Source organism: Ovis canadensis, chromosome Y, assembly GCF_042477335.2.
Source record: "Ovis canadensis isolate MfBH-ARS-UI-01 breed Bighorn chromosome Y, ARS-UI_OviCan_v2, whole genome shotgun sequence".
Lineage (NCBI taxonomy): Eukaryota > Metazoa > Chordata > Mammalia > Artiodactyla > Bovidae > Ovis > Ovis canadensis.
The window spans coordinates 14,823,212-14,967,390 of record NC_091271.1 but is presented as its reverse complement, the minus strand read 5'-3'; the positions used below and the strand labels follow the sequence as shown (position 1 = coordinate 14,967,390).

General features: G+C 43.6%; 2 pseudogenes; both read right to left on the bottom strand.

Annotated features, from left to right (window-relative positions):
* Window positions 1-33,144: 33,144 nt before the first annotated feature.
* Window positions 33,145-34,857, bottom strand: LOC138431331 (zinc finger protein 280A-like; annotated as a pseudogene).
* Window positions 34,858-44,962: 10,105 nt separating this feature from the next.
* On the bottom strand, window positions 44,963-109,479 carry LOC138431330 (melanoma antigen preferentially expressed in tumors-like; annotated as a pseudogene).
* Window positions 109,480-144,179: the final 34,700 nt, after the last annotated feature.

Below are 144,179 nucleotides of genomic sequence, written 5' to 3'. Positions count from 1 at the left end.
CTAAAAGGAGGAGGTCAAAAAAAGTAAAAAATTAGTTAATTCTGCCTTCAATATGTCTGAAGGAAGTATTTCAGTCAAAGTTAAAAATCCCATTAAAAACAAAAAGATCAACTTACAGCATTATTCAATAATATCAAATATAGGGAAACCGATGGGTAATTTATGTGATTTTGTTTTAAATAGAGGAAGTACAGTTTTGTTTGATCTGCATATTGAGATGTTATTTAAAAATCTATGATCTGTTTTTCGTGTAATTGTCTTAACATGTAAAAAGGATGTGTGCATGTGTGTGTGAGAGAGAGAGAATGAGAGAAGTGGAGAAAGGAAAAGTAAGAACCTATTTTGGTATTTGATGTTACTTGTAAGTTCGAAAGCTCTCCTATACATATAATCTGTAGAGTGTTTTAGCAACGTAATTTTGAACTGTTTTCATGCCTTGCAGATCTCAGTTTCAGCTATATAGCCAGATTTGAATGTCACTCTCTGAAGTGTCTCTTGGGCTGATCTAAGATAACCTGGCTCTGAAAGCGTGCAGTGGAGGTTGATGGAGAAGCTACAATGTGAGTTTGGACCAGACACGGGATTTAATCAGTGAAGAGCTGTGGCTTCTTGTCCCAGCTGAGGAAGAGGCATACATTCACTGCAGGCGCAGAGCCAAGGGAGAAGGAACACTGTCTCAGAGTGCTTTTACCTAGCCCAGAGACATCTCAAGGAAGCCAGCCATTAAAATGCCTGTGTTTGGTGAGAGACCCTGGCAAGCATGAAGCAGGCCCTGTGTAGCACTGACTGCAGTTGGAGAAGCAGAGATAGTTAATAGAATGAGACCTGGTGCCTGTGGACCTCCTGTTGAGTGATCAAAAGGGGGATTTGATTCATTCTGTCCCCTTTCCCATTTGGCTGGCCTGTAGTCACAGTGAGGTCGGCATATCTGTGTCAGACACAGTAGCAAAGCAAGTTAAAATTCCCAAAGGAAAAAGAGCCTTGACATCCACTTTGATTTGCGCTGGACCCTTAGTTGTAGCTGAAAAGGATCAAACACAGGAAATCTGTTCAGCTTTTGAATTGGGCTAAATTGAGTTCTCTTACCCTTAAGCTACAATGGAGTTGTCCAAGAATCATAAATATAGTGGATAAAAATAGTCCAGGGTGATTAAAGCCTTTTTGGAACTCTTCCTTCCATTTTCCAGTTACGTGTGTCTTACCGAGTTGACCATGTGAAGATTTTGGTTCTGTATCTTCTTGCCTTGGACACGAATGTAGTACAGTTAACTGCGAATTCTTTGCATGTGTCATTTCCCATTGTATCAAACTAATTGAGTTTCCGTCTTTCTTGACACAGTCTGATGTGCAAGAATTGTCTCATGTATTTCAGTAATTATCAGGTCATAGGGTTATCCTTCCTCTAATCTATCCAACCATCTAATCTGTGATTATACTTGTGGAAACCTTCTTTCTTGCGGTCTCCAAGGGCTCTTTCACAGACCTTTGGGGTACCCTCTAAGTACTGGTTCCTGAACATCAGCACACTTGGCTGCCTCTGTAGGTTCTTGGAGTTGAGTCTCCTCCTGGAGTTGAATGTCACCCCTTCTCCACTTCTGGCACAGATACCTATCAATCTCTGTGCACCATTCCAGGAAGCTGGGATCCTGTCTGTAGACCTATGCCAGGAGCAATCTCTCCGTTTCCTCTTCCTTTCTCCTCCTCTTTGTCTCTCCCCACTCTCCCCAGTCCTCAATTTCTTTAAGTCCTCTAAGCTTTCACAAAATGCTGGAAAGAGATCATCACCAAGTGGTTAGCATCCTTCTCAGAACTGAAGAGGAAGGACTACAGATGATGAAGCTGTAGTGAATCTGTTGTCTCCATTTTAGGTAATTTCGTGAGTGTAAATTCAAATTCAAATAAATTGTGTTTATTTACCAGAGCATGATTGTTTTATTTGCACTTTGAATTCTTTACTAGGCCTTTCTCGTTAGTTTATTTGGGCCAAAGCACTTTGCTTAGTGTCAGCTGAAACCACTTTTAGTTGTATAAAGAGTGTGTGTGTGTTCTGGTCTCAGGTGAAAACTCTCTGTATAAATAAATATGCAGACTATTGCATTTGTATCTCCTTTCTTCGATTTCTATAGTAAAAGATACGAAATGTTTTAGTTACGTGCTTTTATTGTTGCTTAGTATTATCAACACTGTTGCTGTTAGTTGCTGTGAAGTATGCTCCTAAGGAGTACAAGTTGTATTTATTGCCAAATTAAACGGTTCCCACAATATGGTCCCTGACTGCTCCTCTCTTCCATTCTCTGTCTTCTACTCTACTATTTTCCCCACTAATGTACTCTTTTTGACAACACTGGCCTTGGTTTTCCCCCATCAAATTCCATTTCCTCCCGATCCCAAGACTGCAAGTGCTGTTCTTCTGGAAATGCTCTTCCCGCAGGCCCGCATGGCTTGCTACCTCCCTTGTTTGAGCTTCACCAATGCTGTTCAAATAACACAAATCTCCAACCCCCTCTCTTTCCTCCTCCTCCTTAAAGGCACTTGAAGTCTCTATCCTCTTCTTCCCTCTCCAGCCTAAATTTCCTAAATTTTCACAAAAAAAGAAAAAGAAAAAAGGAAAAAAGAAGAGATAATAACATCAGGGCTTTTCTTCTTAAAATTAACTTGAGTCAGTTTCTGTGCCTGCAAATCAAATATAGTTAATAGTGAGTTGAGTTCTTTCAGGAGCTTCCTCTGTTTTTCTTTTGATACCTCTATATTTTGTTCACACAATGACACTTTGTTTTCTTTACAAATATATTGAAAATGTGTCAAGATTACTATTTTGTTACTGTCCTTTGTGAATTCCCTTGTCTACCTTGCTTGTTCTTTCAGGTAAAATTTATTATTTTATTAATGTCATCTTACAAGACTGGAAACTTCCCAAATCACCAAGTTTTGTCCCCTGTTTTAATAAACTTTATCTTAAACATTAAAAAAGAAAAAAATTCCCTTCATGTTTTACTACAGGCAGCAAGAAGAAACCAGGAAGCACTTTTGGCTGTTTGGATGGAAATCCTCTTAGATAACTCAATTAAGTACAGTTTGTCCTCCCAGCTCATTAGGTGCACTTTCTACTTTTCATAAAACTGCAGGTGTAGTGGACGTTGGTCTTCACACTCCCCAGGCTCTTTCCTCCTGCCTCTCCTTTCTGCCAAGCATCCTAGGTGCACAACAGTGATTCCGCTTAGAACATGTTTGCTCAGTGAGCAAACGGGGAGCGATTCCCTGGCTTCAGTGCTTCTGCTGGCCAGAGACTCTGTACCGTTCCCTAAGAACTTCATGGTTTCGCTGTCCAACTTCTATCACCTGGCTAGGTCAGTTGCAGTAGTTCATACCCACAAGTGAACTGGCAGGGATTTCTACACGCATATGTGCAGAAACCTACATGTGTACACAGTAACATCGCTGAGGGGAAACCTGTCCTTATGCAGAAGTAAAGCTTTCTTTTCCAGGAACTTGAATTTTGGTAAGCACTCAAATTTCTGCACGCACATGTGCACAAACATGCACGTGTACTCAGTAACATCCCTGAGAGGAAACTTGTCCATATGCAGAAGTACAAGCTTTCTTTTCCAGGAACATTAATTTTGGTAAGCACTCAAATTTCTATGTGCACATGTGCACAAATATATGCATGTACACAGTAAAATCGCTGAGAGGAAACTTGTGCTTATTCCGAAGTACAAGTTTTCTTATCCAGGAACATGAATTTTGGTAAGCATCCACATTTCTGTCCTTGTTTTTTCACTTGCTCATCGATTATGTCATGTTACACTTCTAACTCTGTGCCTTATCCTCCAAGGTTCCAAAACCTTGGCATTTGCTATTGATAGGGACAGGCCTGCAGAACAGCAGGCAGCATTGGAAGTTCTTGCCATGAACAGCTGTATAACATGTGCCTGCCTTCTGCATTCTCCCATCACCTTGGACAGCTTCACAGTACCAGTCACGTTGGCCTGATCCATTGCCTGTGCATTCCTTCCGGGGACCAGAAAACAAGGAACTCTGAGCTCAGCTGACTTGAAGAACTGCTTTCTCAGTGTGCACCTGTCTAGGTCATTCCGTGTCAATATTGTGCCCCTCTTGCTAGCCTACCACCCATTACAGCCCCCAGCATTCTGAATGAGGCCCCCTGTTCTTCCTATCTGTGGAGCGTTCTGTGTGCACCATCTACCTGTGCCCCGATGTGCTCTCTCCATGTGGCAGGAAAAGGCCAGAAATGCCTGAGCCTCCAAAAGCCCCCAGAGACTGTGACAGGCCTGGTTCTGAGCCAAGGTTGTGAAGAAGGTAGACATGGATACAGGGTCTCTTCCGATACCAAGAATGGAACCGGAGGCCATAAAAGTAAGGTGGCATCCCTACACGTCTTCCTTTCTGTTTAACCCTACCCATGCACATGGGATTCCCCCAACAGATGATGCCCTGGGAAACCTGCAGGTTCTGGGCCCAGAGCTAATGCCTCCGTTGGACAGAAAGCAGCGTTACTATCTCAAATGGACCAAGAGGGCTTGAACCACCCATGCCTCAGTGATTTGCTAAATGCCAAAGCTCTCTTTCAGTTGCTCTCATTAGGCCCAGGTAGGACTCCCTACAGTCACGCATCCCTGCTTCCCTACACAGCACCCATGCCAAGGAAGCCAGTGCGTGGTTGGGCCCAGGGATATCCAAGACGGTCACCTGGAAGGCAGCATCCCTCTGTGTCACCTGGGTGCAGATCGCGTACAACGCAATCAGAGATTCTGCTCCAGCAAGACTACCAGAATCCTCCTTCAGGTACAGACGTGCACCTTTGACATTCAGGCCCCCAAAGCCAGGGGCAAGACCCCAAAGAAAAGGAGGAATTCATATCAGAACTTTCAGCACAGACCATGGGGTATCTTTGGCAGGACTGCTACTGCCTAGAGTCTGGACTCTGAAAACCAGCAGGCCCTGAACTGCCCCAGGGGCTTCTCTGTCTCCACTCCCCTGAGGTCCATTAGGACATGCAGTTTACCCACCGCCCTTGTCTTTTCTCTGTTCCCTCCCTCACAGGCATATCCCAGATAGGGTCACACAGGGAAACCCACTTGCGCATTCCTCGCCTTTGGGCACTTCCAGGGAGGCAGGCTGGAAGTGCCTGGAGGCATGCCTTGCTTACAGACCATGTCTCTCCTAGGATGCCTGTGGTTTGGCAGATACAGCATACTTTAGCGCATCTCATGTTTTGTGTCATATCGTGCCAGTGTGTGCCACCCTCAGGGAGGGCGTGTGCTGGCTGCTGGGCTGATCCGGGGCAGCACTGGTCCAGGACCTTCCCAGTTCTCCTTTTCACATGTGTGTGGAACAATCTCCAGTGCAGCAGGCAATCTATGACTCTTTCTCCTTCAGCTCTCTGCCCATCTCGGCAGGACCTTAGCCTCACCATCCCAGATCTTGCCATAGCCACGTCCCTCATTTCCAGAGGCCAGCCCATGGCCCCACACACGGAGGGCTCCACAGGCAGTGGTTTCAAAGCCCCACCCCACGTGATTTGCTCTGTGTGAATCCTTAGACCATGAAACCCTCTTCCTGATCCAAGGACACACAACAACACGGTAGAACTGATGAGCGTGTTTTGTATCTGGTCTAATTGCAGATATCTGGAGCCACAGTCTGGAGTTATCACTGGCCATCCTTTCCTTGTTCCCATCCTGGGCAGGGTCAATGCAGAGATGAGGCGACAAACCACCTTCAGCCTGGTCGCCTCATGACTCCTCTTCTGGTTGCTCAGCACCTCCTCTCCTGCCACCTTCATCTCTGCCTCTGCCCTGGGCCGGACACATACACACACATACACACACACACACACACACAATCACAGCCAGCATAAATAAGCACACGTGTGTATACACACACATGCTCAGCACGGGGACACAAATGCAAACAACGAGCATAGGTGTTTCAGAAGGTGAAGACGACCGAGGCCAGCAATGCCGGAGATGGCAACAGTAGGCACCATGTCCTGCCCTTGGGGCTCCCTGTTCACCTTCTCCACGAACTCTTCTGTATGTTCCCAAGGCAGCCTGAAGCCGCGTCCAGCGCAGCATGTTTGGTGGTTGTGAGACACTGAGTGGTGAATGTGGAAATTCACAGAAGATCCCAAAGTCAGCACACAGGTGCACTGGGACCCCGGAGAGGACAGCTTTTCAATGATAGGCCTTCCCTGGGTAAGAGGTAGGAGTGAAGTGACCAGGCAATCTCAAACTCAGTGAGCAGCAGGAGGCCAGGGGATGAAAGGACCCACAAAGGATGATTCTGACAAAATACTTAATACACACTGCCTCTAGTAGTATCACCTGGACTCTGGTGCTGCCACATCAGCTGATTTGATGGAGACTTGCTTCACTCACAGACACACCAAGTCCCCAAATAAACAGTCTCAGGAGGTCACCTGCTACAAGCACGACCCAAACTCAGGCTCCACAGCCAGCTTGCATGAGTCTGAGCATCCCCATTTGGGAAAGGACAGTGTCCCTGTAGTATCACACGAGTGTCCCTTCAGGGCCCACCTTCAGACCCCATCTCCACACATGTTTCTGTCAGTTACTCTCATGGAAGAACCTTCCTGCCCAGGGTACTACTTCAGGCGATCGTCCCACACATCTTGGCCGACAATCTGCTGGCAATACGAGCAAGGTGAGCCAGCAGCCAAGAATCCCAAAGTGAATTGCTATGTTCAGGCCCAAAGCAACCACACCTCAGCAATCCTGTTCGACTCTGAGCAGTTGTGACCTGACAACCAGCCGAGAAAGTTAAGGCTCCTGGTGTCCACGCTGCGGCTGGATGCTCCCCATTCAAAGTCCCGCAACCAGTGGACAGGAGTGGAACAATGTGCCCTATGCCCTACAGAGAGACGGGAGATGGGTGTGGATCCCACAGGTGGACACTCCACAACCTTGCACACCCACACTCATCACCCCAGGAACCACGTTTCACAAGTGATGTCAAGGTAATTCTACTTAGTGGTCACTGTGTTCAAGAAGTAGGGGGGTCCTGAAAGGAAAATATCAACTTGCAGTGGGACGATGGATGGCTCCGCAACAGCACCTGTCAGGATAGGGAGCAGGGAAAAGGTTCCTGCGCCGCCTCCTCTTCCTGAGCAGCAGACTTCAAAGAGCAGCAGAAAGGATACAGCTACGGCCAAGAAGCAAGGGATGCCCCAGGTGATGGCTATCCTCCAAGCCAAGTCAGGCTTCCTCCTCTGATGGTTCTTGCACATGAACTGGAGGTAGGCCCTGCAGTTCTTCTTATGCTCAGAGCTCAGTTCCACCAGCAGGGCAGCCAGTGCCTGCAGCGCATCTTGCCCTGGAAGCTCAGTAGTGCTCCCGGGCCTTTCCTGGCCCTGCTCCTCCACCGTCTTCTCAGCTCCTGGAAGAAGCCCTATTGCTGCTCCTCATCTGCCACAACCTCCACCTCCTCCATGACGTCTTCGGCAAGCAGCTGGAACAACCACCCAATCCCCACCACGTCTCCGTCCACCAGGGGCTCACCGTCGTCCACCACCTCCACCCTGCATAGCGTGGCTCCTTTGCCTGGCATGACAACTTGTGGCTGCAAGGTCCCAGCCTCAAAAAGCCTGAGGATGGCAGGCCACCAACCCCAGCGCCCTGAAACCGGAGCTCACAACTAGGAAGGTCTGGGGTCCCAGGATGCTCCTGCATTCCTCTGACAGCCTTTCACACGCCTCTTGGCCCTGGTCGAGACCCCAGGCTGGGGCAGATGCGAAGGGATGGGACATAATAGCACAAGTGGTGTGCAAATGCGGCTCAGGTTTCAGCAATCCTGTGGGACCCACTAGCTCTTTGGGGGCGGGGAGTGAGGGGGATGGTAGGGAAGCGGGGGCTGGTGTGTGTCCGGTGGCCTGAGGCTGAAGAAAGGGGTGGCAGACAGCATGGGACAGGGTGAACAGGCCCTGGGGAAATCAGCCGAATAGGCGGATCCCTAGGCTGTGAGCCACGCATAGGCTCCTGGCCCAAATCTAGTCCAATGGCCGAGAGAGTGGTGGGTGGCACCCTTCTGGACACGCCCCTCAAACGTAGGGAATCTTCCACAGTTCCTGGACTACAGCGCACCCACATGGCATATACTGCTCCAGGGAGTAATGGGTTTTGCATCTGCTGATACTCCAGGCGCTGTCATTGTCCGGACTCTGGAAATCCCAACGACGGGTTCCTGCTTCACAGTCTGAACAGCTTACTCCTGTGTCCCTCAGGACCCTCAATAACTGAGAAATTTCCCTGAGGATTCAAAGGATAAACAGGGACTCCACGTGGCTGGATACTTTTTCTCCATGGGACACAGAACCTGTTGTCCGGATGCTAGGGGAGAAGGGAAAAACCACACTGTTGGCTACAGTTGATCTCCACTGTTCAGGGACACCAGAGCCTTAGGGTACAGAGCTGGCTCTGTGTCTCTGCATCTCTGCTTCTGGCATAGCACTGTTTTGGCCAATCCTTCCATGTGTGTACCAAGGGCTGGTGTCTGTTTGTCTCCATCTCTCTAAGTGGTGCTCTTGCTGTCTGTCACTCTCTGGACACCAGTGCTCATACGAGAAGTTTATATGAGAAGGCAAGCCCTGCTCCTCCTTAGTGAGTTGCACCCATGGGAGATCAGACTTTGTTAGTCCACACATTCGGGGAGTGCTTTCTCAAACTTGAAAGTCAACGGTGCGCGGTCACTGCTGAACTGCAGAAGGTGCGGTGTGACCCTCCCTCCGTCGCTGGAGAGACGTGAATAGTGCAAAGGCCTCAGGTAGCTTGGCCACACTTTGCACAGATGGAGAAATGGGGCATGGCCTGGGGCGTGAGAGAACTCCCTGAACATTATTTGAATACCTGCCAGGGAGATGGTAAGGACAGCTCCCCATTAAGTTCCATGACACACTGGTGCCAGAAACATGCATGGCTGCCAATTTACCCTATCGAGGCCCTTTCAAAGCGGTTCTGTTCTCCATGTGAGAACACATTCAAGCCTGCCCGGTCACCCAAGCCTGTGGGGCTGGGAGCAGCAAGAGGATCAAAATAAGCCATCCATCCTATAGTCCTGATAGCCAATATATGTGTTCTGCAAAGAGTACAAAGAGTGATGATTCAGACTGGAAGACTGCAGGTAGCAGGTGCTTATGCTGCAGTTCTGGTCCATCACTGAAACCACACAAAATAGGCAAGGGTTGCTCATGCTCATGGTAAGGTCAGGGAAAGTATGCCTGGCACTTGGGAAGGATGGAAAGGCCTTTGTATCAGGGTGTTCAAAGGGCTGTGGGGTCACCCACCGTGGCTTCTGTGTCTGGGATTGCAACCTGTTCTGTGTCTCAGATCTTCTGCACTCTCATTGGTCACCCCCAGGCACTTTATTCCTGCCTTTCCTTTCTGCCAGGCATCCTTGCTGTACCACTGTGATTCCATTCAGAACTTGCTCACTCAGTGAGATAACGGGGATCAGAAAGTATGCCTACATATGTTCTGTGGGTTTGTGTATGTGTGTGTGTCTGCGCGCGCGCTTGTGTGTGTGACTCCCATATCTCAGTTGTTTTCGGAATCATTCACCTTTACAACAATAACTGTCAGCTAAGGTGGCTCTGATGTACTGTCTCTGGTCATTTCTGACTTAGAGGCTAATCCTCCTCAGATGCAGGCCTGAAGGAGACACACAGAGTCATGGCTGCGACACTTACAGGTGTGGCCCTGCCCGGACTCTACTCAGCTGTGCCTTTGGAGCCTGCCAATTGCCCAGTACCACACTTCCTTCAGGGTCCACCATTCTGCCCCCTCGCCTCCACCCCTCCTCCTGCTCCTGCCTCCTCCCCCTCCTCCTGAGCACTGGACCACAACGAGTAGCAGAAAGGATACCACGTTGGCCCAGAAGCCAGGGATGCCCTGGATGTTGGCACTCTTCTGAGCCAAGCCACGCTTCCTCCTCTCATGACTCTTGCACATGAACCAAACGTAGGCCCTGCAGGTTTTCTCAGGCTTAGAGCTAAGTTCCACTTACAAGGTCGCCAGTGCCAGCATCTCATCTAGTGCCGGGAGCTCATTCGGGCCTCCAGGCCTTTCCTGGCACTGCTCCTCCAATGTCTTCTCCTCCAGCTCCAGGGAGGACCCCTGTTTCTGTTATTCATCTGACACAACCTCCACATCCTCAGTGATGTCCTCTGCAAGCAGCTGGAAACCCCGTCTGATCCCTGCCACGACTCCGCACCTGGGCCTCTCTGTCCTCTCCTGCCTCCACTCTGAAGAGGGTGGCATCTTCGCCTGGTGTGGCCACTGGTGGCTGCAACGTCCCAGCCATGCACAGCATCACCAGGACAGGCTGTTTCTGGCCAGATGCTAGGGAAGTAGGGAAAAACCCCACCGTTTGCCACGTTGATCTCCATTGTTCAGGGACACCAAATGGGAAAGGGGACGGAATGAATCAAATTCCCCTTTTGATCACTCAACAGGAGGTCCTAGTCACCAGGTCTCATTCATGTTCCTGAAAAAGAAAGCTTGTACTTCAGCATATAGACAAGTTTCCTCTCAGCGATGTTACTGTGTACACGCATATATTTGTGTACATGTTCACGTAGAAATTTTAGTGCTTACCAAAATTCAAGGTCCTGGGAAGGAAAGCTTGTACTTCTGCATATGGAAAGGTTTCCTCTCAGCGATGTAACTGTATTCACCCATCTATTTGTGCACATGTGTGTGTAGAAATTTGAGTGCTTACCAAAATTCATGTTCCTTGAAAAGAAAGCTTGTACTTCCTCATATGGAGAAGCTTCCTCTCAGGGATGTTACTGTGTACACGAGCGTATTTGTGCACATACGCGTGCAGAAATTTTAGTGCTTACCAAAATTCAAGTTCCTGGAAAAGAAAGCTTGTACTTCTGCATATGGACAGGTTTCCCCTCAGCGATCTTACTGTGTACACGCATATATTTGTGCACATGTGCACATAGAAATTTGAGTGCTTACCAAAATTAATGTTCCTGGAAAAGAAAGCTTGTACTTCTGCATATGGACAAGTTTCCTCTCAGGGATGTTACTGAGTACACATGCATGTTTGTGCACATGTGCGTGCAGAAATTTGAGTGCTTACCAAAATTTATGTTCCTGGAAAAGAAAGCTTGTACTTCTGCATATGGACAGGTTTCCTCTCAGCGATGTAACTGTATTCACCAATATATTTGCGCACATGTGTGCGTAGAAATTTGAGTGCTTACCAAAATTCATGTTCCTGGAAAAGAAAGCTGTACTTCTGCATATGGACAGGTTTCCCCTCAGCGATGTTACCGTGTACACATGTATGTTTCTGCACATGTGCGTGTAGAAATCCCTGCCAGTTCGCTTGTGAGTATGAGCTACTGCAACTGACCTAGCCAGGTGATAGAAGTTGGACAGCGAAACCATGAAGTTCTTAGGGAACGGTACAGAGTCTCTGGCCAGCAGAAGCACTGAATCCAGGGAATCGCTCCCCGTTTGCTCACTGAGCAAACACGTTCTAGGCGGAATCACAGTCGTGCACCTAGGATGCTTGGCAGAAAGGAGAGGCAGGAGGAGACAGCCTGGGGAGTGTGAAGACGAAAGTCCACTACATCTGCAGTTTATGAAAAGTAGAAAATGTACCTAATGAGCTGGGAGGACAAACTGTACTTAATTAATTGAGTTATCTAAGAGGATTTCCAACCAAACAGCCAAAAGTGCTTCCTGGTTTCTTCTTGCTGCTTGTAGGAAAACATGAAGGGAATTTTTTTTTTTTAATGTTTAACATAAAGATTATTAAAACAGGGGACAAAACTTGCTGATTTGGGAATTTTCCAGTCTTTTAAGATGATGGAAGATGTTCAAATTAATGACTCTCAAGCAAGATCATATCCAGGGCATTGAGATTAGGTGGTCTAAATATAACATTTTACACCACCGATAGGCCAGTTCTTCTTCATATTATTTTTTATAAACAAAGGTGTTCTAAAGATGAGTGTGACTGTAAAATTCTTTGTTAAGCCTCAGAAAGCTGGAAGGGGATGCCTCATGGCATTATTTAGTCAGGCCAATACCCTCCAAAGAGTTTAGGGGTGTCACTCAGAGATCCTTTCAGTCACACAATAAGACTTCTACCAAGGTTCAGGGTGTTATCCCTCAGCTATCTCAGCAGAAAACCAAGACAGAGTAAGCCTTATTATGAAGACATGTGTGATTGTGGCTTTGGAGTGGGGTGCTTTGCCTTGAACACCAGTAAGAGTATCAGGAGACACACCAAGGTTTTAAGATAACATATTTAAGTTCAGCTCGGACTGAAAGGACCAGCAATAGTACAAAAGAGGAGCTCTGGACTTCTACCTTCTACAAGCAGGAAGCAGGCTAGGGAGACTGTTTCATGTAACCATATACTAGCCACCTTTCATGCAATGGCATCATGTCAGCAGGTAGAATGAAAAAATCAGAGACTGAAGCCTAGGAAGTGTCCAGGCCTTAAATACTAATCAAAGGACTGCCTGCAAGAACCCATGGGATTTCAGAACTGCTACTATTGACTCCCATCTCCCCTCCCCTTTCTGGAACAGGAGTGTCTATGAAGGTTATCTATGCCTGAACCACCACTGTATGTTGGCTGTGAAAGGGAGCAGATTAACTCATCTCTTTTGTTCACACATCTTCAGGTCTAGAGGAACTACTCTTCTATAATTTGAACTGATGTGTTGGAGACTTGAGAGGCTCTTGGACTGCAAGGAGATCAAACCAGTCAATCCTAAAGTAACTCTCCTGCATATTCATTCGAAGGACTGATGCTGAAGCTGAAGCTCCAATACTTGGGCTATGTGATGGGAATAACCGGCTCATTGGAAAAGACCGTGATGCAGAAAAAGATGAAGGTAGGAGAAGGGGACAGCAGAGGATGGGATTGTTGGATAGCATCATCGACTCAATGCACTTGAGTTTGAGCAAGCTCCTGGAGTTGATGGACAGGGAAGCCTGCAGCGCTGCAGTCCATGGGGTCGCAAAGAATACGACACAACTGAGCAAGAGAACACTTGAGATACTGTACACGTGGACCCTGATCCATAGCTGGACCTGACTTAGATGACAAGGTCCTGAACTTCAAGTTAATGCTGTAACAGATAAATTGTTTAAAAGCATTGGCAGGAAAAGGCATTTTGGACATACAAGCATGTGAACAATTTCTGGCCATGTGTGTACCACGTGGTTTTAAATTATGTCCACGGTTCTTTCCTCCGCCCCTTCACATGTGTGGTGGGCTTAGTGGCTCACTTCTCATGTTAGAATACTGTAGAAACGAACAATGAAGCGTCTGAGACTAGGTCATAAAAGGCACTGCAGCCTCCTTGCTCATCCTCTTGGATCACTCACTCTAGAAGCCAGCTTAGTCATATCTCGAGAACACTCAGGTAGCCCTTTAGAGAGGCCCATGTGAAAGAACCGAGGCTTTCTCCCAACAGCCAGCAAGCAAACCGGTTTCAACAGCTATGTGAGTAAGCCATCTTGGAAGGAAATCCACCAGCGCATGTCAAGGCTTCAGAGGATGGCAATCTCATGAGACACTGAGCCACAACACTCAGCTGAATTACTCCTGGATTCCCAACTTTCAGCAGCAGTATGAAATAATATTGTTTTAAGCTGCTAGTTTTGGCTAACTGCTTATGCAGCACTAGTTCATTAATGCACTGCCAACTTTGGGCAATGTCTTTATTCAGGGCTGCCTGTCCATCTAGTCCAATCTAATCCAGAATCTGCTACTTCAGTTTAGAAAACATAGCCCACCCTTGATCTGACCACCCTCAGTATCAGATCAAATATCATTTCACTCACCTGAATATCTTATCAGCCTTGCCTAGCCTCAGCAATGATCCTTTCAGTTGAGCCAGAGTCCACCCTCACCCTTATAGTCCTCATTTTAATACGTTTCCATCCACTGACACCCATTCTGTTATTGTTGTCCATTGCTTTTCAGTCTCCCATCTCTGTCTGCAATCCCATGGGCCCACCCTGTTCCTCAGCTATAAATCCCAGCTGCACCCCTCCTGGAGTCACACATAAGCTCAATCTCTCTCCCATGTTATAATACGCCACTGTAGTACTCTTACCTTGAATAAAGTTTTTCTTGCCACCTTTCGGAAGTGTTATGAATACTTTTTGAACATTCCCAAGTTCTGTTAGTAAGGATTACTCTCAAAGGAATCTAGTTTTATATCTTTATTTTTTATACTATATTCATTTGAGGGAACAAATTTCTAGAATTAAAACATTTCAGGTTTTTACCATACACACAGAAAATATCTTTGAAAATACACTTACATATCTTAAAACATGTAGTAATCTGAAAAGGATGCGTATATAGACATGTCAGTGTATATACACACATACCCTCAGAGCTCCAAGGAAAACTTAATTCTCAGTAAACAATAAATGAAAACATTCAGCCTGAAAATAGTGAACTCTTTGGAATCAAGTTGCCAAAAATCTTAGACAATGAAATTTTAATTAAAAAACATGGATACATAAAAATATTTGGGATTCAGACAAAATTGCTAAATAAAGATAGGTCAACCCCTAAACCATCTATGGAAAAAAAAAAAGAAAAGAAATCCTCAGTATCATGTAATAACCTATCATGGAAAAGAACCTACAAAAGAATAGATACGTATCTGCATAACTAAATCACTCTGATATACATCTGAAATTCAACATTGTAAATCTAATATATTTACAGGAAAAAAAAATTGTGAAGAAACTTCTAAAATACAAAGTTATAAAGAAAAAATAATCCTAAAGAATGTAGAAAGTATCTATGAATTGAAACAAAAATAGAAAACAAAAATAAAGCTTGTTGGGATAAGACTACAAGAGCTGCTTCTTGGAAAAAGAAAATCAGAAACATTGATACAACTGTGGCAAATCTAATAAGGGGACAGGCAGGTTAATTCCAATACTAGAAATGAGGAACGAAATGGGATTCTGAGAGGATAACATTCAACTCTGAGTGGAATTCCTTTTGTTTCAGGAAAGGTCCAGTCAAGCAACAACCTGGGGAAAGAAAGGGAAGGAAAGAAAGAGGAAGAGAGACAAGGGAAGAAAGCAAGAAAAAGAAAGGAGAGGAGAAGGAAGGAACAGTAAATGTCTCAACAAATGTTGTAAACTATTCAATAAAACAATTCTCTTCAAGATCTAAAAGCAGAAACGGAAATTTATTAAGCCAGATACTCATTGCTTTTGATGGTACTCAGAACAAGAAAGCCCACTTACACATCACTGTTTAGAACTGGCCAACACAATACGATTATTTAAAAAAAATAAAAATATGCCATGTTATTTGTAAAAAGACAGCAGAAATAATTTTTAAAACATTATCTCTACAAATACTAATTTTACTTAAAATGTTTTGGCAACATTAATAAAATAATAAATTTTACCTGAAAGAAAAGCAAGGCAGACAAGGAAATTCACAAAGGGCAGTAACAAAATAATAATCTTGACACATCTTCAATAATTTGTAAAGAAAACAAAGTGTCATTGTGTGAACAAAATATAGAGGAATCAAAAGAAAAACAGAGGAAGCTCCTGAAAGAACTCAACTCACTATTAACTATCTTTGATTTGCAGGCACAGAAACTGACTCAAGTTAATTCTAAGAAGCAAAGCCCTGATGTTATTATCTCTTCTTTTTTTCATTTTTTTCTTTTTTTTTTTTTCTTTTCTTGTGAAAATTTAGGAAATTTAGGCTGGAGAGGGGAGAAGAGGATAGAGACTTCAAGTGCCTTTAAGGAGGAGGAGGAAAGAGAGGGGGTTGGAGACTTGATTGTGTTATTTGAACAGCATTGGTGAAGCTCAAACAAGGGAGCCATGCAGGCCTACGGGAAGAGTATTTCCAGAAGAACAGCACTTGCAGTCTGGATCGGGAAGAAATGGAATTTGATGGAGGAAAACCAAGGCCAGTGTTGTCAAAAAGAGTACATTAGTGGGGAAAATAGTAGAGTAGAAGACAGAGAATGGAAAAGAAGAAGCAGTCAGGGACTGTATTGTGGGAACCTTTTAATTTGGCAATAAATACAAATTGTACTCCTTAGGAGCATACTTCACAGCAACTAACAGCAACAGTGTTGATAATACTAAGCAACAGTAAAAACACGTAACTAAAACATTTCGTATTTTTTACTATAGAAATCGAAGAAAGCAGATACAAATGCAATAGTCTGCATATTTATTTATACAGAGAGTTTTCACCTGAGACCAGAACACACACACACTCTTTATACAACTAAAAGTGGTTTCAGCTGACACTTAGCAAAGCGCTTTGGCCCAAGTAAACTAACCAGAAAGGCCTAGTAAAATATCCAAAGTGCAAATAAATCAATCAAGGTTTGAATAAATAAACACTATTTATTTGAATTTGAAGTTATACTCACGAAATTACCTAAAATGGAGACAACAGATTCACTACAGCTTCATCATCTGTAGTCCTTCCTCTTCAGTTCTGAGAAGGATGCTAACCGCTTGGTGATGATCTCTTTCCAGCATTTTGTGAAAGCTTAAAGGACTTAAAGAAATTGAGGACTGGGGAGAGTGGGGAGAGACAAAGAGGAGGAGAAAGGAAGAGGAAACGGAGAGATTGCTCCTGGCATAGGTCTACAGACAGGATCCCAGCTTCCTGGAATGGTGCACAGAGATTGCTAGGTATCCGTGCCAGAAGTGGAGAAGGGGTGACATTCACCTCCAGGAGGAGACTCAACTCCAAGAACCTACAGAGGCAGCCAAGTGCGCTGATGTTCAGGCAACAATACTTAGAGGGTACCTCACAGGTCTGTGAAAGAGCCCTTGGAGACCGCAAGAAAGAAGGTTTCCACAAGTATAATCACAGATTAGATGGTTGGATAGGTTAGAGGAAGGATAACCCTATGACCTGATAATTACTGAAATACATGAGACAATTCTTGCACATCAGACTGTGTCAAGAAAGACGGAAACTCAATTAGTTTGATACAATGGGAAATGACACATGCAAAGAATTCGCAGTTAACTGTACTACATTCGTGTCCAAGGCAAGATAAGATACAGAACCGAAATCTTCACATGGTCAACTCAGGTAAGACACATGTAACTGGAAAATGGAAGGCAGAGTTCCAAAAAGGCTGTAATCACCCTGGACTATTTTTATCCACTATATTTACGATTCTTGGACAACTCCATTGTAGCTTAAGGGTAAGAGAACTCAATTTAGCCCAATTCAAAAGCTGAACAGATTTCCTGTGTTGGATCCTTTTCAGCTACAACTATGGGTCCAGCGCAAATCAAAGTGGATGTCAAGGCTCTTTTTCCTTTGGGAATTTTAACTTGCTTTGCTACTGTGTCTGACACAGATATGCCGACCTCACTGTGACTACAGGCCAGCCAAATGGGAAAGGGGACAGAATGAATCAAATTCCCCTTTTGCTCACTCAACAGGAGGTCCACAGGCACCAGGTCTCATTCTATTAACTATCTCTGCTTCTCCAACTGCAGTCAGTGCTACACAGGGCCTGCTTCATGCTTGCCAGGGTCTCTCACCAAACACAGGCATTTTAGCGGCTGGCTTCCTTGAGATGTCTCTGGGCTAGGTGAAAGCACTCTGAGACAGTGTTCCTTCTCCCTTGGCTCTGTGCCTGCAGTGAATGTATGCCTCTTCCTCAGCTGGGATAAGAAACCACAGCTCTTCACTGATTAAATCCCGTGTCTGGTCCAAACTCACATCGTAGCTTCTCCATCAACCTCCACTGCATGCTTTCAGAGCCAGGTTATCTTAGATCAGCCCAAGAGGCACTTCAGAGAGTGACATTCAAATCTGGCTATATAACTCATACTGAGATCTTCAAGGCATGAAAACAGTTCAAAATTACGTTGGTAAAACACTCTACAGATTATATGTATACGAGAGCTTTCGAACTTACAAGTAACATCAAATACCAAAATAGGTTCTTACTTTTCCTTTCTCCACTTCTCTCATTCTTTCTCACACACACATGCACACATCCTTTTTACATGTTAAGACAATTACATGAAAAACAGATCATAGATTTTTAAATAACATCTCAATATGCAGATCAAACAAAACTGTACTTCCTCTATTTAAAAAAAAATCACATAAATTACCCATCGGTTTCCCTATATTTGATATTATTGAATAATGCTGTAAGTTGATCTTTTTGTTTTTAATGGGATTTTTAACTTTGACTGAAATACTTGCTTCAGACTTACTGAAGGCAGAATTAACTATTTTTTTTTTCTTTTTTTGACCTCCTCCTTTTAGATTTGGGGGGTGATGTTTCAAAGTCAGATGTGTTCACAGTAATGGATGCTACTTCCACCAATCCTGGCTGAAAGGGCCCCAGTGATACATGAATAACAATTTTTGTTTCAGGAGACAATCCTTCTAGCTGCTTAGGCTTCTTAAACATTTGATGACACTGGGTCTTGTGCTCCCTTTCCTCTTTGGAAGTTAAAAACTGTAGCCGACATTTGAAACACTGGTGAAAACTCTTTTCCCAGTGCCCTCGATGATGACGTCTGTATGTTGTTGCAGTTTTAAAAATTTTGAGACAAAACGGGCAAAGTAAATTCTTGGTGTTACCATGGTATGCTCTGAAATGTGCATCCACATCTGCAAAAAATGATGATCTGTAACTGCAAACCTGGCATACATAGGGCATTTCACCAGGCTTATGATTGTCTTTCATGTGCTCTAAGAGAACCTGATCTGTCTCAAAGGACAACTCACAGATGTGACAGACTGCGGAGGGCTCCTGGGCCGTGTGGACACTTTCAACGTGACACTGCAGCTGGAAGGGAGTAGGAAGCTGGCGGAGGCAGTGCTGGCAGGTGGTGTGGGTTTTCCAGCTGTCACCTCTCTGCCTCTCAAGTTCCAAATGGTGCTTCATGTGATTCATAAACTTGACATTTTTTAGAACTTTCAAGCAGCTGAGGCATTTAAACGCCGTGTGGGTCTTCGGTTCTGGCTGCCCAACTCCTCCATGCTCGCCATAGTAGAAGTCGCGAAGTAACACAATCAGATTTCCTTCTGTGGGATCACCAATTTTGTTTGGACTTGCCAAACTTGGAAAATCAGTTTTTGTCCGTCCACTTTCCCCTAAAGGTCTTACAGGCTTGCAATGAACACTGTCGTTTGGAAAAGGTGTTGGACAAGGTTCTCCATTCTGAACATGGCTTAGTGAGGTATGGACACGGTCTGGTGTGCTTTGCTGAGTGGTCTCTGTATGAAAAAAAACCTGACGGGGAAAAACCTAAAGACTGTTCCCCTACAATGCCATCACTGAGTTTAGGCCTTCTGGGATTTCTGCGATTTGTTTCACAAGGGGAAACTCGCTTTGATACATGAGGACTTTTATTCATATCTCCTGCAGAAACTGCTGTTTCTACTGGATGCTGCAATGAACTTGTGAAGGTAATCAAAGAAGAACATAACTCCTTCGAAAAGCCATCAGGCACTATTTGTGGTGAAAGATTTTTATAATCAGCTTGAGATGGAGGTTCAATAATAATAGGACTACCTGTTGATCCTGAGTCAGAGTCAGACACTGGCAAGAGAGTCTTTGCTTCTGATGTAGGAGTCACATGACTAACAGGCTGTAATCTGTGAGCGTTACCTCTCCTGAAGTGACCATACCTTTTTCTCCTTGAATAAGAACCTGGGGTATCTCTGTTCAGTATGTTTGAAACGACTGGTTTTGAAGCTGAGCTCATCCCAACAAAGATCACGTCAGCATCTTCATTTACATGTTCCACTCCAACCAAGATCACTTCATCATCATCATCATCATCATCCACTTGTTTCATCTCTCCCTCCCTTTTCCGTACTTCTGGCTCTCGTTCTTCTTCACGTAACATACATGGGAGTTCCATATTTTTAATACTTTTTTATTCTTAGAGGGTGCGGCCACACGTCCCAGTGCTTCCTTTATACAAACTGCCACCTAAGTGTAAACATACTACAGATTAGTTAAGTACAGAAAAATGGGCTATTTGATTATCTCCAAAACTCTAGAGTACTTATACACACTCTTATCTTACAGACAAAGACACTGAGTGTCAACCAGACTCAATGACAGCTGAAAAAACTACGACTACAAGTCTACATGGCTCTAGAATCATAGCTTTGTCGCATGTTCACTTTAACCTCTTCTATTTCAAAAAATAAAGAGGAAAATTTAAAAAAAAAACCGCCACACTCATCATTAGGTGAAATCACATGTAAAGGAGAGTATTTTTACAAAAGCACTGTTCTACAGCGTTTAGAAGCATGGACTTTGGAGTCAAAGGACATTAAGTTGGAATTCTAACTTAACCACACAGCAGTTGCGTCTTCTTGAGCAAATTTGTAACTTTTAAATGTGTTTCTGTATCTTAAAGACAAACATGCTTATTTCTTAGACTTAAGGTTAACAGCTTTTTTAAAAGGCATCAGCTATTCAATGGCATCTTGTTTTGTAGTAAAAATGGAAGAAAATGTATCTTAAATGCACATTACAACCGATCCACAAATTCTAATTTCATAAATTTTAACAAAGAAAATAGGTAGCAAATTCAAAGTATAATCTATCTATACCTAGTTAACAAACAGCATAATTCAATGTCAAGCACTTAACACAGGCCTAGGAAAAGGAGAATGGGCTCTCTTTGATAATCTCACCCCAATTCCACACTGACATATCCTAAATTTCTCCCTCTAATCCTGGCTAAACTTCAATCCAACAATGCTTCATCTTTTATGCCACATGTCTCTTCCCCACATAGCATGCAAAGTGATGCCAGTCTTTCTCTCATACCAATATCAGACAGAGATATCACTCACACACACACACACACACACACACACACACACACACACACACCTGATATCCCTTATGAATACAGATGAAAGAGTCCTCAACAAAATACTGGCAAACAAAATTCAACAGCATATAAAAAAGACTGTATACCATGATCACATGGGATTTAGGGAGGTATGCAAAGTTGGTTCATTATAGGAAAGTCAATCAACATTATGCCATTTTAAAACAATAAAACAAATAACACATCTCCCTGAAGATAAAGCATTTCCTTGAATCTAGCACCTTTTCATAACCAGGGTTAAAAGAACACTTAATAATTAAGAACAGAAGATAACTTTCTCAATCAAAGGGCACCTGTAAAAAGACCCACAGCTAACATCATACTTAAGAATGAAAAACTGAAAGCTTTCCCTCTAAGACTGGGAACAACACAAGCAAGTCTATTACACACTTTGGCTCAACATTATACTGGCAGTTTTACAACCAGAGCAATCAGGTAACAAAAGAGAATTGTTGCTGTGGTTTAAAAAAAAAAATACAATGAAAAAACAAAAAACAGCCTTCAGAATGGAAAGGAAAAAGTCAAAGTATATTGGAGATAACATACTTTTGTATAGAAAATCTTGAAGAAAACACAAGTATTAGAATTAATATAAAGCTTGCAGAATAGAAGACAAATATTTTAAAAGTCAACCACATTTTACACTGTAGCAACAAATGTTGTTGAGTAAATACTTGAATCTACACTAGCATTCAAAAGAATACTTAGGAAGTCAGAAAGAGGAAGACAATATATTCTTTTGAATGGCTGAGTAATACTCCACTGTGTATATATACCACAGCTTTCTGATCCATTTATCTGTTGGTGGACATCTAGGTTGTTCCATGTCCTGGCTATTATAAACAGTGCTGCGATGAACACCAGGGTACATGTGTCTCTTTCAATTCTGGTGTCCTCAGTGTGTATGCCCAGCGGTGGGATTGCTGGGTCATATGGCAGTTCTATTTGCCATTTTTTAAGGAATCTCCACAATGTTCTCCATAGTGGCTGCACTAGATTGCATTCCCACCAACAGTGTAAGAGGGTTCCCTTTTCTCCACACCCTCTCCAGCATTTATTGCTTGCAGACTTTATAGGAATCATTTCTAATGAGACGGATGAAACTGGAGCTGATTATACACAGTGAAGTAAGCCAAAAAGAAAAACACCAATACAGTATACTAACACATATATATGTAATTTAGAAAGATGGTAATGATTACCCTGCACGAGAGACAGCAGAAGAGACACAGATGTATAGAACAGATTTTTGGACTCTGAGGGAGTGGGAAGGGTGGGATAATTTGGGAGAATAGCACTGAAACATGTACACTATCATGTAAGGTAGTCGCCAGTCTATGTTTGATGCAGGATACAGGATGTTTGGGGCTGGTGCACAGGGATGATCCAGAGAGATGATATGGGGTGGGAGGTGGGAGGGGGGTCATGATTGGGAACTTATGTACACCTGTGGTGGATTCATGTCAATGTCTGGCAAAACCAACACAGTGTTGTAAAATAAAATAAAGTACAAATAAAAATAATAAAAAGGAGAGAAAGACAAATATCATATGGCATCACTTACATGGACTCTAAAATATGACACAAATGAACTTATCTATGAAACAGAAACAGACTCACAGACATAGAGAGCACACTATGTGATTCCCAAGAGGGGAAAGTTGGGGTAGGCACAGATTGGGAGCTGGTGATTAGCAGATGCAAACTATAATATATACAAGAGAGAAATAAGAGCGTACTGTATAGCACAAGAAACTATATTCATAATTTGTGATAAACAATCATGGAACAGGGTATGAAAAAATTGTATGTGCATATGTGTGTGTTTACATATGAAGGAAAGGAAAGGACAACTGTTGGCAAGCACATACAGAAATTGGATCCTTGTGTGTTATAGATGCATTTTAAAATGGTGCAACTGCTACAGAAAACAGTTTAAAGGCTCCTCAAAAAACTAAAAAACTAGACCTGATACATGATTCAGCAATTCCACTTCAGGATATAAAATCAAAAGAAGTTAACATGGGGTCTTGGGATATCTGCAGAGCCGTGCTCACAGCAGCACGAAGCACAACAACTAAGACGTGGAAGCATCGAAATGTCCATCAAATGTGATATATACATACAATGAAATATTATTTAGCCATATAGAGAAAATTCTGTGACATGCTACAACATGCATGATCATTTCAGACATCAAGCCAAATGCAATAAGCCAGTCGTACAAAAAGACAAATACTGTAAGTTTCTACTTGTATGAAATAGCTAACACAGTCAAGCAATAGAAAGGAAACAAAAAGGAACGATGGAGTCCATGGTCTAGGTCAACGGGCAAGAAAAGAGGAGTTGCTGTTTAATGGGACAGGTGATGGGTACAGAGTTTCGATTTTGCAAGCTGTAAAGGTGTAGAGATCTGCTTCATAACAATGTGATAAGGAATTCCCTGGTAGTTCAGAGGTTAGGACTCCACAGTGTCCTATCAGGGGCCTGGGTATGATCCTCAACCAGGGAACTGTCACTCAAGCTGCACAACACAGCTAAAACAATGACAACAACAACAAATCAACACTGTGACTACGTGTGTGTATATGTCTTAGTCACTCAGTTGTGCCCAACTTTGCATCCCCAGGGACTAAAGCTCACCACGTTCCCTTCTCCATCAGATTTGCAGTGGGTTGCCATTTCTTTCTCCAAAAGGCTGATGAAAGTGTGCAAAATACTTAGCATGCAAAAATGGTTAAAATGGTAAAAATTTAAGTTAGATGTTTTCTACAACAATTAAAAACAGAAAAGCATTTAACAACCAGGAAAATAATTTGAATAGACATTTCCGACTCTTTGCAACCCCATGGACTGTAGCCTACCAGGCTCCTCCGTTCATGGGATTTTCCAGGCAAGAGTGCTGGAGTGGATTACCATTTCCTTCTCAAGGCGATCTTCCCCACCCAGGAATTGATGCCAGGTCTCCTACCTTGCAGGCAGACACTTTCTCTTCTGAGCCACCAGGGAAGACCCGAGCAAAATGTCAATCAGTCTCACTGAGATACTACTTCACACCCATACTACTTCACACCCAATGAAAAGGACGAATAATAACAAGTGCTGCAGAGGATGTGGAGAAAAGGAATCTTCATGATATTGTTGAGGTAATTGCTGTAAAATGGTACAACCACTCTTGCAAAAGTGGTTGGACAGTACCTCAAAAATTAAATGTAGAGTAGAGATATGATCCAGGAATTTCCCTCTTTTGTATATATGCACCAACACTGAAAATGTTCAGTCCATGCAAAATCAGTGTTCACAGCAACATTACTCGCAATAGCCACAAACAGTACATCATCCACGTATTATCCATTCATTGACGAATGGATAAACAAACTGTAGTATATGCTCAAAATGGACTGCATGGAAGCCATTTACCATATTCATATACCATATTCAGCCATAAAAATAAAACAAAAACATTCACTGCTATACAAGCATGAACACGATGAATCTTCAAAGTACACCAACGAGGGGACTTTCCTGGAGATCCAGGGTTTAAGACTCTCCACAGGTGCCATCCCTGGGCTGGGAACTAAGATCCCACATGCCACATAGCTAAATAAATAAATATTTAAAAAGAAAATATGACATCTGAATAAAGCCAGACACAAAGGTCACACTTTGTATGTGGGAGAACTGTAGGTGGAAGACAAGCAGGAAAGAGAAGCACTCTGTAATCCAAGTGAAACATTTTTTTCAGGGAGGAGGAAATGAACTACTCTGATAAAGGCTGCCAACAAATTAAAAAAAATAACAATTAAAAATTCACCACTGAGTTAAACATTTGAATTCACCTGTGGCCTTGACAAGAGTGGCTTTATGGGAAAATGAGAGAACTCGAGATAACAAAGTCTAGGAACAACTCTGCAGAGTTCTATAACAAGCAAATATGAAATAAAAGCAGCAGAAGCAGGAGGTGTCACCAAAAGATGGATTTTTAACGACAGGTCACATTATAGTCAGTCTGTTTGCTGATGGGAACCATCCAGAGAAACAGAAACCTTAATCCAGGAGGACAAAGAGGAGACTTGCTAGAATATCAAGAAATGAGTAGGTCTAGAAATGAGCAGATTAAGAATTGAGTACATCAAACCACAAGAGCACACAAGCTGGAGAAGGCAATGGAAACCCACACCAGTACTCTTGCCTGGAATATCCCACAGATGGAGGAGCCTGGTAGGCCGCAGTCCATGGGGTTTCGAAGGGTTGGACACGACTGGGCGACTTCACTCTCATGCACTGGAGAAGGAAATGGCAACCCACTCCAGCGTTCTTGCCTGGAGAATCCCAGAAAAGGGGGAGCCTTGTGGGTGGATGTCCATGAGACTGCAGAGTCGGACACGACTGAAGCGGCTTAGCAGCAGTAGCAGCACCAAAGAAGGGTACACAAGCCAAATAATTTGCTCACATTGACAGAGCTGAGATCATATAAAAAAAAGGCTGGCATAGTGGATTAATGGGTATGGTAACCAGCCTTCAAGTGAATTCAATCTCCTGATATTCCCACCCCTGTGTAGTTCTCTCTCAATCTATCACAGGGTAGACCTGTGAGACTAAGCAAATACACAAGTGCAGATGTGTAACATCTCAAAAAAACCCTGCACTTTATCATGGGAGCAAGCACTTTCCTGAATCACTCATTCTGAGTAAAGACAGCAGCCTCCACAAGAGAAGCCCCTTGGAGAGGCCCACAGAAGGAGGAACTGAGACTTCAAGAGTACAGACAAGTGAGAGAGCTTAGATTCAACAAGCTAAGTCTTTAGAAGTTGCCAAGCCAGACAAAAGCTTGACTACTACCTCAGGAGAGATCCTAGGCCAAGAGATAACAGGTGGTAAGTTCTTTCAAACTATTCCATTTTGAGATCATATGTACAACACAAACATTTCAAGTTCTAATACCATTCACATCATACTTACACACAGAACAGTTCTCCTATAAATATAGCAAAAATCAAAACGCACACACATACACACACACACACGCACACACACACACACACATACACACCTATCCAAAGCACCGAAACACAGGAGTTGCCTGGCAGTCCAGTGGTTTGGTTAGGACTCAGCCCTCTCACTGCCAGGATCCTGTGTTCGATCCCTGGCTGGGGAACTAACATCCTATGAAGCCACATGTTGTGACCAAAACAAAACATGCTGTGAAGTTCAAAGCTGTACCAGCAAGATAAGTACACAACACAGCTGTAGGCACAAGTGGCTGGGCATAGAGCTTCCTATGATCTTGTTTACTCGCATGAAATGAACTCAGATGGTGCCTCACCCCCATCCAGTGGAGTTCACTTACTTAATGAAGAAAAGCCCTTAAGGGTACAGAAATGAGCAAGTAATCTCACGTGAACATGTTAAATCACAGGATATTTTCTCTGAATGAACCACTGGATTCATTCATTCATTTGGCCATGCTGTTTGGCTTGTGGGGTCCCAGTTCCCTGACCAGAGACTGAATCCAGACCACTGCAGTGAAAGCCCATAATCCTAATCACCAGGCCACCAGGGAACCCCCACACCTGCATTGCTTTGCTTTCCTAGCTAAAACCTTAGGATATGTGCATTGCCCCACTTTAGCCTCACCAAGTGGTAGGAGTCAGCTCTACACAGCTTAAGACCCATGGTGCTCTTACTTTTTTTCTTTCAAGAAGGCAGGAGAAAGCAAGTCACCCTGCCTGTTTTTAAGCTTGCCACTCAGAAAGCTGCAAACCTGTAACCATGATGGCCCTGAAGTCAACACCCGCAAACAGGGTCAGGTAATCCCCAATCAGGAATACTCTCTCTCAACAGCAACGTGTCAGCCGTCGAATGAAAGGAGAAAAACACAAAGTAAGAAAGCCACAACTTTGTTCCTTGTTGTAAAGATGTCTGTCACCTTACCTCAGGGGCCCACTGAAATCCTGAGCGCTTGAGACCTCCCAGGCAGCACATGGTCACATCCTGGGGACAAGCAGAGGAAACGGCCAGGGTGAGTCCCCTGTTCTGGGAACATTCTATCCCCCCAGGCCCTACCTGGTCCTACTCTATGGATGCTGACCAGGCGTCTCACACTCAACCAGACCAAGTGATTGAACTCCTTTGCCCTGAGCTTCTTCCTCCCACCTCCCTTCTCTCAGTAACAAACAAACAAATACCTCATCTGCCAACTTCCCGAACCAAAGGCCTGAATCTCGGGGCCCCCAGGGACGGGGCAGCCCTGGAGTCTGAGGAGAGGCCGAGGAAACAGGAAAACGACCAAGGCACCAGGGCAGTGAAGAGGCCACTAGATCGATTTTTTCTTTTTCGTTTTTTTTTTTTTGCTGTGCTCGCCTGACTATGCCTGGGTGCAGGACCAGGTTGGGCCGTGAAGATTTGTGTGTGTGTGTGTTTAAATCATTAGGTTCCACAGGAGAGCTGGGGGTGGTGCCCGGGGCCAGGGGCCTAAGAGGCCCTTTCCTGGAGCTGGCTTGTCCCACCCACCCCCCGGGCCGGAAAGCTGCTGGAGAGCTGAGCCCGCCCAGACTAGAGAGGAGAGAGGGCGAAAGGCGCCTGAGGCCTGTGGGTCCTGCCGCACGCTCCCTCCTGAGGGCCCGCAGGCCCTCACCAGCTGCCCCACCGAGCAAGGCCTCGTGAGAGTGGGTACCCGAGAAACCCTCCCTATAGCCGTCAGGCACCGCGTTGGCTGAACCACGCTCCAGTCCTTACCAGCCCCCGTTGACGGATGAGACAGAACTGCCTGCTGCTCACCTGCCTTAGGCAGTTCCCGGATCAAGCCTGAGGAGGCGAGCCTGAGGGGATGAGGCCTCCTCAGGTCTGGGGTGCAGCCTCAGCTCCCCCTACAGGCCTGCGGGCTGCCTCCGATGATTGGCTGCCAGGTGTCGGCGCCTGCCATCTGATTGGCCGCGAGGCCCAGTTGGGCGCATGCGCTCGCGATGGACACCCCACCCCTCCCCCCACCCTGTAAAAGCACCCCCTGTGGGCGTGGTCAGGCTGAATCTGAATTTCAAGAGTATTGGGTCAAGATTGCTCAGCTCACCAAACGCGAAGAAAGAAAAAACAGATGGCACAGTCGCCAGGGCTCAGGGCTGAGAACGGCCTCCGAGTCTACCAGGGGAGTCCAGTGATGGTGTCCGGCACTCACAGCCCTCAGGGGTGACCTCCCTTAAGCCAGTTCTTTGCTTAAGGAACTTGACCTTACAGTGCATCTTGGCGCCCCTCCTCTTGGAATTACATTTCAATCAAGGCAGGGCAGCCTGCCCCTGTTTTTGCACTGTCTATTGTGAGCTGAGAATGAGCTTTACTTCTTCTTCTTCTTCTTTTTAATTTTAGAGCTTTACACTTTTAATGGCTGAGGAAAACGGAAAAGACTTTTATTTTCTGACGTGGAAATTGTGTGAAATTCAGTTTTCGGAGTTCTTAAATTTGGAATAGGGACTTGCCAGTTTCTTTCGTTGTTGTCTATGGCTGAAAATTTAATCGCCAATGATCATATTCGCAAAGCCTAAAATATTTCTTTTTTGGCCCTTCACAGAGTCTTTTTTAAATGCCCTGTGCTGCTGGAAGTCTCCTAGTAGACCGTTGAGATCTCCTATGGGAGGATAAAGTTTTGGTTTTGTTACATTATTTTCTTCTCTAATATATTCATTTTTCATTCTTTACTAATTTCATTCCTTCACATCGCTATAAGTTTGTTCTGTTGCTCATCTTTACAACTTTTTGAGATAACTGTTTGTAACTCTCATTTCTCTTGTATCTAATGCTATAAATTTACCTTAATTTGTTGTTGTTGTTCAGTCCCTCAGTCATGTTGGACTCTTTGCAACACCGTGGACTGCATGCAGCACACCAGGCTTTCCTGTCCTTCACTGTCTCCTGGAGGTTGCTCAAACTCATGTCCATTGAGTTGGTGATACCATCCGAACATCTCATCCATCGCCGCCCACTTCTTCTCTTGCCCTCAGTCGTTCCCAGCATCAAGGTGGTTTCCAATGAGTTGGCTTTTCCCATCAGGTGGCCAAACTATTGGATCGTCAGATTCAGCATCAGTCCTTCCAGTGAATATTCAGAGTTGATTTCCCTTAGGATTGACTGGTTGAATCTTGCTGTCCAAGGGACTCTCGAGAGTCTTCAACACCACAGTTCAAAAGCATCAGTTCTTCGGCACTCCACCTTCTTTACGGTCCAGCTGTCACATCCATACGTGACTGTGGGGAAAACCATAGCTGTGACAAGATGGACTTTGTCAGCAAAGAAATGTCTCTGCTTTTTAATAGGCTGTCTAGGGTTGTCATAGCTTTTCTTCCAAGGGCCACATATCTTTTAAGCTCATGGCTGCATTCACCATCCACAATCATTTTGGACCCCAAGAAAATAAAGTCTGTTACTCTTTCCATTCTTTCTCCGTACAACTTTAACTGTGTCCCGTAATTTTTGTGAATAGACTGTTCATTATCATTCACATCCGAGTATATCCTAATATTCTCTTCTAAAGACAAGCCTAAATATTGCATGGGCTTCCCTGGTCACTCAACTGGTAAATCGCTTTCCAGCCAATGCAGGAGACACAAAAGGCCTGGGTTCGATCCCGGGTCAGGAGGATCCCCTGGAGAAAATAATGGCAATCTGCTCCAGGATTCTTGCATGAAAATTCCATAGAGATATGTGTTAAGATAGTTATTTCTATTTTCCAAGTGAATGGCATTTTCAAAGGTGTTTCTTGGTCAATTTCTCATTATTGCATTATAGTCAGATGACACAGTCTAAATATTATTGATCCTTTGTATTCGAAGATTTCCGTTAAGTATGCCGTACTTCAGATTTCCATCTCCGTGAAGTCAAAATGAAGTGGGTGTTGTGTAGAGAAAACACTTGGAATGTCTGAAATGTATGTATGTGAAATGACTTCCTTTATGCTTCACAATTATTCCAGCATCTTTCAGTAGGGTACCTTTAACTAAGTTCCAGGGTTTTCTCAAATTTTACCAGTTTTTCCACAAATGTTCTTTCCTAGTTTCATAGTCCCATATAGGATACTGAACTGCATGAGAATATAGAGCAAAAAGCTACAGATACCTCCCTTAGCTTACTCTGGTCTATAGCAGTTTCTTAAACTTTCCTTGTTTTTCAAGACTTTTGACAGTTTTCAGGAGTCCTTCAGGGACAGGTATTTTGCAGAATGACTCTCTATATGGGTTTGGGATGTTTCTCCTGATTGCCCTGGGGTTTATATAATTTTAGAACTATACCTCCAAGGCAAAATATCTTTCTCATCATCTTCCATCAAGGATTCATACTATCAATATAACCTACCACTAGTTCGTCTGCTATAAAGTTGTCTCCTTCCTGCTGACATATTCTGTTCTTGGAAACAAGCCGCTAAACACAGCCTACATTTAGGGAGGGGCATGGAATCTCATCTTGAGGAAAATATCGAAGACATACACAAATTACTGAGTATACAAGTTAATTGAAACTCCTTTGTAAGGAAGATCTGGTCCTTCTAGCCATATCTTTTAATGTTAAATTAATTAAAGTAAAGATTTAACAGGTTTCCCAGTTGGTGCTAGTGGTAAAGTACCTGCCTGCCAATACAGGAGATGTAAAAGATGTGGGTTCAGAGGAGCCTGGTGCGCTACACTGATGGGGTTGCAAAGAGTTGGACAGACTGAAGCCCCTAAACACACACAAAGATTTAATACCTCAGTCACACTGGCTACATTTTAACATTTGCAAAGTGGCATATTAGACACAGACATAGAAAATATATTTTACTGAGAATTCCTTAGTGATCGGGTAATTAGAGATTTGTGCTTCCACTGCAGGGGGCAGAGAGTCAATCCCTGGTTGAAGATCTAAGATCCCTTAATCCTCACTGCCAGGCAAAAAAAAAAAAAAAGAAAGAAAGAAAACAAACCCTGCCGGATGAACACTCCATCTGAATATACAGATAAAGGATATAAACAGAACACCTCACAGAAAAGAAAAGAAACATAAGCATTTATATATGTGAAAAGCTGATCGCCCTTATGAGGGAATACATGTAACAATTATGAAAATGTTTTCTATTGCTGCAGAAAGGTCTGTGAATAGCACTGACTTAGGTCATTGTTTTTCCAACCTTTCTTCTTTTCAAATGTGATGCATATTAACACATGAAACTGCTTAAGCTCTGTCTCAAAAATTTGCTATTTTCACTATCATTCAGTTCAAATAATGTTTTTCCCATAACAATTTCTCTTAGGAGCAATAAGTTATTTAGGTTCAGAAGCAGGAGAAGGAGAAGCCTAAACCACAACATTAAAGAGGCTTGTGAATTACAGAGGTGCCGCTTTTGCACTTTGGGTTCCTGGCAATCCTTACTCTATCCTCAGCCTGTGTGCAGTGCCATTGCTTCATTTTCAAACTTTTGGAGTTCTGTACTCCTCAGTTATCTTTCTGGGGTTTTGTTTGGTCATGCCACAGAAGCTGTGGGATCTTAGTTCCACAACCAGGTGTTGAACCCTGGCCATTGACAGTGAAAGCATCAAGTCCGAACCACTGAAGCAACAGGGAATTCTCATACCTCTTTCTTTCTTTCTTTCAAATATTTGTTCATTTACTTGGCTGTGCTTGTTTTTAGTTCCAGCACAAGGACCCTTCAATCTTCATTGTAGCATGTGGGAGCAGGAATTTTAATTGTCACATGTGGTATTTTTAGTTGCAGTATGTGGGATCTAATGCCCTGACCAAGGAATGAACTTGGACGCCCTAATCTGGGAGCACCGAGTATTTCCACCGGACTACAGGGATGTCCTTCCCATGAATGAACCCAGGTCTCCCACATTGCAAGTGAATTCCTTACTGTCTGAACCACCATAGCTTTGACTATAAGAATTTTGGTCAGCAGAGTGATGCCTTAGCTTTTTTTTTTCTTTCTTTTTTAATGCTGTCTATGTTTGCCATAGCTTTCTTCCAAGGAGCTAGCTTCCTTTGATTTTGTGGCTACATTCACCATCCACAGTGATTTTGGAGTCCAAGAAAATCAAACGTGCTGTTATTTTCAGTTGTTCACCATTTCTTTGCCATAAAGTGATGGGACCAGACGTTGTGATCTTCGTCTTTTGAAATTTGAGTTTTAAGCCAGCCTTTCACTCTCCTCTTTTGCCACCATCAAGAGGCTCTTCACTTTCTGCCCTTAGGGTGACATCATCTGCATATCTGAGGTTGTCACTGTTTCTCCAGCAATCTTGATTCCAGAGTGTGCTTCATCCAGCCCAGTGTTTTTCATGATGTACTCTGCGTTTAAGTTAAATAAGCAGGGCAACAGTATATAATACTGACGTACTCCTTTCCCTATTTGGAACCAGTCGCTTGTTCCATGTCCAGTTCTAAGTGTTGCTTCTTGACCTGCATACAGATTTCTCAGGAGGCAGGTCAGATGGTCTGGTATTCCCATCTCTTTAAGAATTTTCCAGAGTTTGTTGTGGTTCACACAGGCAAAGGTCTCATCACTTCATGGAAAATAGATGAAGAAACAATGGAAACAGTGACAGAATTTATTTTCTTGAGCTCTAAAATCACTGCAGATGGTGACTGCAGCCATGAAATTAAAAGATGCTCACTGCTTGGAAGAAAAGTTGTGACAAAGCTAGGCAGTGTTTTAAAAGAAAGAGACATTACTTTGCCAACAAATGTCCATAAAGTCAAAGCTATGGTTTTTCCACGAGTCAGGTACAGATGGAGGAGCTGCACCATAAAGAAGGCTGAGTGCTGAAGAATGGATCCTTTCAAATTGTGGTGCTGGAGAATGGAGAAGACTCTTGAGAGTCCCTTGGACTGCAAGGAGATCCAACCAGTCAATCCGAAGGGAAATCAACCCTGAATCTTCAGTGGAAAAACTGATGCTGAAGCTCCAATACTTTGGCCTCCTGAAGGGAAGAGTCAACTCATTGGGAAAACAAAACAAAACAAAACAAAACCCTTGATCCTGGGAACTATTGAAGGCAGCAGCAGAAGGCATGACAGAGGATGAGATGATTGGGTGGCATCAGCAACCCAACGGAATGAGTTTGAGCAAGCTTCAGGGGATGATGATGGACATGGAAGCGTGGCATACAGAAGTTCATGGGGTCACAGGGAGTCAGATACGACTGAGCAACTGAACAACAAAAGCCAGGCAGGGTCTTTATGTACAGCTGGCTGAACCTCAATGGGGCTTTTCTGAATTTCTGGAGGTGGGTAGAACATAATTTTTTAGCCAGATCCCATGCTGCAGCATGTCTGGAATATTTTGTGCTCGTAGTCAATCTTTTTTTTGTGTTTTCTGGGTGGCACTTGGGAGTCAGTGTTCCTCACAATGATGGATGCTGTCTCTCTCAGTCCCAGCTGAACTGAACTTTGGATCATGACCTCTGTTTCAGGAGGCAACCCTGGCAAGTGCTCTGGCTGTTTGAATGACTGATGATTCTTGGTTTGGTGCTCGGTCTTTTCCTTCACGTTCAAACTTTGTAGCCAGCACTTGCAACATGGAAAGACCCTCCTGTTGCAGTTCCTCTGAGCGCGATTTACAAAGGATGTCACCTATTTGAACATTTTGAGGCAAAACAGACAAACAAATTGTTCATGTTTCCATGCCATGTTCTAAAATACACCTCTACATTGGCAAAGGCTGACAATCTGTAACTGCAAACACGGCAGACATAGGGCATTTTGCCAGGTTTGTGACTGTCCTTCAGGTACTGTAAGAGAACCTGATCTGTTTCGAAGGACAATTCACAGATATTACAGACCGTGGAGGGCTCCCAGGAAGCAGGGACACTTTCCATGCGACACTGCAGCTGGAACGAGGTGGGAAACTGGCGGTGGCAGTGCTGGCAGGTAGTGTGGGTTTCCCAGCTGTCACCCTTCTGCCTCTCAAGCTCCAGATGGTTCCTCAGGTGGGTCATAAACTTGACATATTTTAGAAGACTCAAGCAGCTGAGGCATTTGAAGGCTGTGTGAGTCTTCTGTTCTGGTGCCGTCTCTTGTATGCTCCAAAGTAAAAGCCATCAAATAACATTTACTCTCATCAGTGAATTTGATCCCAGATTTACTTTCATGGGATCAACAGTCTTGCTCTGACGTGCAAGAGTCAGAAAGTCCATTTTCTCCAGGCCTGACAAACTACATGTTCCTTCTGGATCCATAAGACGGAAGCATGCCTGGCCATTGGTGCGAGTCCGTGAAAATGATGCCCCACCATGCACACGGCTCGGTGAGGTCGGGGAATCTTCCAAGGTCATAACCGTGTTTTTCCAGGAGAGATACCTGGAGGGGCCATGGTGGAGGCAGGTCCCCCTGGGATTCCATCGCTGAGTTTGGGTCTTTTGGGATTCCCACTGTTAAAATTCACATCTGAAGTGGGACACCGCTTTGAATTAAGAGGGCTTTCATCCTTGCCTCCTAATGAGAGAACGGCTCCAGAGAGACAGGGAGGCCGCAGAGAGAACAATTCTGAATTGTGAAGGACAGTTTCCGGCGAGCTCGTTTTCTAATCAGGTTTAGATGAAGGCTCCAAAATAATAGAACTGCCTCTTCCTCCCCATACACACTGAGAAACTGGTGATACGGCAGCTGGCTCTGATGCTGGGGTCCTCAGATTTGCAGGTTGCCACCTGCAGGAGGGATCCGGATTCACGTGGTCCTTCATTCTTCTTGAAGATGAGTCCCTGGTCACTCTGTTCAAAACATTAGAAATGACTGGCTTTGAAGTTGAAATCACTCTGACAAAGAAGGTTTCAGCATCCTCCTTGACGTGCTCCACTCCAACAAAGATGACCTCAGCATCGTCATTGTCCTCACCTCTGGATTTGGACACGGCGGTCTTTTTCTCGGGTTGTGGTGGTGCTTGTGCTTCCTCACACGGGAAGAGATGGGCCATTTTGCAACCACTTGTGGCTTCAAGTGGCCCCTTCTAGTGTTTTTCTCCCCCTAAAAGCAATCACCAGGCAAGGTCATCCCCTCTGATCTCAGGTGTCAGTCTCTGTGGTTTCAGGTCACCCTCAGTTGTTCACCGAGAATATTAAATGGAAAACTCCAGAAATATACAACTTATGCATTTTAATCTGCAGGTAATTCTGAGGAGAGTGATTGGAATCTCACACCATCCTGCTTCCTCCTGCCCAGAATGTGAATCGTTTCTTAGTCCTGAACATCCCACGCGACTGTCACTCGGTTACCACAATGACTGTTGAGATGCCACAGGGCTTGTGACCAAGTTATCCTTACTTTACTCAATAATGGCCCCAAACCGTAAGTGGAGGGATGCTGTCCATTGACATATGCCAGAGAAAATCCATTAAGTGCTACCTTTCAGTGAAAAGATCGAAGTTCTCAATTTGATATAAAAGAGAAAGAAACAATGTATGCTGAGGTTGCTAATATCTGTGGTGAATGTGAAGAAGAGAAAATAAATCTGGGTTAGTTTTGCTGTCAAACCTCCAACTGCAAAAGGTATGGACACAGAGCGTAGTAAGTGCTTAGTTAGGGTGAAAAAAAAATCGCTCAATTAGTACAGTAGTATATTTTACATAGCGACTACACTCACAACACTTTTATAAAAGTATATTGTTATAATTGTTCTATGTTATTATTACACCTTCCCTGGTGGCTCAGATGGTAAAGTGTCTGCCTACAATTCGGGAGAGCCAGGTTCAATGCCTGGGTCAGGAAGATCCTGTGAAGAAGGAAATGGCAATCCAGCCCAGAATTCTTGCCTGGGAAATCCCATGGACAGAGGAGCGTAATAAGCGGCAGTCCATGGGGTCGCAAAGAGTTGCACACGACTGAGCGACTTCACTTTCACTTTCCTGTTATTTTTAGGCAGTAGCTATCTCTTACTGTGCCTCTATACAGTAGACTGCATCACAGGTATGTTTGTATAGAAGAACCATTGTGTATATAGAGTTTGATACTGTGTGAGGTTACCGATGTCCCCTGGGGGTCTTGAAACTTACTCTCTGCCGATAAGTGGTGATGATTATATTTCTTTCAAAAGACAAAATTAGTACCTGGTTTAATCACTGGCTGAAACATTGAGATAACTATTAGCACCCTTAGACATAAGGAAACATCTCAAACTCAGTGAAATGACAGGACCGTTTTAAACTTCCGTCTCCAGCCACCACTTTTGCCTTGACTCCCCATGGTGGCCCCCGTGCTCCTGTTAAACTCTGCAGGAGAGCTTGTAGGCACCATTTTGCTTACAGATCTACAATCTCACTCAGAAATGCTGACCGACAGAAAATGTCCAAAAGAGCCCCCAGCTGTCCCTTGGGGGTGCCTCTCACTCCCTCCACTCTCCGAGTCCAGAAGGCACCATAGTCTATACATGGATCCAAAATATTTTTTTTAAATCCCAGCCATTTCTAATAGCAGGACTTGAACCTGCCTCATGCTGGCAACTCTCTCTCTCTCTCTCTCTCTCTCTCTCTCTCTCTCTCTCTCCCCCTCCCTCCCTCCCTCCCTCCCTCCCTTCCTCCCTCCCTCCCTCTCTCTCTCTCCCTCCCTCCCTTCCTCCCTCCCTCCCTCTCTCTCTCTCCCTCCCTCCCTCCCTCTCTCTCTCCCTCCCTCTCTCTCTCTCTCTCTCTCTTTCTCTCTCTCTCTCTCTCTCAGAGAGGGAGAGCATTTACTTGACTACTTCCACAGCATCACCATTGTATTAGGTATTATAAGGAATGTGGAGATGATTTAAAACATGTGGGAGTATCCCCTTACGTTATATGCAAATACTGCACCATTTTATGTAATGGACTTGATCACCCATTAATTTTGGTGTCTCCAGGTGCAGGGTTCCCAGACCCAATCTCCCAAGGGTACCGAGGAGGGAGGGACGGGACTCTCAAGACTTCTACTGCTCCCCCTGCCTTGGATGCTATCTCAATTACCAGCACCCAACTCCTGAGCTGCCTCAGTCCACAGTTTCTCTGCCAGGCTTTCCTGACCATGATGTCAGAAATCACAGCCTCCCCCAACTCACATGCCATTTTCCCCTCCAGAGCTATTGGGCTGCTGTATTTTGGTTTCTAGAACAACATGGGGTGTCTGTCAGTGCTACATGTCTGCTGCAGAAATAAACAGTAACTGTTATTAAACAATCATTTACCTGTACCTCAAGCTCGGCCCATTCATTCCTGGCTCCCCAGGTACTTACACTTGATCTTAGCCAAAAGGCTGAGAAGCAATTTCTCCAAGCATTTGATGACTTCCAAATCTGAATGGATTAAAACTATCAGGCAAGAGAGAAAGTCAGCCAGTATGTAGCTGGATGCTGACAGGGGCAGTGGTGCTCCTTGAAATTAAAGGTTTGTAACACAGTTTCTCTCCATATAATACATTTGTTGATAGCTTCCATGCCATTAACACGTTTCATAGACATTAAAGGACATTCTAAAGTTTACATTTGGCCATTTGTGATACCAGATCACATTTCATCAGTAGCATATCATAGTTTGTTTGCTTGTGTGTAAATGATGTCCCTAGCGGTAAAGGTCCCTCCTGCCAATGCAGAAGACCTAAAAGATGCAGATTCCATCTCTGGGTCAGGAAGACCCCCTGGAGGAGGGCATGGCAACCCACTGCAGTATTCCTGCCTGAAGAATCGTATGGACAGAGAAGAATCGTGGGCGACAGTCCATAGGGTTGCAGAAAGTCAAGCATGACTGAAGCAACTGAACACACACGCAGACATATGTATATAAATATATATTTTATAGTGGTATGAAAAATAGTGCTGTGGGACCTCCCTGGTATTCCAGTATTTAAGACTTCTCACTTCCAGGCCAGGGACACAGCTTCAATCCCTGGTCAGGGACCTGTGATCCCACATGCCACTGGGTGTGGCCAAAGGTAAACGGAATAATATATCTTACAGCTGATGTCATCTTAGATTTAATGAAGGTTTCTATTTTTCATAAGCAGAATCCAGCCTACTAAATTCATGTCACAAGTCACTAATGGCATGCTAGCTGCATTATATACCAAGTGGTTTAGACAGGGATTGACAAATCGGCTTGCTTCCCAATTGGTTTTTTTTTTTTTTTAATTTTAAAAACGTTTAATATTTTTTACATTGAGGTATAATTTTGGGAAAAACAAAGGAAAAGTTTGTGACTTGTGAAAATTATATGATATCTAAATTTCAGTGTCACAAAGAAAGTTTTATTGGAACACAGACGTGATCATTTGCCTCTGCCTGAGGCTATTTCACCCTGCTAATGGGAGAGACCTCAATGGCCCTTAATGCCTGGCTACTCTCTAGCCCTTAACAGAGAAATTTTGCAGACTCATGGCCTCAGAGAACAAAAGGAAGCATTCCAAACCCCATGGCTCACCAGCTCCTGAAATCCAGTTGACTCAGTGCAGCTAAACACTTCCTACTCTGAGACCAAGTGGAGGGTGAAGCTAGAGTGTCTTTGTCTCCACGTCCCAGAAAGATTTCTCTGGGAATAGCAGCACCGCTTCCTGTGTCCAGTGTCTGTGAAACTCCTACCTGGCTCTCCAAAAGCCTTTTCCCAGTGAGGCGGCATCAGGAGATTCCACGCCTTTTAAAGCCCATTCTAGTCCAATCCATAGTACCCAAACCAGACTCCAATCAGGTTTCTGAACCAGTTTTTCCCCATAGGATCTTTCAACTAGAAACCTTTCTAGCAAAATGTTAGAGAGGGGAAAGAATCTGAGTGGGGCTTCAGGGCCCCTCCCAGGGGCTATTTGCCAGGTCTCAGTGTGGTGAGAGTCCCCACTTGCATCTCCGGCATCCAGAGGCCCACCACCTCATCTCCAGTTTATCGGAGTCTTTAGACATTTGGGGTTCAATAGCTCAAGGGCAAGGGAAGGTGGTCCACACAGCTATTCCAACAGGGCATGGGCTGATGTCAGGAACCTAAAAAGTCAGGAGTTCTCTTCCAATGGCAAAAAATTCTCCAGCTGCAAACAGCGAACCCCTGTCCTCCTCCGAGGGCAAGTGGGTGGGTTGGGGAGGAGGCAGGGTGAGGAGGGCAGGAAGCAAGCTTACTCCCAAGTGATCTGCACTTGAAGGCTCAGCACCCTCTGGATTCCCAGGGTCCTCACTGTGAATCTACATGCTGAACCCCAGGAGCTTTTTCTAGGCGGGGGCTCATGCATTCTTAAACCACGTCAGGGGTGTCAGGTCACACACTCACCGCCCTCCTGCACCCTTCCCCCCTGACTCGCCCTCTTCTCTGTCCTCCTTTGCAGCACCTAGATTATATCTCAAGCTTTCCCTCCCACTGCCTTTACAGCCCTGTGCACACAGATTCGTGGGTTTCAGAGAGGGTTTCAGAGAAGAAATACGTGTATTTCCATTCATTATAAGGTAATAGAGTCACTGAATTAGAACAAAAATGATGTCCACTAATGAACGTGATCTCAAATGCTGTGATCAGATACAACATCAAAGACACCATTATCATCAAATCAACATGTTCTCCCCTTAAATTTACAGTTATGTCCATTACATCTCAAAGAACCAGGGAAAAAAGAAGAAAAACTGACCATTAGAAAGAGCTTGTTTTAGACTCTTTTAAGAAGCATGATGGCCGGTGCTGTGCCTAGGAGCTCAGCTGTGTCTGACTTTTTGCGACCCCACGGACTGCAGCCAGCCAGCCTCCTCTACCCGTTGAGTGCACCAGGGAAAATTGCTGGAGTGGGTTGCCATGTCCTCCAATGTCGGTGAGTATCAGAACCCAGGGCTAGGGATTTCCTGGCGGTCCAGTGGTTGAGGATCTGCCTTCCAATGCTGGGAATGTGAGTTTAATACGTGGTGGGTAAGATCCCACATGCCAGAGGGCCAAAGAACGGACAAAGGATCCTGCATGACACGGCTAAGCCCCGAAGAAGCCAAATAAGTGAATGAAACTGAATATTTTTAAAACTCTATGCTCTTTACATTCTTCTGGATATGTTTGGAAGCATGATATTAACAGTTTATTTATGGACACACCATGAGACTTCCTGCAGGAGCTTAGTTTCCTGACCAGGGGCTGAACCCCGGTCATCAGACTGAAAGCATTGAACACTAAGTGCTGGCTTGCCAGGCAATTCCTAGTTTGATTTACTTAAAAGGGTTTATTTTGATTGTATGCCAAAAGGTACATCCTTTGCAGTGTTTACACTTACAACAGAAACATTTTGGGTGTCAGTTTTAAAATGTTTGCAAAAACTTAGGAGAGAGGAAGAAACATTTTGACTACCGACTTATGCTTCTAGGCTTCCCTGATGGCTCAGAGAGTAAAACATCTGCCTGCAGTACAGGAGACCAGGGTTTAATCCCTGTGTCAGGAAGATCTCCCGGAGAAGGAAATGGCTCTCCACTCAAGTATGCTTGCCTGGGGAATTCCATGGACAGAGGAGCCTGGTGAGCTACTATCCATGGTTTGGCAAAGTGTCAGACACAACTGGATAACTAACACTTTCACTTTCATATGCTTCTGAAGATTGCTCAAATCTCAGAATCACCTGGGACATTATTAAACACAGAGATTCCAGGGCTGCATATCACACCTAAGAAATTCAAATTGCCCTAGCAGAGGACCTGCGAACCTGAAAACGCAAAGCTCGCCTCACTTGATTCTGAAGTGAAGTGAATCCCAGGGTGTAAAGTCATCCAGTACTTTGGGAAAGGTTGATCTCTGGTGGCTCAGCAGTAAAGATTCCACCTCTTAATGCAGGAGACCTGGGTACAGTCCCTGGGTCGGAAAGCTCTCCTGGAGGAAGAAATGGCAACCACACCAGGATTCTTGCCTGAGAAATCCCATGGACAGAGGAGCCTGGCAGGCTACAGTCTATGGGGTCACAAAAGACTCAGACACACAACTTAGCAACTCTGCCGCAACAGTGAAAGTGAGAGGTGCTCAGTTGTGTCCAACCCTTTGTGACCACGTGGACCATATGCAGTCCATGGAATCTTGCAGGCTAGAATACTGGCGTGGCTAGCCTTTCCTGTCTCCAGGGGATCTTCCCAACCCAGGGATCAAACCCAGGTCTCCCGCATTGCAGGCAGATTCTTTACCAGATGGGGCGCAATGGGAGCCCAAGCAACAATAAGAACAAGCTTAAAATGCCCAAGAATATACACCTTCAGGAGACCCTAAGGGTTGAGGGTCAGGAATGCATTTTTTCCTTCATGTGACACACTGAGCACCTGCCTTGGGAGGAGCAGGTTAATGGCAATTCAACAAACTAAAGAGATGTAGCTTGAGCTGGGAGCTTCATCCTTCCCACCACCCTTCAGAGATTCTAGGAGCTCCACACCCTCTTCGGGGGCTTCTGGAGGTCCTTCATATTGAAGGAAGTTAGGATATAATCAAAGCTGAGAGATCTGGATGCAGACATCTCCGTTTGGGCCACACTTTCAAATCTCCTGGGCTGTGCTTCTTCACCGTCAGTGAATCTAAGGAATTGCCTATGTGTCTTGTGCAAAAACACATTGTCATCCAACAGTTGTGGGTGGGGCCTGAGAGTCTGAGTTTCTCCCAAGCTCCAGGTGTTGCCCAGGCTGCTTAAGGTGTCCATATTAAACAGTGAGTACTAGAGAGCTTTTGAAAAGTACAGACGTTCTGATTGATTCTGTCAAGCTGACTCCCTGCCCACAGACTCAGTGTCTCCAGGAATGGGACCAGGGAGTCAACGTTATTAAAGGTCTCAGGTATTTCTAAGGAGCAGATAGGGTGCAAATGTGTAGCCAGGCAAATCACCCTACCATCAACCCTGTTTTGGGCTTCATTGTGTCCTGCAAAATCCATATGTTGCGGGGACTTTCCCAAAGGTCCAGTGGCTAAAACTCTCCACTCCCAGTGCAGGGGGCTGGGCTTCTGTCCGTGGTCAGGGAACTAGATCCCACGTGCTGCCAGGAAGACCGAAGACCCCACGTACCACTACTAACACCTGGTGCCGTCAAATAAATTAATTCATTAAAAAAAATCTGTAGAATATCTAAGCCCCAACACTTTGGAATGGAATCCTCTTTGTAGATTCTGCCTTTAATGAGGTGATTAAGTTAAAACGATTTCACTAGGGTGGGCCCTAGTCCAAGCTGATGGTTCTCTATATAAAAAGAAAGAGGGAAATTCCCTGGAAGGCCAGTGGTTAGGGCTCAGATCTTTCACTGCCAAGGGCCCAAGTTCAATCCCTGGTCTGGAAACTAAGACCCAGAAGAAAAGCAGCATGGCTGGAAAATAAAGAGGAAATTAGGACACACAAGACATCAAGGATGCATGGACATAAAGGGACAGGAGGACACGAGAATGCGGGTGCCTGCTCATCAAGGAAAGAGACCTCCAGAGACACCACACTGTCAACACCTTAATCCTGGATTTCTAGCCTCCAGAACTGGGAGAAAACAATTTCCTGTTGTTTAAGCCTCGTGTATTTCTGGTGGCCACCTGAGAACATTAACGTGTTCTTTAGATCAGGAATCCCTAGAGAGGGTTCACCTCAAGGACAGTAGGGGGTATGCAGGTGATGACTCGGCTTCCAGCTGACTCCCAAACATCAACAAATGCCACCCACCCAGATCTTCCAGGACGCAACCTGCTCCTGTGGACCCCATCTTGCAGACCACTACTGCTAAATGTCCCAACACAAATCTCTTTCTGCCCCGCCCCCTTTGTTTGTTTCTTTGTTTGTTTGACTTCTCTCCCAGACTCTGAGGGACAGAACCTTGAGAACAGAGTGAGGCCTGTGCTCACGCCATCCTGGATGTGAAGGAGAGTATGTGTTTTAACCAAGAAACAAACAAACAAACAACAACAACAAAAGGAAGAAAACCCAAAGCTGTCTAGCAGAAGCTTGTCACCAAGTGTACAGAAAAGCCTTCACATGACAGGTTAGGAAGAAGCAGAGGACATGATTTCAACCTCTTCTTCAGGGAAGGTTTCCGGGAAGGAGGATAGCATGCTTTCTGCAGATGGATTGAGGGCAGATGAATTTATTGGAAGGCACTGGGTACCAGGAAAGGAATATGAGTGGAGAGGGGTATGTCATCCATTCTCTCTAGTTCCAGAAGTTTCTATGATACGGGCCACGGTCACAGGTCTCCCAGAGCTCAGGGAGAAAGGAACGTTTGGTGACCTCATCAAAGCCTGGCCCATAGAAGCCTGGCTCTCGGCAGCCAACATCAGGCTTCCGGGGCATCCACCAGGCTCAGGAAATGACCTACTGGGCACTCTCTGGTAGTCCTGGGGTGGTTAGGACTCTGCACTTTCACTGCTGAGGGCGTGGATTCTGTCCTTAGTTGGGGAACTAAGATCCTGCAAGCTGTGTTGGCTGGCCAACAAAAGAAACCAAAAAAGAAAGACAGACATGACCTGTTCCCACCTTTCCTTCCGCGGACAACCCCAAGGCCAACTCCGGTCCAGGTCCATTGCTGTGGTCAAGGAGGAAGCTCCCTGGGGCTTGTGGCCGTGGAGTGATATGTGGTCAGCCTGAGTGTCCGCCAACAAGGCTGATCATCTCACACCAACTGAGAAGCTGGTACCCAGGAGGAGATCAGGCCCTTGGGACAGGGCCGTGTGAGAAGTGGGCTCTACAAGGTGTCCAAAAGGTACACCTTTCAAGACAGCACTAATCCAGGTGGCTAGCCTCTACCCACTTCCTCCGTCTCTAGGAGAGAGCTTGGCCCTTCCATTGTTCTCACAAATCTTTTCCTCTTCTACTCTCCCTGGAACAGCTTCATCTCAAGAAATTGTTGTTCCTTTGCTCGGTTATATCCGCAACCCCAGGGACTTCAGCACACCAGACCTCCCTGTCCCTCACCGTTTCCTGAAGTTTGCTCCACTTCATGTCTAGTGCATTGGTGATGCCATCCAGCCATCTTATTCTCTGTTGCCCTCTTCTTCTGCCCTCAATCTTGCCCAGCATCAGGGACTTTCCCAGTGAATCAGCTGCTTATACCGCATGGCCAATATAGTGGACCTTCAGCTTCAGCATCAACCCTTCTAACAAGTACTCAGGGTTGATCTCCCTTAAGATTGACTGGTTTGAACTCCTTGCTGTCCAAAGGACTTCCAGGAGTGTTCAGCAGCACTGCAACTCGAAGGCAACAATTCTTTGGCGCTCTGCCTTCTTTGTGGTCCAGCTCTCACAACCGTACATGACCACTTGGAAGACCATAGCCTTGACTCTACAGACCTTTGTTGGCAGAGTAACGTCTCTGCGTTTCGACACACTGTCTAGGTTTGTCATAGCTTTCCTGTCAAGAAGCAACCGTCTTTTGATCTCATGGTTGCAATCACCATTGCAGTGATTGTACAGCCCAAGAAGAGGAAATCTGTCAGTACTTCCACCTTTTTCCTTCTATTTACCATGGAGTAATGGGGCTAGATGCCATGATCTTAGTGTTTTGAGTATGTAGGTTTAAGCTGGCTCTTTCACTCTCCTCCTTCATCCTCACCTAATCAGTGCAGAGCGTCTGGCTTCTTGCTGCTTCTTCCCTCAGTTCGAATTCCCTGAGTAAGAAATCATAAAGGGATGGTTTTGTAGCTTCAATGCAAGGGTGGGACAGAGAGGGACCAAAACATGGGATCATGACACATTGAGAAACTCAACCAATGACGACTTGCACCATCTGCTTACCTACAGGATTAAAGGTGATGTGAACGTGTTAGTCAGTCCTATCTGATGCTTTATGACTTCATGTACTGTAACCCAGCAGGCTCCTCTATGGAACTCTCCAGGAAAGAATACTGGAGTGGATTGCCACTCCCTTCTCCCAGGGGATCTTCCTGATTCAGGGACTGAATTCTGAGCCTCCTGCATTGCAGGTGGACTCTTTACCACCTGAGCCAATAGGAAATCTCAAACCAAGGCAGTGCTAATTTCCAGGACATTACTATAGCAAAATTTTGGTGGTCCATGCCGGTCGCACGTTTCGGTCATAAAAAGTGGTATAGTTGGAGCCCACCACTCTGAAGGGGTGCTGTTGTTTGGTTTAGCTGCTAAATCTCCTCTGACTCTTAGAGGACTTGGTCTCAGTAACGAGCTCTGGTGGGAAAAGAGAATTAGTTAAAAGCCTTAGTACGGCCAGGTTGGCAGAGAACTAGGATTTGGAGGAAATTTTATCTTTACCATTTGGCTTAAGCTAAATGCCTCAGGAATAAGGTTTTATTAAAAAAAAGTTACAGATGAATGACACCAAGAAGAAAAATGCCAAGTTACACTCAACACTGAAATACTGAACTCATCAGTGACACTTTTGGACGATCGGGAATAGATTTCCAGCAGCCTTTGAGTAAATATTTGTGTGTGAAAGTGTTTATTCATGTAAAAACAGAATAAAACGTGTGGGGATATCAGTGACATAAAGGCACATTTGGACAATGGATTCAGGGATGTTGGGTTGTCTCTTAGCAACTGGAGGCTTGCCTGGCTGCTCAGTCGTGCATGCAATGCAGGAGACCCAAGTTCAATCCCTGGGTTGAGAAGGTCTCCCGGAAAAGAGATCTGTTACCCACTGTAGTATTCTCAGCTGAAGAATTCCATAGGCAGAGAAGCCTAGCAGCCTACAATCCATGGAGTCCCAAAGAGTCAGACACGGCTGAGCAGTGGGAAAATGGGCATGGGCTGGTGGGTCCCAGAGGCTCCAGGTGGACTGCGGGTGAATATCACCCAGGACTCTGGGGCTGATTTTGCACAGTGAACCCATTTTGGCACCGCCCAGGGTACGAGATGGAGGATTTGCATCTGCTGAATCCACTGGGGAAAATGCTCCAGTCCAGGGCCTGGGTGAGGGTCCCTTGGAAGAAGGTTCCCTCTAGTGATGCTCAATCCTGGACACTTAGTTCAGCTACCAAAGAGGGAATCAATGCAACGCATTCATACAGACAGACTAGGCCGCATCCTCTCAGCTTTTATCACTGTGTTCAAGGCAGAGGACAACCTGTTATTCGCGAATTTCCTATGTAGTCAGAAGTCTTAGAAGAAAACAAGAATTGCAATTTGGACTTAGATTGGAGCCACTTCAGCAATGATGCTTATGTAACTTTTTATCTTCTCTGGACTGCTTAGGAGCTGCAATTTCCCCTCACGGTCCCTCCTTGTCATCTCGAGAATCACCTACTTTCCACAGCTCACCTGGAGCCTAAAACAGCTCAGGACAAATGTGGCAGGTGGGAGGGAGAAACAGAGCTTCGGACTTCAAACTTCACGCCTGATGGACCAATGTCCTCCTTGCTTAATTATTTGTGATCGCCTCAGCTAAGACATCATTCTCTCGGAAAGAATTCCCAAGGGCATCACACCTGACCGCCACCGTGCAGACTCCCAGAAAGAAGTCCGCTTTGACAGCATCTAACCTAGGCCACACCTCTGATCCTAATCAGGAAGGTGACCTGACAAGAAGCCCGGGGACAGAGCGGCAGCATCGTGAGGATTTTCGAGTGACCCGGGCACCCTGGCAATGTCCACAGCAGGCACAGAGTACACGTCCTGACGGCAACGAAAGAGAGAGGCCCATTCTGGTCTACGGAGCTGGCGCCATGCCTTACCTGAGCACCCGGTGCAGGCGGCTATCGAGGAAGGAGATGGAGTTCAGGTAGAGCTCCTACAGGTGGGGCAGGTTCAGGAACTGGGCCGTGAGCTGGGTGATGCAGTGCTCCTCCTGTTTGGGGGCTGTGTGCGGCAACACATGGATGCGCCAGAGCGGCAGCCAGGGCAGGTTGCCCATCTGGCCCAGGTGCAGCACAAACCTTCCCAAAGTGGCCAGATTCCAGGTGCAATTCACCTCCAAGTCCTCGACACAGTCCAGCTGCAACACCTTCAGGATCCTCCTGATGCTCCGCGTGGGCATGGTGGAGATGCTGAGCTTCTGGCAGCTCAGGTGCAGCAGGCTCCTCCTGTTTGGCCTTCTTCAGCAGGTAGCTGAGGGTCTGTTTCAGGGTGTCCTCCTTGACGCACAGGTCAAGCAGCACCTGCACAGGAGCCTGTGCCGGCTTTAGCCCACCTGCACCTCCACTCTGCACCTCTTCTGCATGGACTGGGCTGGTTCGGGCTCCAGCAACGAGCAAACACTGTCCGTGTGGCTGGATCACATGGTCCAGATGTCCTGGTGGGCTTTCCAGTGCAAGTTCAGCAGCTGCAGCTTCCACTGCCTGCAGGGCCACAGGAGACACGCTGAGCTGTGCAGAGGCTGACTGGCACCAGGACCACGCGAGGGCTCTGTCCATATACCACCGCTCCCCCGGCTTCAGGAACCCCCTTGGTCCCTACCTTAAGGGACACTGGTGGGGAGCACATGCCTTTCGTCCCTTCTGCCCCTCAACCAGTCCTGTACATCCGGACGCCTGTCCAAGTGAACCCCTCATCCTCCTGCTCTGGCTGCATCTTGCTCACACCCCCAGGCCCCACCAGTCTGCCAGGTTGACCTTACCTGGGTTGGACCCTCTGAGCAAGCACGACGTCCAGGTCATCGAATGGAGCCTGGAAGGTCTCCAGATGAGGCTGGTGTTCCTTCATCAGGGTCCCCAGGCAGAGGCAGGGGAAGGGCCTGGACTGCACCACCACTTTCAGGGCCTGGGTGTGCCTCCTGGCAAAGGCCACCATAAACAGTGGTGGGAAGAGCTCTAGGGGCAGCTCCTCCAGGGCCAGCATGGCCAAGGCCTCATTCCACAGCAGGCTCTGGCCCGCCAGGCCCAGGAGTTGGGGTGGGTCCTGGACACCCGTTCTGAAGAACCTAATACAGAGTGAGTCATGGGAGGATGTCAGAGAGCCTGTGGGGGCATGGTCTTCTCTGGCCAAGCAACCGGGGAGAACTTGCTGTCCCTCCACCCTAGGAGAACCCAAGGCAGGCTCAGAGATATCCTCTGGCCACAAAGACACAGTTTTGGCCACACTTGTACCAAGACAAGCATCTCTGCAGGCAGCAAAAAAAAGAAAAAAAAAAAAAAAGGGACAAGGTGACCTCTTGCCCCAACTCGTATCTACCAGTTGCTGCATTTATTCCTAGCCCTGCTGGCCAGTAGATACTTAGGAGCCTGACACCTGGCCCCACTTTCTTCAGAGAAAGCTTCTGATTATTACTCAAGGGCCGAAAACAGGAATAAGGAGGTTAGTCCACACAGTCTGTCTCTAAACTCCAACCAATAATTCACGCAATGGGTGCTGTTATGTCACTTAATAAAAAGACATACCTTTCACTCTGTGTCTCTTCTACAAATGTTATTACCATTCAGTTCAATGGAGCAAAACATTCACATTCAGAAAAAAGCCACCACTACTTAATATATTCTACAGATTGTTTTTAAATCCATGGAATTAAAAAAACAGTTTTCAGCTTTTAAAACAAAAAGAAACCCCCCAAAATTTTAAGCTAGTAAAATCACAAACCTATAAAATGATATGAACTATAATCACTGGTAACACACTACAATGTAAAATGTCACCAGATCCTAATTAGATATCTTTCATTAAATCAATTCCTGGAACTTCCCTGGCAGTTCAGTGAGGAGGACTCTGTGCTTTCACTGCAGGGGCATGAGCTCTATTCCCATTAGGGAACTATGACCCCAGATTCTATTTGGTGTGACCGTATCCCCCCACTCTCACCATACGCTATGCCATGCCCCCCCTGCGCACCCCCTGCCAAATTCTGTTTGGTTAAGAAATGTGGTAAAGCTGGCAGAGGAATAGGACAGGGAGACCACTTTCTCCCTCACAAATTCATCAAAAGAACATTTCAGCGATGAGCAAATTCCAAAACACAACTTCTGAATGCTGGCAGAGGACAACAGGCACCTGGAAAAGCAGATCATTGTCTTCAAAAACAGGTAGGAAAAAATATAAAAGATGAAAAAAGAGACAAAGGAGGTAGGAAGGGAGCTCCGTCCCGGGAAGGGAATCCCGTTCCGGGAAGGGAATCTTAAGAAGAGAGGTTTCCAAACGCCAAGAAACGTTCTCCCTGCCAAGTCTGTGGCGAGCTTTGGAAGCACAGAGGGCAACGTAGCAGGAAGGAAACATAAATACATAATTAAAACCAACAGATTTCAAGCCCAACAGTAACTCCCCCAGCAGAAAAGCAGCACAGACGCCTGCATCCGACACTAGCAAGTAGGGGCAGGGCAGGGAGGCGCAGGAGGCGCGGGCTGCAGTGCTTTTTAAGAATCAGGCAGGAACGCCCCGCACATAACCTCAACAAACGAACCTGCGCTAGCAAACCAGACTGTGGGATAGCTACCACGTGAAAAGCCCGAACATAAGACACCACCAGGACCGCACACAGAACCAAGGATGGAACAGAAATAGCCGGTTACAGACCATCCCCCACCGGTGACAGGCAACCAGAACCGTACGGGCTGGAAGGGGGCAATCGCAGCCCCGGAGAGACTTTACCTATGAAACTGCAAGCAGGCTTCTTTGCTAAGACTTCTGGGGGATCTGGACAGTCACCATCCACCTCACAAGGGGCACCAGTGGTACATCCAGAAAACTGAGCAGCAGAGACGGGAAAGGCAATAAGTCACAGTGACCGCGCTCACCACACACCTGAGCTACTCGGACGTGGGAAGGACACAAAAGGCAGTCCCAACCGAATCTGCGCCTCTGAGGGCTTTCCTGAGCACCGAACCTGAGTGGCTTAGACCTGGGAGGTGCGTGCAGCCTAGGGCCGGCCTCAGGCCCTGGAGCAACGTAGAGCCTGACAGGTGTGCATCGTGAGCAGGGGCAGGCCCCGTGGGCCTGAGACACTGAAAGCACATGCAGGTGTTATTTGTTTGCAGCATCCCTCCCTCCCCAAAGCGCAACTGAACAAGGGAGCCAAAAAAAAAAAAAAATAAAAAGTGTCCACCATTGCACCCCCCCCCCCCCATATTAGGACGGAAATCAGACACTGAAGAGACCAGCAAACAGAAGAAATTAAATGAAGGGAACCACCTTGGAAGTAACCCCACACTGCCCACAACACTAGAGGAAGGGATAGAAATATCTTCAATATTTTTACGACCATTTTTTTTTCTTTTTTCTTTTTTGTTGATGTTGTTGTGTGGTATTTTTTCTTCTTTTCTTTTTCTTCTTCTTCTTTTTTTAACTTTTACAAATATTTAAGTCCTCTATTTATCCTTTTAATTTTTATTTTTATAAGCTACTATTACTTTAAAAAAACTATTTTTTAAAGCAAACGCTGTATATAGTCTTTGTGTGGTTGTTGTTTTAATAATTCTTGTGGCCTTCTTCTTCTTCTTCTTCTTCTTCTTTTCCTTAATATTGCATTTTTTAACATCCAAACTCTACTCTAGATTTTTAATCTTTGCTTTTTGGTATTTGTTGTCATTTTTGTACATTTAAAAACCCAAACTTCACTACCCAATTTTACCTGAGAGCGAGATTACTGGCTTGACCACTCTCTCCTCCTTTGGACTCTCCTTTTTCTCCACCAGGTGGCCTCTGTCTCTTCCCTCCCCCTTCTCTTCTCTACACAATTCTGTGAATCTCTGTGTTCCAGATGGTGGAGAACACTTCAGGAACTGGTTACTGGCTGGATCTGTCTCTCTGCTTTTCATTTCCCTCTTTTATCCTCCTGGCCACCTCCGTCTACTTCCTCCCTTTCCTCTTCCCTGTATAACTCCATGAATACCTCTGAGTGGTCCAGACGGTGGAGCACACATAAGGAAGTGATTGCTGGCTAGCTTGCTCTCTCCTCTTTTGATCTCACCTCATCTCATTCCAGTCACCTCTAACTACCCCCTCCCTCTTCTCTCCTCCATGTAACTCAGTGAACCTCTCCGGGTGCCCCTCACTGTGGGTAAACCTTTCATCTTTAACCTAGATGTCTTATCATCGGTGCTGTATAGGTGGAGAAGTCTTGAGGCTACTGTAAAAATGAAACTGAAAACCAGAAGCAGGAGGCTTAAGTCCAAACCCTGAGAACATCAGAGAAGTCCTGACTCCAGGGAACATTAATTGATAGCAGCTCATCAAATGCCTCCATACCTACACTGAAACCAAGCACCACCCAAGGGCCAACAAGTTCCAGAGTCACACACACCATGCAAATTCTCCAGCGACACAGGAACACAGCCCTGAGCTTCAATATACAGGCAGCTCAAAGTTACTCCAAAACCATTGGCGTCTCATAACACATTACTGGTCACTCCATTGCACTCCAGAGAGAAGAAATCCAGCCTCACCCACCAGAACTCCAACACAAGCCTCCCGAACCAAGAAATCTTGACAAGCCACTGATACAACCCCACCCACAGTGGAGAAACTCCATAAGGAAGAGAACGCCACAAATTCCCAGAATATAGAAAGGCCACCCCAAACGCAGCAATATAAACAAGATGAAGAGACAGAGGGATACTCAGCAGGTAAAGAACAGGAGAAATGCCCACCCAATCAAACAAAAGAGGAAGAGATAGGGAATCTACCTGAGAAAGGATTCCAGATATTGATACTGAAAGTCATCCAAAACCTTGAAATCAAAATGGAATCACAGATAAATAGCCTAGAGACAAGGATTGAGAAGATGCAAGAAAGGTTTAACAAGGACCTAGAAGAATAAAAACGAGTCAATAGATAATGAATGACTCAATAAATGAGATCAGAAACACTCTGGAGGCAACAAATAGTAGAATAACAGAGGCAGAAGATAGGATTAGTGAAATAGAATGGTAGAAATAAATGAATCAGAGAGGAAACAAGAAAAATGAATTAAAAGAAATGAGGACAATATCAGAGACCTCCAGGACAATATGAAGCGCTCCAACATTCGAATTATAGGAGTCCCAGAAGAAGACCAAAAGAAAGACCATGAGAAAATCCTCCAGGAGATAATAGTTGAAAACTTCCCAACAGTGGGCATGGAAATAATCACCCAGTCCCAAGAAAACCAGAGAGTCCCAAACAGGATAAACCCAAGGCAAAACACCCCAAGACACATATTAATCAAGTTAACAAAGAGCAAACACGAGAACAAATATGAAAAGCAGCATGGGAAAAACAAGAAATAACACATGAGGGGATTTCCATAACGGTAACAGCTGATCTTTCCAAAGAAACTCTTCAGGCCAGGAAGGAATGGCAAGACATACTTAAAGTGAAGAAAGAGAATAACCTACAGCCCAGATTACGGTACCCAGCAAGGATCTCATTCAAAGACGAAGGAGAAATCAAAAGCTTTACAGACAAGCAAAAGCTGAGAGAACTCAGCACCACTAAACCAGCTCTCCAACAAATGCTAAAGGATATTCTGCACACAGGAAACACAAAAAGGGTGTTTAAACCCAAACCCAAAACAATAAAGGAAATGGCAACGGGATCATAATTATCAGTAATTACCTTAAACGTGCTTAGTCACAGCTCCAGAAAGCTATTCTCTTTTCCTTCTAAGGACAGGCTTACCTCTGTGGGGCTTGGTATTTAAGTATTCCCTTTGGTTAGATTCCTTGCCTTCAACCCCAGCTCAGTGCTGACAACCTTCAGGTCTCAAATAGCATACTATGCAACTGGTGCATTTTACATTCTTACCAAAGAAAGTGACTGTCAGTTGTATCTCCACAGTATTAATTTAGCCACAAGGAATCTTCGGCAAAACTAAACAAAACGTTAGAGAGATGACAGCACTTCTACGAAATATGTTGTCAGCTTTACAAACGACCTATAAACTACAAAGTCGTCACGAAATAGACATCTACTTAACACACATTTCATTATTAGATTCTTTCTTTGTATATAACCATTTTATACTTTCAGATTTGCAACTGGTACTTTTTCAAATATAACCGGTGCTTTTTTTTGCTTGTTTTTAAGTCAAGATTTAACTGATGTCTTTAAGATGTTCATTTTAACATTGACATCATTCATAATTCCAAATACATAAAAGATGATGACAAAAACATCATAAATACAAAAAATAAAAATGTAGTTATATTATTATAGCCTCTGATAAATGATAGCAAAACTGGAACAGAAACATTTTAAAAACATTTAGTGATATTTCAACATTTTTCTAATCTTTTTTGATTTCATATTTCTCATGTGCTTTAGAATGCATTACAACATCAGTAGAGTATTGGGCTTCCGTGGTGGCTCAGAGGGTAAAATGTTTGCTTGAAATGGAGCCCTGGGTTCTAATCCTGGGTTAGGAAGATCCCCTGAAGAAGGAAATGGCAACCCATTCCAGTATTCCTGCCTGAGAATCCTATAGATGGAGGAGCCTGTAAGGCTACAGTCCATGGGATCGCAAAGGGTCGGTCGGGCACGACTGAACGGCTCCACTTTCACTTTAGTCGAGTATTGTCATATGTTTAAAAATCTATAAAAATATGGTAAATAATACTGGTACAAATTTCATCATTAAACATACATATTCAGCTGTTTTAATGCATGATGAGAGAACTCTGAAACAACTTGCGTTTTCATTGTTATTGGTGACCATGCCTGACCTGCCTCTTGAGAAATCTATGTGCAGGTCAGGAAGCAACATTTAGAACTGGACATGGAAAAACAGACTGGTTCCAAATAGGAAAAGGAGTACATCAGGCTGTAAAATGTCACCCTGCTTATTTAACTTGTATGCAGAGTACATCATGAGAAATGCTAGACTGGATGAAACACAAGCTGGAATCAAGATTGCTGGGAGAAATTTCAAGAATCTCCGATATGCAGATGACACCACCCTTATTGCAGAAAGTGAAGAGGAGCTAAGAAGCCTCTTGATGCAAGTGAAAGAGGAGAGTGAAAAAGTTGGCTTAAAGCTCACCTTTCAGAAAATGAAGACCATGGCTTCCGGTCCCATCACTTCATGGGAAATAGATGGGGAAACAGTGGAAACAGTGTCAGACTTTATTTTTTGGGCTCCAAAATCCCTGCAGATGGTAACTGCAGCCATGAAATTAAAAGACAATTACTCCTTGATAGAAAAGTTATGACCAACCTAGATAGCACATTCAAAAGCAGAAACATTACTTTGCCGACTAAGGTCCGTCTAGTCAAGGCTATGGTGTTTCCTGCAGTCATGTATGGATGTGAGTTGGACTGTGAAGAAAGCTGAGCACTGAAGAATCGATGCTTTTGAACTATGGTGCTGGAGAAGACTCTTGAGAATGCCTTGGACTGTGAGGAGATCCAACCAGTCCATTCTGAAGGAGATCAGCCCTGGGACTTCTTTGGAAGGAATGATGCTAAAGCGGAAACTCCAGTAGTTTGGCCACCTCATGTGAAGAGTTGACTCATTGGAAAAGAACTCTGATGCTGGCAGGGATTGGGGGCAGGAGGAGAAGGAGACGACAGAGGATGAGATGGCTGCATGGCATCACTGACTCGATGGACGTGAGTCTGAGTGAACTTCGGGAGTTGGTGACGGACAGGGAGGCCTGGCGTGCTGCATTTCATGGGGTCACAAAGAGGCAGACACAACTGAGTGACTGAACAGAACTGAACTGAATGGAACTGAAGCTAGGGACTGTTGGTGGCAGAGGTAGAGGCCCTAGTCTGTGTATCCAAAGTTGGAGTGATGGAATACAGTTTAAAGTTACTGTAAACATAGGGAATTTAGAAAGATGTTAATGATAACCCTGTATGTGAGACAGCAAAAGAGACACAGATGAATAGAACAGTCTTTTGGACTCTGTGGGAAAGGGAGAGGGTGGGATGAATTGCGAGAATGGCATTGAAACATGTACAATGTCATATAAGAAAAGAATCGCCAGTCTAGCTTCAATGTAGGAGAGGATGCTTGGGACTGTTGCACGGGGTTGACTCAGAGGGATGGTAAGGGGAGGGCGGAGGGAGGGGGTTTAGGATTGGGAACACATCTACACCCATGGAGGGTTCATGTTGGTGTGTGAACAAAACCAATGCACTATTGTAAAGTACAATATAAATAAATAAAGTGACTGTAAACAAAGAAACAGAAAAGAGTTTCTTTTCAGAAATAAAATGTTCAGAATTGATTTTCATACTAAGGGAAGAACTTTTCACCTACTAAGTATTAGTGAACATTCTGGCTAGATATTGTTTTGCTTGAACTTTATGCTAGAGAGCCTATTTTTGACCTGGGAAACACATATTGTACATCTGCTTTAACCATGGAGGATAGTCACTGGGTATTCACTTGAATGGGAAATTAAAAATCTGTTGCAGTTGTCTTTCATCAGTGTACCCTCTGGGGAAGTCAGGATATGAAAATGAGATTGTGAATTTCTGTGCTTTGAAGTTATGTGTTCCTAGTTAGTGAAGATAATTAAGAAGTGTAATGATTCCAGATTCTCGCCTAGGAAAACATTAACATCACTGTTGTCAGACCTGTATTTTGTGGTTAACAGGATCCTTTTCCCACGAGATATGTTTCATTCATGTACTTTCAACTTTAAAGAATTTTCTCTGTGTCCTGGCTCTGCCCCTACAGCTTCAGAACACTCCTCTTTAAACTGTACGGAAGACCATTTCCCAGGCTATGGTCCTTGAGTTTATTTTTATTTTTCTCCTAATTTTAGTATATATAATTTATTGGGTATTTTTATCATTATGGCATAATTTTCTTCAAACTTCGTACTGAAAGTTGTCTCCTATTTAATCATGACATATGATCAGTGAGTCCACATACTACGGAATGACAATTGGCACTTTTTAGCAGAAACCAGGGCTTCCCTGGGAGGTAACCTGCCTAGGAATCTGATGCAATGCAGGAGACCCCAGTTTGATTTCTGGTTTGGGAGGATGCTCTGGAGAAGCAACAGGCCACTCCCTCCAGGGTTCTTTAGGCTTCCCTGGTGGTTTAGATAGCAAACAATCCATCTGCTCTGAGAGAGCCACTGGAAGAGTGGCCTAACAACCCACTCCAGTATTCTTGCCTGAAGAACCCCCATGGACAGAGGAGCTTGATGGGCTATATTCCAGACGCTCACAAAGAATGAGACACGACTGTGAGAATGAGCAGACCAGAAACCAAAATATATTTTTAAGAAATCCTTGAAAACCTTGAAATTTGGAAGTGTTCCTTAGAAAGAGCATTGTAACCCTGGAAAAAAAAAAAAAAACACCATAAAGCAATGAACTTTATTACTCTCTTTTCCCTATAAGATCAGAAGAGAAATGGAGTGTCATTTCCCTTTTTAGAAGCTAGTTGTTCTCGTAGAAACTATGAAATGGTTAAATAAATTATTGAAACCTACTGAAATGCTGCTTTCAAATAAATAAATAAACAAACAAATAAATAAATAAAACCCAATTCAAGACGGATACCAAAGCAAGAACATAATCAAAATCACTTGCTGTTGTGAGACATGGCTTCAAAAGAGAACCAAATTAATGTATATAATGACTGGCTAAATTCTCTGGCAATACGATATAACAATTTACAGTCAATATTGTAAGGGATTTTTACACACAATAAAATAAAAATGCCTTTTACTGATGCATACTTTTAATAATCAAAAGCACTGACTACTTTTCAGACATTCCAGGCCAAGGACATTGAAACAAACTATCTACTTTATCTGCCAAAACAACACGGTGGTGGTGGTCATGATTAGCTGGTAAGTCATTTCCGTCTCTTCAACTCCATGGACCATAGACCACCAGGCTCCTCTGTCCGTGAGATTTCCCAGGCAAGAATACTAAGTCTGGTTTTCATTCTCTCTTCCGGAAGATCTATCTTCCCAACTCAGGGATTTCTCAACCCTGGGTCATCTACATTGGGAAGTGGACTCTTTACCAATGAGCCACCAGGAGAATACCCCAAAGAAAAACAGTATCTACTTAAGTACTTCTTGGCTTTCATATGTATGGTATCAACCTTCCAGCCTATATAGTCTGTGTTGAACTACCCTAGTGATCCATCAATTAATAGTCAGCCTCCCAGTGATTCTTGTCTGGGAAGATCCCACATGCTGAAGTGTAACTAAGCTCACGGGCCACAACTCAGGAGCTCATGTGCCGAAACTAGAGCCAGTGTTCTCAAGCAAAAGAAACATCACAATGGGAAGGCTATGCAGCATAGTGAAGTGCACCATACCACTTGCCTCAGCTAGAGAAAGCCCTTGAACATCCATGACTACCTGGCCCCGCCAAAATAAATGCAATTTTAAAAATAACAAATATTCTTGTCAATGTATGGGAAAACAAATACAGTATTGTAAAGTAAAATAAAGTAAAAATAAAAATTAAAGAAAAAAATAAATAAAATGGAAAAATAAATAAATAAATAAGACCATAAGGGGGGGAAAAAAAAAACAGTGAGTTTAGCAGAGAAGTTAGTTACATATATTTAGCAACAAGCAAATATAATTTGCATGTTGAAAGTGCAAAAATACTTATTTTTCAAAACGTGATAGAATGATACTGATTAGAAGAAATCTATCTCAGAATAAAAATATTCTAGGCAATAGTTCAGCAGGATGAGAGGTAAGGGTATCCCAGCCATCAGAGTTCACATTAGTGATGTGAATGCCGAAAAGCCTATGAAACATCATGTTGGTCAAATAATTCGAGTATCCATATATCCACTTAAGCTCTTAGCTATCTCTCCTGCACCTTTATATTTCATTCTGAAGCCATTTGGATTTTCTGAAAGAATGTGTAGATTTGTTTTGTTTGTGTTAGTTTCTGAGGAGACTTCTCATTCTGCCCACATGCTAGGAAACGTTTACTATATTTTCCATTAATATAATTCAAGTTTCATCTACTCTAACCTTTCATACCATTAATCCCATATTGATTTCTTTTAGCAGGCTCTAGTGATGTTCTTCAAGCTCTTTTAGCCATTCTTTCACTTGGGTATAATGCTCACTGATTTGAATAGCAAATTAACACTTTTCTAATGTGCTTTTAGAGCGTGGTGAGCTGCTCTGTTTCAGGCTTTTGGTTGGAAAACCCTGCCTTATTGTCAGGGCTGCAGTATCTTCTGATACCAAAGGAAAGACTACAAATATTCCAAACAAATTTGATTATGGTAATTAACATTTTCTAAAGAATTAAAGAGTTTTTCATCAAAATATTTATTCCCATGGAAAAAATACCCCCAGCTCCTTAAGTACATCATGATTTTATTAAGGGAATCTGTGAGAACTGCCATGTCTCTGTGCATCGTGACTTCATCAACACACCTCTCTGAGGTGAAAAAACAAGTTAGAATTCACATACTTCAGGAAAGCCATATTTAAATATGGAAAAACCTTGTTTCAATAAGAGTAAAAATGGCTGCATGAGAAGTGGATTGATATTGTTTCTCTATTTTTCTCTGAGCATCTTCCTGTAAGTTGTGTCTTCACTTCTTACTGAAATGGTTGATTCTGCTGTTGTTCAGTTGCTCAGGCATAGTAACTCTCTGCAACATAATAAGGCATGTTATGCTCCTTATTATGCAGCACACCACGCCTCACTGTCCATCACTAACTCCCAGAGTTTGCTCAAAGTCATGTGCCTCAAATTAGTTGTACCATCCAACCATCTCATCGTCTGCTAGGCCCTTCTCCTTCTGCACTCAAGCGTTCCCAGCATCAGGGTCTTTTCCTATAGTTAGCTCTTTGCATCGGGTGGCGAAAGTACCAGAGTTTCAGCTTCAGCAAAAGTACTTCCAATGAATATTCAGGGCTGATTTCCATCAGGATTGACTGGTTTGATCTCCTTGCAGTCCAAGGGACTCGCAAGAGTCTTCTCCAACACCACAGTTCAAAATCATCAATGATTCCATGCGCAACTTCCTGTATAGTCCAACTCTCCCATCCATACATGAGTAATGGAAACTCCATAGGTATGACCTGATAGACCATTAATTGCAAAGTAATGCCTCTGCTTTTGCATATGCTCTTTAGGTGGTTACAGCTTTTCTTCATAGGATCTAGCACCTTTTAATTCCGCGGCTGCCCTCACCATCTGCAGTGATTATGGAGCCCGAGAAAATAAAGTCTATCACTGTTTCCATTTTTCCCCGTGATTTCCCTATTTGATGTGAAGTCACGGGGCCAGATGCCATGATCTTCATGGTTTCAACATTGAGTTTTAATCAAGGTTCTTCACTCTCTTCTTTCTTTCCATCAATACGCTCTTTATTTATTCTCCACTTTCTGTTATATATGTGGTTTCAACTGCAAATCTGTGGTTATTGATAGTTCTCCAAGCAATCTTGATTCTAGTTGGGCTTCATCCAGCCTGGCATTTCACATGACGTGCTGAATATAAGTTAAATAAGCCACATGACAATATACAGCCTTGATGTGCTCCTTTCCCAATTTGAAGCTAGCTCAGTGTTCTATGTCCAAGTGTTGCTTCTTAACATGCCTACAGATTTCTCAGCAGGCAGCTAAAGAGGTCTGGTATTTGCATCTTTCCAGGAATTTCCCATAGCTTGTTGTCATCCGCACAGTCAAAACCTTTGGCATAGTCCAAATCAGATGTCGATGTTTTTCTTGAACTCCTTTGCTTTTTCTCTGATCCAATGGATGCTGGCAATTTGATCTCTGGTTTCTCTGACTTTTCTAAATCCAGCTGTAACATCTGGAAGTTCTCGGTTCATGTACTGCTGAAGCCTAGCTTGAAGAACTTTGAACATGACTGTGCTTACATGTGAGATGTGTGCAATTGTGTGTTAGTTTAAACAATCTTTGGCATAGCTTTTCTTGAGGATTGGAGTTTAAACTAACCTTTCCAAGTTCTGCAGCCAGTGCCGAGCTTTTCAAATTTGCTGGCATATTGCGTGCAGGATTGTAATGTCATAATCTGGTAGGACTTGAAATTCCACAACTGGAAACACATTACCTCTAGTAACTTTGTTCATAGTTATGTACTAAGGGCTGCTTGATTTCACATTGCAGGATGTCTGGTTCTGGGTGAGTAAAGACACCTTCACGGTTATGTGGGTCATTAAGATCTTCTTCTTCTTCCTTTTTTTTTTTTTAAGTTCAGTTCTTCTGTGTATTCTTGCCACCACTTCTTAATATATCTGCTTCTGTTAGGTCCATATATTTTGTCTCCTTTATTGTGCCCATCTTTGCATGAAATGTTCCCTTGGTATCTGTATCATTCTTGAGGTAATCTCTGTTCTTTGCCATCCTATTGTGTTTCTCTGTTTCTTTGCATTGATCCCTGAGGAAGGCTTTTCTTATCTCTCCTTGCTATTCTTAAGAAAACTGCATTCAAATGGATTATCTTTCTTTTTCTCCTATGCCTTTAGCTTCTCTTCTTTTCTAAGTTATTTGTAAGGCCTCCTCAGACAAACCTTTTGCCTTTTTGCATTTCTTTTTCTTGGGTAGGTTTTGTTCATTGTCTCACGCAGAATGTCATGACCCTTGGTCCATAGTTCTCCAAGCAGTCTGTCTCTAAGATCTAATCGCTCAAATCTATTTGTCACATCCACTGCGTAATCATAAGAGATTGATTTTGGCCAACCCAAATGGTCTAGCAGTTTTCCATACTTTCTTCAACTTAAGTCTGAAGTTTTCTTTAAGGCATTCCTGATCTGAGCCATGTCACTGCTCAGTCTTGGTTTTTTTTTTTTTTTTTTTTTTTCTGACTGCATAGAGCTTCTCCATCTTCGGCTACAAAGAACAGAATCAATCTGATTTCAGCATTGACCATCTCAAGAGTCATCTCTTGTGTTGTTGGAAGAGGGTGTTTTCTATGAATGGTGAGTTCTCTTAGGGAATTCTGTTAGCCTTTGCCATACTTCATATGTACTCCAAGGTCCAACTTGCCTGTTATTCCAGGTATCTCTTGACTTCCTACTTTCTCTAGGAGGCAATGAACGTGGGCAGTATAAGCCCTCATTCCTCTGCCTTTTCTAAAACCATCACATATATTTGGAAGTTCTTGGTTCAAATACTTTGAAGCCTAGCACAAAGGATTTTGAGCCTTATCTTGCTTAGTATGTGAAATGAGCACAAGAGTGCAGTTCTTTGACAAATTTTCAGCATTACCCTTTGATGTGGGGATCAGTACATTGTCATGTGTACACTAGAGCTTGCTCAGTAGTGGCATAATGTGTATTCCATAGTGCAAACTCAGAAGTTGGAACATGTATGCCATATAATGTTGACTCAGTAGAGGAAGGATGATACTTTCAGAGTGAAAGCTTAGTAGTTGTGCTAAGCCTTCTGTAGAACACTGATTCAGCAATGGTAAGATGTGTGTTCTAGAATTCAGGGTCAATAGTGTTGTCACATTTCCTCCAGAGTTTAGCCACTGCAGAAGTGGCATGTGTGCTTAGAATGGGGTCTTAATAGTGGTGAGATGCATGCTCTACATCTCAGTCTCAGTAGAAGAGAGGTATGTTCTCTAGAGTGCAAGCTAGTAGATACAAGACACTTGGTGTGCTGACCTGTAGTACACAAAGAAGCAGTGGAAGTTGTCACAGCACTGAAACACTGAATGGTGAAAAACTCCTTGGTGTGTTTGACCCACAGTAGACAAAGAAGCGTTCCAAGAATGTTTTACCTATGAGTTACAGGATGGTGGTAATTATTGAGTGCGTGCCACCTAATGTAGATGGAGAAGGGCTTAAGCCATGTCATAAAACTGAACCAGTGATAGTTACAATCTCTTAGTCTTGCCTGAGCTATTTGGATGCAGAAACACTTAAAAAATTCACAGCACTGAAGCACTGGAATTCGACAAATTATTGGCTGTGTCTTCCAAGAATGGATGATGCAGCACTTGAACTGTATCACTTAGCTGAAAGACTGGATGTTGACGAATACTGGGTGTATTTGACCTGGGGTAAGAAGGGGACTCATTTAACCATATGACAGCCCTAAAACACAGGATGGAGAAAAATGTATGCGTGTTTATGAACTGGTATGTACAGAAACAATTGAGACATATCACAGAACTCAACAGTTGATGGTGAACAACTTCTAGGTGTATTTGAACCAGAGTATATGAAACAAGACTTGAAGAATGTAACAGAACTGAAACAACTGATGGTGATAAACTATTGCATGCGTTCAGCATGGCGTAGAAGAAGAAGGACTTGAAACATGTCGCAGCACTGAAACACCAATGGTCATAAGCTACTGGGTATGTTTCAGCTCAAGTGGATTAGAGAACCATTTGAAGCATGTCGCACAACTGAAACATTGCATGCTTATGAACGACTGCATGTACTTGATATGGAGTGAATGAAGAAAGCACTTGAAGCATGTGACATCACTGAAGCACTGGTTGAGAATATGGACTATGTTTGAGCCAGAATGGACACAGAGGCTTCAGAATCATTTCATAGTACTGAACACTAGCACTAGATGGGGAAAAAAACCACTGAGTTCGTTTGACACAGGAATGGATGAAGAAGCAGTTGACATTATGTCACAGCAATGAAACAAGATGGTTATAAATGGTGAGTGTATTGACGTTAGTGGGACCAAGAACATATTTAACCTTATCAAAGTCCTGAAACACTGTAGCATGGTGAACTGCTGGCTGTGTATGCCTCAGTGTGCATAGACAACATTTCAAATCATGTCACAGCACTGAAACGCTTGTATGGCGACGACAGACTGACTGTCTAGATCTAGGGTGGATGAGGGAGCTCTTTAAGCATGTCACTTCATGTATACACTAGATGGCGACAAACTACGGAGTTGGTGTATGGGTGAGCATGAAGAAGCCATTGGGTCGTGCTGCAAAGTAAAACACTGGCCGTTTATAACTACTAGAAATTTTACACCAGGATTAATGTAGAAGCATTTGAAGACTGTCAGTGTACTGAAGCAATGGATGGTGATAAATGACTATGTTAACCTGGAGTGGGTGAGGAAGTACTCGAATCCAGGGGCAGCCATGGAACACTGTGTATTGATAAACTCCGGGATGTTTTATTTAGTCACTTCGTTAAGGAAGAATTGAACTTGGTCATATGTCACAGCACTGGACACTGGTTGGTACCACTTATTGACTATGACTGACCAGAGTGGGAAGAGAGCCTTTGAATTGTGCCACACCCACTGCACTAAAGAATTAGAGGAAACAATAGAATGGGAAAGACTAGGGATCTCCTCAAAAACTTAGAGATACCAAGCAAACATTTCTTGCAAAGATGGGCTGAATAAAGGACAGAAGTCGTATGGGCCTAACAGAAGCAGAAGATATTAAGAAGAGGTAGCAAAAATACACAGAAGAACTGTACATAAAAGATAGTCATGACGCAGATAATCACGATGATGTGATCATTCACCTAGAACCAGACATCCAGGAATGCAAACTCAAGCGGGTCTTAGGAAGCATCACTACAAAGAAAGCTAGTGGAGGGGATAGAATTCCAGTTGAGCTAGTTCAAATCCCAAAGGACCATGCTATGAAAGGGTTGCACTTAACATGGCACCAAATGTGGAAAATTCAGCACTGGCCACAGGACTGGAAAGGGGCAGTTTTCACTCCCATCCCAAAGAAAGGCAATGCCAAAGAATTCTCCAACTACTACACAGTTGCACTCATCTCATATGCTACTAAATTAATGGGCAAAATTATCCAAGCCATGCTTCAGCAATACAGCAACCAGGAACTTCCAGCTATTCGAGTTGATTTTCCAAAAGGCAGAGCAACCAAGATCAAATTACCAACATCTGCTGGATCATTGAAAAACCAGGAGAGTTCCAAAAGAAGGTCTACTTCTGTTTTAGTGAGACTTTTTGACTATGTGGATCACAATAAACTTTGGGAAATTCTGAAAGAGATGGGACTACCAGACAACCTGACTTGCCTCTTGATAAACTTCTATGCAGGTCAGGAAGCAACAATTAGAACTGGAAATAGAACAACAGACTGGCTCCAAAAAGGAAAAGGAGAACCCCGAGGCTGTATAATTGCCACCTTGCTTATTTAACTTCTACACAGACTACATAACGAGAAACACTGGGCTGGAGGAATCTCAAGGTGGAAACAAGATTGACAGAGAAATATCAATAATCTGAAATATGCAGATGACACCAGCCTTATGCCAGAAAGTGAAGAACTAAAGAGCCTCTTGCTAAAAGTGACACGAGAGAGTGAATAAGCTGGCTTAATGCTCAACATTCAAAAAACAAAGATCATGGCATCGGATGCTGCCACGTCATGGCAAATAGGTGGGGAAACAGTGGAAACAGAAGATGACCTTATACTTCTGGGCTCCAAGATGGCTGCAGATGGTGACTGCAGCCATGAAATTAAAAGACGCTTCGTCCTTAGAAGGAAACTTATGACCAACCTAGATGATTAATTATTATTATTGATTATTGCTGATAATTGATTATTATTATTATATTCATATTGAAAAAGAGAGGCTTTACTTTGTCAAGAAAGGTCCATCTAGTCAATGCTACGGTTTTCCCAGTAGTCATGTGTGGATGTAAGTTTTGGAATATAAAGAAGGCTGGGCACTGAAGAACTGATGCTTTTGAACTGGGTGTTTAAGAAGACTCTTGAGAGTCCCTTGGACTGCTAGGACATCCAACCAGTCCATCCTAAAGGAAATCAGTCCTTAGTGTTCATTGGCAGGACTGATGTTGAAGCTGAAACTCCAATAATTTGGCCACCTGATGTGAAGAGCTGGCTCATTTGAAAGCATCTTGTTGCTGGAAATGATTGAGGGCAGGAGGAGAAGGGGACGTCAGAAGTTGAGATGGATGGATGGTATCACCGACTCAATGGACATGGGTTTGGGTTACCCATGAGAGTTGATGATGGACAGGGAAGCCTGGCTTGCTGCGGTTCATGGGATAACAAAGAGCTGGACATGAATGTGTGACTCAACTGAACTGATCACCCCTTAAAGAGTGATTTTTTTTTCTTTCTTTTCCTTTTTCTTTTAAATAATCTTGGGCACATTTGATTGAAGCATGCCATGCAATGAAACGTTAAGTGGTCAGTAACTACCAGCTGGGCTTGACATTGGATGGACGGAGAAGCACTGCAGGCATGTCACTGAACTTCAACATTGTATAATGATAGCCTAGTGAATGCCTTTAAACGGGGAGAATGAACACACCATTGAAGTGGATCTTGGCATTGGAACTGGAGGTGGTGAATGTTATGAATGTTTGACTTGCGATAATGAGGAAGACTTGAGGAATGCCACACACAGTAAAACATGGGATGGTGTTAATGTTTGAGTGTGTTTGGCCTGGTGAGGATGGAAACGTCCTGGAATCTGCCATAAAATGGAAACACTCAATGGTCATAAGCTACTGCATGTGCTTCACCTAGAGAGGATGAAGAAGCACATGAAGCATGCTACAGGACTGAAACAGTGGATGGTGATAATCCACTGAGTATGTTTTGTCTGGGGTTGTGAAGAAGCACTTGAGGCAAGTCCTCGAACTGAGGCATGGGATGCTGATAAACTGTTGGGTACTTCTGAACAGTGGTGTGTGGCAAAATTCTTGAAATATCTTACTGTACGGAAACATTGGATGTTGCTAAACTACTGCTGTGTTTGATCCAGGATAGGCAAGAAGCAATTGATGCATGTCAAAAACCTGAAACAGGTGATAAACAACAGGGTGTGTATGACCCAGAGTGCATGGGGAAGTATCTGAACCTTGTCACCAACATGAAACACTGGATGGTGACAAACTGTTGAGTGTGCTTGATTCAGGGTGGACAGGAAGCACATGATCCATTTCACAGAACTCAAACGTGGACGGGGCAAGAGACTTGGAATGTTTGACCCAGGGAGAAAAAGAAGCTCTGGAAGCATGCTGTAACCCTGAAACACTGGATAGTGAGAAACCACTTGGTGTGATGACCTGAGGGAATGAAGAAACCCAGAAGCATGTTGCAGAACTGAAACATTGGATAACGACACACTACTGGGTGTCTTTGACCCAGTGTACACAAAGGAGCACTTGAAGCATGTCACAGAACTTGAACACTGGATGGTGAAAAACTCCTGGGAGTGTTTGACTGGGTGGATGATGACGCTCCTCAAGCATGTCTCTGCACTAAGACACTGGATGATGAGTGTGTTTTAGCCTCAGAAAATGAAGCACTTGACCTGTGTAACAGCACTAAAATAGAGTATGGCACTTATACCACTGGGTGATTAGTCCCAGGTGACAAGGAAACACCGGAAAGTGTCGCATGTTAATGCACTGAATACTCTACGGGGATAAAGTACTGAATGTGTTTGATCTGGGGTTGAGCAGAAGCAGGTAAAGCAGGTCGCTGGGGTGAAACAAGGGATTCTGATACACTACTGGGAGTGTAGGAATTCAAGTGGAATAAGAAGCACTGGAAGCATGTCACACCCATGAAAAAATAAATGTTGCTAAACTACTGAGTGGGAATGAGAGCCTGGGAAAGACTAGAGATCTCTTCAGGAAAATAAGAGGTATCAAGGGAGTATTTCATGCACATATGTGTATAATAAAGGGCCGAAGATGTGTGAACCTAAAAGAAGTGGAAGATATTAAGGAGTGCTGGCATGATTACATAGAAGAACTATCCAAAAAGTTCCCGATGACCTAGATAACCATGATGGGGTGATCACTCGCCTACCGCTAGACATCTTGGAGTGTGAAATCCAGTGGCTCTTAGAAAGCATCACTACCAACAAAGATAGTGGAGGTGATGGAACACCAGCTGAGCTATTTCAAATTTTAAAAGATGATATTGTTGAAGTGCTGCACTCAGTATGCCAGAAAACTTGGGAAACTCAGCAGTGGCTGCAGGACTGGAAAAGGTCAGTTTTTCGTTTGAAATCCAAGGAAGGGCAACACCACATGATGTTCCAAATATCACACAACGGCCATTATTTTACACACTAACTCCTTTGAAGACAATTTATGAACAACTGAGATAGCTGGATGACGTCACTGACTCGATGGACATGAGTCTGAGCGAACTAAGAGAGTTGGTGACGGACAGGGAGGCTTGGCTTGTGGCGATTCATGGGGTCGCAAAGAGTCGGACAGGCTGAACTGAATTGAACTGAGACAGCATATTGAAAAGCAGAGATGTTAATGTGCCAACAAAGCTCCACCTAGTTAAGATTATGATTTTTCCAGTAGGCATGTATGGATGTACCAGTGGAACTATAAAGGAAGCTGAGCACCAAAGAAGTGATGCTTTTGAACTGTGTTGTTGGAGGAGATTCTTGAGAGTCCCTTGAACTGCAAGGAGATCCAACCAGTCCATCCGAAAGGAGATCAATCACGAATATTCATTAGAAGGACTGAGGTTAAAGCTGAAACTCCAATACTTTGGCCAACTGCTGTGAAGAGCTGACTCATTTGAAAAGACCCTGATGTTTGGCAAGATTGAAAGCAGGAGGAGAAGGAGACGACAGAGGATGAGACAATTAGCTGGTATCACCGACTCAAAGGACATGAATTTCAGTAAACTGCGGGAGTTGGTGATGGACAGGAAGGCCTGATTTGCTGTAGTCCATGGGCCCACAAACAGTCATACACAACTGAGCAGCTGAAGTGAATCGAACAAAGACATGCTCACAATTCTCCTGGCAAGACTTTAACAGCACATTAACCTAGAAGTTGCAAATGTTCAAACTGGATTTAGAAAAGACAGAAACCAGAGGTCAAATTGGCAACATCCATTGGATCATGGAAAAAGCAAGAATATTATTAAAAAAAAACAAAAAAACTATTTCTGCTTTATTGAGTATGATAAAAATCCACTGTGTGGATCACAACAAACTGCAGAAAATTCTTAAAGACATGGAAATACCAGACTACCTACATGCCTCCTGAGAGACCTGTATCCAGGTCAAGAAACAACCAGTGAGAACCAGATAAAGAAGAACAGATGGTTTGAAATTGGGAAAAACAAACAAACAAACGATCTACTACATGTGTCACCCTGTTGATTTAACTTATATGCAGAGCACATCTTGGAAAATGCTGGGCTGGAGGAAACACAAGCTGAAATTAAGAGAAAAATAGAAATATCAATAACTTCAGATATGCAGATGACACCACCGATATAGCATCAAGCAAAGAATAACTAAAGAGCCTCTTGATGCAGGTGAAAGAGGAGAGTGAAAAAGCTGGCTTAAGACGCAACATTCAAAACACTAAGATCCTAGCATCTGGTCCTATTATTTCATGGCAAATAGATGGGAAAACAATGGTAACAGTGAGAGACTTCTGTTTTCTTGGACTCCAAAATCATGGCAGGTGATGACTGCAGCTATGAAATTAAATGACACTTGTTTCTTGGAAGGAAAGCAGTGACAAACCTAGACTGCATGTTAAAGAGCAGAGGCATCCCTTTGCCAAGAAGCGTCCATATAGTCAGAGCTATATTTGTGTTTTTTTAAGCAGTCATGTGACAATGTAAGTTAGACCATAAAGGAGGCTGAACATTAAGGAATTGATACTTTTGAACCACAGTCTTGGAGAAGACTCTTGTGAGTCCCTTGGGCTGCAAGGAAATCAATCCAGTCAACTGTAAAGGACATCAATCCTGAAAATTCACTGGAGGGGCTGATGCTGAGGCAGAAGCTCCAATATTACGGCTATCTGATGTGAACAGGCAACTCGTTGGCAAAGACTCTGATGCAGCAAAAGATTGGAGCAGAAGAAGGGGACGATGGAGGACCAGATACTTGGATGGCATCACCGACCCAGTGGATTTGAGTTTGAACAAGCTCCGGGAGATGGTCAAGGGCAAGAAGGCGTGACATACTGCAGTCCATGGGATTTGAAGAGTGGGAGATGACTGAATGACTGAACAACATATAACAGCCAGCAACAACAAATCTACAGAGTGCCTTTGACCGTGAGTAGTTTCAGGAGCTCTTGAAGCATGTCACAGATCTGAAACCCAAGATAGTGGCAAACCACTGAATGTGTTGGACTTGGAGTTAGTGAAGCAGCCATTAGTATGTGCTACAACATTGAAACAATGAATGTCGATAACCTATATAGTGTATTTGTTGTGGAGTAAGTGAAGAACCACTTGAAGTGGGTTTCATGACTGAAACACTGTATGTTCACACTTCAGATGGTCTGTGTTTGATCTTGCATATAGAAAGAAGCACAAGGAGCCTGTCACAACACTGAAACTGGATCATGGTAAATCATTGTGTATGATGAGCTGTGGTAGTTGAAAAATCAATGAAAGTATGTACTAGCCCTGAATCAATGGATGGTGATAAACTAAGAGTGTGCTCAACCTTGAGTGGACAAAGGACCTTTTGAAGCATATGCCAGAATTAACACACTGGATTGTGATAAATTATTGGTTATGTATTTTCTGCAGAGAATGACGAAGCAGTTGAGCAGGAAACAGCCTTGAAACACTGGATGATGATAAACTACGGGGTTTGTTTGATACATGTTGAATGAAGAGAAACTGAAAGCATGGCACAGACGAAAACATGGGACCATCATAAACTTCTGAATGTGTTTTATCTAGAATGGCCTAAAGAAGGACTTTAAACTCATCACAGAACCAAAACAGGAATCGTGATAAGCTACCTACCATATTTTATTTGGAGAGGATAAAGAAGTACATGAGGCATGCCACAGTACTGGAACACTGGATAGTGGTAAACGACAGGGAGTGTTTGACTAAATGAGACAAAGGGACCCTTCAAGCCGGTAATAGCGCAGCATCAACAAATGATGAAAATGTACAGGGTGTGTTTTACCTGGAGGGGATGGAGGAGGCTCAAAACATGTCACAATACAGAAAAAATGGATGGTGATAGCTGTCACATTAATTTCTTTGGAGTGGATTAGAAACCACTTGAAGCATATCTAAACTTACACACTGGATGGGGATATAATATTGCGTGTACTTAATGCCAGTAAGAAATAGAGGGAACAATAGAATAGGAAAGACGAGAAATCTTGCCCAGAAACTGAGAGACTGCAAGGGAATATTTTATGCAGTCATGGGCACAATCCAGGACAGAAGGGGTATGAACCTAGCAGAAGGAGAAAATGTGAATGGAATGCTGGCAAGGGTATAAGAGAAGAGCTGTACCAAAGCAAGGTTTTAATCACCTGCTGCTGCTGCTGCTGCTGCTGCTATGTTGCTTCTCTCGTGTCCAGCTCTTGGTGACCCCATGGACAGCTCACTACCAGGCTCCTCTGTCCATGGGATTTTCCAGGCAAGAATATTGGAGTGGGGTGCCATCACCTTCTCTGCTTAATCACCCACATAACCATAATGGTGTGATCACTCACATAGAGCAGACAACCTGGGGTGTGAAGTCAAGTGGATCTTAGGCAGAAATACCACAAACAATGCTAGTCAAGATGATAGACTTGAAGCTCAGGTATTTCAAATTGTAAAAGATAATGCTGTTAAAATGCTGCACTCAATGTGCCAGGACATTTGGAAAACTCATCAATGACCACAGGACAGGGAAAGGTCAGATTCACTCTGATCCCAAAAAGGGGCATTGTGAAGGCATGCTCAAACTGCTGCACAGTCGTTCTCACTTCATATGCTGGCTGGGTAATGCTCCAAATGCCTCCATCTAGGTTTCAACAGTATGTGAACTGAGAACTTTCAGATGTACAAATTGGATTACGAAAGGCAGAGGAACCAGAGATCAAATTGCCAACATTCATTGGATCATAGAAAAAGCAGGGAGTTCCAGAAAATGACCTACTTCTGCTTCATTCACTATGCTAAAGCCTTTGACTGTGGGGGTCACAGAAACTGCGGAAAATTCTTAAAGAGGTGGGTATACTAGACCACTTTACCTGGCTCCTGAGAAACCTGTATGCAGGTCACGAAGTAACAGAATCAGACAGGAACAATGGAGTTGTTCAGAATTGGTAACGGAGTAGGTCAAGGCTGTCTTGTTGTCACGCCACTTATTTAACTTACATGCACAGTATATCACGCAAAATGTCAGACTGGATGAAGCACAAAGTGGAATCGAAATTGCTGGGAGAAACATAAATAAACTCAGACATGCCCATGACAGAAAGCAGACGAGGGATTAGAGCTCTTTGCTGAGATGAAAGTGGAGATTTAAAACGTTGACTTAAACCTCGACATTCAATAAATTAAGATCATGTCATCCAGTCCCACCTCTTGATAGCAAATAAATAAGGACACAATGGAAACTGTGAAAGAGTTTTATTTTCATGTGTTCCAAAACTACTGTATGTATTTGAAAGAGGATAGTTGAGGAAGCACTTGTGCATTAATCAGCACTGAAAGAACGGATGTGTGTATTAACCCAGAGCAGTTAAGGAAGCACTGTAGTATGTCACAGCACTGATAGAATAAATGGCGAAAAAACAGTTGTTGAGTTTCACCTCTGGGGATCAAACAAGCGCCTACTAAATGCCACAAGTTACGGCCCTGAAACCTTGGCTAATGATAAAATGCTGAGAATGTTCAACTGATGTGGACTAGTAAGCACTTGAAGCATATCACTGTACTGAATATTGGATGATGATACAAAAATGAGCATGTTTTTCAGGAGAAGATGAAGCACATGAAGCACATTACAGCACTGAGGCACTGAAGGGTGGTAAACTCCAAGGAGTGACGGGCCAGGATTGACAAAGGAGCATATGCAGTAATTCACAGTACTGAGATACAGATGTTGGAAAACTATTGAGTATTTGACACCAGGTGGACAAAGAAGCATTCGGAGCATGTCCTCTGTCAAGGCACTGAGCACTGCATGGTGATAAACTACAGAGTGTGTTTTTGCAGACAGTGGATGAATAGGCACTTGAATCACGTCATAGCACTGAAACATTGACTTTAGTAAAGTACCGGATGTATTTTTCCAGTCTGGATGATACAGCAGTTTGTGTCACAGCTTGGAAGTGCTGGATGGTGATAAACTGCTGGTGTGTTTGATAAAGATGCACTTGAACTTGTGACAGCAGTGAAAAGCAGCAAGGGATAAGCTGGTGAGGCTATTTTACCTGGGGTGGAGAAAGATGTGGCTGAACCTCCTATCTGAAGTGTGGATAATAAGCTACTTAGTATGTTTGACCTGGGTGGATGGAGAAACACTGAAAGCATGTCACAGCAGTGCAACACTGGATGGAGATACACAACAGGATGTGTTTGACCCAGGGTGCATGAAGAATAACTCGAGGTGTCACTGCACTGAAGCAGTAGACGATGATAATCTACTGGATACATTCAGCCAGTAATCAATGAAGAAGCACATGGAATGGCACTACATTGTGATAAACAGCTGCTTGTATTTGGCCAGTGTGGATGAAGAAGTTCCTGAAGCATGTCCAATCTTTGCAACCCTGGATGCTGATATGTTCCCGTCAAGCAATGTGTCTCTTTCATATGAGGTGGAAAAGCAGGCACTTAGAGCATGTCACAGGGCCTCTCCTGGTGGTCCAGCGGTTAAGCATCCACCTTGTAGTGTAGGGGATGAAGGTTCAATCCCCGATTGGGAAAGTAACATCCCATATGCTACAGAGTAACTAAACCTGCATAGCTGCAAATACTGGAGTTCTCACACTCCCGAGACTTCATGCTATGGTTAGAGTTGGCTTGTCTCAAGGACTATCTTACGTGACACAACTAAAACCCAACACAGCCAACTGCATAAATGAAGAAGAATCACGTCTCAGGTGAAACACTGGTGACAAAGTGCTGAGTGTGCTTTACCTGGAGGAAATGAAGAAACGCTTGAATCATCTCTCTGCACTGAAACATGGATAGTGATAAGCTACTGGGTACGTTTGACACGGGGTGCATGAAGAAGACTTGTGGGATGTTCTGCAGTTAAAACATTGGATGATGATAATCTACTGAGTGTGTTAGACCTGGAGTGGATAGAAGCCCATCACAAAATGAAACACTAAGGGTGGTAAACTACTGTTGTGTTTAACTAGGGGACGATGAAGAAACACTGAACCTGTCACAGCACTGAATACTAGATATGTTTGTCCCGGAGTGAGTTGAACAAGCACTCGAAACAGGTTACAGAACTGAGAGAAACACTGGATGGTGGTAAGCGACACAGAGTGATGACCAGAGATGAAGAAGCAATGGGAACATGTCATGACAGTGAAACACTAGCTGATGATGAACAGTATTATCAGTGGCAAGATGCCTGCTCCAGAGTTCAGGTTCAAGACGCAGCATGTTTGCACTAGAATGCGGGCTTAGTAAGTTTGTGATGCCTCCCCTAAAGTGCAAATTCAGCAGTTACCACAGCCTACCCTGGATCGTGATGTCAGAAGGGGTAAAAGGAGAGCTGGAGGCGGCAAGCTCAGAATGTGCATGACGTGCACTAGAATGAGGGCTCCTTGGTGGCTGATGCATGCATTAGATTGCAAGTTCAGAAGTTGTGACATGCGTATCCCATATCACCCATGTTGTAAAACCTCACACTGGTCTTCTATTTTTTACATATGGTACCGTACCCATTTAAATGCGCTTTTCTCAAGGCATCCCACCTTCACCTTCTCCCACTGAGTCAAACGTCTGTTCTTGAGATCCTGGTCTCTTCTCCTTGCCTGCATAGAGCCCATCTTTCTAAATTCCACATCTGTGCATTAATACACAATTTTGCCTCTCTCTTTCTTAGTTCCTTCATTCTGTGTAATAGGTTTTGTGCTCTTCCCATTCATTAGAACTGACTCAAATGCATGACTTCTTATACCTGAGTAATACTTCATATGTATATGTAGCAAAACTTCCGTAACCATTCATCTGCTGATGGACCTCCTGGTCACTTTCACATCCGTGGTATTGCAAACAGTGCTTCAGTAAAGACTGGAGTACTGTTTCTTACCATTCTCGTTTCCTTGTAGTTCATGCCTAAGAGCGGGATTGCTGGGTCATATGGTATTTCTCTTTCCAACTTTCTAAGGAGTCTCCATAATGGTTGTACCAGTTTGCATTCCCATCCGCAGTGTAAAAAGGTTCCCTTTTCTCCACACCCTCTCCAGCAGTTATATTGTAGACATTTTAATGATGGCCAATCTGACCAGTGTGAAATGATACCTCAATGTGGTTTTGATTTGCATTTCTCTTATAATGAGTGATGCTGAGCAACGTTTCTGTGTCTCTTAGTAATCTGTATATCTTCTTTACAGAGGGCTTTTACCTATGTTTTGATTGGTGGTTTGTTTTACTGAGTAGTATTTGTAGCTGAGTATTGAGATGCGTGAGCAGCTTGCACATTTTGGAGACGAATTTTTTGTTAGCTTTTCAGTTGCTATTCAGTTCAGTTCAGTTCAGTCGCTCAGTCGTGTCCGTCTCTTTGCGACGCCATGAATCGCAGCACACCAGGCCTCCCTGTCCATCGCCAACGCCTGGAGTTCACTCAGAGTTGCTCTTATTTTCTCCCAATTCTGAAGCTACATATTCACCTTAATTATAGTTTCCTTCATTGTACAAAAGCTATAGAGTTTAATTAGGTTCCTTTTTTAAAACATTTTTATTTCCTTTAGGCAATGGGCCACAGAGGACCTTGCTGTGACTTATTTTGTGGTGGTTATACCTATATTGTACTCTGAGGGTGGTATATTTTCTGGTCTTACTTTTCCACCTGTAATCCATTTTGAGTTTATTTTTGAACATGATGTTAGATAGCGTTCTAGCTTCTACACAGAGCTGTCCACTTTTCCCATAACATTTTTTTGAAGAAAATGTCTTTTTCTGTTGTGCATTTTTGCCTGCATCGTCAAAGATAATAGGGGCAGGAATCTATCATTGGACTTCATATTTTTTTTTCCCATTGGTCTATATTTCTTGTTTGTGCAAGTTTCATACTCTCTTGATATCTTTGTAGTGTAGTCTGAAGCTAGAAAATTTGACTCCTCTCGTTCCATTCTTCTTTCTCAAAACTGCTTTGGCTCTTCGAGGTCTTATGTGTTTCCATGCAAATCGTAAAATAATTTGTTCTAGTTTATGAAAAATACTGTCGGTAGTTTGAGAGGTATTGTATTGAATCTATTGATTGTTTTGGCTGGTATGTTGATTTTAACTCTATCAGTTAGTCCAATCCAAGAACATGATATCTGTCTCCATCTATATATGTTTTGATTTCTTTCCTCAGTGCTTTCTTTTATCCTTCTGGGAAAGTGAAAGTTGCTCAGTCACGTCTGACTCTTTGCAATCCCATGGGCTATACAGTGTATGGAATTTGAAATTCTCCACGCCAGAATACTGGAATGGGTAGCTTTCCCTTCTCCAGAGGATCTTCCCAACCCAGTCCTCAAACGCAGGTCTCACACATTGCAGGAGGATTTGTCACCAGCTGGGGCCACAAGGGAAGCCCAAGAACACCATAGTGGCTAGCCTATCCCTTCTTCAGGGGGTCTTCGTGACCCAGGAACCAAACAGGAGTCTCCTGCATTGCAGGCAGCTTCTTTACCAATTGAGCCATCGGGGACGTCCTTTGTTTCTTCATGCAAACTTATTTCTAGTTGTTTTATTCCTTTCATTGCAATGGGGAACAGGATTGTTCCTTAATTTATCTTTCTGATTTTTCATTGTGAATGTGTAGGACTATAAGGGTTTCTGTGTATTAGTTTTATACCCTGCACGTTTACTGTATTCATTGATAAACTCCAGGAATTTTCTGGTGGCATCTCTTGGGTTTTCTTTGTAAAGGGTAATAGCATGTGCAAATAGACAGTTATACCTCTTCTTTTCAAATGAGGATTCTGTTCATATCTTTTTCTTCTTTGAAAACCGTGGCTAGAATTCCCAGAATGAGTACTGATGAGTGTGGGCACATTGTCTTCATGCTGTCTTTTAAGGAAATTTTTTCAGGTTTTCATTATTGACAATAATGTTTACAATGGTTTTGTCATATTTGGCTTTCATTATGTTGTGGTATGTTCCACCTATGACTACTTTGGCAGAGGTTTGTTTGTTTGTTTGTTTTTTCATAAAAACTCTGGATTTTCTTGAATTCAAATGTGAATTTTGGGGGTTTTAGCCTCCAAATTATTTGTGTTTCCTCTAGTTGTTGTTGTTGTCGTTTTCCTGTGGTTGATATCTGATCGAACAACATTGTGATCAGAAATTATGCTTGCAAATATTACAATATCTTGAAGTTTATTAAGGTTAGATGTGATCTAACCTTGGGTGTGATCTGTCCTAAGATAATGTTCCATTTGCACGTGAGAAAAAGGAGAAAAAAAGGAGAAACAGGTGAAATCTGGGACTCTCTGGTTTTCTTGGGACTGGGTGATTATTTCCATGCCCACTGTAGGGAAGTTTTCAACTATTGTCTCCTGGAGGATTTTCTCATGGTCTTTCTTTTGGTCTTCTTCTTCTGGGACTCCTATAATTCGAATGTTGGTGCATTTCATATTGTCCGGGAGGTCTCTGAGATTGTCCTCATTTCTTTTAACTCATTTTTCTTGTTTCCTCTCTGATTCATTTATTTCTACCATTCTATTTCACTAATCCTATCTTCTGCCTCTGTTATTCTACTATTTGTTGCCTCCAGAGTGTTTCTGATCTCATTTATTGAGTCATTCATTATCTATTGACTTGTTGTTATTCTTCTAGGTCCTTGTTAAACCTTTCTTGCATCTTCTCAATCCTTGTCTCCAGGCTATTTATCTGTGATTCCATTTTGATTTCAAGATTTTGGATCACTTTCAGTATCAATATCTGGAATCCTTTCTCAGGTACATTCCCTATCTCTTCCTCTTTTGTTTGATTGGGTGGGCATTTCTCCTGTTCTTTACCTGCTGAGTATCCCTCTGTCTCTTCATCTTGGTTATATTGCTGCGTTTGGGGTGGCCTTTCTATATTCTGGGAATTTGTGGCGTTCTCTTCCTTATGGAGTTTCTCCACTGTGGGTGGGGTTGTATCAGTGGCTTGTCAAGATTTCTTGGTTCGGGAGGCTTGTGTTGGAGTTCTGGTGGGTGAGGCTGGATTTCTTCTCTCTGGAGTGCAATGGAGTGACCAGTAATGTGTTATGAGACGCCAATGGTTTTGGAGTAACTTTGAGCTGCCTGTATATTGAAGCTCAGGGCTGTGTTCCTGTGTCACTGGAGAATTTGCATGGTGTGTGTGACTCTGGAACTTGTTGGCCCTTGGGTGGTGCTTGGTTTCAGTGTAGGTATGGAGGCATTTGATGAGCTGCTATCAATTAATGTTCCCTGGAGTCAGGACTTCTCTGATGTTCTCAGGGTTTGGACTTAAGCCTCCTGCTTCTGGTTTTCAGTTTTATTTTTACAGTAGCCTCAAGACTTCTCCACCTATACAGCACCGATGATAAGACATCTAGATTAAAGATGAAAGGTTTACCCACAGTGAGCGGCACCCGGAGAGGTTCACTGAGTTACATGGAGGAGAGAAGAGGGAGGGGGTAGTTAGAGGTGACTGGAATGAGATGAGGTGGGATCAAAAGAGGAGAGAGAGAAAAAAAAGAAAAAAGAGGAGAGAGCAAGCTAGCCAGCAATCACATCCTTATGTGTGCTCCACCGTCTGGACCACTCAGAGGTATTCATGCAGTTATACAGGGAAGAGGAGAGGGAGGAAGTAGACAGAGGTGGCCAGGAGGATAAAAGAGGGAAATGAAAAGCGGAGAGACAGATCCAGCCAGTAACCAGTTCCTGAAGTGTTCTCCACCGTCTGGAACACGGAGATTCACAGAATTGGGTAGAGAAGAGAACGGGGAGGGAAGAGACAGAGGCCACCTGGTGGAGAAAAAGGAGTGTCCAAAGGAGGAGAGAGTGGTCAAGCCAGTAATCTCGCTCTCAGGTAAAATTGGGTAGTGAAGTTTGGGTTTTTAAATGTACAAAATTGACAACAAATACCAAAAAGCAAAGATTAAAAATCTAGAGTAGAGGTTGAATTTAAAAAAATGCAATATTAAGGAAAAGAAGAAGAAGAAGAAGAAGAAGAAAAAAGCCACAAGAACTATTAAAACAACAACAACAACCACACAACGACTATATACAGTGTTTGCTTTAAAAAATAGGTTTCTTTTTAAGTAATAGTAGGTTATAAGAATAACAATTAAAGGATAAATAGAGGACTTAAATATTTCTAAAAGTTAAAAAAAGAAGAAGAAGAAAAAGAAAAGAAGAAAAAACTACCACACAACAACATCAGCAAAAAAGAAAAAATGAAAAAGAAATGATCGTAAAAATAGTAAAGATATTTCTGGCCCTTTCTCTGGTGTTGTGGGCAGTGTGGGGTTATTTCCAAGGCGGTTCCCTCCATTAAATTTCTTCTGTTTGCTAGTATCTTCACTGTCTGATTTCCGTCCTAATAAGGGGGGTGGGGCATGGTGGACACTTTTTATTTTTATTTTTATTGGCTCTCTTGTTCAGTTGCGCTGTGGGGAAGGAGGGATGCTGCAAAGAAATAACACCTGCGTGTGCTTTCAGTGTCTAGGTCGCGCTGGGCTTGCCCCTGCTCATGGTGCACACCGCTCAGGCTCTACGTTGCTCCGGCATCTGAGGCCGGCCCTAGGCTGAACGCACCTCCCAGGTCTAAGCCGAACTCAGGTTCGGTGCTCAGGTAAGCCCTCAGAGGCACAGATTCGGTTGGGACTGCCTTTTGTGTCCTTCCCACGTCCGAGTAGCTCAGGTATGTGGTGAGCGCGGTCAATGTGACTTATCGCCTTTCCTGTCTCTGCTGCTAGTTTTCTGGATGTACCACTGGTGCCCCTTGTGAGGTGGATGGTGACTGTCCAGAACCCCCAGAAGTCTTAGCAAAGAAGCCTGCTTGCAGTTTTGTAGGTAAAGTCTCTCCGGGACTGCAATCACCCCCTTCCAGCCCATACGGTTCTGGCTGCCTGTCACCGGCGGGGAATGGTCTGTAACCGGCTATTTCTGTTCCATCCTTTGTTATGTGTGCGGTCCTGGTGGTGTCTTATGTTCGGGCTTTTCACGTGGTAGCTATCCCACAGTCTGATTTGCTAGCCCAGGTTCGTTCCTTGTGGTTATGTGCCGGGCGTTCCTGCCTGATTCTTAAAAAGCACTACAGCCCGTGCCTCCTGTGCCTCCCTGCCCTGCCCCCACTTGCTAGTGTCGGATGCAGGCATCTGTGCTGCTTTTCTGCTGGGGGAGTTACTGTTGGGCTTGTAATCTGTTAGTTTTAATTATGTATTTGTGTTTCCTTCCTGCTACGTTGCCCTCTGTGCTTCCAAAGCTCGCCACAGACTCGGCAGGGAGAATGTTTCTTGGTGTTTGGAAACCTCTCTTCTTAAGATTCCCTTCCAGGAACGGGATTCCCTTCCCGGGACGGAGCTCCCTTCCTACCTCCTTGGTCTCTTTTTTCATCGATAGCTTTTTCCTGGCCATCACTTTCAGCCTGTATGTGTCCCTAGTTATGAGGTGGTTTTCTTGCAGACAGTATATTCTTGTATGCATTCACCCAGTCTTTGCCTTTTCATTGGGGCATTTAGCCCATTTCTGTTTAAGGTAGTTATTGATAAGTATGATCTTCTTACCATTTACTATATATTTTGTGGCTTTGTTTTTATAGCTTTTCTGTTTCCTATCTAGAGAAGATCCTTCAGCATTTGCTGAAATGCTGGTTTGGTGGTTCTGAACACTAACTGCTTTTGTTTGTCTGTAAAGCTCTTGTTTTCTCTTTTGAATGAGAATACTATCCTTGTTGGATAGAGTAATTTTGGCTTTAGGCTTTTGCCTTTCAGCACTTTAGGTGCATCCTGCCATTCCTTTCTAAGCTGAAGAGTTTCTGTTGTAAGATCATCTGTTATCCTTAGGGATTCCCTTCTATGTTATTTGTTGTGATTCCTTTGTTATATTCAATATTTGTTCATTGTGTATATTTATTTGTTTGTTTGTTTTTATTTTGATTAATGTGTGTTTTGACATGTTGTGTCTTGGTTTTCCCCCTATGGGACACACTGGGATTTTTCATTTTAGTTGTCTGTTCTTTTTCCCATTTCAGGGACGTTTCTAAATATTTCCTCCTCAAAAATTTTCTCATGCCCTTTCCTTTTGTCTTCTTTCTTTGAGAAACCTATGATTTAAATATGGGGGCATTTAACATTGTCCCATAGGTCTCCATGATTGTCTTCATTTCTCTCTTTCTTTCTTTTTTTTTTTTTTTCTGGTCTGCTTCATTTATTTCCCATATCCGATCTTCCAGCTCACTTAGTCTTTCTTCTGCCTCAGTTACAGTACTGTTCCTGTTGCCCAGAGTGATTTCTATCTCAGTTATTTCATTGCTCATTATTGATTGACTACTCATGATTTCTTCCAGGTCCATTTAAAACATCCCTTTCATCTTCTCAATCCATGCCTGAAGTCTATTTATCTGTAGATCCATTTGTTTCCAAGACATTGACTATTATTGTGCTGAACTGTTATTCCTGTAGACTTCCTACCTTCTCCTCTTTCATTGGTTTGGTGCTTTTCATTGTATTCCTTCATCTGCTGGATATGTCTCTGCCTTTTCATGTTGTTTCGATGACTCTCTTCGAGGTCTATTTTCTGCAAACCGGAGGGCCATTATTGCTATTAATTGGGTGGTCTCCTCCAAGTGAATGTGGTGGGACCAGTGGCTTGTGTAAGTTTTCTTGTTGAGAGAACTTTTTGTTGTTGTTGTTATAGAAGATGGCTGTTGATCTCACTTGTTCAGAGAGTCCATGCAGTGTCCATTAGGGAATTAGCGGGCTCTGTTATGGCTTCGATTCCAGATGAGCTATTTCAAATCCTCAAAGACGATGCTGTGAAAGTGATGTACTCAATAAGACAATAAATTTGAAAATCTCAGCTGTGGCTCAGTTGGAAATGGTCAGTTGTCATTCCAGTCTCGAAAAAGGCAATGCCAACGAATGCTCAAACTACCATGCAATTTTACTCATCTCACATGCTAACAAAGAAATGCTCAAAATTCTCCAAGCCAGGCTTCAGCAATATGTGAACCATGAACTTCCAGATATTCAATCTTGTTTTAGAACATACAGAGGAACCAAAATCAAATTCCCAACATCTGCTGGATCTTCACAAAAAAGCAAGCAAGTTCCAGAAAAACATCTCGTTCTGCTTTACTGAGTATGCCAAAGCCTTTGAGTGTACGGATCAAAATAAACTGTGGAAAATTCTGAGAAAGACGGTAGTACCACACCACCGGATCTGCCTCTTGAGAAGCCTGTATACAGTTCAGGAAGCAACAGTTAGAACTGGGCTTTGAATAACAGACTCGTTCCAAATAGGAAGAGCAGCACCTCAAGGGTATATATTGTCACCCTGATTATTTAAGTTCTATGCAGAGAAATGTGTGGCTGGAAGAAATGCAAATGGGAATCAAGACTGCCAGGAGAAATGTCAAAAACTTCAGATATGTAGATGACACCCCCCTCATGGCAGAAACTAAAGAGGAACTGAAGAGTGTCTTGATGAAAGTGAAAGAGGAAAGTGAAGAAGTAGGCTTAAAGCTCTACATTAGCACACCTGAGATGGCATCCTGTCCCATCACTTCATGACAAATAGATGGGAAAACAGTGGAAATGGTGGCAGACTGTTTTTTGTTTTTTTTTGGGGGGGGGAGGCTCCAAAATCACTGAAGATAGTGACTGCAGCCATGAAATGAAAAGACGCTTACTCTTTCTAGACAGCATAAAACAAGACCAGAGGCCTACTGCAGCTCAGATCATGAAATCGGTATTTCCAAATTTAGACTTAATTTGTAGAAAGTAGGAAAAAACCAATATACCATTCAGGAATGACCTATATCAAATCCCTTATGATTACACAGTGTAAGTGAGAAATAAATGTAAGGGACTAGATCTGATAGAATGCCTGATGAACTATGGATGGAGGTTCATGACATTGTACAGGAGACAGGGATCAAGACCATTCCCAAGAAAAAAGAAATGCAAAAAGGCAAAATGGCTGCCTGAGGAGGCCTTACAATTACCTGTGAAATGAAGAGAAATGAAGCCAAAGGAGAGGAGGAAAGGTATACCTATTTGAACACAGAGTTCCAAGGAGAGAGAAGAAAGCCTTCCTCGGTGATCAGTGCCAAGAAATAAAGCAAAGCAATAAGGCAAAGCAATAGAATGGGGAAGACCAAAGATTTCTTCAAGAAAACCGGAGATACCAAGGGGGCATTTCATGCAAAGATGGGCACTATTAAGGACATAAATGGTATGGACCTAACAGAAGCAATAGACATGAAGACGAGGTGGCAAAGAACACACAGAAGAACTGAACATCACAGATCTTCACAACCCAAATAATCATGACGATGTGATCACTCACCTACATCCAGATACCTTGGAATGTGAAGTCAAGTGGGCCTTAAGAAGCATCACTATGAACAAAGTGAGTGGAAGTGATAGAATTCCAGTTGAGCTATTTGAAATCCTAAACGATTATGCTGGGGAAGTGCTTCACTCAATATGTCAGCAAATTTAAAAAACTAAGCAGCAGCTCAGGACTGGGAAAGGTCAGTTTTCATTCCAATCCCAAACAAAGGCAATGCCATAGAATGCTCAAACTACTGCACAACTGCACTCATCTCACACGCTAGTAGAGTAATGCACTAAAAATATCCAAGCCAAGCTTCAGCAATACACGAACCATAAACTTCCAGATGTTCAAGCTGGTTTTGGACAAGTCAGAGGAACCAGAGATCAAATGAGTGTATGCACCACTACTTCTGATGATGCATGCAGCAACTACTGAGGTTGAAATCACGAGTTTGCATTCTGCTTTTACTAAGAATTGAATTAGGACAGGTGGACTACTTAGCTTGCACTCTGGCACATACATTACAACTCGAGAGCATAAGTATCACAACCAAGTGTGTCTGCACTCCGGACCTGGCATGCGGTAACGACTGAAAATGCAAGAAGCATTTCACAGTTACTGACCCCTGATTTGAAACGACTGCTGCTGCTGCTGCTGCTAAGTCACTTCAGTTGTGTCTGACTCTGTGTGACTGCATAGATAGCAGCCCACCAGGCTTCCTTATTCCTGGGATTCTTGGGGCAAGAATACTGGAGTGTGTTGCCACTTCCTTCTCCAATGCATGCATGCATGCTAAGTCGCTTTAGTCTTATCCGACTCCGTGCAAACCTATGGACAGTAGCCCACGACGCCCCTCTGTCCACGGAATTCTCCAGGCAAGATTATTGGGGTGGGTTGCCATTTCCTTCTCTTATGTCAAACCACACATGCTACAAACACTGAGCTTGCCCTCTGGAATACGCGCTTGTCGATACTGAGGCCGCCATCTAGAGGATGGTCGCTGGAACTACTTAGCTTCCAATCTGGATCACCCTTTCTGCCACCATTGAGACTATTAACAAGCTTCAGAACAAGTGCATTGCTGTCACTGAGACTGCACAGTAGAGCATACATCCCATCACTCCGAAACCCGGGTTCTTTAGGATATGGCCTGCCACTACTGAGCCTGTCCCTAAAACATGCCCGTTGTAAACACACATACACTTTTGGTGTATTACGCTCTGGATTCTGCATCCCTGCACTACTGAAATTGCCTTCCAGAACAAGAGTTCATCACCGGCTGAACTTTCACTCTGAAGCACGAACATCACAATCATCAGCTTGTTGCTTTATAGGTAAGTCAGGCCACTACTCAACCTGCACTGTAGTTCAGGTGTGCCTAAATTGTTACTGAACTTGCACTCTGAAGTTTCCTTCTGGACACAACTGAGCCAGCACTCCTGTAGACAGAGTGAGTTTAAACACTGGAGGACATGGTACGCCTCTCCTGAGCATGAGCTCAAGTGCAGGCATCCGGGTTCTGCTGAGAACATGCTCCAGTTGCACACATGCCAGAGTAACTGAACATGCAGCTGGGGGTACAGATCTCATGAATACAGAGTGAGCACATTTCATCATGGGTTTTGCACTACTGAGGTTTACTCAGAAGTATATCTTCCATCGTGACTGCATGTGCCTTCAAGAGCCAATGTTCTGACACTACGGAGACTGTGCTGTAGAGTAAGAATGCCTGAACTACAGAACTGCACACTGAATCATGCATCCCAGCAGTATAAATCCTAGCACTACAGCACACTTGTCACTTCGGAGTGCTTACACTAAGCAGGCATGGCACAGCTAGTGAGCATGTGGTCTAGAGCATATGTGTGGCCATTACTAATTTCAGACTCGGAAGCCTGTGTCTTGCCACTTGTAAGCCCAGGCCCCCAAATATTCATGTTTTAGCTACTGGTTTTGCACCCTGGTACACTCCTTTATCACTGCTGAGCCTGCGTTAGAGAGCATGAGTTCCACTACTACTATTCTTGCTCGATGGCCTGGGTGCTTAAACCTGTGAGCCTACACTCTGCAGCTGAAAATTGCCAATGACTTGGCTTGCCCTCTGTTGCATATTTTCCCCACTCTTCTTCCTGCACTCTGGAGGACCTACTCCAGGAGGCTGCTTTCTAAAACACATATCGTCTCCATGAGTGAACCGTCATTCTAGATCAACTGTGTGACCACTAGTGACCTTGAATTCTGAAGTGTTATGTTAACTTCCTTGAGGTATTGCTCGAGAAGGTGTGTGCAACAATTACCCCAGTGACATTTTATACGAGCCATTTTGCTGCTAGTCACCCAGCACTCTAGACTGTGCAAGCTGTGAGTAGTGTACCTGTATATCTGTGGATGACGTGCCACTGCTACAGAACTGCTGTATACTTCATATGTCCTGCCTCAATTCGTCGTGTGTCACCATACACATATCCCACCACCCTTGCACTTGCACTGTTGAGGGCTTGTCTTCCCACTAGAGCTTGTGTGGCAGAGCAGGTATATCACATTTTCTGAATTTGATCTCTGTATATGCAACCAAAAATAAAAACCCAGCTTTCAAGAGAACATGTCCCTCTGCAGTCTGCACTTTTGAGCAAGGGCACTGCAACTCCTGAGACAACACTCTGAAGCACATGTTGAGCAGGCATGCTGCATCTGCTGAACTTAGCTCTTCAGCATGCCTCTCAACAGTGAAACACACTTTAGGCATACCCCTCTTAATACAGACCCATGATCTAGAGCAGGCATGCTTCAAATCCTGAATCTTGGCTTTTGAGAACACGTGCTTCATCTCCTAAGATGGTGCTTTTGCCGATTCTCCCCACCACTACTAAGACTGTGCTCTAGAGCGGGTGTGACACTTTGGAGCCTGCATGCCTCACTACTGCGTCTCTGCTCTAGCCTGGAAGTGCTGAAACAGCTTAGCTCGCAATCCGGAGCACACGTTCTGCCACTAGTGTGCTTGCACTTTAGAGCAGGCTGTCTGAAGCCATCCCATTGGCACTGGCAACGTGCGTCCAGCCACTGCTGAATGCACACTAGAGCACAGTTCCTGCCACTATTGAGCATGTACTCTACCACAAGATGTCTAAAACTGCTCAGTTGCATTGTGGAGCATACCTCTTTCCACAAGTGAACTTGCATTCTACAGGAAATGATACACAAACACTGACCTTGTGCACTAGAATTGGCACCCCATACATAATTTTCTTAACATTGAAGCATATGTCTGGCCAACACTAAATCCACGCTTTAGATCAGCTCTACTAAAATCACTGAGCTTGCCCTCAAGAGTATATCTGAACTCACATTTTATAGCACACCTACTACCACGGTGGATCCTGTGCTCTAAAACTCTAGTGAGATAAGAGAACAAGATGGTGGAGCTATAAGTGGATGTGGAGTACATCTCTCCATGGATACATCAGGCATACATCTTCAGACACAGGAGAGTGATCAGAACGTTACCGGAAAGTAGATAGGAGTACCTGACAAGTGGCAAAGAATATATAGAACCACGCAAAACTCCGTTGGGGGAAAGAACTGGGGGAAAAATCAGGAGTGTTAGTAGGACTGGATCTGCCCTGAGTGGGGGAAGGAACTGAAGCTGAGGTCCAATCCCACATTGGGTCAATCGTCTGAATTGTAGAATAGACATTTAAAGCTGAGAGTGAAACAGCTGATCCGTGGAAACCTGGGTGCAATGAGAATCAGACGGTACTTGCTGCAGCCGTACATACCCCGTACAAGGACATCCGTCCCCTGAAAGGCCCCGTGGCTGGCAGCTGCAGTTTAGGGACTTTGCGGCAATTCATGGGGAGGGCTGCTGTTTCCTGGGGAGAGATGGAGAGAGGGGGTTTGAAGGAGGACACTGTGGTAGGGTATGCCTGTGGAGGAAAGCCAGGCAGCCATGAAAGCAAGGCAATAACACCGAGTCACATGTCGGGGGTGGAGCAATCACCATAGCCTCTCTCTCCCCACATGCTAGCATCAGCAGTTACTACAATAGTGAGGCTGACCCATCAAATGCTGAACACACTGAAATGCAGAGCAGGACACCTCCCAAGGTCCTCCTTTAAGTGCCTGATTCACCATACTAGAGTAGAATCCCACTCAGGATGCTCCTTTAAGTGTCAGATGCACTGATTTACACAGGAGGACCCTAGCCAGGAAATTCGCTCTATGTGCTGACCCATTGAACGACAGAGAAGGATCCCAGGCAAGGAAGCCTCCTGAATGGCCGAATAGGTGGAACGAGGGAGAAGACTGGCCAAAGACGCCTTCTTATCACCGGATACAAGCGCTCAAAAAAAAAAAAAAAAAAAAAGGCTGTGATAGGGCCATAACTCCTGTGGTGTAGTCAGTCTGTGTCCCTGCACCCTGCCGATTTGACACCACCTGCGTCTCTCAAAGCCAAGCAGCTGCTCCACCTTCACAGTTAACTCTCATTGGAAAAAAAGCTGCTACAGGTTAAAAAATAATCGTGCAACTATTTGCAAAGGATTGCTTCAGTCCTGTCTAACTCTGTGTGGAACACATTTCACCACTACAGAGGAGAAGCTCTAAAATGCATATACTGGAACAACTGATCTTTTCCAGTCTTGTAGCCACTGCTGAGTTTTCCAAATTTGCTTGCATATTGAGTTCAGCACTTTCATAGCACTATCTATTAGGATTTGAAATCACTCAAGTGGAGTTATCTATCTCTGCTAGCTTTGTTTCTATTGATGCTTCTTGAGGCCCGCTTGACCTCACATTCCAGGATGTTTGGCTCTAGGTGAGTGATTAGATCATGATGATTATCTGGATCATGGAGATCTTTTCTGCATAGTTCTTCAATCATTTCTGTATAGATTTTTGCTACCTCTTCTTAATATCTTCTGCTTCTGTTCAGTCCATACAATTCTGTCCTTTATTGTGTCCACCTTTGCATGAAATGTTCCCTTGGTATCTCTAATTTTCTTCAAGAGATCTCTAGTCTTTCCCATTCTGTTGCTTTCCTCTATTTTTTGCACTCATCACCGAGGAAGGCTTTCTTATCACTCTTTGCTATTCTTTGGTACAGTGTATTCATATGGGTATATCTTCCCTTTTCTCCTTTGCCTTTTGTTTCTATTCCTTTCTCAGTTATTTGTAAGGCCTCCTCAGACAACAATTTTGCCTTTTTGCATTCATTTTCTTGGGGATGGTCTTCATCACTGCCTCCTGTACAATGTCATGAACCTCCATATGTAGTTCTTCAAACACTCTATTATACCTAATCCCTTAAATATTTTCTCATGTCCACTGTACCATCATAAGGGATCTGATTTAGGTCAAACCTGAATCATCGAGTGGTCTTCCCTACTGTCTTCAACTTAAGTCTAAGTCTATAGCAAATACTGAGCTTCCACTCTGAATCTTCCTTCTTACAAGTATTTGTCCACCATTTTAGAGCACTTTTGCTGCATCTCTTTATCTTCACTCTGAAACATATGTACCGTCACTCCTGAAAGGATGCTCAAGTGCATGCATTTAACTCCTACTGAGCCTACGCTCCACAGTAGTCATGCCGATCTACTAAGCTTGCATTCTGCCACATGCGTCTTTCACTATTTAGACTATGATACTGAGGTCATACTGCAACTGCATAGTTGCAATCTCAAGCTTATCTTCTTCGACTTTCAGCTTTTATACCAGCACACATGTTCTGCCCCTCCTAAGCCCGCTTTCTTGAATAGATATGAAACAACTGTTGAGGTTGTATTCTGGAGCATGTCCCTGCTATTTCTGAATGCATTCTTTTTGTATTTATTCATATTTATTTTAAAATGATTTATTTTAATTGGAATAGAATTACTGTGTATTACTGTGATGGTTTTTGACATACACATCAACATGAATCAGCCGCATGGATACATGTGTCCCCCTATCCTGAGCACAACTCAAACTTCCCTTGTTACCCCATGCTTCTGGGTTCGTCCACAGCACAAGAGTTGGATGCATCTTTCATGCATTGAACTTGCACTGGTCATCTCTTTTTTTTATGGTAATGTACCTGTTTCAATGCTATTTTCTCAAATCATCCCATCCTTGAACTCTCCCATTGAGTCTCAGAGTCTGTTCTTTATATGTGGATCTTTTTTACTCGGCTTCATGCAGAATCATTGTTACTGTCTTCCTAAATCCCATTTATACGCATTAATAAACGATTTTTGCCTTTCTCTTTTTAACTTTTTTTTTTACTCTGAATAATAGGCTGCAGGTTGAACTGCCTTACCAAAAGTGACACAAATATGTGTTTTTCTGTAGCTAAGTAATATTCTATTTGAATATATAGCACAACTTCCTTATATTTTCATCTGCTGATGTCCATCTAGATTACGTGCATGTTATAGCTTTCAGAAACAGAATTGTAATAAACATTGGGGCACATGTGTCTCTTTTGATTGTAATCCCCTCTGGGTATACACCAAGAAGGGGGGTTGTACAGTCATATGACAGTTCTAGTCCAAGTTTCTCAAGGAATCACCAAACTGTTCTGCATACAGGTTGTACCAGTTTGTGTTACCACTAGCAGTGTATTAGGGTTAGCTTTTCTCCACAGCCTCCCCAGGATTTCGTACTTGTAGAATTTCTGGTGATGGCCACTCTGAACCATGTGATATGACTACACATTAAATTTTAATTTTTGTTTCTCTAATAATGAATGATTATAAGCATATTTCATGTGTTTGTTAGCCATCTGTATGTCTTCTTTAAGGAAACGTCTGTTTAGGGATTTTGCCCCCTTTTAGTGATGCTGTGAAAGTGTGTCACTCAATATGGCAGCACATTTGGAAAACTCACCAGCGGCTAAAGGGCTGGAAAAGGTCAGTTTTCATTCCAATCCCAAAGAAAGGCAGAGCCAAAGAATGCTCAAATCACGGCACAATTGCATCCATCTCACACGCTAGTAAAGTACTGCTCAAAATTCCCCAAGCCAGCTTCAGTAATACATGAACCATGAACTTCCAGATGTTCGAGCTGGTTTTACAAAAGGCTGAGGCACCAGAGATCAAAATGCCAACATTAGCTGGATCATTGACAAAGCAAGAGAGTTCCAGAATAACATCTATTTCTGCCTTATTGACTATGCCAAAGTCTTTGACTGTGTGGATCACAATAAACTGTGGAAAATTCGGAAAGCGATGGAGATAGCAGACCACCCGACCTGCCTCTTCAGAAACCTATATGCAGGTCAGGAAGCAGCAGTTCGAACAGGACATGGAAGTACAGACTGGTTCCAATTAGGAACACAAGTCCGTCACGGCCATGTATTGTCACTCTGCTTGTTTAATTTATATGCAGAGTATATCATGAGAAATACTGGGCTGGAAGAAGCACAAGCTGGAACAAAGACTGCCAGGAGAAACATCAATCTCCATATGCAGATGACACCACCTTTACAGCAGAAAGTGAAGAGGAACTAAAAAGCTTCTTGATGAAAGTGAAAGAGGAGAGTGAAAATGTTGGCTGAAAGCTCAAAATTCAGAAAACTAAGATCATGGCATCTGGTCACATGACTTCATGGGAAATAGATGGGGAAACAGTGTCAGATTTTATTTTGGGGGGCTCCAAAATCCCTGCAGATGGTGACTGCAGCCATGAAATTAAAAGACGCTTGCCCTATGACAGGAAAGTTATGACCATCCTAGATAGCATATTCAAAATCAGAGACATTATTTTTGCCAACAAAGTTCCATCTAGTCAAGACTATGGTTTTTCCAGTAGTCTTGTTAGGATATGAGAGTTGCACTATGAAGAAAGCTGAGCACTGCAGAATTGATGCTTTTGAACTGTAGTGTTGGAAAAGACTCTTGAGAGTCCCTTGGACTGCAAGGAGGTCCAGCCAGTCCATTCTAAAGAAGATCATTCCTGGGTGTTCTTTGGAAGAAATGATGCTAAAGCTGAAACTCCAGTACTTTGGTCACCTCATATGAAGAGGTGACTCACTGGAAAACTCTGAAGCTTGGAGGGATTGTAGGCAGGAGAAGGGGATGACAGAGAATGAGATGGCTGGATGGCATCACTGACTCGATGGACGTGAGTTTGTGTGAGCTCAGGGAGCTGGTGATGGACAGGGAGTCCTGGTGTGCTGCAATTTATGGGGTTTCAAAAAGTCACACACGACTGAACTGAACTGAACTGAACTGAATTGAACTGAACTGAAGCAACTGACAAAGAATTTAGCTCAAAAATATACGAACAACTCCTGAACCTCAATTCCAGGAAAATAAACGACCCCATGATAAAATAGGCGTAAGCAGTAAACAAACATTTCTCCAAAGATGACATACACATGGCTAACAAACACATGAAAAGATTCTCAACATCACTCACTATCAGAAAAATGTTAATCAAAACGATAATGAGGTACCATTTCACGCCAGTCAGAATGACTGCTATCCAAAAGTCTACAAGCAATAAATGCTGGGGAGGGTGTGGAGAAAAGGGAACACTCTGACACTGTTAGTGGAATTGCAAACTGGTACAGCCACTAGGGAGAACACTGTAGCGATTCCTTAAACATACAAACAAACAAGCAAACTGTAAATAGGACTGTCATATGATGCAGCAATCCCACCGCTGGCCATACACACCAAAGAAACAAGAATTGAAGAGGCGCGTGTACCCCATTGTTCATCACAGCACTGTTTCTAATAGCCAAGGCATGAATACAACCTAGATGTCCATCAGTAGACTAATGGATAAGAAAGCTGTGGTACATATACGTGATGGAGTATTACTCAGCCACTAAAAAGAATACATTTCAGTCCGTTCTAGTGAGGTGGATGAAATTGAAGCCTATTATACAGAGTGAAGTTAGCCAGAAAGAAAAATGGCAATAGAGTAAACGAGTGCATATGTGTGGAATTTAGAAAGACGGTCATGATAAACCTGTACGTGAGACAGCAAAATAGACACAGATGTATAGAACAGTCTTTTGGGCTCTGTGAGAGAGGGCGAGGGGGGGATGATTTGGGATAATAGCATTGAAACATGTGTAATATTATTTGTCAAACGAATCGCCAGACCAGTTCGATGCGTGATACAGGATCCTCGGGGCTGGTGCACTGGGGTAACCATGAGGAATGGTTTGAGAAGGGAGGTAGCAGGGGTTTTCAGGATAGGGAACACGTGTACACCCGTGGCAGATCCATGTTAATGTATGGCAAAATCAATACAATATTGTAAAGCAATTAGACTACTATTAAAATAAACAAATTTATATTAGAAATAAATTAAGTAAAATTGTGTCCACGTGAGGAAAACAACAGCATGTTTGGAACAATATCACTAAGTAAGCTTGAGTTGCAGTTTTCTAAGTTCAAGGTGCCCTCATAAGTATGAGCCCTAACTCTTATTACAGAAAGAATAGTGGAAAATCAGCTAGATGAAAGGAGAGCTTTTCAGCAATGAGATGAAAGTTTTAGCCAGAAAGATATTAAGTACTGTGGGGATTCCCAAACAGTTTACTAAGATCTTGGGAGCTAGCAATGAGTGTGGTCACCTAAATAAAGTTGCCTAAAATTATATTTTGACATATATACATATATACACCTGTCTATGCATGAGTGTGTGTATGAAAACATGTGCAATGGCTTTTAATTCATGTTAGGTGTAATAGAAATGGGAAAACAATAAAACCCAAATGTAGAATGATTCAAATTCTACTGGATTGTTGAATATTATGTAAGTTGAAATACTTCAAAATATGTTTCCATGGCTGAATGTAACATATGAGGACTCTTTTATATCACTCACCTCTCTCCTCTTCATAAATATATACCAATTTTCAAATGTTTGTCCAGTTTAATGACAAAATACTGACATAGACATATATATATAATATATATAAAATAGAGAGATATGTTTTCATATCATAAACTGTTGATAGCAAGCCTAGATTTTAGAATTATTTTCAACTCCATGCTCCTTCTCAACAGGAAAGAGCCAAAGTTGTTGCTGACTCAATCACTCCAAGAGCTGGGAAACCTGAAAAAGAAACTGAATCTGCACTGAGATTTTCTGTCATATTTATGATCGAGCTCTAAGTCCAAGACTTGTTTTCCTTTATTGTACTAAGCAGTCCCTTCTTAAGATTGAAAAGCATGGAAATCGAGAGAGAGAGGTAGGAGATTGTAGACCTCCTCATGTTCAAAAGGAATTTTAATCAGAGAAGCTAGAAAAGACAGAAACTAAGGAAAACAATCAAGTGATAGACAATAATAATGATTTAGCCACTAATCAAACTCAAGGGTCTTTAGTCCCTCCTCAAGGGCCAGCGTGGAGAAGGAAATGGCAACCCACTCCAGTGTTCTGCCTGGAGAATCCCAGGGATGGGGGAGCCTGGTGGGCTGCCATCTTTGGGGTCGCACAGAGTCGGACACAACTGAAGCGAATTAGCAGCAGCAGCAGCAAGGACCATCGATGACATTCGGAGCAATATCCTGTGAACAATTTTAGAGATGCTAAAGCCCAAACCAGGCTGAAATGTAAGTGCATAGTTGGAGCTAGACGGTCAATGATGTGGACTCCCAATATCCTCAGTAATAGGCCATTAGTAGAATGTCCCAATATTGACCACAGACCCCATGTTCCACCCTCACTCAGCCATTAAAATATTTCCCCTGAAAGTATTTGGGGATTTGCGTCTTTGAAGCACCAGCTGCTAAGACACCTTGCTTCGTCCTACAATAAGCACTTTTTTTTCCCCCTACTGAAACCCACAGTCAATTCATAAATATGTTTGCACAGAAGCAAGTAGACCCAGTCTGCTAGGGCAACAGTACTGAATATTAAGAATGTGTGCATAGAAGGATGATAAATCACTTTTATTTCAGTAATAAAGAAGATTTATTGATGTGAGTTTTCGATAACCCTATATGTGAGACAGCAAAAGAGACACAGATGTATAGAACAGTCTTTTGCACTCTGTGGGAGAGTGAGAGGGTGGGATGTTTTGGGAGAATGACATTGAAACATGTATAATATCATATATGAAATAGGTAGCCAGCCCAGGTTCAATGCATGATACTGGATGCTTGGGGCTGGTGCACTGGGATGACCCAGAGGGATGGTACGGGTTGGCAGAAGGGAAGGGGTTCAGGAAAGGGAACATGTGTACACCTGTGGCGGACATATGTTAATGTATGGCAAAATCATTACAATAATGTAAAGTAATAAACCTACAATTAAAACAATAAATTTATTAAAAAAAAAGAAATCTTCCAAAAAGCTCCATACCTACATTGAAACCAAGCACCACCAAGAGCCAACAAGTTCCAGAGGAAGACATACCATGCAAATTCTCCAGCAACACAGGAACAGAGCCCGGGTCTTCAATATACAGGTTGCCCAAACAGCAAACCCATAGACATCTCAAACCTCACTACTGGACACTTCATTGCCCTCCAGAGAGAAGAGATGCAGCTCCACCCACCGGAACACTGACACAAGCTTCCCTAACCAGGAAACCTGACAAGCCACTCGTCAAACCCCAGCCACAGGAGGAACCTCCACAATAAAGAGGAACCACAAACTGCCAGAAAGAGAAAGACCATCCCTAACACAGGAACCCCCCCCACCCCCCCCCCAAAAAAAAGCCAACTTTACTAGTGAGATTTTGCACGCTTCATGGTTTTGGTTACTATTTCTGCCAGCAGTCTGTATTTTAAGTTGATGCTGAAGTAAACACTTGCTTGAACATTACCCTTCAGTTGCTAGGAGACCAGTGACTTTGTCATGTCACAACTAACCTTCGATTGCTAGGAGACCAGTGATTTTGTGATGTCACAGTTGTTTGACTGGGAGGACCTCTCTGATTGTCCAGAGGTTTCTCTCTGTAGGCCAGCCAAACATCATTTGAAGTTGCATTGTGTAAAAGCAGACAAATGAGAACATTATGTGAAGAAAGATTTCCCTGAGATGGCACATATTTCTTCAGAAATTCAAGATGGACCTCCTAAAGGTGAATCCACTGGTTCAGAAACCTCCTTATTGGTATGATTATACAACTGGGGACTCGGTTTTGAGATCTATGATTGAAGAATATGCTTTTCAGGCTTTGTCTGAGGATCTGGTGATCAAAAGGCCACACTACACATATTCTGTCTCTGAAACAGATGATGTGAATGAGTTTCTTTCACTCACATTTCCACAAAAACTTTGGAATATAGTGGAAAGTGATCAGTTTGAATCTATTTGGTGGGATGAGACAGGCACATGTAGAGTGATCAGTGAAGAACTCTTCAGGAAAGAAGTCTTGGAAAGAAAGGAGCCTTTCAGAAAATTTGAAACCAAGAGCATGAAGAGTTTAATTCGACAGCTTAATCTTTATGGAGTTAATAAAAACCGACAAACTGTTCAAAGATCGGCTGCACTACCAGTCTTTCTGGAAGAAGAAAACAGCATCTCTCTTTTGAGAAAGGTATTCCAAAATTTTCACTTTTTGGCAATAGGTCAGATTCAATCATGTGACCTAGAAAGCATGTTCATATATGTGGCTAAAAGGGAGTTTAAACTTGAGATAACAAATTATTGAAAAAGTATCTTTTTGAAGTTGAGAACAGCTGCAGGTTAGAATATTGGATGTTCAACAAACCTTCCTAGTGACTTGAAACCAGATACAAGTTCTGAAGCCAATTACAGTGGTATTTACTGTATATATACAACATATTTTTAGTTGAGCATATACCTTCTAACATGTTACCTGTTAAAACTACCAACAGAGGTATTTTCTTTGAAGTTATTTCATTGCTTCCATTAAAGGAAACTTATAGTGATATGAAGGAATGAAATTAGTAAAGAAGGAAAAGTGAATATAATGGAGAAGAAAATATTGTAACAAAACCAAAACTTTATTCTCCCATATGACTACTAGGAGACTTCCAGCAGAACAGGGCATTTAAAAAACACTCTGTAAAGGGCCAAAGAAGAAATATGTTAGGCTTTGCGAATATGATCATTGGCGATTAAGTTTTCAGGCATAGAGGATAACCAAAGAAGCTGGCAAGTCCCTGTTCCACCTTTAAGGACTCCGAAAACTGAATTACACACAATTTTCACGTCAGAAAATAAAATTCTTTTCGGTTTTCCTCAGCCATTAAAAGTGTAAAGCTCTAAAATTAAAAAGAAGAAGAAGAAGAAAAAGTAAAGCTCATTCTCAGCTCACATAGACAGTGCAACAACACGGGCAGGCTGCCCTGCCTTGATTGAAATGTAATCTCAAGAGAAGGGGCGCCAAGATCCACTGTAAGGTCAAGTTCCGTAAGCAAAGAACTGGCTTAAGGGAGGTCACCCCTGAGGGCTGTGAGTGCCGGACACCATCACTGGACTCCCCTGGTAGACTCGGAGGCCGTTCTCAGCCCTATGCCCTGGCGACTGTGCCATCTGTTTTTTCTTTCTTTGCCGTTTGGTGAGCTGAGCAACCTTGACCCAAGATCCTTGAGATTCAGATTCAGCCTGACCACGCCTACAGTGGGTACTTTTACAGGGTCAGGGGGTGGGGGGAGGGCTCATCGCACGCGCATGCGCCCAACTCGGCCTCGCGGCCAATCAGATTGCAGGCACCGATACCTGGCAGCCAATAATCAGAGGCAGCCCGCAGGCCTGTAGGGGGAGCTGAGGCGGCTCCCCAGACCTGAGGGGGCCTCATCTCCTCAGGCTCGACTCCTCAGGGTTAATCTTGGAACTGCCTAGGGCAGGTGAGCTGCCAGCAGTTCTGTCTCCTCCCTCAATGGGGACCAGTAAGGACTAGAGCGTGGTTCAGCCAAAGTAGTGTCTGAGGGCTAAAGTGAGGGTTTCTCAGGTCCCCACTCGCAGGAGGCCTTGCTCGGTGGGGCGGCCTGTGAGGGCGGTGAGAGCTTGTGGCAGGATCCACAGGCTTCAGGCTCCTTTCGCCTTCTCCCCTCTGTAGTCTGGGCGGGCTCTGCTCTCCAGCAGCTTTCCTGCCCAGGGGCGGGACAAGCCAGCTCGCTGAAAGGGCCTCTTAGGCCCCTGGCCCCTGGCACCACCCCCAGCTCTCCTGTGGAACCTAATGTATTTAAACACAGATGCACAAATCTTCACGGCCCAACCCGGTTCTGCAGCCAGGCACAGTCAGGCAGAAGCAGCGAAAAAACAAAAACAAAAAAAACCAAAAAACATCTATCTAGCAGCCTCTTCACTGCCCTGGTGCTTTAGTCGTTTTCCTGTTTCTTCTGCCTCTCCTCGGACTCCAGGGCTGCCCCATCCCTGGGGGCCCCGAGATTCAGGCCTTTGGTTAGGGAAGTTGGCAGATGAGGTATTTGTTTGTTTGTTACTGAGAGAAGGGAGGTGGGAGGAAGAAGCTCAGGGCAAAGGAGTTCAATCACTTGGTCTGGTTGAGTGTGAGACGCCTGGTCAGCATCTGGAGTGTAGGACCAGGTAGGGCCTGGGGGGATAGAATGTTCCCAGAACAGGGGACTCACCCTGGCCGTTTCCTCTGCTTGTCCCCAGGATGTGACCGTGTGCTGCCTGGGAGGTCTCAAGTGCTCAGGATTTCAGTGGGCCCCTGAGGTAAGGTGACAGACATCTTTACAACAAGGAACAAAGTTGTGGCTTTCTTACTTTGCGTTTTTCTCCTTTCATTCTTCGGCTGACACGTTGCTGTTGAGAGAGAGTATTCCTGATTGGGGATTACCTGACCCTGATTGCGGGTGCTGACTTCAGGGCCATCAGGGTTTCAGGTTTGCATCCTTCTGAGTGGCAAGCATAAAAACAGGCAGGGTGACTTGCTTTCCCCTGCCTTCTTGAAAGAAAAAAAGTAAGAACACCATGGGTCTTAAGCTGTGTAGAGCTGACTCCTACCACTTGGTGAGGCTAAAATGGGGCAATGCACATATCCTAAGGTTTTAGCTAGAAAAGCAAAGCAATGCAGGTGTGGGGGTTCCCTGGTGGCCTGGTGATTAGGATTCTGGGCTTTCACTGCAGTGGTCTGGATTCAATCTCTGGTCAGGGAACTGGGACCCCCACAAGCCAAACAGCATGGCCAAATGAATGAATGAATCCAGTGGTTCATTCAGAGAAAATATCCTGTGATTTAACATGTTCACGTGAGATTGCTTGCTCATTTCTATACCCTTAAGGGCTTTTCTTCATTAAGTAAGTGAGCTCCACTGGATGGGGGTGAGGCACCATCTGAGTTCATTTCATGCGAGTAAACAATATCCTAGGAAGCTCTATGCCCAGCAACTTGTGCCTACAGCTGTGTTGTATACTTATCTTGCTGGTACACCTTTGACTTCACAGCATGTTTTGTTTTGGTCACAACATGTGGCTTCATAGGATATTAGTTCCCCAGCCAGGGACCGAACACAGGATCCTGGCAGTGAGAGGGCTGAGTCCTAACCAAACCACTGGACTGCTAGGCAACTCCTGTGTTTCGGTGCTTTGGATTGGGTGTGTGTGTGTGTGTGTGTGTTTATTTTTGCTATATTTATAGGAGAACTGTTCTGTGTGTAAGTATGATGTGAATGGTATTAGAACTTGAAATGTTTGTGTTGTACATATGATCTCAAAATGGAATAGTTTGAAAGAACTTACCACTTGTTATCTCTTGGCCTAGGATCTCTCCTGAGGTAGTAGTCAAGCTTTTGTCTGGCTTGGCAACCTCTGAAGACTTAGCTTGTTGAATCTAAGCTCTCTCACTTGTCTGTACTCACGAAGCCTCAGTTCCTCCTTCTGTGGGCCTCTCCAAGGGGCTTCTCTTGTGGAGGCTGCTGTCTTTTCTCAGAATGAGTGATTCAGGAAAGCGCTTGCACCCATGACAAAGTGCAGAGTTTTTTTTTCAGATGTTACACATCTTCACTTGTGTATTTGCTTAGTCTCACAGGTCTACCCTCTGATAGATTGAGAGAGAACTACACAGGGATGGGACTATTAGGAGATTGAATTAACTTGAAAGCTGGTTACCATACCCATTAATCCACTATGCCAGCCTTTTTGTTTATATGATCTCAGCTCTGTCAATGTGAGGAAATTATTTGGCTTGTGTACCCTTCTTGTGTGCTGCTACTGCTACTAAGCCACTTCAGTCGTGTCCGACTCTGCAGTCTCATGGACAGCCACCCACAAGGCTCTCCCTTATCTGGGATTCTCCAGGCAAGAACGCTGGAGTGGGTTGCCATTTCCTTCTCCAGTGCATGAGAGTGAAGTCGCTCAGTCATGTCCGACCCTTTGAAACCCCATGGACTGCGGCCTACCAGGCTCCTCCATCTGTGGGATATTCCAGGCAAGAGTACTGGTGTGGGTTTCCATTGCCTTCTCCAGCTTGTGTGCTGTCTGGCTTGATGTACTCAATTTTGATCTACTCAGTTCTAGACCTACTCATTTCTTGATGTTCTAGCAAGTCTCCTCTTTGTCCTGGGTTAAGGTTTCTGTTTCTCTGGATGGTTCCCACCAGCAAACAGACTGACTATAATGTGACCTGTTGTTAAAAATCCATCTTTTGGTGACACCTCCTGCTTCTGCTGCTTTTATTTCATATTTGCTTGTTACAGACCTCTGCAGAGTTGTTCCTAGACTTTGTTATCTCGAGTTCTCTCATTTTCCCATAAAGCCACTCTTGTCAAGGCCACAGGTGAATTCAATGTTTAACTCAGTGGTGAATTTTTAATTGTTATTTTATTTAATTTATTGGCAGCCTTTATCAGAGTAGTTCATTTCCTCCTCCCTGAAGAAAATGTTTCACTTGGATTATAGAGCGCTTCTCTTTCCTGCTTGTCTTCCACCTACAGTTCTCCCACATACAATGTGTGACCTTTGTGTCTGGCTTTATTCAGATGTCGTATTTTCTTTCTAAATATTGATTTATTTAGCTATGTGGCATGTGGGAACTTAGTTCCCTACCCAGGGATGGCACCTGTGGAGAGTCTTAAACCCTGGATCTCCTGAAAAGTCCCCTCGTTTGTGTACTTTCAAGATTCATCTTTTTCATGCTTGTATAGCAGTGAATGTTTTTGTTTTATTTTTATGGCTGAATATGGTATATGAATATGATAAGTGGCTTCCGTGCAGTCCATTTTGAGCATATACCACAGTTTGTTTATCCATTCGTCAGTGAATGGATAATACGTGGATGGTGTACTCCTTGTGGCTATTGTGAGTAATGTTGCTGTGAACACTGATTTTGCATGGACTGAACATTTTCAGCGTTGGTGCATATATACAAAAGAGGGAAATTCCTGGATCATATGGCTACTCTACATTTAATTTTTGAGGTACTGACCAACCACTTTTGCAAGAGTGGTTGTGCCATTTTACAGCAATTACCTCAACAATATCATGAAGATTCCTTTTCTCCACATCCTCTGCAGCACTTGTTATTATTCGTCCTTTTGATTGGGTGTGAAGTAGTATGGGTGTGAAATAGTATCTCAGTGAGACTGATTGACATTTTGCTCGGGGCTTCCCTGGTGGCTCAGAAGAGAAAGTGTCTGCCTGCAAGGTAGGAGACCTGGGATCAATTCCTGGGTGGGGTAGATCGCCTTGAGAAGGAAATGGTAATCCACTCCAGCACTCTTGCCTGGAAAATCCCATGAATGGAGGAGCCTGGTAGGCTCCAGTCCATGGGGTTGCAAAGAGTCGGAAATGTCTATTCAAATTCTTTTCCTGGTTGTTAAATGCTTTTCTGTTTTTAATTGTTGTAGAAAACATCTAAGTTAAATTTTTACCATTTTAAACATTTTTGCATGCTAAGTATTTTGCACACTTTCATCAGCCTTTTGGAGAAATAAATGGCAACCCACTGCAAATCTGATGGAGAAGGGAACGTGGTGAGCTTTAGTCCCTGGGGATGCAAAGTTGGGCACAACTGAGTGACTAAGACATACACACACACATATTCACAGTGTTGATTTGTTGTTGTTGTCATTGTTTTAGCTGTGTTGTGCAGCTTGAATGACAGTTCCCTGGTTGAGGATCATACCCAGGCCCCTGATAGGACACTGTGGAGTCCTAACCTCTGAACTACCAGGGAATTCCTTATTACATTGTTATGAAGCAGATCTCTACACCTTTACAGCTTGCAAAATCGAAACTCTGTACCCATCACCTGTCCCATTAAACAGCAAGTCCTCTTTTCTTGCCCGTTGACCTAGACCATGGACTTCATCGTTCCTTTTTGTTTCCTTTCTATTGCTTGACTGTGTTAGCTATTTCATGCAAGTAGAAACTTACAGTATTTGTCTTTTTGTACGACTGGCTTATTGCATTTGGCTTGATGTCTGAAATGATCATGCATGTTGTAGCATGTGACAGAATTTTCTCTATATGGCTAAATAATATTTCATTGTGTGTATATATCACATTTGATGGACATTTCGATGCTTCCACCTCTTAGTTGTTGTGCTTCGTGCTGCTGTGAGCACGGCTCTGCAGATATCCCAAGACCCCATGTTAACTTCTTTTGAATTCATATACTGAAGTGGAATTGCTGAATCATGTGTCAGCTCTAGTTTTTTAATTTTTTGAGGAGTCTTTAAACTGATTTCTGTAGCAATTGCACCATTTAAAATCTATCCATAACACACAAGGATCCAGTTTCTGTACGTGCTTGCCAAGAATTGTCCTTTCCTTTCCTTCTTACGTAAACACACACATATGCACACACAATTTCCTTCATATTCTTTTCCATTATTGTTTATCTCAAATTATGAATATAGTTCCTTTTGCTATACAGTACGCTCTTGTTTGTCTATTGTATATATTATAGTTTACATATGCTAATCACCAGCTCCCAATCTGTGCCTGCCCCACCTTTCCCCTCTTGGGAATCACATAGACTGCTCTCTATGTCTGTGAGTCTGTTTCTCTTTCATAGATCAGTTTACTTGTGGCAATTTTAGAGTCCATGTAAGTGAAACCATACGATATTTGTCTTTCTCTCTCTTTTTTTTTAATTTTTATTTTTACTTTATTTTATTTAACAACACTGTGTTGGTTTTGCCATACATTGACATGAATCCGCCACAGATGTACATGAGTTCCCAATCCTCACCCCTCTCCCACCGCCCACCCCATATCATCTCTCTGGATCATCCCAGTGCACCAGCCGCAAGCATCCTGTATCCTGCATCGAACATAGACTGGCGACTATCTTACATGATAGTGTACATATTTCAGTGCCATTCTCCCATATTATCCCACCCTCTCCCACTCCCTCAGAGTCCAAAAATCTGTTCTATACATCTGTGTCTCTTCTGCTGTCTCTCATACAGGGTTATCATTACCATCTTTCTAAATTCCATATATATGTGTTAGTATACTGTATTGGTGTTTTTTTTCTGGCTCACTTCACTGTGTATATTCCGCTCCAGTTTCATCCATCTCATTAGAATTGATTCCTATAAAGTCTGCAAGCAATAAATGCTGGAGAGGGTGTGGAGAAAAGGGAACCCTCTTACACTGTTGGTGGGAATGCAATCTAGTACAGCCACTATGGAGAACAGAGTGGCGATTCCTTAAAAAATGGCAAATAGAACTGCCCTATGACCCAGCAATCCCACTGCTGGGCATACACACTGAGGAAACCAGAATTGAAAGAGACACATGTACCCCGGTGTTGATCGCAGCACTGTTTATAATAGCCAGGACATGGAACAACCTAGATGTCCATCAACAGATAAGTGGATCAGAAAGCTGTGGTACATATACACAGTGGAGTATTACTCAGCCATTCAAAAGAATATATTGTCTTTCTCTTTCTGACTTCCTAAGTATTCTTTTGAATGCTAGTGTAGAGTCAAGTATTTACTTAACAACATTTGTTGCTACAGTGTAAACTGTGGTTGACTTTTAAAATATTTGTCTTCTTTTCTTCAAGCTTTATATTAATTCTAATACTTGTGTTTTCTTCAAGATTTTCTATACTAAATTATGTTATCTCCAATATACTTTGACTTTTTCCTTTCCATTATGAAGGCTGTTTTTTGTTTTTGTTTTTTCGTGTTTTTTTTTTTTTTTTTGAAACTATAGCAACAATTCTCTTATGTTACCTGATTGCCCTGGTTATAGAACTGCCAGTATAATGTTGAGCCAAAGTATAATAGACTTCCTTGTGTTGTTCCCAGTCTTAGAGGGAAAGCTTTCAGTTTTTCATTCTTAATTATAATGTTAGCTGTGGGTCTTTTTACAGGTGCCCTTCGATTGAGAAAGTTCTCTTCTGTTTTTAATTATTAAGTGTTCTTTTAACCCCGGTTATGAAAAGGTGCTAGATTCAGGGAAATGCTTTATCTTCAGGCAGATGTGTTATTTGTTTTATTGTTTTAAAATGGCATAATGTTGATTGACTTTCCTATAAGGAACCAACTTTGCATACCTCCCTAAATCGCATGTGATCATGGTGTACAGTCTTTTTTATATGCTGTTGGATTTTGTGTACCAGTATTTTGTTGAGGACTCTTTCACCTGTATTCATAAGGGATATCAGGGATGTGTTTGTGTGTGTGTGTGTGTGTGTGTGTGTGTGTGTGATGTCTCTATCTGATATTTTTATGAGAGAAAGACTTTCATCACTTTGCCTGCTATGTGGGGAAGAGACGTGTGGCATAAAGATGAAGCATTGTTGGATTGAAGTTTAGCCAGGATTAGAGGGAGAAATTTAGGATATATCAGTGTGGAATTGGGGTGAGATTATCAGAGAGCTCATTCGCAGTTTCCTAGGCCTGAGTTAAGTGTTTGACATTGAATTATGCTGTTTGTTAACTAGGTATAGATAGATTATACTTTGAATTTGCTATTTTCTTTGTTAACATTTATGAAATTAGAATTTGTGGATCGGTTGTAATGTGCATTTAATATACATTTTCTTACATTTTTACTACAAAACAAGATGCAATTGAATAGCTGATGCCTTTATAAAACGTTGTTAACCTTAAGTCTAAGAAATAAGCATGTTTGTCTTTAAGATACAGAAACACATTTAAAAGTTATAAATTTGCCCAAGAAGACGCAACTGGTGTGTGGTTAAGTTAGAATTCCAACTTAATGTCCTTTGACACCAAAGTCCATGCTTCGAAACGCTGTAAAACAATGCTTTTGTAAAAACATTCTCCTTTACATGTGATTTCACCTAATGATCAGTGTGGCGGTTTTTTTTTTTTCCTCTTTATTTTTTTAAATAGAAGAGGTTAAAGTGAACATGCGACAAAGCTATGATTCTAGAGCCATGTAGACGTGTAGTCGCAGTTTTTTCAGCTGTCATTGAGTCTGGTTGACACTCAGTGTCTTTGTCTGTAAGATAAGGGTGTGTATAAGTACTCTAGAGATTTGGAGATAATCAAAAAGCCCATTTTTCTGTACTTAATTAATCTGTAGTATGTTTATACTTAGGTGGCAGTTTGTATAAAGGAAGCACTGGGACTTGTGGCCGCACCCTCTAAGAATAAAAAAGTATTAAAAATATGGAACTCCCATGTATGTTACGTGAAGAAGAACAAGAGCCAGAAGTACGGAAAAGGGAGGGAGAGACCAAACAAGTAGATGATGATGATGATGATGATGAAGTGATCTTGGTTGGAGTGGAACGTGTAAATGAAGATGCTGACGTGATCTTTGTTGGGATGAGCTCAGCTTCAAAACCAGTCGTTTCAAACATACTGAACAGAGATACCCCAGGTTCTTATTTTAGGAGAGAAAGGTATGGTCACTTCAGGAAAGGTAACACTCACAGATTACAGCCTGTTAGTCATGTGACTCCTACATCAGAGGCAAAGACTGTCTTGCCAGTGTCTGACTCTGACTCAAGATTAACAGGTAGTCCTATTATTATTGAACCTCCGTCTCAAGCTGATTATAAAAATATTTCACCACAAATAGTGCCTCATTGCTTTTCCAAGGAGTTATGTTCTTCTTTGATGACCTTCACAAGCTCATTGCAGCATCCAGTAGAAACAGCAGTTTCTGCAGGAGATATGAATAAAAGTCCTCATGTATCAAAGCGAGTTTCCCCTTGTGAAACAAATCGCAGAAATCCCAGAAGGCCTAAACTCAGTGATGGCATTGTAGGGGAACATTCTTTAGGTTTTTCCCCATCAGGTTTTTTTCATACAGAGACCACTCAGCAAAGCACACCAGACCGTGTCCATACCTCACTAAGCCATGTTCAGAATGGAGAACCTTGTCCAACACCTTTTCCAAACGACAGTGTTCATTGCAAGCCTGTAAGACCTTTAGGGGAAAGTGGACGGACAAAAACTGATTTTCCAAGTTTGGCAAGTCCAAACAAAATTGGTGATCCCACAGAAGGAAATCTGATTGTGTTACTTCGTGACTTCTACTATGGCGAGCATAGAGGAGTTGGGCAGCCAGAACCGAAGACCCACACGGCGTTTAAATGCCTCAGCTGCTTGAAAGTTCTAAAAAAATGTCAAGTTTATGAATCACATGAAGCACCATTTGGAACTTGAGAGGCAGAGAGGTGACAGCTGGAAAACCCACACCACCTGCCAGCACTGCCTCCGCCAGTTTCCTACTCCCTTCCAGCTGCAGTGTCACACTGAAAGTGTCCACACGCCCCAGGAGCCCTGCACAGTCTGTCACATCTGTGAGTTGTCCTTTGAGACAGATCAGGTTCTCTTAGAGCACATGAAAGACAATCATAAGCCTGGTGAAATGCCCTATGTATGCCAGGTTTGCAGTTACAGATCATCATTTTTTGCAGATGTGGATGCACATTTCAGAGCATACCATGGTAACACTAAGAATTTACTTTGCCCGTTTTGTCTCAAAATTTTTAAAACTGCAACAGCATACAGACGTCATCATCGAGGGCACTGGGAAAAGAGTTTTCACCAGTGTTCCATATGTCGGCTACAGTTTTTAACTTCCAGAGAGGAAAGGGAGCACAAGACCCAGTGTCATCTAATGTTTAAGAAGCCTAAGCAGCTAGAAGGATTGTCTCCTGAAACAAAAATTGTTATTCAGGTATCACTGGAACCCCTTCAGCCAGGATTGGTGGAAGTAGCATCCATTACTGTGAACACATCTGATTTTGAATCATCACCCCCCAATTCTAAAAGGAGGAGATCACAAAAAGAAAAAAAAATAGTTAATTCTGCCTTCAGTAAGTCTGAAGCAAGTATTTCAGTCAAAGTTAAAAACCCCATTAAAAACAAAAAGATCACCTTATTGCATTATTCAATAATATCAAATATAGGGAAACCGATGGGTAATTTATGTGATTTTGTTTTAAATAGAGGAAGTACAGTTTTGTTTGATCTGCATATTGAGATGTTATTTAAAAATCTATGATCTGTTTTTCGTGTAATTGTCTTAACATGTAAAAAGGATGTGTGCATGTGTGTGTGAGAGAGAATGAGAGAAGTGGAGAAAGGAAAAGTAAGAACCTATTTTGGTATTTGATGTTACTTGTAAGTTCGAAAGCTCTACTATACATGTAATCTGTAGAGTATTTTAGCAACGTAATTTTGAACTGTTTTCATGCCTTGAAGATCTCAGTATCAGCTATATAGCCAGATTTGAATGTCACTCTCTGAAGTGCCTCTTGGGCTGATCTAAGATAACCTGGCTCTGAAAGCGTGCAGTGGAGGTTGATGGAGAAGCTCCGATGTGGGTTTGCACCAGACACGGGATTTAATCAGTGAAGAGCTGTGGCTTCTTGTCCCAGCTGAGGAAGAGGCATACGTTCATTGCAGGCACAGAGCCAAGGGAGAAGGAACACTGTCTCAGAGTGCTTTTACCTAGCCCAGGGACATCTCAAGGAAGCCAGCCGTTAAAATGCCTGTGTTTGGTGAGAGACCCTGGCAAGCATGAAGCAGGCCCTGTGTAGCACTGACTGCAGTTGGAGAAGCAGAGATAGTTAATAGAATGAGACCTGGTGCCTGTGGACCTCCTGTTGAGTGATCAAAAGGGGAATTTGATTCATTCTGTCCCCTTTCCCTTTTGGCTGGCCTGTAGTCACAGTGAGGTCAGCATATCTGTGTCAGACACAGTAGCAAAGCAAGTTAAAATTCCCAAAGGAAAAAGAGCCTTGACGTCCACTTTGATTTGCGCTGGACCTATAGTTGTAACTGAAAAGGATCCAACACAGGAAATCCGTTCAGCTTTTGAATTGGGCTAAATTGAGTTCTCTTACCCTTAAGCTACAGTGGAGTTGTCCAAGAATCGTAAATATAGTGGATAAAAATAGTCCAGGGTGATTAAAGTCTTTTTGGAACTCTTGCTTCCATTTTCCAGTTACATGTGTCTTACCCGAGTTGACCATGTGAAGATTTCTGTTCTGTATCTTATCTTGCCTTGGACACAAATGTAGTACAGTTAACAGCTAATTCTTTGCATGTGTAATTTCCCATTGTATCAAAGTAATTGAGTTTCCGTCTTTCTTGACACAGTCTGATGTGCAAGAATTGTCTCATGTATTTCAGTAATTATCAGGTCATAGAGTTATCCTTCCTCTAATCTATCCAACCATCTAATCTGTGATTATACTTGTGGAAACCTTCTTTCTTGCGGTCTCCAAGGGCTCTTTCACAGACCTGTGGAGTACCCTCTAAGTATTGGTTCCTGAACATCAGCACACTTGGCTGCCTCTGTAGGTTCTTGGAGTTGAGTCTCCTCCTGGAGTTGAATGTCACCCCTTCTCCACTTCTGGCACAGATACCTATCAATCTCTGTGCACCATTCCAGGAAGCTGGGATCCTGTCTGTAGACGTATGCCAGGAGCAATCTCTCCGTTTCCTCTTCCTTTCTCCTCCTCTTTGTCTCTCCCCACTCTCCCCAGTCCTCAATTTCTTTAAGTCCTCTAAGCTTTCACAAAATGCTGGAAAGAGATCATCACCAAGTGGTTAGCATTCTTCTCAGAACTGAAGAGGAAGGACTACAGATGATGAAGCTGTAGTGAATCTGTTGTCTCCATTTTAGGTAATTTCGTGAGTGTAAATTCAAATTCAAATAAATTGTGTTTATTTACTCAGAGCATGATTGATTTATTTGCACTTTGAATTCTTTACTAGGCCTTTCTGGTTAGTTTATTTGGGCCAAAGCGCTTTGCTAAGTGTCAGCTGAAACCACTTTTAGTTGTATAAAGAGTGTGTGTGTGTTCTGGTCTCAGGTGAAAACTCTCTGTATAAATAAATATGCACACTATTGCGTTCATATATCCTTTTTCGATTTCTGTAGTAAAAAATACGAAATGTTTTAATTACGTGCTTTTATTGTGGCTATTATCTACACTGTTGCTGTTAGTTGCTGTGAAGTATGCTCCTAAGGAGTACAAGTTGTATTTATTGCCAAATTAAAAGGTTCCCGCAATATGGTCCCTGACTGCTCCTCTCTTCCATTCTCTGTGTTCTACTCTACTATTTTCCCCACTAATGTACTCTTTTTGACAACACTGGCCTTGGTTTTCCTCCATCAAATTCCATTTCTTCCCGATCCCAAGACTGCAAGTGCTGTTCTTCTGGAAGTGCTCTTCCCGCAGGCCTGCAAGGCTTGCTACCTCCCTTGTTTGAGCTTCACCAATGCTGTTCAAATAACACAATCAAATCTCCAACCCCCTCTCTTTCCTCCTCCTCCTTAAAGGCACTTGAAGTCTCTATCCTCTTCTTCCCTCTCCAGCCTAAATTTTCACAAAAAAAGAAAAGGAAAAAAGGAAAAAAGAAGAGATAATAACATCAGGGCTTTGCTTCTTAGAATTAACTTGAGTCAGTTTCTGTGCCTGCAAATCAAAGATGGTTAATAGTGGGTTGAGTTCTTTCAGGAGCTTCCTCTGTTTTTCTTTTGATACCTCTATATTTTATTCACACAATGACACTTTGTTTTCTTTACAAATATATTGAAGATGTGTCAAGATTACTATTTTGTTACTGCCCTTTGTGAATTCCCTTGTCTGCCTTGCTTGTTCTTTCAGGTAAAATTTATTATTTTATTAATGTCATCTTAAAAGACTGGAAACTTCCCAAATCAGCAAGTTTTGTCCCCTGTTTTAATAATCTTTATGTTAAACATTAAAAAAAAAAAATCCCTTCATGTTTTACTAAAGGCAGCAAGAAGAAACCAGGAAGCACTTTTGGCTGTTTGGATGGAAATCCTCTTAGATAACTCAATTAAGTACAGTTTGTCCTCCCAGCTCATTAGGTGCACTTTCTACTTTTCATAAAACTGCAGGTGTAGTGGACGTTGGTCTTCACACTCCCCAGGCTCTTTCCTCCTGCCTCTCCTTTCTGCCAAGCATCCTAGGTGCACAACAGTGATTCCGCTTAGAACATGTTTGCTCAGTGAGCAAACGGGGAGCGATTCCCTGGCTTCAGTGCTTCTGCTGGCCAGAGACTCTGTACCGTTCCCTAAGAACTTCATGGTTTCGCTGTCCAACTTCTATCACCTGGCTAGGTCAGTTGCAGTAGCTCATACTCACAAGCGAACTGGCAGGGATTTCTACACGCACATGTGCAGAAACCTACATGTGTACACAGTAACATCGCTGAGGGGAAACCTGTCCATATGCAGAAGTAAAGCTTTCTTTTCCAGGAACTTGAATTTTGGTAGGCACTCAAATTTCTGCATGCACATGTGCACAAACATGCACGTGTGCTAAGTAACATCCCTGAGAGGAAACTTGTCCATATTCAGAAGTTCAACCTTTCTTTTCCAGGAACATTAATTTTTGTAAGCACTCAAATTTCTCTGTGCACATGTGCACAAATATATGCGTGTACACAGTAAGATCGCTGAGAGGAAACTTGTCCATATTCCGAAGTATAAGTTTTCTTTTCCAGGAACGTGAATTTTGGTAAGCATCCACATTTCTGTCCTTGTTTTTTCACTTGCTCATCGATTATGTCATGTTACACTTCTAACTCTGCCTTATCCTCAAAGGTTCCAAAACCTTGGCATTTGCTATTGATAGGGACAGGCCTGCAGAGCAGCAGGCAGCGTTGGAAGTTCTTGCCATGAACAGCTGTATAACATGTGCCTGCCTTCTGCATTCTCCCATCACCTTGGACAGCTTCACAGTACCAGTCACGTTGGCCTGATCCATTGCCTGTGCATTCCTTCAGGGGACCAGAAAACAAGGACCTCCAAGCTCAGCTGACTTGAAGAACTGCTTTCTCGGTGTGCACCTGTCTAGGTCATTCCGTGTCAATGTTCTGCCCCTCTTGCTAGCCTACCACCCATTACAGCCCCCAGCATTCTGAATGAGGCCCCCTGTTCTTCCTATCTGTGGAGCGTTCTGTGTGCACCATCTACCTGTGCCCCGATGTGCTCTCTCCATGTGGCAGGAAAAGGCCAGAAACGCCTGAGCCTCCAAAAGCCCCCAGAGACTGTGACTGGCCTGGTTCTGATCCAAGGTTGTGAAGAAGGTACACATGGATACAGTGTCTCTTCCGATACCAAGAATGGAACCGGAAGCCATCAAAGAAAGGTGGCATCCCTACACGTCTTCCTTTCTGTTTAATACTACCCATGCACATGGGAGTCCCCCAACAGATGATGCCCTGGGGAACCTGCAGGTTCTGGGCCCAGAGCTAATGCCTCCATTGGACAGAAAGCAGCGTTACTATCTCAAATGGACCAAGAGGGCTTGAACCACCCATGCCTCAGTGATTTCCTAAATGCCAAGGCTCTCTTTCAGTTGCTCTCATTAGGCCCAGGTAGGACTCCCTACAGTCACGCATCCCTGCTTCCCTACACAGCACCCGTGCCAAGGAAGCCAGTGTGCGGTTGGGCCCAGGGATATCCAAGACGGTCACCTGGAAGGCAGCATCCCTCTGTGTCACCTGGGTGCAGATCCCCTACAACACAATCAGAGATTCTGCTCCAGCAAGACTACCAGAATCCTCCTTCAGGTGCAGACGTGCACCTTTGACACTCAGGCCCCCAAAGCCAGGGGCAAGACCCCAAAGAAAAGGAGGAATTCATGTCAGAACTTTCAGCACAGGCCATGGGGTATCTTTGGCAGGACCGCTACTGCCTAGAGTTTGGACCCTGAAAACCAGCAGGCCCTGAACTGCCCCAGGGGCTTCTCTGTCTCCACTCCCCTGAGGTCCCTTAGGACATGCAGTTTACCCACCGCCATAGTTTTTTCTCTGTTCCCTCCCTCACAGGCATATCCCGGATAGGGTCACACAGGGAAACCCACTTGCACATTCCTCACCTTTGGGCACTGCCAGGGAGGCAGGCTGGAAGTGCCTGGAGGCATGCCTTGCTTACAGACCATGTCTCTCCTAGGATGCCTGTGGTTTGGCAGATACAGCATACTTTAGCACATCTCATGTTTTGTGTCATATCGTGCCAGTGTGTGCCACCCTCAGGGAGGGTGCGTGCTGGCTGCTGGGCTGATCCGGGGCAGCACTGGCCCAGGACATTCCCAGTTCTCCTTTTCACATGTGTGTGGAACAATCTCCAGTGCGGCAGGCAATCTATGACTCTTTCTCCTTCAGCTCTCTGCCCATCTCGGCAGGACCTTAGCCTCACCATCCCAGATCTTGCCATAGCCACGTCCCTCATTTCCAGAGGCCAGCCCATGGCCCCACACACGGAGGGCTCCACAGGCAGTGGTTTCAAAGCCCCACCCCACGTGATTTGCTCTGTGTGAATCCTTAGACCATGAAACCCTCTTCCTGATCCAAGCACACACAAAAACACGGTAGAACTGATGAGCGTGTTTTGTATCTGGTCTAATTGCAGATATCTGGAGCCACAGTCTGGAGTTATCACTGGCCATCCTTTCTTGTTCCCATCCTGGGCAGGGTCAATGCAGAGATGAGGCGACAAACCACCTTCAGCCTGGTCGCCTCATGACTCCTCTTCTGGTTGCTCAGCACCTCCTCTCCTGCCACCTTCATCTCTGCCTCTGCCCTGGGCCGGACACACACACACACATACATACACACACACAATCACAGCCAGCATAAATAAGCACACGTGTGTATACACACACATGCTCAGCACGGGGACACAAATTCAAACAACGAGCATAGGTGTTTCAGGAGGTGAAGACGACCGAGGCCAGCAATGTTGGAGATGGAGACAGTAGGCACCATGTCCTGCCCTTGGGGCTCCCTGTTCAGCTTCTCCACGAACTCTTCCATATGTTCCCAAGGCAGCCTGAAGCCGCTTCCAGCGCAGCATGTTTGGTGGTTGTGAGACACTGAGTGGTGAATGTGGAAATTCACAGAAAATCCCAAAGTCAGCACACAGGTGCACTGGGACCCCGGAGAAGACAGCTTTTCAATGATAGGCCTTCCCTGGGTAAGGGGCGGGAGTGAAGTGCCCAGGCAATCTCAAACTCAGTGAGCAGCAGGAGGCCAGGGGATGAAAGGACCCACAAAGGATGATTCTGACAAAGATACTTAATACACACTGCCTCTAGTAGTATCACCTGGACTCTGGTGCTGCCACCTCAGCTGATTTGATGGAGACTTGCTTCACTCACGGACACACCAAGTCCCCAAATAAACAGTCTCAGGAGGTCACCTGCTACAAGCACGACCCAAACTCATGCTCCACAGCCAGCTTGCATGAGTCTGAGCATCCCCATTTGGGAAAGGACAGTGTCCCTGTAGTATCACACGAGTGTCCCTTCAGGGCCCACCTTCAGACCCCATCTCCACACATGTTTCTGTCAGTTACTCTCATGGAAGAACCTTCCTGCCCAGGGTACTACTTCAGGGGATCGTCCCACACATCTTGGCCGACAATCCGCTGGCAATACGAGCAAGGTGAGCCAGCAGCCAAGAATCCCAAAGTGAATTGCTAACTGTGTTCAGGCCCAAAGCAACCACACCTCAGCAATCCTGTTCGACTCTGAGCAGTTGTGACCTGACAACCAGCCGAGAAAGTTAAGGCTCCTGGTGTCCACGCTGCGGCTGGATGCTCCCCGTTCAAAGTCCCAGAACCAGTGGACAGGAGTGGAACAACGTGCCCTATGCCCTACAGAGAGACGGGAGATGGGTGTGGATCCCACAGGTGGACACTCCTCAACCTTGCACACCCACACTCATCACCCCAGGAACCACGTTTCACAAGTGATGTCAAGGTAATTCTACTTAGTGGTCACTGTGTTCAAGAAGTAGGGGGGTCCTGAAAGGAAAATATCAACTTGCAGTGGGACGATGGATGGCTCTGCAACAGCACCTGTCAGGATAGGGTGCAGGGAAAAGGTTCCTGCGCCGCCTCCTCTTCCTGATCAGCAGACTTCAAAGAGCAGCAGAAAGGATACAGCTACGGCCCAGAAGCAAGGGATGCCCCAGTTGATGGCTATCCTCCAAGCCAAGTCAGGCTTCCTCCTCTGATGGTTCTTGCACATGAACTGGAAGTAGGCCCTGCAGTTCTTCTTATGCTCAGAGCTCAGTTCCACCAGCAGGGCAGCCAGTGCCTGCAGCGCATCTTGCCCTGGAAGCTCAGTAGTGCTCCCGGGCCTTTCCTGGCCCTGCTCCTCCACCGTCTTCTCAGCTCCTGGAAGAACCCCTATTGCTGCTCCTCACTGCCACAACTTCCACCTCCTCCATGACGTCTTCCTCAAGCAGCTGGAACAACCACCCAATCCCCACCACGTCTCTGTCCACCAGGGGCTCACCGTCATCCACCGCCTCCACCCTGCATAGCGTGGCTCCTTTGCCTGGCATGACAACTTGTGGCTGCAAGGTCCCAGCCTCAAAAAGCCTGAGGATGGCAGGCCACCAACCCCAGCGCCCTGAAACCGGAGCTCACAACTAGGAAGGTCTGGGGTCCCAGGATGCTCCTGCATTCCTCTGACGGCCTTTCACACGCCTCTTGGCCCTGGTCGTGACCCCAGGCTGGGGCAGATGCGAAGGGATGGGACATAATACCACAAGTGGTGTGCAAATGCGGCTCAGGTTACAGTAATCCTGTGGGACCCACTAGCTCTTTGGGGGCGGGGAATGAGGGGGATGGTAGGGAAGCGGGGGCTGGTGTGTGTCCAGTGGCCTGAGGCTGAAGAAAGGGGTGGCAGACAGCATGGGACAGGGTGAACAGGCCCTGGGGAAATCAGCCAAATAGGCGGATCCCTAGGCTGTGAGCCACGCATAGGCTGCTGGCCCAAATCTAGTCCAATGGCCGAGAGAGTGGTGGGTGGCACCCTTCTGGACACGCCCCTCAAACGAAGGGAATCTTCCACAGTTCCTGGGCTACAGCGCACCCACATGGCATATACCGCTCCAGGGAGTAATGGGTTTTGCATCTGCTGATACTCCAGGCGCTGTCATTGTCCGGACTCTGGAAATCCCAACGACGGGTTCCTGCTTCACAGTCTGAACAGCTTACTCCTGCGTCCCTCAGGACCCTCAATAACTGAGAATTTCCCTGAGGATTCAAAGGATAAACAGGGACTCCACGTGGCTGGATACTTTTTCTCCATGGGACACAGAACCTGTTGTCCGGATGCTAGGGGAGAAGGGAAAAACCCCACTGTTGGCTACAGTTGATCTCCACTGTTCAGGGACACCAGAGCCTTAGGGTACAGAGCTGGCTCTGTGTCTCTTCATCTCTGCTTCTGGCATAGCACTGTTTTGGGCAATCCTTCCATGTGTGTACCAAGGGCTGGTATCTGTTTGTCTCCATCTCTCTAAGTGTTGCTCTTGCTGTCTGTCACTCTCTGGACACCAGTGATCATACGAGAAGTTTATATGAGAAGGCAAGCCCTGCTCCTCCTTAGTGAGTTGCACCCATGGGAGATCAGACTTTGTTAGTCCACACATTCGGAGAGTGCTTTCTCAAACTTGAAAGTCCACAGTGTGCGGTCACTGCTGAACTGCAGAAGGTGCGGTGTGACCCTCCCTCCGTCGCTGGACAGACGTGAATAGTGCAAAGGCCTCAGGTAGCTTGGCCACACTTTGCACAGATGGAGAAATGGGCCATGGCCTGGGGCCTGAGGGAACTCCCTGAACATTATTTGAATACCTGCCAGGGAGATGGTAAGGACAGCTCCCCATTAAGTTCCATGACACACTGGTGCCAGAAACATGCATGGCTGCCAATTTACCCTATTGAGGCCCCTTCAAAGCAGTTCTGTTCTCCATGTGAGAACACATTCAAGCCTGCCTGGTCACCCAAGCCTGTGGGGCTGGGAGCAGCAAGAGGATCAAGATAAGCCATCCATCCTATAGTCCTGATACCCAATATATGTGTTCTGCAAAGAGTACAAAGAGTGATGATTCAGACTGGAAGACTGCAGGTAGCAGGTGCTTATGCTGCAGTTCTGGTCCATCACTGAAATCACACAAAATAGGCAAGGGTTGCTCATGCTCATGGTAAGGTCAGGGAAAGTATGCCTGGCACTTGGGAAGGATGGAAAGGCCATTGTATCAGGGTGTTCAAAGGGCTGTGGGGTCACCCACCATGGCTTCTGTGTCTGGGATTGCAACCTGTTCTGTGTCTCAGATCTTCTGCACTCTCACTGGTCACCCCCAGGCACTTTATTCCTGCCTCTCCTTTCTGCCAGGCATCCTTGCTGGACCACTGTGATTCCACTCAGAACTTGCTCACTCAGTGAGATAACGGGGATCAGTAAGTATGTCTACATATGTTCTGTGGGTTTGTGTATGTGTGTGTGTGCGCACGTGCGCACGCGTGTGTGTGACTCCCACATCTCAGTTATTTTCGGAATCATTCACCTTTACAACAATAACTGTCAGCTAAGGTGGCTCTGATGTACTGTCTCTGGTCATTTCTGACTTAGAGGCTAATCCTCCTCAGATGCAGGCCTGAAGGAGACACACAGAGTCATGGCTGCGACACTTACAGGTGTGGCCCTGCCCGGACTCTACTCAGCTGTGCCTTTGGAGCCTGCCAATTGCCCAGTACCACACTTCCTTCCGAGTCCACCATTCTGCCCCCTCGTCTCCACCCCTCCTCCTGTTCCTGCCTCTGCACCTCCCCCTCCTCCTGAGCACTGGACCACAACGAGTAGCAGAAAGGATACCACGTTGGCCTAGAAGCCAGAGATGCCCTGGATGTTGGCACTCTTCTGAGCCAAGTCACGCTTCCTCCTCTCATGACTCTTGCACATGAACCAAACGTAGGCCCTGCAGGTTTTCTCAGGCTTAGAGCTAAGTTCCACTTACAATGTCGCCAGTGCCTGCATCACATCTAGTGCCAGGAGCTCACTCGGGCCTCCAGGCCTTTCCTGGCACTGCTCCTCCAATGTCTTCTCCTCCAGCTCCAGGGAGGACCCCTGTTTCTGTTATTCATCTGGCACAACCTCCACATCCTTAGTGATGTCCTCTGCAAGCAGCTAGAAACCCCGTCTGATCCCTGCCATGACTCCGCACCAGGGCCTCGCTGTCCTCTCCTGCCTCCACTCTGAAGAGGGTGGCATCTTTGCCTGGTGTGGCCACTGGTGGCTGCAACGTCCCAGCCATGCACAGCATCACCAGGACAGGCTGTTTCTGGCCAGATGCTAGGGAAGTAGGGAAAAACCCCACCGTTTGCCACGTTGATCTCCATTGTTCAGGGACACCAAATGGGAAAGGGGACGGAATGAATCAAATTCCCCTTTTGATCACTCAACAGGAGGTCCTAGTCACCAGGTCTCATTCATGTTCCTGAAAAAGAAAGCTTGTACTTCAGCATATAGACAAGTTTCCTCTCAGCGATGTTACTGTGTACACGCATATATTTGTGCACATGTGCACGTAGAAATTTTAGTGCTTACCAAAATTCAAGGTCCTGGGAAGGAAAGCTTGTACTTCTGCATATGGACAGGTTTCCTCTCAGCGATGTAACTGTATTCACCCATCTATTTGTGCACATGTGTGTGTAGAAATTTGAGTGCTTACCAAAATTCATGTTCCTTGAAACGAAAGCTTGTAATTCCGCATATGGAGAAGCTTCCTCTCAGGGATGTTACTGTGTACACGAGCGTGTTTGTGCACATATGCGTGCAGAAATTTTAGTGCTTACCAAAATTCAAGTTCCTGGAAAAGAAAGCTTGTACTTCTGCAAATGGACAGGTTTCCCCTCAGCGATGTTACTGTGTACACATGCATGTTTCTGCACATGTGCGTGTAGAAATCCCTGCCAGTTCGCTTGTGAGTATGAGCTACTGCAACTGACCTAGCCAGGTGATACAAGTTGGACAGCGAAACCATGAAGTTCTTAGGGAATGGTACTGAGTCTCTGGCCAACAGAAGCACTGAAGCCAGGGAATCGCTCCCCGTTTTCTCACTGAGCAAACACGTTCTAAGCGGAATCACAGTCGCGCACCTAGGATGCTTGGCAGAAAGGAGAGGCAGGAGGAAAGAGCCTGGGGAGTGTGAAGACGAAAGTCCACTACATCTGCAGTTTATGAAAAGTAGAAAATGTACCTAATGAGCTGGGAGGACAAACTGTACTTAATTAATTGAGTTATCTAAAAGGATTTCCATCCAGACAGCCAAAAGTGCTTCCTGGTTTCTTCTTGCTGCCTGTAGTAAAACATGAAGGGATTTTTTTTTTTTTAATGTTTAACATAAAGATTATTAAAACAGGGGACAAAATTTGCTGATTTGGGAATTTTCCAGTCTTTTAAGATGACGGAAGATGTTAAAATTAATGACTCTCAAGCAAGATCATATCCAGGGCATTGAGATTAGGTGGTCTAAATATAACACTTTATACCACCGATAGGCCAGTTCTTCTTCATATTATTTTTTATAAACAAAGGTGTTCTAAAGACGAGTATGACTGTAAAATTCTGTTAAGCCTCAGAAAGCTGGAAGGGGATGCCTCATGGCATTATTTAGTCAGGCCAATACCCTCCAAAGAGTTTAGGGGTGTCACTCAGAGATCCTTTCAGTCACACAATAAGACTTCTACCAAGGTTCAGGGTGTTATCCCTCAGCTATCTCAGCAGAAAACCAAGACAGAGTAAGCCTTATTATGAAGACATGTATGATTGTGGCTTTGGAGTGGGGTGCTTTGCCTTGAACACCAGTAAGAGTATCAGGAGACACACCAAGGTTTTAAGATAACATATTTAAGTTCAGCTCGGACTGAAAGGACCAGCAATAGTACAAAATAGGAGCTCTGGACTTCTACCTTCTACAAGCAGGAAGCAGGCCAGGGAGACTGTTTCATGTAACCATATACTAGCCACCTTTCATGCAATGGCACCATGTCAGGGGGTAGAATGAAAAAATCAGAGACTGAAGCCTAGGAAGTGTCCAGGCCTTAAATACTAATCAAACAACTGCCCGCAAGAACCCATGGGATTTTAGAACTGCTACTATTGACTCCCATCTTCCCTCCCCTTTCTGGAACAGGAGTGTCCATGAAGGTTATCTATGCCTGAACCACCACTGTATGTTGGCTGTGAAAGGGAGCAGATTAATTCATCTCTTTTGTTCACACATCCTCAGGTCTAGAGGAACTACACTTCTATAATTTGAACTGATGTGTTGCAGACTTGAGAGGCTCTTGGACTGCAAGGAGATCAAACCAGTCAATCCTAAAGTAAATCTCTCCTGCATATTCATTCGAAGGACTGATGCTGAAGCTGAAGCTCCAATACTTGGGCTATGTGATGGGAATAACAGTCTCATTGGAAAAGACCGTGATGCGGAACAAGATGAAGGTAGGAGAAGGGGACAGCAGAGGATGGGATTGTTGGATAGCATCATCGACTCAATGGACTTGAGTTTGAGCAAGCTCCTGGAGTTGATGGACAGGGAAGCCTGCAGCGCTGCAGTCCATGGGGTCACAAAGAATACGACACAACTGAGCAACGGAACACTTGAGATACTGTACACGTGGACCCTGATCCATAGCTGGACCTGACTTAGATGACAAGGTCCTGAACTTCAAGTTAATGCTGTAACAGATAAATTGTTTAAAAGCATTCGCAGGAAAAGGCATTTTGGACATACACGCATGTGAACAATTTCTGGCCATGTGTGTACCACGTGGTTTTAAATTATGTCCACGGTTCCTTCCTCCGCCCCTTCACATGTGTGGTGGACTTAGTGGCTCACTTCTCATGTTAGAATACTGTAGAAACGAACAATGAAGCGTCTGAGACTAGGTCATAAAAGGCACTGCAGCCTCCTTGCTCATCCTCTTGGATCACTCACTCTAGAAGCCAGCTTAGTCATATCTCGAGAACACTCAGGTAGCCCTTTAGAGAGGCCCATGTGAAAGAACCGAGGCTTTCTCCCAACAGCCAGCAAGCAAACTGGTTTCAACAGCTATGTGAGTAAGCCATCTTGGAAGGAAATCCACCAGCGCATGTCAAGGCTTCAGAGGATGGCAATCTCATGAGACACTGAGCCACAACACTCAGCTGAATTACTCCTGGATTCCCAACTTTCAGCAGCAGTATGAAATAATATTGTTTTAAGCTGCTAGTTTTGGCTAACTGCTTATGCAGCACTAGTTCATTAATGCACTGCCAACTTTGGGCAATGTCTTTCTTTAGGGCTGCCTGTCCATCTAGTCCAATCTAATCCAGAATCTGCTACTTCAGTTTAGAAAACATCGCCCACCCTTGATCTGATCACCCTCAGTATCAGATCAAATATCATTTCACTCACCGGGAATATCTTATCAGCCTTGCCTAGCCTCAGCAATGATCCTCTCAGTTGAGCCAGAGTCCACCCTCACCCTTATAGTCCTCATTTTAATACGTTTCCATCCACTGACACCCATTTTGTTATTGTTGTCCATTGCTTTTCAGTCTCCCATCGCTGTCTGCAATCCCAAGGGCCCACCCTGTTCCTTAGCTATAAATCCCAGCTGCACCCCTCCTGGAGTCAGACACAAGCTCAGTCTCTCTCCCATGTTATAATATGCCACTGTAGTACTCTTACCTTGAATAAAGTTTTTCTTGCCACCTTTCATAAGTGTTATGAATACTTTTTGAACATTCCCAAGATTCCTCTCAAAGGAATCTAGTTTTATATCTTTATTCTTTATACTATATTCATTTGGGGGAACAAATTTCTAGAATTAAAACATTTCATGTTTTTACCATACAAACAGAAAATATCTTTGAAAATACATTTACATATCTTAAAACATGTAGCAATCTGAAAGGATGTGTATATAGATATGTCAGTGTATATACACACATACCCTCAGAGCTCCAAGGAAAACTTAATTCTCAGTAAACAATAAATGAAAACATTCAGCCTGAAAATAGTGAACTCTTTGTAATCAACTTGCCAAAAATCTTAGACAATGAAATTTTAATTAAAAAACATGGATACATAAAAATATTTGGGATTTAGACAAAATTGCTAAATAAAGATAGGTCAACCCCTAAACCATCTCTGGAAAAAAAAAAAAAAAGAAAAGAATTCCTCAGTATCATGTAATAACCTATCATGGAAAAGGACCTACAAAAGAATAGATACATATCTGCATAACTAAATCACTCTGATATACATCTGAAATTCAACATTGTAAATCTGATATATTTACAGGAAAAAATTGTGAAGAAACTTCTAAAATACAAAGTTATAAAGAAAAAATAATCCTAAAGAATGTAGGAAGTATCTATGAATTGAAACAAAAATAGAAAACAAAAATAAAGCTTGTTGGGATGAGAGGACAAGAGCTGCTTCTTGGAAAAAGAAAATCAGAAACATTGATACAACTGTGGCAAATCTAATAAGGGGACAGGGAGGTTAATTCCAATACTAGAAATGAGGAACGAAATGGGATTCTGAGAGGATAACATTCAACTCTGAGTGGAATTCCTTTTGTTTCAGGAAAGGTCCAGTCAAGCAACAACCTGGGGAAAGAAAGGGAAGGAAAGAAAGAGGAAGAGAGACAAGGGAAGAAAGCAAGAAAAAGAAAGGAGAGGAGAACGAAGGAACAGTAAATGTCTCAACAAATGTTGTAAACTATCCAATAAAACAGTTCTCTTCAAGATCTAAAAGCAGAAACAGAAATTTATTAAGCCGGATACTCATTGCTTTTGATGGTACTCAGAACAAGAAAGCCCATTTACACATCACTGTTTAGAATTTAGAACTGGCCAACACAATACGATTATTTAAAAAAAATAAAAATATGCCATGTTATTTGTAAAAAGACAGCAGAAATAATTTTTAAAACATTATTTCTACAAATACTAATTTTACTTACAATGTTTTGGCAACATTAATAAAATAATAAATTTTACCTGAAAGAACAAGCAAGGCAGACAAGGAAATTCACAAAGGGCAGTAACAAACTAATAATCTTGACACATCTTCAATAATTTGTAAAGAAAACAAAGTGTCATTGTGGGAACAAAATATAGAGGAATCAAAAGAAAAACAGAGGAAGCTCCTGAAAGAACTCAACTCACTATTAACTATCTTTGGTTTGCAGGCACAGAAACTGACTCAAGTTAATTCTAAGAAGCAAAGCCCTGATGTTACTATCTCTTCTTTTCATTTTTCTTTTTTTTTTTCTTTTCTTGTGAAAATTTAGGAAATTTAGGCTGGAGAGGGAAGAAGAGGACAGAGACTTCAAGTGCCTTTAAGGAGGAGGAGGAAACAGAGGGGGTTGGAGATTTGATTGTGTTATTTGAACAGCATTGGTGAAGCTCAAACAAGGGAGCCATGCAGGCCTACGGGAAGAGTATTTCCAGAAGAACAGCACTTGCAGTCTGGATCGGGAAGAAATGGAATTTGATGGAGGAAATCCAAGGCCAGTGTTGTCAAAAAGAGTACATTAGTGGGGAAAATAGTAGAGTAGAAGACAGAGAATGGAAGAGAGGAAGCAGTCACGGACCATATTGTGGGAACCTTTTAATTTGGCAATAAATACAACTTGTACTCCTTAGGAGCATACTTCACAGCAACTAACAGCAACAGTGTTGATAATACTAAGCAACAGTAAAAACACGTAACTAAAACATTTCGTATTTTTTACTACAGAAATCGAAGAAAGCAGATACAAATGCAATAGTCTGCATATTTATTTATACAGAGAGTTTTCACCTGAGACCAGAACACACACACACACACTCTTTTTACAACTAAAAGTGGTTTCAGCTGACACTTAGCAAAGCGCTTTGGCCCAAGTAAACTAACCAGAAAGGCCTAGTAAAATATTCAAAGTGCAAATAAATCAATCAAGCTTAGAATAAATAAACATAATTTATTTGAATTTGAATTTATACTCAGGAAATTACCTAAAATGGAGACAACAGATGCACTACAGCTTCATCATCTGTAGTCCTTCCTCTTCAGTTCTGAGAAGGATGCTAACCGCTTGGTGATGATCTCTTTCCAGCATTTTGTGAAAGCTTAGAGGACTTAAAGAAATTGAGGACTGGGGAGAGTGGGGAGAGACAAAGAGGAGGAGAAAGGAAGAGGAAACGGAGAGATTGCTCCTGGCATACGTCTACAGACAGGATCCCAGCTTCCTGGAATGGTGCACAGAGATTGATAGGTATCCGTGCCAGAAGTGGAGAAGGGGTGACATTCAACTCCAGGAGGAGACTCAACTCCAAGAACCTACAGAGGCAGCCAAGTGTGCTGATGTTCAGGAACCAATACTTAGAGGGTGCCCCACGGGTCTGTGAAAGAGTCCTTGGAGACCGCAAGAAAGAAGGTTTCCACAAGTAGAAACACAGATTAGATGGTTGGATAGATTAGAGGAAGGATAACTCTATGACCTGATAATTACTGAAATACATGAGACAATTCTTGCACATCAGACTGTGTCAAGAAAGACGGAAACTCAATTACTTTGATACAATGGGAAATTACACACACAAAGAATTAGCTGTTAACTGTACTACATTTGTGTCCAAGGCAAGATAAGATACAGAACCGAAATCTTCACATGGTCAAATCGGGTAAGACACGTGTAACTGGAAAATTGAAGGAAGAGTTCCAAAAAGGCTTTAATCACCCTGGACTATTTTTATCCACTTATATTTACGATTCTTGGACAACTCCACTGTAGCTTAAGGGTAAGAGAACTCAATTTAGCCCAATTCAAAAGCTGAACAGATTTCCTGTGTTGGATCCTTTTCAGTTACAACTATGGGTCCAGCGCAAATCAAAGTGGACATCAAGGCTCTTTTTCCTTTGGGAATTTTAACTTGCTTTGATACTGTGTCTGACACAGATATGCCGACCTCACTGTGACTACAGGCCAGCCAAATGGGAAAGGGGACAGAATGAATCAAATTCCCCTTTTGATCACTCAACAGGAGGTCCACAGGCACCAGGTCTCATTCTATTAACTATCTCTGCTTCTCCAACTGCAGTCAGTGCTACACAGGGCCTGCTTCATGCTTGCCAGGGTCTCTCACCAAACACAGGCATTTTAACGGCTGGCTTCCTTGAGATGTCCCTGGGCTAGGTAAAAGCACTCTGAGACAGTGTTCCTTCTCCCTTGGCTCTGTGCCTGCAGTGAATGTATGCCTCTTCCTCAGCTGAGACAAGAAGCCACAGCTCTTCACTGATTAAATCCCGTGTCTGGGGAAACTCACATCGTAGCTTCTCCATCAACCTCCACTGCACGCTTTCAGAGCCAGGTTATCTTAGATCAGCCCAAGAGGCACTTCAGAGAGTGACATTCAAATCTGGCTATATAGCTGATACTGAGATCTTCAAGGCATGAAAACACTTCAAAAATTACATTGCTAAAACACTCTACAGATTATATGCATAGTAGAGCTTTCGAACTTACAAGTAACATCAAATACCAAAATAGGTTCTTACTTTTCCTTTCTCCACTTCTCTCATTCTCTCTGTCACACACATGCACACATCCTTTTTACATGTTAAGACAATTACACGAAAAACAGATAATAGATTTTTAAATAGCATCTCAATATGAAGATCAAACAAAACTGTACTTCCTCTATTTAAAACAAAATCACATAAATTACCCATCGGTTTCCCTATATTTGATATTATTGAATAATGCTATAAGTTGATCTTTTTTGTTTTTAATGGGGTTTTTAACTTTGACTGAAATATTGCTTCAGATTTACTGAAGGCAGAATTAACTATTTTTTTTCTTTTTTTGACCTCCTCCTTTTAGATTTCGGGGGTGATGTTTCAAAATCAGATGTGTTCACAGTAATGGATGCTACTTCCACCAATCCTGGCTGAACGGGTTCCAGTGATACCTGAATAACAATTTTTGTTTCAGGAGACAATCCTTCTAGCTGCTTAGGCTTCTTAAACATTTGATGACACTGGGTCTTGTGCTCCCTTTCCTCTTTGGAAGTTAAAAACTGTAGCCGGCATTTGGAACACTGGTGAAAACTCTTTTCCCAGTGCCCTCGATGATGACGTCTGTATGCTGTTGCATTTTTAAAAATTTTGAGACAAAACGGGCAAAGTAAATTCTTGGTGTTACCATGGTATGCTCTGAAATGTGCATCCACATCTGCAAAAAATGATGATCTGTAACTGCAAACCTGGCATACATAGGGCATTTCACCAGGCTTATGATTGTCTTTCATGTGCTCTAAGAGAACCTGATCTGTCTCAAAGGACAACTCACAGATGTGACAGACTGCGCAGGGCTCCTGGGGCGTGTGGACACTTTCAATGTGACACTGCAGCTGGAAGGGAGTAGGAAACTGGCGGAGGCAGTGCTGGCAGGTGGTGTGGGTTTTCCAGCTGTCACCTCTCTGCCTCTCAAGTTCCAAATGGTGCTTCATGTGATTCATAAACTTGACATTTTTTAGAACTTTCAAGCAGCTGAGGCATTTAAACGCCGTGTGGGTCTTCGGTTCTGGCTGCCCAACTCCTCTATGCTCGCCATAGTAGAAGTCACGAAGTAACACAATCAGATTTCCTTCTGTGGGATCACCGATTTTGTTTGGACTTGCCAAACTTGGAAAATCAGTTTTTGTCAGGCCACTTTCCCCTAAAGGTCTTACAGGCTTGCAATGAACACTGTCGTTTGGAAAAGGTGTTGGACAAGGTTCTCCATTCTGAACATGGCTTAGTGAGGTATGGACACGGTCTGGTATGCTTTGCTGAGTGGTCTCTGTATGAAAAAAACCTGACGGGGAAAAACCTAAAGAATGTTCCCCTACAATGCCATCACTGAGTTTAGGCCTTCTGGGATTTCTGCGATTTGTTTCACAAGGGGAAACTCGCTTTGATACATGAGGACTTTTATTCATATCTCCTGCAGAAACTGCTGTTTCTACTGGATGCTGCAATGAACTTGTGAAGGTAATCAAAGAAGAACATAACTCCTTGGAAAAGCAATCAGGCACTATTTGTGGTGAAATATTTTTATAATCAGCTTGAGACGGAGGTTCAATAATAATAGGACTACCTGTTGATCCTGAGTCAGAGTCAGACACTGGCAAGACAGTCTTTGCTTCTGATGTAGGAGTCACATGACTAACAGGCTGTAATCTGTGAGCGTTACCTCTCCTGAAGTGGCCATACCTTTCTCTCCTTGAATAAGAACCTGGGGTATCTCTGTTCAGTATGTTTGAAACGACTGGTTTTGAAGCTGAGCTCATCCCAACAAAGATCATGTCAGTATCTTCATTTACATGTTCCACTCCAACCAAGATCACTTCATCATCATCATCATCATCATCTACTTGTTTGGTCTCTCCCTCCCTTTTCCGTACTTCTGGCTCTTGTTCTTCTTCACGTAACATACATGGGAGTTCCATATTTTTAATACTTTTTTATTCTTAGAGGGTGCGGCCACAAGTCCCAGTGCTTCCTTTATACAAACTGCCACCTAAGTATAAACATACTACAGATTAGTTAAGTACAGAAAAATGGGCTATTTGATTATCTCCAAAACTCTAGAGTACTTATACACACCCTTATCTTACAGACAAAGACACTGAGTGTCAACCAGACTCAATGACAGCTGAAAAAACTACGACTACAAGTCTACATGGCTCTAGAATCATAGCTTTGTCGCATGTTCACTTTAACCTCTTCTATTTAAAAAAAATAAAGAGGAAAAAAAAAAAAACCGCCACACTGATCATTAGGTGAAATCAACTGTAAAGGAGAGTATTTTTACAAAAGCATTGTTTTACAGCGTTTCGAAGCATGGACTTTGGCGTCAAAGGAGATTTAGTTGGAATTCTAACTTAACCACACACCAGTTGCGTCTTCTTGGGCAAATTTGTAACTTTTAAATGTGTTTCTGTATCTTAAAGACAAACATGCTGATTTCTTAGACTTAAGGTTAACAGCTTTTTAAAAAGGCATCAGCTATGCAATGGCATCTTGTTTTGTAGTAAAAATGGAAGAAAATGTATCTTAAATGCACATTACAACCGATCCACAAATTCTAATTTCATAAATGTTAACAAAGAAAATAGGTAGCAAATTCAAAGTATAATCTATCTATACTTAGTTAACAAACAGCATAATTCAATATCAAGCACTTAATTCAGGCCTAGGAAACTGAGAATGAGCTCTCTTTGATAATCTCACCCCAATTCCACACTGATATATCCTAAATTTCTCCCTCTAATCCTGGCTAAACTTCAGTCCAACAATGCTTCATCTTTATGCCACATGTCTCTTCCCCACATAGCAGGCAAAGTGATGCCAGTCTTTCTCTCATACCAATATCAGACAGAGACATCACACACACACACACACACACACACACACACACACACACCCCTGATATCCCTTATGAATACAGGTGAAAGAGTCCTCAACAAAATACTGGCAAACAAAATTCAACAGCATATAAAAACGACTGTACACCATGATCACATGCGATTTAGGGAGGTATGCAAAGTTGGTTCATTATAAGAAAGTCAATCAACATTATGCCATTTAAAACAATAAAACAAATAACACATCTGCCTGAAGAAAAAGCATTTCCCTGAATCTAGCACCTTTTCATAACCGGGGTTAAAAAAACACTTAATGATTAAGAACAGGAGAGAACTTTCTCAATCGAAGGGCACCTGTAAAAAGACCCACAGCTAACATCATACTTAAGAATGAAAACTGAAAGCTTTCCCTCTAAGACTGGGAACAACACAAGGAAGTCTATTATACACTTTGGCTCAACATTATACTGGCAGTTCTATAACCAGAGCAATCAAGTAACAAAAGAGAATTGTTGCTGTAGTTTCTTTCTTTCTCTGCTGTAGAGAAAGACAATATATTCTTTTGAATGGCTGAGTAATACTCCACTGTGTATATGTACCACAGCTTTCTGATCCATTTATCTGTTGATGGACATCTAGGTTGTTCCATGTCCTGGCTATTATAAACAGTGCTGCGATGAACACCGGGGTACATGCGTCTCTTTCAATTCTGGTTTCCTCAGTGTGTATGCCCAGCAGTGGGATTGCTGGGTCATACGGCAGTTCTATTTGCCATTTTTTAAGGAATTTCCACACTGTTCTCCATAGTGGCTGTACTAGATTGCATTCCCACCAACAGTGTAAGAGGGTTCCCTTTTCTCCACACCCTCTCCAGCATTTATTGCTTGCAGACTTTATAGGAATCAATTCTAATGAGATGGATGAAACTGGAGCCGATTATACACAGTGAAGTGAGCCAGAAAAAAAAAACACCAATACAGTATACTAACACATATATATGGAATTTAGAAAGATGGTAATGATAACCCTGTATGAGAGACAGCAGAAGAGAAACAACTGGATCCCTGTGTGTTACAGATAGATTTTAAAATGGTGCAACTGCTACAGAAAACAGTTTAAAGGCTCCTCAAAAAACTAAAAAACTAGACCTGATACATGATTCAGCAATTCCACTTCAGGATATAAATTCAAAAGAAGTTAACATGGGGTCTTGGGATATCTGCAGAGCCGTGCTCACAGCAGCACGAAGCACAACAACTAAGAGGTGGAAGCATCGAAATGTCCATCAAATGTGATATATACACACAATGAAATATTATTTAGCCATATAGAGAAAATTCTGTCACATGCTACAACATGCATGATCATTTCAGACATCAAGCCAAATGCAATAAGCCAGTCGTACAAAAAGACAAATACTGTAAGTTTCTACTTGCATGAAATAGCTAACACAGTCAAGCAATAGAAAGGAAACAAAAAGGAATGATGGAGTCCATGGTCTAGGTCAACGGGCAAGAAAAGAGGACTTGCTGTTTAATGGGAGAAGGGATGGGTACAGAGTTTCGATTTTGCAAGCTGTAAAGGTGTAGAGATCTGCTTCATAACAATGTGATAAGGAATTCCCTGGTAGTTCAGAGGTTAGGACTCCACAGTTTCCTATCAGGGGCCTGGGTATGATCCGCAACCAGGGAACTGTCATTCAAGCTGCACAACACAGCTAAAACAATGACAACAACAACAAATCAACACTGTGAATATGTGTGTGTATATGTCTTAGTCACTCAGTTGTGCCCAACTTTGCATCCCCAGGGACTAAAGCTCACCATGTTCCCTTCTCCATCGGATTTGCAGTGGGTTGCCATTTCTTTCTCCAAAAGGCTGATGAAAGTGTGCAAAATACTTAGCATGCAAAAATGTTTAAAATGGTAAAAATTTAACTTAGATGTTTTCTACAACAATTAAAAACAGAAAAGCATTTAACAACCAGGAAAAGAATTTGAATAGACATTTCCGACTCTTTGCAACCCCATGGACTGGAGCCTACCAGGCTCCTCCATTCATGGGATTTTCCAGGCAAGAGTGCTCGAGTGGTTACCATTTCCTTCTCAAGGCGATCTTCCCCACCCAGGAATTGATGCCAGGTCTCCTACCTTGCAGGCAGACACTTTCCCTTCTGAGCCACCAGGGAAGCCCCGAGCAAAATGTCAATCAGTCTCACTGAGATACTACTTCACACCCATACTACTTCACACCCAATCAAAAGGACGAATAATAACAAGTGCTGCAGAGAATGTGGAGAAAAGGAATCTTCATGATATTGTTGAGGTAATTGCTGTAAAATGGCACAACCACTCTTGCAAAAGTGGTTTGTCAGTACCGCAAAAACTAAATGTAGAGTAGGCATATGATCCAGGAATTTCCCTCTTTTGTATATATGCACCAACGCTGAAAATGTTCAGTCCATGCAAAATCAGTGTTCACAGCAACATTACTCACTATAGCCACAAGGAGTACACCATCCACGTATTATCCATTCATTGACGAATGGATAAACAAACTGTGGTATATGCTCAAAATGGACTGCATGGAAGCCATTTACCATATTCATATACCATATTCAGCCATAAAAATAAAACAAAAACATTCACTGCTATACAAGCATGAAAACGATGAATCTTGAAAGTACACAAACGAGGGGACTTTCCTGGAGATCCAGGGTTTAAGACTCTCCACAGGTGCCATCCCTGGGCTGGGAACTAAGATCCCACATGCCACATAGCTAAATAAATAAATATTTAGAAAGAAAATACGACATCTGAATAAAGCTAGACACAAAGGTCACACATTGTATGTGGGAGAACTGTAGGTGGAAGACAAGCAGGAAAGAGAAGCGCTCTATAATCCAAGTGAAACATTTTCTTCAGGGAGGAGGAAATGAACTACTCTGATAAAGGCTGCCAATAAATTAAATAAAATAACAATTAAAAATTCACCACTGAGTTAAACATTGAATTCACCTGTGGCCTTGACAAGAGTGGCTTTATGGGAAAATGAGAGAACTCGAGATAACAAAGTCTAGGAACAACTCTGCAGAGGTCTGTAACAAGCAAATATGAAATAAAAGCAGCAGAAGCAGGAGGTGTCACCAAAAGATGGATTTGTAACGACAGGTCACATTATAGTCAGTCTGTTTGCTGATGGGAACCATCCAGAGAAACAGAAACCTTAATCCAGGACAAAGAGGCGACTTGCTAGAACATCAAGAAATGAGTAGGTCTAGAACTGAGTAGATCAAAATGGAGTACATCAAGCCAGAGTGCACACAAGCTGGAGAAGGCAATGGAAACCCACACCAGTACTCTTGCCTGGAATATCCCACAGATGGAGGAGCCTGGTAGGCCGCAGTCAACGCGTTTTCGAAGGGTCGGACACGACTGAGCGACTTCACTCTCATGCACTAGAGAAGGAAATGGCAACCCACTCCAGCGTTCTTGCCTGGAGAATCCCAGATAAGGGATAGCCTTGTGGGTGGTTGTCCATGAGACTGCAGAGGCGGACACGACTGAAGCAGCTTAGCAGCAGTAGCAGCACACAAGAAGGGTACACAAGCCAAATAATTTGCTCACATTGACAGAGCTGAGATCATATGAAAAAAAAAGGCTGGCATAGTGGATTAATGGGTATGGTAACCAGCCTTCAAGTGAATTCAATCTCCTGATATTTCCACCCCTGTGTAGTTCTCTCTCAATCTATCAGAGGGTAGACCTGTGAGACTAAGCAAATACACAAGTGAAGATGTGTAACATCTGAAAAAAGACGCTGCACTTTATCATGGGTGCAAGCACTTTCCTGAATCACTCATTCTGAGAAAAGACAGCAGCCTCCACAAGAGAAACCCCTTGGAGAGGCCCACAGAAGGAGGAACTGAGGCTTCATGAGTACAGCCAAGTGAGAGAGCTTAGATTCAACAAGTCTTCAGAGGTTGCCAAGCCAGACAAAAGCTTGACTACTACCTCAGGAGAGATCCTAGGCCAAGAGATAACAAGTGGTAAGTTCTTTCAAACTATTCCATTTTGAGATCATATGTACAACACAAACATTTCAAGTTCTAATACCATTCACATCATACTTACACACAGAACAGTTCTCCTATAAATATAGCAAAAATAAAAACATACACACACACACACACACACACACACACACACACACACCCCTATCCAAAGCACCGAAACACAGGAGTTGCCTGGCAGTCTAGTGGTTTGGTTAGGACTCAGCCCTCTCACTGCCAGGATCCTGTGTTCGATCCCTGGCTGGGGAACTAATATCCTATGAAGCCACATGTTGTGACCAAAACAAAACATGCTGTGAAGTTCAAAGATGTACCAGCAAGATAAGTATACGACACAGCTGTAGGCACAAGTTGCTGGGCATAGAGCTTCCTATGATCTTGTTTACTCACATGAAATGAACTCAGATGGTGCCTCACCCCCATCCAGTGGAGTTCACTTACTTAATGAAGAAGAGCCCTTGAGGGTACAGAAATGAGCAAGTAATCTCACGTGAACATGTTAAATCACAGGATATTTTCTCTGAATGAACCACTGGATTCATTCATTCATTTGGCCATGCTGTTTGGCTTGTGGGGTCCCAGGTCCCTGACCAAAGATTGAATCCAGACCACTGCAGTGAAAGCCCAGAATCCTAATCACCAGGCCACCAGGGAACCCCCACACCTGCATTGCTTTGCTTTCCTAGCTAAAACCTTAGGATATGTGCATTGCCTCATTTTAGCCTCACCAAGTGGTACGAGTCAGCTCTACACAGCTTAAGACCCATGGTGCTCTTACTTTTTTCTTTCAAGAAGGCAGGGGAAAGCAAGCCACCCTGCCTGTTTTTAAGCTTGCCACTCAGAAAGCTGCAAACCTGAAACCATGATGGCCCTGAAGTCAGCACCCGCAATCAGGGTCAGGTAATCCCCAATCAGGAATACTCTCTCTCAACAGCAACGTGTCAGCCGACGAATGAAAGGATAAAAACACAAAGTAAGAAAGCCACAACTTTGTCCCTTGTTGTAAAGATGTCTGTCACCTTACCTCAGGGGCCCACTGAAATCCTGAGCGCTTGAGACCTCCCAGGCAGCACACGGTCACATCCTGGGGACAAGCAGAGGAAACGGCCAGGGTGAGTCCCCTGTTCTGGGAACATTCTATCCCCCCAGGCCCTACCTGGTCCTACCCTACGGATGCTGACCAGGCGTCTCACACTCAACCAGACCAAGTGATTGAACTCCTTTGCCCTGAGCTTCTTCCTCCCACCTCCCTTCTCTCAGTAACAAACAAACAAATACCTCATCTGCCAACTTCCCGAACCAAAGGCCTGAATCTCGGGGCCCCCAGGGACGGGGCAGCCCTGGAGTCCGAGGAGAGGCAGAGGAAACAGGAAAAAGACTAAAGCACCAGGGCAGTGAAGTGGCTGCTAGATAGATGTTGTTTTTTTTTTTTTTTTCCTGCTCCTGCCTGACTGTGCCTGGGTGCAGAACCGGGTTGGGCCGTGAAGATTCGTGCATCTGTGTTTAAATACATTAGGTTCCACAGGAGAGCTGGGGGTGGTGCCAGGGGCCAGGGGCCTAAGAGGCCCTTTCAGCGAGCTGGCTTGTCCCGCCCCTGGGCAGGAAAGCTGCTGGAGAGCAGAGCCCGCCCAGACTACAGAGGGGAGAAGGCGAAAGGAGCCTGAAGCCTGTGGATCCTGCCAGAAGCTCTCACAGCCCTCACCAGCCGCACGGCCGAGCAAGGCCTCCTGCGAGTGGGGACCCGAGAAACCCTCCCTTTAGCCGTCAGGCACTGCTTTGGCTGAACCACGCTCCAGTCCTTACTGGTCCCCATTGAGGGAGGAGACAGAATTGCTGGCAGCTCACCTGCCCTAGGCAGTTCCAAGATTAACCCTGAGGAGTCGAGCCTGAGGGGACGAGGCCTCCTCAGGTCTGGGGCGCCGCCTCAGCTCCCCCTACAGGCCTGCGGGCTGCCTCCGATGATTGGCTGCCAGGTGTCGGCGCCCGCCATCTGATTGGCCGCGTGGCCGAGTTGGGCGCATGTGCGCGCGATGAGCCCTCCCCCCACACCCCCACCCCGTAAACGCACCCACTGTAGGCGTGGTCAGGCTGCATCTGAATCTCAAGGATCTTGGGTCAAGATTGCTCAGCTCACCAAACGCGAAGAAAGAAAAAACAGACGGCACAGTTGCCAGGGCTCATGGCTGAGAATGGCCTCCGAGTCTACCAGGGGAGTCCAGTGATGGTGTCCGGCACTCACAGCCCTCAGGGGTGACCTCACTTAAGCCAGTTCTTTGCTTAAGGAACTTGACGGTGCAGTGGATCTTGGCGCCCCTCCTCTTGGGATTACATTTCAATCAAGGCAGGGCAGCCTTCCCCTGTTTTTGCACTGTCTATTGTGAGCTGAGAATGAGCTTTACTTTTTCTTCTTCTTCTTCTTTTTAATTTTAGAGCCTTACACTTTTAATGGCTGAGGAAAACCGAAAAGAATTTTACTTTCTGACGTGAAAATTGTGTGTAATTCAGTTTTCGGAGTCCTTAAAGGTGGAACAGGGACTTGCCAGCTTCTTTGGTTATCCTCTATGCCTGAAAACTATATATCGCCAATGATCATATTCGCAAAGCCTAACATATTTCTTCTTTGGCCCTTTACAGAGTGTTTTTTAAATGCCCTGTTCTGCTGGAAGTCTCCTAGTAGTCATATGGGAGAATAAAGTTTTGGTTTTGTTACAATATTTTCTTCTCCATTATATTCATTTTTCATTCTTTACTAATTTCATTCCTTCATATCACTATAAGTTTCCTTTAATGGAAGCAATGAAATAACATCAAAGGAAATACCTCTGTTGGTAGTTTTAACAGGTAACATGTTAGAAGGTATATGCTCAACTAAAAATATGTTGCATATATACAGTAATTACCACTTTAAGTGGCTTCAGAACTTGTATCTGGTTTCAAGTCACTAGGAAGGTTTGTTGAACATCCAATATTCTAACCTCTAGCTGTTCTCAACTTCAAAAAGATACAACTTTTTCAATAATTTGTTATCTCAAGTTTAAACTCCCTTTTAGCCACATATATGAACATGCTTTCTAGGTCACATGATTGAATCTGACCTATTGCCAAAAAGTGAAAATTTTGGAATACTTTCTCAAAAGAGAGATGTTGTTTTCTTCTTCCAGAAAGACTGGTAGTGCAGCCGATCTTTGAACAGTTTGTCGGTTTTTATTAACTCCATAAAGATTAAGCTGTCGAATTAAACTCTTCATGCTCTTGGTTTCAAATTTTCTGAAAGGCTCCTTTCTTTCCAAGACTTCTTTCCTGAAGAGTTCTTCACTGATCTCTCTACACGTGCCTGTCTCATCCCACCAAATAGATTCAAACTGATCACTTTCCACTATATTCCAAAGTTTTTGTGGAAATGTGAGTAAAAGAAACTCATTCACATCATCAGTTTCAGAGACAGAATATGTGTAGTGTGGCCTTTTGATCACCAGATCCTCAGACAAAGCCTGAAAAGCATATTCTTCAATCATAGATCTCAAAACCGAGTCCCCAGTTGTATAATCATACCAACAAGATCTAATGGAGGTTTCTGAACCAGTGGACTCACCTTTAGGAGGTCCATCTTGAATTTCTGAAGAAATATGTGCCATCTCAGGGAAATCTTTCTTCAGATAATTTTCTCATTTGTCTGCTTCTACACAATGCAACTTCAAATGATGTTTGGCTGGGCTACAGAGAGAAACTCTCTGGACAATCAGAGAGGTCCTCCCAGTCAAACAGCTGTGACATCACAAAATCACTGGTCTCCTAGCAATCGAAGGTTAGTTGTGACATGACAAAGTCACTGGTCTCCTAGCAACTGAAGGGTAATGTTCAACCAAGTGTTTACTTCAGCATCAACTTAAAATACAGACTGCTGGCAGAAATAGTAACCAAAACCATGAAGCATGCAAAATCTCATTAGTAAAGTTGGCCTTTTTATTTTTGGGGTAGGGGGGGTTCCTGTGTTTGGGATGGTCTTTCTCTTTCTGAACAGTTTGTGGTTCCTCTTTATTGTGGAGGGTCCTCCCTGTGGCTGGGGTTGGACGAGTGGCTTGTCAGGTTTCCTGGTTAGGGAAGCTTGTGTCAGTGTTCCGGTGGGTGGAGCTGCATCTCTTCTCTCTGGAGGGCAATGAAGTGTCCAGCAGAGAGGTTTGAGATGTCTATGGGTTTGCTGTTGGACAACCTGTATATTGAAGCTCCAGGCTCTGTTCCTGTGTTGCTGGAGAATTTGCATGGTATGTCTTCCTGTGGAACTTGTTGGCTCTTGGTGGTGCTTGGTTTCAATGTAGGTATGGAGCTTTTTGGAAGATTCCTTTTTTTTAAAAATAAATTTATTATTTCAATTGTAGGTTAATTACTTTACATTATTGTAATGATTTTGCCATACATTAACATACGTCTGCCACAGGTGTACACATGTTCCTTTTCCTGAACCCCTTCCCTTCTGCCAACCCGTACCATCCCTCTGGGTCGTCCCAGTGCACCAGCCCCAAGCATCCAGTATCATGCATTCAACCTGGGCTGGAGACCCATTTCATACATGATATTATACGTGTTTCAATGCCATTCTCCCAAAACATCCCACCCTCTTAGTCTCCCACAGAGTTCAAAAGACTGTTCTATACATCTGTGTCTCTTTTGCTATCTCGCATACAGGGTTATCGAAAACTCACATCAATAAATCCACTTTATTTCTGAAATAAAAGTGATTTATCATCCTTCTATGCACACATTCTTAATATTCAGTACTGTTACCCTAGCAGACTTGGTCTACTTGCTTCTGTGCAAACAAATTTATGAATTGACTGTGGGTTTCAGTTGGGGGGGGGGGCGCGGGAAGTGCTTATTGTAGGACCAAGCAAGGTGTCTTAGCAGCTGGTGCTTCAAAGACGCAAATCCCCAAATACTTTCAGGGGAAATATTTTAATGGCTGAGTGAGGGTGGAACATGGGGTCTGTGGTCAATATTGGGACATTCTACTAATGGCCTATTACTGAGGATATTGGGAGTCCACATCATTGACCGTCTAGTTCCAACTATGCACTTACATTTCAGCCTGGTTTGGGCTTTAGCATCTCTAAAATTGTTCACAGGATATTGCTCAGAATGTCATCGATGGTCCTTGCTGCTGCTGCTGCTGCTAATTTGCTTCAGTCGTGTGCGACTCTGTGCGACCCCAAAGATGGCAGCCCACCAGGCTCCCCCATCCCTGGGATTCTCCAGGCAGAACACTGGAGTGGGTTGCCATTTCCTTCTCCACGCTGGCCCTTGAGGAGGGACTAAAGACCCTTCAGTTTGATTAGTGGCTAAATCATTATTATTGTCTATCACTTGATTGTTTTCCTTAGTTTCTGTCTTTTCTAGCGTCTCTGATTAAAATTACTTTTGAACATGAGGAGGTCTACAATCTCCTACCTCTCTCTCTCGATTTCCATGCTTTTCAATCTTAAGAAGGGACTGCTTAGTACAATAAAGGAAAACAAGTCTTGGACTTAGAGCTTGATCATAAATATGACAGAAAATCTCAGTGCAGGTTCAGTTTCCTTTTCAGGTTTCCCAGCTCTTAGAGTGATTGAGTCAGCAACAACTTTGGCTCTTTCCTGTTGAGATGGAGCATGGAGTTGGAAATAATTCTAAAATCTAGGCTTGCTATCAATAGTTTATGATATGAAAATATATCTCTCTTTATATATATATTATATATATATGTCTATATCAGTATTTTGTCATTAAACTGGACAAACATTTGAAATTGGTCTATATTTATGAAAAGGAGAGAGGTGAGTGATATAAAAGAGTCCTCATAAGTTACATGCAGCCAAGGAAACATATTTTGAAGTATTTCAACTTACATAAGATTCAACAATCGAGTAGAATTTGAATCATTCTACATTTGGGTTTTATTGTTTTCCCATTTCTATTACACCTAACATGAATAAAAAGCCATTGCACTTTTTTCCATACACACACTCATGCATAGACAGGGGTATATATGTATATATGTCAAAATATAATTTTAGGCAACTTTATTTAGGTGACCACACTCATTGCTAGCTCCCAAGATCTTAATAAACTGTTTGGGAAGCCCTACATTACTTAATATCTTTTTGGCTGAAACATTCATCTCGTTGCTGAAAAGCTCTCCTTTCATCTAGCTCATTTTCCACTATTCTTTCTGTAATAAGAGTTAGGGCTCATACATATGAGGGCACCTTGAACCCAGAACATTGCAACTCAAGCTTACTTAATGATATTGTTCCAAACATGCTGTTGTTCTCCTCACGTTGGACGCAATTTGACTTGATTTATTTCTAATATAAATTTGTTTATTTTCATAGTAGTCTAATTGCTTTACAATACTGTATTGGTTTTGCCATACATTAACATGGATCTGCCATGGGTGTACACGTGTTCCCTATCCTGAAAACCCCTGCTACCTCCCTCCTCAAACCATTCCTCATGGTTACCCCAGTGCACCAGCCCCGAGGATCCTGTATCACGCATCGAACTGGTCTGGCGATTCGTTTGACAAATAATATTACACATGCTTCAATGCCATTATCCCAAATCATCCCACCCTCGCCCTCTCTCACAGAGTCCAAAAGACTGTTCTATACATCTGTGTCTATTTTGCTGTCTCACGTACAGGTTTATCATGACCATCTTTCTAAATTCCACACATATGCGCTAGTTTACTCTATTGGTATTTTTCTTTCTGGCTAACTTCACTCTGTATAATAGGCTTCAATTTCATCCACCTCACTAGAACGGACTGAAATGTATTCTTGTTAGTGGCTGAGTAATACTCCATTGTGTATATGTACCACAGCTTTCTTCTCCATTAGTCTACTGATGGACATCTAGGTTGCATCCATGCCTTGGCTATTAGAAACAGTGCTGTGATGAACAATGGGGTACACGTGTCTCTTTCAATTCTGGTTTCCTTGGTGTGTATGGCCAGCAGTGGGATTACTGCATCATATGACAGTCCTATTTACAGTTTGTTTGTTTGTTTGTTTAAGGAATCTCCACAGTGTTCTCCATAGTGGCTGTACCAGTTTGCAATTCCACTAACAGTGTCAGAGCGTTCCCTTTTCTCCACACCCTCCCCAGCATTTATTGCTTGTAGACTTTTGGATAGCAGTCATTCTGACTGGCATGAAATGGTACCTCATTTATCGTTTTGAGTAGCATTTTTCTGATAGTGAGTGATGTTGAGAATCTTTTCATGTGTCTGTTAGCCATGTGTATGTCGTCTTTGGAGAAATGTTTGTTTACTCCTTTTGCCTATTTTATCATGGGGTCGTTTATTTTCCTGGAATTGAGGTTCAGGAGTTGTTCGTATATTTTTGAGCTAAATTCTTTGTCAGTTGCTTCAGTTCAGTTCAGGTCATTTCAGTTCAGTCGTGTGTGACTTTTTGAACCCCCATAAATTGCAGCACACCAGGACTCCCTGTCCATCCCCAGCTCCCTGAGCTCACGCAAACTCACGTCCATCGAGTTAGTGATGCCATCCAGCCATCTCATCCTCTGTCGTCCCCTTCTCCTGCCTCCAATCCCTCCAAGCTTCAGAGTTTTCCAGTGAGTCACCTCTTCATATGAAGTGACCAAAGTACTGGAGTTTCAGCTTTAGCATCATTTCTTCTAAAGAACACCCAGGAATGATCTTTAGAATGGACTGGCTGGACCTCCTTGCAGTCCAAGGGACTCTCAAGAGTCTTTTCCAAAACTACAGTTCAAAAGCATCAATTCTGCAGTGCTCAGCTTTCTTCATAATGCAACTCTCATATCCTAACAAGACTACTGGAAAAACCATAGTCTTGACTAGATGGAACTTTGTCGCCAAAATAATGTCTCTGCTTTTGAATATGCTATCTAGGATGGTCATAACTTTCCTGTCATAGGGCAAGCGTCTTTTAATTTCATGGCTGCAGTCACCATCTGCAGGGATTTTGGAGCCCCCCAAAATAAAATCTGACACTGTTTCCCCATCTATTTCCCATGAAGTCATGCGACCAGACGCCATGATCTTAGTTTTCTGAATTTTGAGCTTTCAGGCAACATTTTCACTCTCCTCTTTCAGTTTCATCAAGAAGCTTTTTAGTTCCTCTTCACTATCTGCCATAAGGGTGGTGTCATCTGCATAACTCAGGTGATTGATATTTCTCCTGGCAGTCTTTGCTCCAGCTTGTGCTTCTTCCAGCCCAGTATTTCTCGTGATATACTCTGCATATAAATTAAACAAGCAGAGTGACAATACATAGCCGTGACGGACTTCTTTTCCTATTTGGAACCAGTCTGTAGTTCCATGTCCTGTTCAAACTGCTGCTTCCTGACCTGCATATAGGTTTCTCAAGAGGCAGGTCAGGTGGTCTTGTATCCCCATCGCTTTCCGAATTTTCCACAGTTTATTGTGATCCACACAGTGAAAGACTTTGGCATAGTCAATAAGGCAGAAATAGATGTTATTATGGAACTCTCTTGCTTTGTCAATGATCCATCTAATGATCTAATGATCCGAAAGCTATGACATGCACATAATCTAGATGCACATCAGCAGATGAAAATATAAGGAAGTTGTGCTATATATTCAAATAGAATATTACTTAGCTACAGAAAAACATATATTTGTGTCACTTTTAGTGGCGCAGTTCAACCTGTAGCCTATTATTCAGAGCAAAAAAAAAAAAGAGTTAGAAAGAGAAAGGCAAATATTGTTTATTAATGCGTATAAATGGGATTTAGGAAGACAGTAACAATGATTCTGCATGAAGGCTAGTAAAAAAGATCCACATATAAAGAACAGACTCTGAGACTCAATGGGAGAGTTCAAGGATGGGATGATTTGAGAAAATAGCATTGAAACAGGTACATTACCATACATAAAAGGGATGACCAGTGCAAGTTCAATGCATGAAAGATGCATCCAACTCTTGTGCTGTGGACGAACCCAGAGGCATGGGGTAACAAGGGAGGTTTGAGTTGTGCTGAGGAAGGGGGACACATGTATCCATGCGGCTGATTCATGTTGATGTGTATGTCAAAAACCATCACAGTAATACACAGTAATTCTATTCCAATTAAAATAAATCATTTTTAAAAGAAATATGAAGAAATACAAAAAGAATGCATTCAGAAATAGCAGGGACATGCTCCAGAATACAACCTCAACAGTTGTTTCATATCTATTCAAGAAAGCGGGCTTAGGAGAGGCAGAACATGTGTGCTGGTATAAAAGCTGAAAGTCGAAGAAGATAAGCTTGAGATTGCAACTATGCAGTTGCAGCATGACCTCAATATCATAGTCTACATAGTGAAAGATACATGCGGCAGAATGCAAGCTTAGTAGATCGGCATGACTACTGTGGAGCGTAGGCTCAGTAGGAGTTAAATGCATGCACTTGAGCATCCTTTCAGGAGTGACGGTACGTATGTTTCAGAGTGAAGATAAAGAGATGTAGCAAAAGTGCTCTAAAACGGTGGACAAATACTTGTAAGAAGGAAGGTTCAGAGTGGAAGCTCAGTATTTGCTATAGACTTAGACTTAAGTTGAAGACAGTAGGGAAGACCACTCGATGATTCAGGTTTGACCTAAATCAGATCCCTTATGATGGTACAGTGGACATGAGAAAATATTTAAGGGATTAGGTATAATAGAGTGTTTGAAGAACTACATATGGAGGTTCATGATATTGTAGAGGAGGCAGTGATGAAGACCATCCCCAAGAAAATGAATGCAAAAAGGCAAAATGGTTGTCTGAGGAGGCCTTACAAATAACTGAGAAAGGAATAGAAGCAAAAGGCAAAGGAGAAAAGGTAAGATATACCCATATGAATACAGTGTACCAAAGAATAGCAAAGAGCGATAAGAAAGCCTTCCTCAGTGATGAGTGCAAAAAATAGAGGAAAGCAACAGAATGGGAAAGACTAGAGATCTCTTGAAGAAAATTAGAGATACCAAGGGAACATTTCATGCAAAGGTGGACACAATAAAGGACAGAGATTGTATGGACTGAACAGAAGTAGAAGATATTAAGAAGAGGTAGCAAAAGTCTATACCGCAAAGATTGAAGAACTATGCAGAAAAGATCTCCATGATCCACATAATCATCATGATCTAATCACTCACCTAGAGCCAAACATCCTGGAATGTGAGGTCAAGCGGGCCTCAAGAAGCATCAATAGAAACAAAGCTAGCAGAGATAGATAACTCCACTTGAGTGATTTCAAATCCTAATAGATAGTGCTATGAAAGTGCTGAACTCAATATGCAAGCAAATTTGGAAAACTCAGCAGTGGCTACAAGACTGGAAAAGATCAGTTGTTCCAGTATATGCATTTTATAGGTTCTTCTCTGTAGTGGTGAAATGTATTCCACACAGAGTTAGACAGGACTGAAGCAATCCTGTGCAAATAGTTGCACAATTTTTTTTTAACCTGTAGCAGCTTTTTTCCAATGAGAGTTAACTGTGAAGGTGTAGCAGCTGCTTGGCTTTGAGGGACGCAGGTGCTGTCAAATGGGCAGGGTGCAGGGACACAGACTGACTATACCACAGCAGTTATGGCCCTATCACAGCCTTTTTTTTTTTTTTTTTTTTGAGCGCTTGTATCCGGTGATAAGAAGGCATCTTTGGCCAGGCTTCTCCCTAGATCCCCCTATTCAGCCATTCAGAAGGCTTCCTTGCCTGGGATCCTTCTCTGTCGTTCAATGGGTCAGCACATAGAGCGAATTTCCTGGCTGGGGTCCTCCTGTGTAAATCAGTGCATCTGACACTTAAAGGAGCATCCTGAGTGGGATTCTACTCTAGTATGGTGCATCAGGCACTTAAACGAGGACCCTGGGTGGTGTCCTGCTCTGCAATTCAGTGTATTCAGCATTTGATGGGTCAGCCTCACTATTGTAGTAACTGCTGATGCTAGCAAGTGGGGAGAGAGAGGCTATGGTGATTGCTCCACCCCCGACATGTGACTCGGTGTTATTGCCTTGCTTTCATGGCTGCCTGGCTTTCCTCCACAGGCATACCCTACCACAGTGTCCTCCTCCAAACCCCCCTCTCCATCTCTCCCCAGGAAACAGCAGCCCTCCCCATGAATTGCCGCAAAGTCCCTAAACTGCAGCTGCCAGCCACGGGGCCTTTCAGGGGACGGATGTCCTTGTACGGGGTATGTACAGCTGCAGCAAGGACCCTCTGATTCTCATTGCACCCAGCTTTCCACAGATCAGCTGTTTCACTCTCAGCTTTAAATGTCTAGTCTACAATTCAGACGATTGACCCAATGTGGGATTGGACCTCAGCTTCAGTTCCTTCCCCCACTCAGGGCAGATCCAGTCCTACTAACACTCCTGATTTTTCCCCCAGTTCTTTCCCCCGACTGAGTTTTGCGTGGTTCTATATATTCTTTGCCACTTGTCAGGTACTCCTGTCTACTTTCCAGTAATGTTCTGATTACTCTTCTGTGTCTGAAGGTGTATGCCTGATGTATCCATATAGAGATGTACTCCACATCCACTTATAGCTCCACCATCTTGTTCACTCATCTCACGAGAGTTTTAGAGCACAGGATCCACCGTGGTAGTAGGTGTGCTATAAAATGTGAGTTCAGATATACTCTTGAGGGCAAGCTCAGTGATTTTAGCACAGCTGATCTAAAGCGTGGATTTAGTGTTGGCCAGACATATGCTTCAAATGTTAAGAAAATTATGTATGGTGTGCCAATTCTAGAGCACAAGGTCAGTGTTTGTGTATCATTTCCTGTAGAATGCAAGTTCACTTGTGGAAAGAGGTATGCTCCACAATGCAACTTTAGAGCACTTTTAGACATCTTGTGGTAGAGTACATGCTCAATAGTGGCAGGAACTGTGCTCTAGTGTGCATTCCACAGTGGCTGGACGCATGTTGCCAGTGCCAATGGGATGGCTTCAGACAGCCTGCTCTAAAGTGCAAGCACACTAGTGGCAGAACGTGTGCTCCAGATTGCTAGCTAAGCTGTTTCAGCACTTCCAGGCTAGAGCAGAGACGCAGTAGTGAGGCATACAGGCTCCAAAGTGTCACACCCGCTCTAGAGCACAGTCTTAGTAGTGGTGGGGAAAATCGGCAAAAGCACCATCTCAGGAGATGAAGCACGTGTTCTCGAAAGCCAAGATTCAGGATTTGAAGCATGCCTGCTCTAGATCATGGGTCTGTATTAAGAGGGGTATGCCTAAAGTGTGTTTCACTGTTGAGAGGCATGCTGAAGAGCTAAGTTCAGCAGATGCAGCATGCCTGCTCTACATGTGCTTCAGAGTGTTGTCTCAGGAGTTGCAGTGCACTTGCTCAAGAGTGCAGACTGCAGAGGGACATGTTCTCTTGAAAGCTGGGTTTTTATTTTTGGTTGCATATCCAGAGATCAAATTCAGATAATGTGATATACCTGCTCTGCCACACAAGCTCAGTAGCGGGAAGACAAGCCCTCAACAGTGCAAGCGCAAGGGTTGTGGCATATGTGTATGGTGACGCACGATCAATTGAGGCAGGACATATGAAGTACACACCAGGTCTGTAGTGGTGGCATGTCATCCACAGATATACAGGCACACTACTCACAGCTTGCACAGTCTAGACTGCTGGATGACTAGCAGCAAAATGGCTGGTATAAAATGTCACTGGGGTAATTGTTGCACACACCTTCTCGAGCAATACCTCAAGGAAGTTAATATAACACTTCAGAATTCAAGGTCACTAGTGGTCACACAGTTGATCTAGAATGACGGTTCACTCGTGGAGACGATATGTGTTTTAGAAAGCAGCCTCCTGGAGTAGGTCCTCCAGAGTGCAGGAAGAAGCGTGGGGAAAATATGCAACAGAGGGCAAGCCAAGTCATTGGCAATTTTCAGCTGCAGAGTGTAGGCTCACAGGTTTAAGCACCCAGGCCATCGAGCAAGATTAGTAGTAGTGGAACTCATGCTCTCTAACGCAGGCTCAGCCGTGATAAAGGAGTGTACCAGGGTGCAAAACCAGTAGCTGAAACATGAATATTTGGGGGCCTGGGCTTACAAGTGGCAAGACACAGGCTTCCGAGTCTGAAATTAGTAATGGCCACACATATGCTCTAGACCACATGCTCACTAGCTGTGCCATGCCTGCTTAGTGTAAGGACTCCGAAGTGACAAGTGTGCTGTAGTGCTAGGATTTATACGGCTGGGATGCATGATTCAGTGTGCAGTTGTGTAGTTCAGGCATTCTTACTCTACAGCACAGTCTCCGTAGTGTCAGAACATTGGCTCTTGAAGGCACATGCAGTCACGATGGGAGATATGCTTCTGAGTAAACCTCAGTAGTGCAAAACCCATGATGAAATGTGCTCACTCTGTATTCATGAGATCTGTACCCCCAGCTGCACGTTCAGTTACTTTGGCATGTGTGCAACTAGAGCATGTTCTCAGCAGAGCCCGGATGCCTGCACTTGAGCTCATGCTCAGGAGAGGCGTACCATGTCCTCCAGTGTTTAAACTCACTCTGTCTACAGGAGTGCTGGCTCAGTTGTGTCCAGAAGGAAACTTCAGAGTGCAAGTTCAGTAACTATTTAGGCACACCTGAACTACAGTGCAGGTCGAGTAGTGGCCTGACTTACCTATAAAGCAACAAGCTAATGATTGTGATGTTCATGCTTCAGAGTGAAAGTTCAGCCGGTGATGAACTCTTGTTCTGGAAGGCAATTTGAGTAGTGCAGGGATGCAGAATCCAGAGCGTAATACACCAAAAGTGTATGTGTGTTTACAACAGGCATGTTTTAGGGACAGGCTCAGTAGTGGCAGGCCATATCCTAAAGAACCCGGGTTTCGGAGTGATGGGATGTATGCTCTACTGTGCAGTCTCAGTGACAGCAATGTACTTGTTCTGAAGCTTGTTAATAGTCTCAATAGTGGCAGAAATGGTGATTCAGACTGGTATCTAAGTAGTTCTGGTGAGCGTTCTCTAGATGGCGGCCTCAGTATCGACAAGCCCATATTCCAGAGGGCAAGCTCAGTGTTTGTAGCATGTGTGGTTTGACAAAAGAGAAGGAAATGGCAATCCACCCAAACATTCTTGCCTGGAGAATTCCGTGGACAGAGGGGCGTCATGGGCTACTGTCCATAGGTTCGCACGGAGTCAGATAAGACTAAAGCGACTTAGCATGCATGCATGCATTGGAGAAAGAAGTGGCAACGCACTCCAGTATTCTGCCCCAAGAATCCCAAGGACAGGCGAGCCTGGTGGGCTTCTATCTATGTGTTCACACAGAGTCAGACACGACTGAAGTGACTTAGCAGTAGCAGCAGCAGCAGCAGCAGTGGTTTCAACTCAGGGGTCAGTAACTGTGAAAAGCTTCTTACATTTTCAGTCATTACCGCATGCCAGGTCTGGAGTGCAGACGCACTTGGTTGTGATACTTATGCTCCAGAGTTGTAATGTATGTGCCAGAGTGCAAGCTAACTAGTGCACCTGTCCTAATTTAATTCTTAGTAAAAGCAGAATGCAAACTCGTGATTTCAA